Below are 144,179 nucleotides of genomic sequence, written 5' to 3' on the forward strand. Positions count from 1 at the left end.
AGGTTACCTGCGAAGGATCCTAGAGGGTGCTGACCATACGGTGCTCGGGCTCTGGGTTGCCTAGGATACCCACGCGTGCGTCGAGGAAGATATTGGAACAGAGTTGGAGTTGTTTTCTGAAATCGAGCATGGATCTGGTTGATTGACCTTGCTGGTCTTCAATGGATGAGTCCATGGCTCCTTATATGGATCTGTTGGTTGATCTTGCTGATCTTCAACGAGAGTCCATCTTGTTAAGTGATTATATTGCCAAGTATTATGGGCTAGGAACTATCGAAACGGCTCCTGAGCGTTCTAGTTACCAATGATGCCATAGATACTCTGATGAAGGAATGATGGGAAATTAAGAATCAATTGGATAAATTGGAAGATGGTGATCAATGATACTATGGTTTTATTAAAGGATTGTTTTAAACTGGTTGAATCTGGTTGAAAAAAAAGGCAATTTCATATTGGGTGTGTGAGTGGTGTGACTAGTTTTATTTTGCATGAACATCCGGCTAGGGGGCCTTGGAACTCTTTTCCTTGGTACCCGGGACAAAACCTAACCAAATTCTTAATTGGATCCCATCACTACAGTGGTTGGGCGGTTGGCTAACCCATGGGATCGGATGGGGTTAGGCTGGACTGATGGATCCGTAAATCGAGACTCAAACTTTTGTTTTTACGATAGAAAAGAAAAAAAAAATCCCGGACAGTAACTGTTCTATGGATAGGAATCAACGGCTGTGCCTCTTGAATGGGGAAAAAAGCGTTGATCCCAATGATCCAAGTGCAAGTTTCTTCCTTGAACTGACTAAGTATCTTATAGATGTAATTGGATCATCTCGATCAGAAATGATCTTGACTACGTTAGAGTAAAAAGTTATCCTGGTGGAATCGCCCGTGCTTCCGGTTAAGAAAGTTTTTCCGGGTTCGGTTTTGGAACAACCGACGGATTAGTCTCTTATCCGGATATCCGTGGGCGAGGCCCCGAGTGTGGGACCCCTGCCCCGCGCGAGAAGCGCTACTTCCGCTGCCAGTACCCCGAATCCGTTGCTCGGTGGGAACAGGGATCTTACAGTTGGTATCAGAGCATTTGGTTAATAAAGATCAACTGAGAAGACAAATATGTCAAAAATTTATCAAGAAACACAAAAAGGTTATAATTGTGTGATATAATTCATACAATTTGATATTCAAACTGAAATTCATAATTTGGTAATTGGTTCTCCAGATAGAAGTACCGCGATTATATAGAATCCCTGACTTGCTTGAGGCGTAGACATGATATTATTTACCTTATAATTCCAAGGGCCGTGACTACGCGTATATACCGAGAGTATACTGCAGCTCTTTACTGACAGTATATACGAGTAAATCTAAGACTTGAAATTATAAGCGTTAATGCTATCTAGATGATGATTTCGAATGTGATTGATATGATTTTTAATTCTGTTTGAGAATGAATGAATTGATTTGGATTCTGATTGAAAATGCTGATTGAAAAATGTTGATTTTTAAAAAATTAGTTGAAATATAATGAAACCACAATGAGGGGGAATGGGACGAGTCCTTGTGATGATATTCATAACTAGAATGATGATAACGAATTCAGCAAATCACTATGAGATTAGTGGGTTGTGCTGTCAGATTGCTACTGTTAATACTTGACCGGTAGATCAAGTTAAGGGATGTCAAATTGAGAACTTGCTTAACTGAAATTTCCGTGGAGGAATGTTCCGAAGGAAACTTTTCGGTCTAATGGACCTTATCATGTTAAAGATATGAATGATATGATCTGAATGAATTGTTATTTAATGATGAGTTCTATATAAGGGATATTTATCCCAGTGTTCTGTTGGGTTGACCAGAATATAAGCAACCCCAGAATAAAAATTGGATCTTAAGAATAAGAGCTGTCCTCTACCTTGCGAGATGAGGACATCTCGCACTTTTTAAGTGGGGTAGGATGTAAGATTCCTCCCCAGCCTTCGAGGTATATAGGAGTAAGAATCTCCCTTTCGGATCTTATAATTATTCCCTCTCTAAAATAAAAGAAAGTTTCTGTTTAAAAAAGGAATACCCTTTTCCTAAAATACTTCTCAGGAGTCACGCCTATTTTAAGGATTTAGAACAATGAGTTTAGAAGTGAGAATCGGTGTTTTGGATACCAAGGTTTTGATTTTCATTCGAGTACGGCCCAAAAGAAGTTCTTTATCTCTTGGGGAGTATAAGAAGTTATCCCCCAGATATTGTGACCCTTATACCTGAATTTAATGAAAGTAGGTGACTTAACCTACAAGCTTCTTTTATCTCCTCATCTCAAAATTCTTAATGCCTTCTATAGAAAAATATGTCAAACACAAATCATGGAAAGACGGTAAAACTTCAGTGGCAAGTTACCGTTGGCTTCTAGGTTACGCTAGCTCCTTCCTCCTTTATATAAGTCGTAACTTTTTCTTGTCGCTCACAGTAATCTTACTCCCATCAATCTCCTTTCTTTCTTAATCTCCTTCATGGCTTGGCAACAAGAATTAGTTTTATCCATAATGATTCCTCACCTTCAAGACGCAAGTGAGTCTGTGAAGAAGGATTTTATAGAACAGTATGAGCGCTCACTTTTTCCTCACCTAGGAACTTCTGTAGCGCAGACCAAATGGCGGACCTATCAAAACATAACTAGGATAACACCCTGGGGTCAGCAGCACTTTCGTAACAATGTCCGCTTGGCCATGGTTATTGAAGCTTTGGGTCTAGGTCCCCGATACTACTGTGTCATGAGATCAAGGCATCTTGGGTTTTCTGAGCGGGTCTTCTTACTGGCATGTTTTCTTCCTCATGAGAAGATATGCCTTTACCCCGTTTTTGGCTTGCCTCTCAGAGGTCCTTTTGTTAGATCACCTCATACCACTGAGATAGGTGCGGCAATAACCAGCAGAATCATTCCCATAGATGAGTTACCCTATACTTGTGTAGCTTGTGAGGACTGCTTTTGTGACCATATGATGGACGGGCTTATGGAAGTGTAAAGAGTTCTTCTATCTTTACTGTATAAGTCCCGTGAATGAATAAAGTTTAAATCTTGTTCTTATTTTGAATCTTGTTCTCTTTAAGACTCTTCTTGGTGGTTAATCGTGATTAAAATTTTTCTCTAAGTCTCATATTCGTGCATCTTGCGAAATTATTCCAAGTTGCGAGATGAGGACATCTCGCGTTTTTTAAGTGGGGTAGAATGTAAGATTCCTCCCCCAATCCCTTTTTGATGTCTAGTATATTCCCCTGTAATCAATTCCTTTTCTAAAATATAAGAGACCTTGTTTGTGGCTGTTTTAACCTAGAGAGAGAAAATATTCTAGAGAGAGAATATTCAGATTTTGAATATTTTTGGATAGAAAAATATCTCTTATAATTCAGATGAGTTTCCCTGAAACAGAAATTTAAAAAGAATTTTCCAATGTGCAATTGGAATTAATTGGAAATAGGTATAAAGAACCTTAGCCTAAGGGTCTAGATTTTCAGAAATCTTTAGACTATGGTCCAATTAAGGTTTCTATGGGCCAATAGCATCAATCCATGTGTAGGGAGGAGATAAATCCAAATTGTAAAAAGAAAATACCCAAAAAGGAGTAAATGCTCACACAAGATGAAGAGTTGAAAATGTACAAGGGTTATTAGTAAATAAACACATATGTAAGGAAAGGGAGTTCTTTAAAGGAGGTGCATATTTCACATAAGATGAAGAGTTGAAAATGTACAAGGTTTATTAGTAAATAAATACATATGTAAGGAAGGGGAGTTCTTTAAAGGAGGTGCATATTTCACATAAGATGAAGAGTTGAAAATGTACAAGGCTTATTAGTAAAAAAACTATGACACATGTGTAAGGAAGAGGAGTTCTTTAAAGGAGGTGCATATTTCACATAAGATGAAGAGTTGAAAATGTACAAGGTTTATTAGTAAAAAACTATGAGCAATACAATTTTGACACATATGTAAGGAAGGGGAATTCTTTAAAGGAGGTGCATATTTCACATGCTTGAATGAGTTTTAAACTCATAAAAATTGAGATATTTCATCTCTCCTCTCTCCTCATTCAAGTCTAGTTCCAAAAAGTTAGCTTAATTGACCTAAAAATGGTCAAAAAGTGACCAAACTGACTTGGAAAATTCTAGAATCAGTTTGTTTGGTTAGGAGCTCAAATTTTCCTATAAATAGAAGCCTCCCCTTGTTGAAAAAAACATAGTCTCTTATGCTTTGTTACTCTACTCCACCTAAGCCAAAATATATAGTCTCTTATGCTTTGTTACTCTACTCCACCTAAGCCAAAATATATAGTCTCTTATGCTTGTTACTCTACTCCACCTAAACCAAATTAGATAGAGTCTTATGCTTTGCCAAATTAGATAGAGTCTTATGCTTGTTACTCTACTTCACCTAAGCCAAATTAGATAGTGTCTTATGCCTTGTTACTCTACTCCACCTAAGCCAAAATATAGAGTGTCTTATGCATTGTTACTCTACTCTACCTAAGCCAAGAGTTGTGAATTCTTTAATAATTCACTAGTTTTTGATACTTCTCTCTTTCTTCAATCCCCATTGGTGGCTCCATCAACATACTAAACCAATTGATTGGTTGGGGGCCTCTACCGTGAATAAAGAATCAAGCAAAACATAAGGTAAGTATATTGAATTTTGATCTTTTCTATAATTTCTCAATGATTCTCTATTCTCAACCCCTCTCAAGCTTGAGGAGTTTAATTAGTATGGTTTTTAAAATGCTATTGAAGTTAATTGGTGAATAGTAGTGAGAGTTACATAATTTAATAAATTCTATAGAAGTTAATTTCCATTTATGTTTAAATTCTAATGGTTTTTATGTAATTTCTCTCTCTCACTCAAGAAATGGTCATACTCATGACCCATTCTCAATCCAAATGAAGCTTTTCATAAAGCCTTTCCTTAATCCAAGATTAAGCTATGCTTGAGGCCAAATTAATGGCTTTTTGCTATACTTTTAGTTTATGCACATTGATGATTTAATCCATTATGGATTGATGACCCAATTAGAGACCATTCTAATTGTTTTCTTAATGATCCAATTAGAGACCATTATGGATTGATGACCCAATTAGAGACCATTCTAATTGTTTTCTTAATGATCCAATTAGAGACCATTATGGATTGATGATCCAATTAGAGACCATTCTAATTATTTCTTTAATAATGAGCTTTATCCCTTAAAAAAAAATTGAGATTTATCAGTCATAGTAGCGGAGCTATGGCAAAATTTTTATAGAAATTACGCATAAAATAAATTCATTCAAAACATAAAAAGAGGACTTCCTACCATATTCTAGGAACTATCATCCTAGATTAATTAAAAGAATATTATTAGGCATGGAGATGTGGATGTTTGCATGTATATGTAGATGTATGGATGTGAGTGTGAATGTGGAGGTGGATGTGTGCATGGAGAGGTGGATGTATGCATGTAGAAGTAGATGTATGGATGAGGATGTAAATGGAGACGTGGATGTATGCATGTAGATGTAGATGTATAGGTGTAGATGTGAATGGAGATGTGGATGTATACATGTAGATGTAGATGTATAGATGTAGATGTGGATGTGGAGGTGGATGGATGCATGTAGATGTAGATGTATAGATGTAGATGGGAATGGAGATATGGATGTATGCAGGTAGATGTAGATGTATAGATGTAGATGTGGATGTGGAGGTGGATGGATGCATGTAGATGTAGATGTATAGATGTAGATGTGAATGGAGATGTGGATGTATGCATGTAGATGTAGGTGTATAGATGTAGATGAGGATGTAGAGGTGGATGTATGCATGTAGACGTAGAGGTATAGATGTAGATGTGAATGTGGAGGTGGATGTATGCATATAGATGTAGATGTATGGAGGTGAATGTGAATGTGGATGTAGATGTATGCATAGAGATGTAGATGTATGCATGTAGATGTGAATGTACGCATATAGATGTAGATGTATGGATGTGAATATACGATTGTGAGGTGAGGGAATCTGAAGTGATGAGATGGAAATGATGTGATGGGATGAGTATACATATAAATGGAATATGGAATAAGTAATGTAGATTGAGGAGGGATAATGTGGAAAAATGAAAGTTAAAATAGAAATTGTATTGTAAACTGTTTGTAAATGCTGTTTGTAAATGATTGTTTTATGTCAAGAATGCTGGGGGGAGCATTTTGACCGTCTTGTGATTAAAGTCGTGATGGTAAAGTTGCAACTGCTGACGGGGAGTCAATGAAGGATGTCTCGCGTAGCAAGGTCGGCCGAGGTCTTGACCAGCCTCGGTGCGATTAAAATGGTGAGCTTCCGGTACGGTGGATGAGGGGCCAAGGAAGCGGCCTATGCGTGAAGCGCTAGGTTACCTGCGAAGGATCCTAGAGGGTGCTGACCATACGGTGCTCGGGCTCTGGGTTGCCTAGGATACCCACGCGTGCGTCGAGGAAGATATTGGAACAGAGTTGGAGTTGTTTTCTGAAATCGAGCATGGATCTGGTTGATTGACCTTGCTGGTCTTCAATGGATGAGTCCATGGCTCCTTATATGGATCTGTTGGTTGATCTTGCTGATCTTCAACGAGAGTCCATCTTGTTAAGTGATTATATTGCCAAGTATTATGGGCTAGGAACTATCGAAACGGCTCCTGAGCGTTCTAGTTACCAATGATGCCATAGATACTCTGATGAAGGAATGATGGGAAATTAAGAATCAATTGGATAAATTGGAAGATGGTGATCAATGATACTATGGTTTTATTAAAGGATTGTTTTAAACTGGTTGAATCTGGTTGAAAAAAAAGGCAATTTCATATTGGGTGTGTGAGTGGTGTGACTAGTTTTATTTTGCATGAACATCCGGCTAGGGGGCCTTGGAACTCTTTTCCTTGGTACCCGGGACAAAACCTAACCAAATTCTTAATTGGATCCCATCACTACAGTGGTTGGGCGGTTGGCTAACCCATGGGATCGGATGGGGTTAGGCTGGACTGATGGATCCGTAAATCGAGACTCAAACTTTTGTTTTTACGATAGAAAAGAAAAAAAAAATCCCGGACAGTAACTGTTCTATGGATAGGAATTTTTTACTAATAAACCTTGTACATTTTCAACTCTTCATCTTATGTGAAATATGCACCTCCTTAAAAGAACTCCTCTTCCTTACACATGTGTCATAGTTTTTTTACTAATAAGCCTTGTACATTTTCAACTCTTCATCTTATGTGAAATATGCACCTCCTTTAAAGAACTCCCCTTCCTTACATATGTATTTATTTACTAATAAACCTTGTACATTTTCAACTCTTCATCTTATGTGAAATATGCACCTCCTTTAAAGAACTCCCTTTCCTTACATATGTGTTTATTTACTAATAACCCTTGTACATTTTCAACTCTTCATCTTGTGTGAGCATTTACTCCTTTTTGGGTATTTTCTTTTTACAATTTGGATTTATCTCCTCCCTACACATGGATTGATGCTATTGGCCCATAGAAACCTTAATTGGACCATAGTCTAAAGATTTCTGAAAATCTAGACCCTTAGGCTAAGGTTCTTTATACCTATTTCCAATTAATTCCAATTGCACATTGGAAAATTCTTTTTAAATTTCTGTTTCAGGGAAACTCATCTGAATTATAAGAGATATTTTTCTATCCAAAAATATTCAAAATCTGAATATTCTCTCTCTAGAATATTTTCTCTCTCTAGGTTAAAACAGCCACAAACAAGGTCTCTTATATTTTAGAAAAGGAATTGATTACAGGGGAATATACTAGACATCAAAAAGGGATTGGGGGAGGAATCTTACATTAACACCGATAAAACAAGTATACTATATTTTCTCCTTAAAATCAAAGACAAGAAAACGAGTAGCAAAGAAATAGTCCATACCTTTAAACCCTCTGGATTTAGCAAAAAGAAGATATTAAATCTTGAACTTTAAAGCCTTCAAGATAAATCTCCTTTCAAATTTGAGTTCTCCTGAGTCAGTACACTCTCTCCCCAAGGTAGATAACGAACACTAGAAACTTGACAGCTCTTTAGTGGACACTAGAAACTTGAAAGCTCTTCTCACGCAGGCACAATTTTGCTCTAACTTGAAAGCTTTAAAAGAACTATTCCCTCTCTACAACCATCGACAACCGTATACACTTTGAAAGCTCTAAATCCAATCTCCAAGATGTCTTGAATTGTTCCATAATATTAAAGTTTCTCTGATATAATATTATTATCTCTTCTACTAGCTCAACTTTCTTGGTCAAAACTTACCATTACACCACAATCATATGTGATTCTCTTGGAGTCCACATGTTGAGTGCAAAAATATAGACCTTTTGTGAGGACCACATTACATTATGCACTATATACTTCAACCCAATAAAAAATCTTTAATATAGCTTATATGTAAGCAATTTAGTATTCAACATTATATATCTTAGCAAAATATCTTTACTTAGATGGTAGTCGCATCCCCTTGCATATTCCCATTCTTCTCTTGTAATCTCCTCTCCCATCCTTTCGGCTTGCTCGAGGGCATCTCTGAGCCATTCAATATTAGAATCCTTTGGAAGAGCCTTTAGGTTGGGTGGGTATGCCATGTGCCTTTGTGTTGAACTCTTAAATGCTCTTCTCTCCTCTGTCCTTATCTTTTTTGCATATTTCTCAATCCACCTTTCCATTCAAGAAGTGTTAAGAAGACAAAATGTAATGACCTTTTTGTGCATGGACTCATCCATCTTTCGAATGCGTCCTTTTTTATGTGGCACATGTGACACCTTTCGTTCATCCTCATCGTTATGCATGAATCTAGGCATAGATGGATCGATTTGTTTCAAATATTCAGAGATGTATACGAGGGATTCTTGCACCAACCATCCCTCTGCCATGCTTCCTTCTAGCCTTGCCCTTTGCTTCACAAATCCCTTCAAGGTTTTCATGAAGCGTTCAAGAAAAAACATCCACCGGCTATGAACAACACCACATATAGCCACCTCATCCACCAAATGTACTAGAAGGTGCAATTAAGTTGTGAGTATGCTTCTTGGAAAGCTTTCTTCAATCATATATACCTCCTCAATTAACTCAACTCGAGCCTTCTCACAATGGAATCTAGATGAATCTCCTTTGACACTATCCACCTATTCAACAAAGGAATAAATGATAAATTAAAGAATAATAGATAATTTCAAAGCTATATGTTATACCAAATGCACAAATCTATAGTTTTGATTGGAACTCACCTCCCCAATCCACCTAATTTAAAGATGGCATTTCGAGCCTTCTCTTCTCATATATACCTCCTCAATTAACTCAACTCGAGCCTTCTCACAATGGAATCTAGATACATCTCCTTTGACACTATCCACCTATTCAACAAAGGAATAAATGATAAATTAAAGAATAATAGATAATTTCAAAGCTATATGTTATACCAAATGCACAAATCTATAGTTTTGATTGGAACTCACCTCCCCAATCCACCTAATTTAAAGATGGCATTCCGAGCCTTCTCTTCTCCGCACCCACCAATTGATTTGGAAGTATGAACAATGCGATCAATTTTTGAAAACAATAAAAGATCAATATAGAGTCCACACAACATAAACCGAGGAGTGCCCAAAAATAAATACAGCTATGTACGTACTCGCATCATCTCATGCCAACCATGTGATTTGAGACCATACAATTAATGCTCACCCTTATTTTTTGTTATTGTAAATGCACCCTTTAATGAGTGCATTACATCGTTGGTGTACGAAAAGATGAAATTTGATTCTTGACTTTTTTTTCCTCTTGCCTTGTCAACTTCCATGGCACTTTTGGTAAAATCACCTTGTCATTGACTACCCTTGGCTATGCATTTTCCATGTGTCTGATATCCTTTAAGTCATCTCTTATTGCATGGGTGTCTTTTTTATCAGTTAGGTGTTCCCAAATCATTGATGCCACATTCTTAAAAAATGTGCATTGGATCCAAAAGATGATTTATTTTTAACTCTGTCCAATATGGTAGACGATAGAAGATTGAGTACCTTTTCATGCCCGCGGGACTGTGATGAGAGTCACCCTCCATCTCTCGTCCCACTCTCCATCTCTCCACCTTCCTTCCAATGGCATTGTAGGAGGCGAATGCCACATGGTCTTCCACTCCACACCTCTCATCACAATCGGAGAAACCTCTGATGGAGCATAATCTAGGTGGTTTGGAGGAAGAAATCGATGATGTTCATCATACACCACTTTCTTTTGTGCATGTGCTTGTTGGAAACAAGTGATGGACTACAAATTGGACATGCATTATATCCTGCAGTTGTGAGACCTACAAAATTGCCACGTAAGAACTGAAAGTTAGTAATTATAGTACATTATAGTTATAAATGAATCGTTTGTGCATGCTTAGATAAGAATCAATTTATAAGAACCAAAAGATGATTTATTTTTAACTCTCTCCAATATGGTAGACGATAGAAGATTGAGTACCTTTTCATTCCCGTGGGTGCTGTGATGAGAGTCACCCTCCATCTCTCATTCCACTCTCCATCTTTCCACCTTCCCTCCAATGGCATTGTAGGAAGCAAATGCCACATGGTCTTCCACTCCGCACCTCTCATCACAATCGGAGAAACCTCTGATGGAGCATAATCTAGGTGGTTTGGAGGAAGAAATCGATGATGTTCATCATACACCACTTTCTTTTGTGCATGTGCTTGTTTGGAAATAAGTGATGGACTATGAATTCGACATGCATTATATCCTGCAGGCAGTCGTGAGACCTACGAGATTGCCATGTAAGAACTGAAAGTTAATAGACATTATAATACATTACAGTTATAAATGAATCATTTATTTGTGCATGCTTAGATAAGAATTAATTTATGAGTATGACGTACCTGAGCACTCCGTGTAGCCCGAAAAATCATGCATAGTCCACATCAAGATATCCTTGACCATTGTATTGCGGCATGAAATTGGACGAGAAACATCATGCACCCTTATGCCTCTCCATAATTGCTCGAGCTCATCAATCAAGGGCTCAAGGTATACATCCATGTTCTTTACCTTGTGCTTCCTAGGCATAAGAAGTGCAAGTATCACACATGACTCCACGGAGGAATATTGTAATTCACAACAACAATAGGCCATGTGGACCATGTTGTAGACCTCAATCCAAATGGGTTCACCCCATCCATACCCATCTTTGAACTATGGCCATCTATCCTCAATGTGAGCGCAAGCTGGTGAGTCAGCAGGAATCCTCATCATTGTTGAACAATGGTTCACATGTTATGTCATTAAGTCGGCGATGGATTGACACCGGAACATATGTTGAATGCGAGGTATAATAGGAAAGTGCCTCAATACCTTTTGGAAAATTTTCGCACCTTGTAAATCCTTCCTGTAATAATCCTCTCCACAAATTGGACATTATATGACATTGGCAAAGGTACCCCTGAATAGTACACAATCATTATGACATGCATGGATTCGAGTGTAATCCATATCAAGCTTGGAAAGGATTCTTCAAGCATCACTTCTTCTTGTGGGCATCAAATTGTTTGTTGGTTTTGGGAGCATCTTCTTTAATAACCGAAGTAGGCTATTCACACTATTATCGCTCCATATGTTGTTTGTGTAAGTTGAGGATTTCGAAGCATGCATGCAAAGTTGAGTACTTTGCATGCTCCTACAATGGTGTGTTAGCCTCTTTGTGTAACACATTCTTTCTTTCATGTGTTTCAAAGTTACGTGTCTCTTCCTCACCCTCGCTTTGAAAAAAGTGAGTGATCATCTCCTCCATGGCATCCTCTTCCTCTATATCTCATGTGAAGGAAATCCTGGGTCTTCCAAATGTACCGAACATGCTCCACTTTCCAAGTGCTCCTTACAATGCTTGTATTCCTTCCTCAAGTTTCTCCCAATGATCGAATAATGAGGTATATTGTGTAGTACTCGTGCACGAATGTCCATGCCCTCCTCATCCTAATGAACCATATTTAAAAATGACACTCAACACTACATATGGCAAACCACGAGTTTACATTTCAAGGCATAAGTTTATATACTAACCGAGGAATTGGCTTGCAACATCAAGTTGGTTGGCATTGGTTCAAACAATCCCCATTTTCTAATATTGCATCTTGCACATGAACAAGGGATTCTTCTTCACAACCACTCTGGACCTCCAATTGGTTGGTGACCCATCACTATCCGAACTAGTAGAAGACATCTATACTAGGTACAAAAAGTGTGCAGTTAAAAGCTGAATATGAATACATGCACTAAATTTAGTAGTGTCAATGGTATATGCATAGGCTTTATCTCTAAAATTTACATAGTGTCACTATAAGCGTCGTTAAGTGTCATTTTTAGCGACGCTGACAAAATTAATTTTTTGAGCTTGCGACATCGCCGACGCGTATTTTTCTCTCCCACAAAAAATTTTCTCCACTCCTTTCCTTGAGTTCCTGCACCGACTCCTCACTTCAATCAAGCTAGCTTTCCTCACAAGCATTTTTACTCTTTATATTCTCCTTCCCCTTCCTCTTCATGAGACTCTTTCTCTTCATCTCCAAATGGTTATGGTGTAAGCTCTTGAAGGTATTTTTCTCTTATGTTTTATTCTAATGCATTTGTTTATGGTTCTTCTTCTTCTTCCCCTTCCCCTTCCCCTTCCCCTTGCTATTCCGCTTTCTTTTCATATCCATCACTCTACAAGTGATGGTGTGACCTAATGATTAGGTTTGCTTCTATTATGTTTAACCCTTGGGTGTGAAAATTTAAGATTAGCTTAGCTTAAACTTAATGCATAAATTAAGCTTTATACATAGAGCTTAATCGCTCTATGCATAGAGCTTAATCTACACCTTCCCCAACGGTTGCAACATGGAGATGCTGTAGGGAAGATTGTGAGAGCAAAAGGTGGGCACACATTGCACCGTGGACACAAAAAATTGAGTTTGGATAAATCGCAAGCTCCATGGCTGATGTGCCCTTCTTTTAACCCCCACCCCTGTGATCAGCATTGGATGGGTTGCGGGCTCTCCTACTGGTCTACCGGTGAAGGGAGGCCGATTACCATGTAGGGCGAGGAAGCCGGCCTCCACGTCAACTGTCTTGCTGAGACAGAAGCCCCATTGCCATGTCAATAGTCAGATGATTATCATGGCCTCGCATGGTGCGTCTCACTTTGCCTGTACACTGTCGCCCATAATAGGTCCTTACCAAAGCATGTGGCTGGAAAAAAGTCTCTTTTCATCATAACTGGGGTAAGGGTATCTATTACAAGATAAAGGAAGAGTCCTCACCCCTTTACGTGGAGAAAGGAGAGGGAGAATTTTTGAAAAGGAGAAAGGAGAAGAGAAGTCAAGTGTTTGGGGGTTTCTTTCCCACACGCCTAGATGCATTGGAGCTCACAATTAGTTGTCACCATCAAACCATTTACGTATTGAGTTTCTTATATATATATATATATATAATTCATTAGAAAGTAAATTAATGTATGTATGTATGTATGTATATGTATATACATGTGTGTGTGTGTGTGTGTGTGTGTGTGTGTGTTTCGATGTGTGTATGATATATCTATCTATATATTTAAAAGTGACCACAGCTTATCACCCATCTCTGCACATTAAAATTTTATCAAAATTAATTAAATTATGTTGATGTTTGTATTTATATTTCTAAATACATTTATATATGTATAAGTATATGTGTCTATGTATAGGTATATGTATCTAAAACATAATATTGTTGTTGATACTATATATTTACATGTGTATGTATGTGTGTGTGTGTGTGTGTGAGAGAGAGAGAGAGAGAGAGAGAGAGAGAGAGAGTGTGTGTTTGTGTGTGTGTGTGTGTGTGTGTGTGAGAGAGAGAGAGAGAGAGAGAGAGCGCTTCTATGTGTGGTAGAGTGTAAGAAGAGAGAGGGAGTGTGCGCATGTGTGTGTGTGTGTGAGAGAGAGAGAGAGAGAGAGAGAGAGAGAGAGAGAGAGAGAGAGAGTTTCAACATTTGAGAGTGTGTACGTGACAGAGAGAGGGAGAGGGCCATGTGCATGTGTATGTGTGTGAGTGTGTGTGTGAGAGAGAGAGTTGGTTGTAGAGAGGGAATAGTTCTTTTCTGGAACCTTGGTCGGCCACAGCAATGCGTGGGTTCAATACTAGTACGTGTTACGGCGGTGAGGTTCTATGTGGGGAGGTTGTCTCCTTTGCATCCTCATGCAATGCAAAGCGAACTCTTTTGAGAGCAGGATCTAGAGCCCATGAAGCCTATCGAGAGCTCCTTCAAGAGTAGGATCTCCCCCAAGAGTAGCCTCTTTGGAGTGAGGATGAACTTTTTCTTCGAGGAATCCTAGTGAGGTTGACCGATGATGGGAGAGGCACACTTGAGCACAGGGGAGGAAGGCCTTTTGGGCGAAGCTGTACTAGATGACATCGATGAAACTTGGGACCCCTTAATAGAGACACTACAAGAGAGGATAAATCACAAACCTCTAGCCTATAAGCATAGTACATACACAACAACATTTTCAAAGCTATAAGAAAACAAACATCTCTTTTGATGGATAAGAAAACCTCACTTTTTAAAAAAATGGTGCATACACATTTCATGGTATCCATGGCTTACACACACGCCACACGGACAAACCAAGTATACTACATTTTCTCCTTAAAATCAAAGACAAGAAAACGAGTAGCAAAGAAATAGTCCATACCTTTAAACCCTCTCGATTTGGCAAAAAGAAGATATTAAATCTTGAACTTTGAGGCCTTCAAGATGAATCTCCTTCCGGTTCTGAGTTATCCCGAGTCAGTACACTCTCTCCCCAAGGTAGATAACGAACACTAGAAACTTGATAGCTCTTTAGTGGACACCAGAAACTTGAAAGCTCTTCTCACGCAGGCACAATTTTGCTCTAACTTGAAAGCTTTAAAAGAACTATTCCCTCTCTACAACCATCGACAACCATATACACTTTGAAAGCTCTAAATCCAATCTCCAAGATGTCTTGAACTGTTCCATAATATTAAAGTTTCTCTGATATAATATTATTATCTCTTCTACTAGCTCAACTTTCTTGGTCAAAACTTACCATTACACCACAATCATATGTGATTCTCTTGGAGTCCACACGTTGAGTGCAAAAATGTCGACCTTCTGTGAGGACCACATTACATTATGCACTATATACTTCAACCCAATAAAAAATCTTTAATATAGCTTATATGTAAGCAATTTAGTATTCAACATTATATATCTTAGCAAAACATCTTTACTTACATGGTAGTCGCATCCCCTTGCATATTCCCATTCTTCTCTTGTAATCTCCTCTCCCATCCTTTCGGCTTGCTCGAGGGCATCTTTGAGCCATTCAATATTGCAATCCTTTGGAAGAGCCTTTAGGTTGGGTGGGTATGCCATGTGCCTTTGTGTTGAACTCTTAAATGCTCTTCTCTCCTCTGTCCTTATCTTTTTCGCATATTTCTCAATCCACCTTTCCATTCAAGAAGTGTTAAGAAGACAAAATGTAATGACCTTTTTGTGCATGGACTCATCCATCTTTCGAATGCGTCCTTTTTCATGTGGCACATGTGACACCTTTCGTTCATCCTCATCGTTATGCATGAATCTAGGCATAGATGGATCGATTTGTTTCAAATATTCAGAGATGTACACGAGGGATTCTTGCACCAACCATCCCTCTGCCATGCTTCCTTCTAGCCTTGCCCTTTGCTTCACAAATCCCTTCAAGGTTTTCATGAAGCGTTCAAGAAAAAACATCCACCGGCGGCTATGAACAACACCACATATAGCCACCTCTTCCACCAAATGTACTAGAAGGTGCAATTAAGTTGTGAGTATGCTTCTTGGAAAGCTTTCTTCAATCATATATACCTCCTCAATTAACTCAACTCGAGCCTTCTCACAATGGAATCTGGATGAATCTCCTTTGACACTATCCACCTACTCAACAAAGGAATAAATGATAAATTAAAGAATAATAGATAATTTCAAAGCTATATGTTATACCAAATGCACAAATCTATAGTTTTGATTGGAACTCACCTCCCGAATCCACCTAATTTAAAGATGGCATTCCGAGCCTTCTCTTCTCCGCACCCACCAATTGATTTGGAAGTATGAACAATGCGATCAATTTTTGAGAACAATAAAAGATCAATATAGAGTCCACACAACATAAACCGAGGAGTGCCCAAAAATAAATACAGCTATGTACGTACTCGCATCATCTCATGCCAACCATGTGATTTGAGACCATACAATTAATGCTCACCCTTATTTTTTGTTATTGTAAATGCACCCTTTAATGAGTGCATTACATCGGTTGGTGTACGAAAAGATGAAATTTGATTCTTGACTTTTTTTTCCTCTTGCCTTGTCAACTTCCATGGCACTTTTGGTAAAATCACCTTGTCATTGACTACCCTTGGCTATGAATTTTCCATGTGTCTGATATCCTTTAAGTCATCTCTTATTGCATGGGTGTCTTTTTTTTCAGTTAGATGGTCCCAAATCATTGATGCCACATTCTTAAAAAATGTGCATTGGATCCAAAAGATGATTTATTTTTAACTCTGTCCAATATGGTAGACGATAGAAGATTGAGTACCTTTTCATGCCCGTGGGACTGTGATGAGAGTCACCCTCCATCTCTCGTCCCACTCTCCATCTCTCCACCTTCCCTCCAATGGCATTGTAGGAGGCAAATGCCACATGGTCTTCCACTCCACACCTCTCATCACAATCGGAGAAACCTTTGATGGAGCATAATTTAGGTGGTTTGGAGGAAGAAATCGATGATGTTCATCATACACCACTTTCTTTTGTGCATGTGCTTGTTGGAAACAAGTGATGGACTACAAATTGGACATGCATTATATCCTGCAGTTGTGAGACCTACGAAATTGCCATGTAAGAACTGAAAGTTAGTAATTATAATACATTACAGTTATAAATGAATCGTTTGTGCATGCTTAGATGAGAATCAATTTATAAGAACCAAAAGATGATTTATTTTTAACTCTCTCCAATATGGTAGACGATAGAAGATTGAGTACCTTTTCATTCCCGCGGATGCTGTGATGAGAGTCACCCTCCATCTCTCATTCTACTCTCCATCTCTCCACCTTCCCTCCAATGGCATTGTAGGAGGCAAATGCCACATGGTCTTCCACTCCGCACCTCTCATCCCAATCGGAGAAACCTCTGATGGAGCATAATGTAGGTGGTTTGGAGGAAGAAATCGATGATGTTCATCATACACCACTTTCTTTTGTGCATGTGCTTGTTTGAAAATAAGTGATGGACTACGAATTGGACATGCATTATATCCTGCAGTCGTGAGACCTACGAGATTGCCATGTAAGAACTGAAAGTTAATAGACATTATAATACATTACAGTTATAAATGAATCATTTATTTGTGCATGCTTAGTTAAGAATTAATTTATGAGTATGACATACCTGAGCGCTCCGTGTAGCCCAAAAAATCATGCACAGTCCACATCAAGATATCCTTGACCATTGTATTGCGGCATGAAATTGGAAGAGAAACATCATGCACCCTTATGCCTCTCCATAATTGCTCGAGCTCATCAATCAAGGGCTCAAGGTATACATCCATGTTCTTTACCTTGTGCTTCCTGGGCATAAGAAGTGCAAGTATCACACATGACTCCACGGAGGAATATTGTAATTCACAACAACAATAGGCCATGTGGACCATGGTGTAGACCTCAATCCAAATGGGTTCACCCCATCCATACCCATCTTTGAACTATGGCCATCTATCCTCAATGTGAGCCCAAGCTGGTGAGTCAGCGAGAATCCTCATCATGTCATCGGTTGAACAATGGTTCACATGTTATGTCATTAAGTCGGCGATGGATTGACACCGGAACATATGTTGAATGCGAGGTATAATAGGAAAGTGCCTCAATACCTTTTGGGGAATTTTGCACCTTGTAAATCCTTCCTGTAATAATCCTCTCCACAAATTGGACATTATATGACATTGGCAAAGGTACCCCTGAATAGTACACAATCATTATGACATGCATGGATTCGAGTGTAATCCATATCAAGCTTGGAAAGGATTCTTCAAGCATCACTTCTTCTTGTGGGCATCAAATTGTTTGTTGGTTTTGGGAGCATCTTCTTTAATAACCGAAGTAGGCTATTCACACTATTATTGCTCCATATGTTGTTTGTGTAAGTTGAGGATTTCCAAGCATGCCTGCAAAGTTTACTTTGCATCCTCCTACAATGGTGTGTTAGCCTCTTTGTGTAACACATTCTTTCTTTCATGTGTTTCAAAGTTACGTGTCTCTTCCTCACCCTCGCTTTGAAAAAAGTGAGTGATCATCTCCTCCATGGCATCCTCTTCCTCTATATCTCATGTGAAGGAAATCCTGGGTCTTCCAAATGTACTGAACATGCTCCACTTTCCAAGTGCTCCTTACAATGCCTATATTCCTTCCTCAAGTTTCTCCCAATGATCGAATAATGAGGTATATTGTGTAGTACTCGTGCACGAATGTCCATGCCCTCCTCATCCTAATGAACCATATTTAAAAATGACACTCAACATTACATATGGCAAACCACGAGTTCACATTTCAAGGCATAAGTTTATATACTAACCGAGGAATCGGCTTGCATCATCAAGTTGGTTGGCATTGGTTCAAACGATCCCCATTTTCTAATATGCTCCAATGTCACTCGACGTTCACGTACACAAAAATTCTTGCATCTTGCACATGAACAAGGGATTCTTCTTCACAACCACTCTGGACCTAAAATTGGTTGGTGACCCATCACTATCCGAACTAGTAGAAGACATCTATACTAGGCACAAAAAGTGTGCAGTTAAAAAACTGAATATGAATACATGCACTAGGTTTAGTAGTGTCAATGGTATATGCATAGGCTTGCTCTCTAAAATTTACATAGTCTCACGTTAAGCGTCATTTTTAGCGACGCTGACAAAATTAACTTTTTGAGCTTGCGACATCGCCGACGCCTATTTTTCTCTCCCACAAAAAATTTTCTCCACCCCTTTCCTTGAGTTCCTGCACTGACTCCTCACTTCAATCAAGCTAGCTTTCCTCACAAGCATTTTTACTCTTTATATTCTCCTTCCCCTTCCTCTTCATGAGACTCTTTCACTTCATCTCCAAATGGTTATGGTGTAAGCTCTTGAAGGTATTTTTCTCTTATGTTTTATTCTAATGCATTTGTTTATGGTTCTTCTTCTTCTTCCCCTTCCCCTTCCCCTTCCCCTTGCTATTCCTCTTTCTTTTCCTATCCATCACTCTACAAGTGATGGTGTGACCTAATGATTAGGTTTGCTTCTATTATGTTTAACCCTTGGGTGTCGAAATTTAAGATTAGCTTAGCTTAAACTTAATGCATAAATTAAGCTTTATACATAGAGCTTAATCGCTCTATGCATAGAGCTTAATCTACACCTTCCCCAACGGTTGCAACATGGAGATGCTGTAGGGAAGATTGTGAGAGCAAAAGGTGGGCACACATTGCACCGTGGACACAGAAAATTGAGTTAGGATAAATCGCAAGCTCCATGGCTGATGTGCCCTTCTTTTAACCCCCACCCCTATGATCGGCATTGGATGGGTTGCGGGCTCTCCTACTGGTCTACCGGTGAGGGGAGGCCGATTACCATGTAGGGCGAGGAGGTCGGCCTCCACGTCAACTGTCTTGCTGAGACAAAAGCCCCATTGCCATGTCAATAGTCAGATGATTATCATGGCCTCACATGGTGCGTCTCACTCTGCCTGGACAATGTCGCCCATAACAGGTCCTTACCAAAGCATGTGGCTGGAAAAATGTGTCTTTTCATCATAACTAGGGTAAGGGTATCTATTACAAGATAAAGGAAGAGTCCTCACCCCTTTACGTGGAGAAAGGAGAGGGAGAATTTTTGAAAAGGAGAAAGGAGAAGAGAAGTCAACTGTTTGGGGGTTTCTTTCCTACACGCCTAGATGCATTGGAGCTCACAATTAGTTGTCACCATCAAACCATTTACTTATTGAGTTTCTTATATATATATATATATATATATATATATATATAATCTATTAGAAAGTAAATTAATGTATGTATGTATGTATGTGTATGTATATACATATGTGTGTGCGTGTGTGTGTGTTTCAATGTGTGTATGATATATCTATGTATATATTCAAAAGTGACCACAGCTTATCACCCATCTCGGCACATTAAAATTTGATCAAAATTAATTGAATTATGTTGATGTTTGTATTTATATTTTTAAATACATGTATATATGTATAAGTATATGTGTCTATGTATAGGTATATGTATCTAAAACATAATATTGTTATTGATACTATATATTTACATATGTGTATGTGTGTGTGTGTGTGTGTGTGTGTGTGTGTGAGAGAGAGAGAGAGAGAGAGAGAGAGAGAGAGAGTGTGTAAAAGAGAGAGAGAGAGAGAGAGAGAGCGCTTCTATGTGTGGGAGAGTGTAAGAAGAGAGAGGGAGTGTACACATGTGTGTGTGTGTGAGCGAGAGAGAGAGAGAGAGAGAGATAGAGAGAGAGAGAGAGTTTCAACATTTGAGAGTGTGTACGTGACAGAGAGAGGGTGAGGGCCATGTGCATGTGTATGTGTGTGAGTGTGTGTGTGTGTGTGTGAGAGAGAGAGAGAGAGAGAGAGATGGTTGTAGAGAGGGAATAGTTCTTTTCTGGAACCTTGGTTGGCCGCAGCAATGTGTGGGTTCAATACTAGTACATGTTACGGTGAGGTTCTATGTGGGGAGGTTGTCTCCTTTGCATCCTCATGCAATGCAAAGCGAACTCTTTTGAGAGCATTGCATCCTCATGCAATGCAAAGCGAACTCTTTTGAGAGCAGGATCTAGAGCCCATGAAGCCTATCGAGATCTCCTTCGAGAGTAGGATCTCCCCCAAGAGTAGCCTCTTTGGAGTGAGGATGAACTTTTTCTTCGAGGAATCCTAGTGAGGTTAAGGACGGATGATGGGAGAGGCACACTTGAGCACAGGGGAGGAAGGCCTTTTGGGCGAAGCTGTACAAGATGACATCGATGAAACTTGGGACCGCTTAATAGAGACACTACAAGAGAGGATAAATCACAAACCTCTAGCCTATAAGCATAGTACATACACAACAACATTTTCAAAGCTATAAGAAAACAAACATCTCTTTTGATGGATAAGAAAACCTCACTTTTTAAAAAAATGGTGCCACATTGCATGGTATCCATGGCTTACACACACGCGACACAGACAAACCAAGTATACTACATTTTCTCCTTAAAATCGAAGACAAGAAAACGAGTAGCAAAGAAATAGTCCATACCTTTAAACCCTCTGGATTTGGCAAAAAGAAGATATTAAATCTTGAACTTTGAAGCCTTCAAGATGAATCTCCTTCCGGTTCTGAGTTCTCCCGAGTCAGTACACTCTCTCCCCAAGGCAGATAACAAACACTAGAAACTTGATAGCTCTTTAGTGGGTGGACACCAAAAACTTGGAAGCTCTTCTCACGCAGGCACAATTCCCTCTCTACAACCATCGACAACTTGAAAGCTTTAAAAGAACTATTCCCTCTCTACAACCATCGACAACCATATACACTTTGAAAGCTCTAAATCCAATCTCCAGGATGTCTTGAATTGTTCCATAATATTAAAGTTTCTCTGATATAATATTATTATCTCTTCTACTAGCTCAACTTTCTTGGTCAAAACTTACCATTACACCACAATCATATGTGACTCTCTTGGAGTTCACACGTTGAGTGCAAAAATGTCGACCTTCTGTGAGGACCAGATTACATTATGCACTATATACTTCAACCCAATAAAAAATCTTTAATATAGCTTATATGTAAGCAATTTAGTATTCAACATTATATATCTTAGCAAAACATCTTTACTTACATGGTAGTCGCATCCCCTTGCATATTCCCATTCTTCTCTTGTAATCTCCTCTCCCATCCTTTCGGCTTACTCGAGGGCATCTCTGAGCCATTCAATATTGCAATCCTTTGGAAGAGCCTTTAGGTTGGGTGGGTATGCCATGTGCTTGTGTTGAACTCTTAAATGCTCTTCTCTCCTCTGTCCTTATCTTTTTTGCATATTTCTCAATCCACCTTTCCATTCAAGAAGTGTTAAGACAAAATGTAATGACCTTTTTGTGCATGGACTCATCCATCTTTCGAATGCGTCCTTTTTCATGTGGCACATGTGACACCTGTCGTTCATCCTCATCGTTATGCATGAATCTATGCATAGATGGATCGATTTGTTTCAAATATTCAGAGATGTATACGAGGGATTCTTGCACCAACCATCCCTCTGCCATGCTTCCTTCTAGCCTTGCCCTTTGCTTCACAAATCCCTTCAAGGTTTTCATGAAGCGTTCAAGAAAAAACATCCACCAGCTATGAACAACACCACATACAGCCACCTCATCCACCAAATGTACTAGAAGGTGCAATTAAGTTGTGAGTATGCCTCTTGGAAAGATTTCTTCAATCATATATACCTCCTCAATTAACTCAACTCGAGCCTTCACACAATGGAATCTGGATGAATCTCCTTTGACACTATCCACATATTCAATAAAGGAATAAATGATAAATTAAAGAATAATAGATAATTTCAAAGCTATATGTTATACCAAATGCACAAATCTATAGTTTTGATTAGAACTCACCTCCCCATTCCACCTAATTTATAGATGGCATTTCGAGCCTTCTCTTCTCTGCACCCACCAATTGATTTGGAAGTATGAACAATGCGATCAATTTTTGAAAACAATAAAAGATCAATATAGAGTCCACACAACATAAACCGAGGAGTGCCCAAAAATAAATACAGCTATGTACGTACTCGCATCATCTCATGCCAACCATGTGATTTGAGATAAAAACAATTAATGCTCACCCTTATTTTTTGTTATTGTAAATGCACCCTTTAATGAGTGCAGTACGAAAAGATGAAATTTGATTCTTGACTTTTTTTCCTCTTGCCTTGTCAACTTCCATGGCACTTTTGGTAAAATCACCTTGTCATTGACTACCCTTGGCTATGCATTTTCCATGTGTCTGATATCCTTTAAGTCATCTCTTATTGCATGGGTGTCTTTTTTATGAGTTAGATGGTCCCAAATCATTGATGCCACATTCTTAAAAAATGTGCATTGGATCCAAAAGATGATTTATTTTTAACTCTGTCCAATATGGTAGACGATAGAAGATTAAGTACCTTTTCATGCCTGCGGGACTGTGATGAGAGTCACCCTCCATCTCTCATCCCACTCTCCATCTCTCCACCTTCCCTCCAATGGCATTGTAGGAGGTGAATGCCACATGGTCTTCCACTCCACACCTCTCATCACAATCCGAGAAACCTCTGATGGAGCATAATCTAGGTGGTTTGGAGGAAGAAATCGATGATGTTCATCATACACCACTTTCTTTTGTGCATGTGCTTGTTGGAAACAAGTGATGGACTACAAATTGGACATGCATTATATCCTGCAGTTGTGAGACCTACGAAATTGCCATGTAAGAACTGAAAGTTAGTAATTATAATACATTACAGTTATAAATGAATCGTTTCTGCATGCTTAGATAAGAATCAATTTATAAGAACCAAAAGATGATTTATTTTTAACTCTCTCCAATATGGTAGACGATAGAAGATTGAGTACCTTTTCATTCCCGCGGGTGCTGTGATGAGAGTCACCCTCCATCTCTCATTCCACTCTCCATCTCTCAACCTTCCCTCCAATGGCATTGTAGGAGGCAAATGCCGCATGATCTTCCACTCCGCACCTCTCATCACAGTCCGAGAAACCTCTGATGTAGCATAATCTAGGTGGTTTGGAGGAAGAAATCGATGATGTTCATCATACACCACTCTCTTTTGTGCATGTGCTTGTTTGGAAATAAGTGATGGACTACGAATTGGACATGCATTATATCCTGCAGTCATGAGACCTACAAAATTGCCATGTAAGAACTGAAAGTTAATAGACATTATAATACATTACAGTTATAAATGAATCATTTATTTGTGCATGCTTAGATAAGAATTAATTTATGAGTATGACGTACCTGAGCACTCCGTGTAGCCCGAAAAATCATGCATAGTCCACATCAAGATATCCTTGACCATTGTATTGCCGCATGAAATTGGACGAGAAACATCATGCACCCTTATGCCTCTCCATAATTGCTCGAGCTCATCAATCAAGGGCTCAAGGTATACATCCATGTTCTTTACCTTGTGCTTCCTGGGCATAAGAAGTGCAAGTATCACACATGACCCTTCTTGATGGACATCCACGGAGGAATATTGTAATTCACAACAACAATAGGCCATGTGGACCATGTTGTAGACCTCAATCCAAATGGGTTCACCCCATCCATACCCATCTTTGAACTATGGCCATCTATCCTCAATGTGAGCCCAAGCTGGTGAGTCAGCGGGAATCCTCATCATGTCATCAGTTGAACAATGGTTCACATGTTATGTCATTAAGTCGGCGATGGATTGACACCGGAACATATGTTGAATGCGAGGTATAATAGGAAAGTGCCTCAATACCTTTTGGGGAATTTTTGCACCTTGTAAATCCTTCCTGTAATAATCCTCTCCACAAATTGGACATTATATGACATTGGCAAAGGTACCCCTGAATAGTACACAATCATTATGACATGCATGGATTCGAGTGTAATCCATATCAAGCTTGGAAAGGATTCTTCAAGCATCACTTCTTCTTGCGGGCATCAAATTGTTTGTTGGTTTTGGGAGCATCTTCTTTAATAACCGAAGTAGGCTATTCACACTATTATTGCTCCATATGTTGTTTATGTAAGTTGAGGATTTCCAAGCATGCCTGCAAAGTTGAGTACTTTGCATCCTCCTACAATGGTGTGTTAGCCTCTTTGTGTAACACATTCTTTCTTTCATGTGTTTCAAAGTTAGGTGTCTCTTCCTCACCCTCGCTTTGAAAAAAGTGAGTGATCATCTCCTCCATGGCATCCTCTTCCTCTATATCTCATGTGAAGGAAATCCTGGGTCTTCCAAATGCACTGAACATGCTCCACTTTCCAAGTGCTCCTTACAATGCTTGTATTCCTTCCTCAAGTTTCTCCCAATGATCGAATAATGAGGTATATTGTGTAGTACTCGTGCACGAATGTCCATGCCCTCCTCATCCTAATGAACCATATTTAAAAATGACACTCAACATTACATATGGCAAACCACGAGTTTACATTTCAATGCATAAGTTTATATACTAACTGAGGAATTGGCTTGCAACATCAAGTTGGTTGGCATTGGTTCGAACGGTCCCCATTTTCTAATATGATCCAATGTCACTCGACGTTCACGTACACAAAAATTCTTGCATCTTGCACATGAACAAGGGATTCTTCTTCACAACCACTCCGGACCTCCAATTGGTTGGTGACCCATCACTATCCGAACTAGTAGAAGACATCTATACTAGGCACAAAAAGTGTGCAGTTAAAAATCTGAATATGAATACATGCACTAAATTTACTAGTGTCAATGGTATATGCATAGGCTTGCTCTCTAAAATTTACATAGTGTCACGTTAAGCGTCGTTAAGCGTCATTTTTAGCGACGCTAACAAAATTAACTTTTTGAGCTTGCGACATCGCCGACGCCTATTTTTCTCTCCCACAAAAAATTTTCTCCACTCCTTTCCTTGAGTTCCTGCACTGACTCCTCACTTCAATCAAGCTAGCTTTCCTCACAAGCATTTTTACTCTTTATATTCTCCTTCCCCTTCCTCTTCATGAGACTCTTTCTCTTCATTTCCAAATGGTTATGGTGTAAGCTCTTGAAGGTATTTTTCTCTTATGTTTTATTCTAATGCATTTGTTTATGGTTCTTCTTCTTCTTCCCCTTCCCCTTCCCCTTGGTATTCCTCTTTCTTTTCCTATCCATCACTCTACAGGTGATGGTGTGACCTAATGATTAGGTTTGCTTCTATTATGTTTAACCCTTGGGTGTCAAAATTTAAGATTAGCTTAGCTTAAACTTAATGCATAAATTAAGCTTTATACATAGAGCTTAATCGCTCTATGCATAGAGCTTAATCTACACCTTCCCCAATGGTTGCAACATGGAGATGCTGTAGGGAAGATTGTGAGAGCAAAAGGTGGGCACACATTGCACCGTGGACACAAAAAATTGAGTTAGGATAAATCACAAGCTCCATGGCTGATGTGCCCTTCTTTTAACCCCCACCCCTGTGATCGGCATTGGATGGGTTACGGGCTCTCCTACTGGTCTACCGGTGAGGGGAGGCCGATTACCATGTAGGGTGAGGAGGTCGGCCTCCACGTCAACTGTCTTCTTGGAGATGACAAAATATTGCCTCAAGAGGAGCACGTAACAACGAGATGGGGGAAGATGCGCCCAATGCGGCTTCAGTCCTCCCTTTTCAAGCCCCTCAAGGAAATGGTGGCCAGGTTAGCTTGGTTAATTTTCAAAAGAAGAGATTTTTCTTAAATTAGTGTTAATGAATGGTGTCTTTTCCTTTTAAAATGACGACATAAAAATTATATGAAGTTACGAATTATGTGATGTTGTATTCGATAAATTGCGTTGAAATTGTTATCTTCATGAATTGTGAATGCTATATTTAGTAAATTGCATTGAAGTTGTTATCTTTAGAATTCAAGATTTTTTTTGGCTTCAATGCTAACTCCTTTCCGTGCTTGTGTAGCCGGGCGGCGTCGTTAGCAAAGCTCGGGAATGGCCCAAGGTATCCCTCATACCTTTGGGAGAATAAGGATCGCCGATTGAGGTGAGAGATTATGAGGCTGCCTAGTTCTGAGGGCCCAGGCTAGTGCAGTAAATAAGCCCATCCTAGTGTGCAGACATCCTCTAAGGGGCGGGAGGATCAAGCGATGGAGCCTGAGAGGGCGACAGGCCGGCTTGAGTCCTCGCCAGCAGCCGAGGTGTATGGTCCCGTAGGGTTTTGCCTAGCATGTAGAGGCTGGAAGGCCGAATTCTAGATCATCGGCAGAATAAGAATAAGAGAGCCGGTTTGGCTTGTATGGAATTGGTTCGTGTATAAACTTTTTATATAATTACATCTTGTCTTTAGTATGATTGTCTTGTGTAAGAAGGTTGTTTTAACGAACCTTGTGAAAAAGGACCTTAATTAAGGAACATGTTTATTTATGTCAAACAGTGTGGTAGGATTAATTAGAAAACAAATTGATGCGAGTAGGGTGGAAAGTGGGAGGATGGAATGCCCTGAGACGGCACCATCCTACGGACGGGTGGACCCGATTAGTCGGGTAGCTTTCCAACAGATTAAGTGAAAGCCCTACGTTAGATAGTTAGGTTCTTGGGCAACTCTATTCTAGAAGACTAGGCTTGTAAGATCCCTGTTCCCACCGAGCAACGGATTCGGGGTACTGGCAGCGGAAGTAGCGCTTCTCGCGCGGAACAGGGGTCCCACACTCGGGGCCTCGCCCACGGATATCCGGATAAGAGACTAATCCGTCGGTTGTTCCAAAACCGAACCCGGAAAAACTTTCTTAACCGAAAGCACGGGTGATTCCACCAGGATAACTTCTTACTCTAACGTAGTCAAGATCATTTCTGATCGAGATGATCCAATTACATCTATAAGATACTTAGTCAGTTCAAGGAAGAAACTAGCACTTGGATCATTGGGATCAACTCTTTTTTCCCCATTCAAGAGGCACAGCCGTTGATTCCTATCCATAGAACAGTTACTGTCCGGGATTTTTTTTTTTCTATCGTAAAAACAAAAGTTTGAGTCTCGATTTACGGATCCATCAGTCCAGCCTAACCCCATCCGATCCCATGGGTTAGCCAACCGCCCAACCACTGTAGTGATGGGATCCAATTTGGAATTTGGTTAGGTTTTGTCCCGGGTACCAAGGAAAAGAGTTCCAAGGCCCCCTAGCCGGAAGTTCAAGCAAATATAAAACTAGCCACACCACTTACACACCCAATATGAAATTGCCTTTTTCTTAGCATCAGCTAACTTTAAAACAATTCTTTAATGAAACCATAGTACCACTGATCACAATCTTCCAATTTATCCGGTTGATTCATAATTTTTCATCATTCCTTCATCAGAGTATCTATGGCATCATTGGCAACTAGAACGCTCACCACCTGTCCACACAGAGGCCGTTTCCATAGTTCCTAGCCCATAATACTCGGCAATATAATCACTTATCAAGATGGACTCTCGTTGAAGATCAGCAAGATCAACCAACAGATCCATATAAAAGAGCCATGGACTCATCCGTTGAGGAACAGCAAGGTCAGTCAACCAAATCCATGCCCGGTTTCACAAAACAACTCTTACTCCTTATTCCAATATCTTCCTCGACGCACGCGTGGGTATCCTAGGCGACCCAGAGCCCGAGCACCGTATGGTCAGCACCCTCTAGGATCCTTCGCAGGTGACCTAGCGCTTCACTCATAGGCCGCTTCCTTGGTCCCTCATCCACCGTACCGGAAGCTCACCATTTTAATCGAACCGAGGCTGGTCAAGACCTCGGTCGACCTTGCTACGCGAGACGTCCTCCATTGACTCTCCGTCAGCAGTTGCAACTTTATCAGTTAGGTCTCCACGACCTTAATCACAAGACGGTCAAAATGCTTCCCCAGCATTCTTGACATAAAACAGCCATTTACAAACAGCATTTACAAACAGTTTACAAATACAGTTTCTATATTAACTCTCATTTTTCCACATTATCCCTCATTACTTATTCCACATTCCATGTATATGTGTACTCATCCAATCACCTCCTTTTTCCATCTCTTCACTTCAGATTCCTTCACATCACATATCATATATTCATATCCATATCCACATCCATACATCCACATCCACATCCACATTCACATCCATACATCCACATCTACATGCTTATCTCCGTTTTCACATCCTCATTTATACATCCACATCCCATATCCACATTCATACATACACATCCATATCCACATCCACATCCACATCCACATTCACATCCATGCATCCACATCTACATGCTTACCTCCATTTTCACATCCTCATTTATACATCCACATCCCATATCCACATTCATACATACACATCCATACATCCATATCTACATCCACATACATACATACATCCACATCCACATTCCACATTCACATCTATACATCCACATCTACATTCACATTCACATACATCCACATCCACATTCCCATACATCCACATCTTTACATCCACATTCCACATTCACATCTACATTCACATTCACATACATGCATCCACATCTCAAGCTTACCTCCATTTTCACATCCTCATTTATACATCCACATCCCATATCCACATTCATACATACACATCCATACATCCACATCTACATCCACATACATACATACATCCACATCCACATTCCACATTCACATTCACATACATCCACATCCACATTCCCATACATCCACATCTATACATCCACATTCCACATTCACATGTACATTCACATTCACATACATCCACATCTACATTCACATTCACATACATCCACATCCCCATTCCCATTCACATCTATACATCCACATCTACAGCCACATACATACATACATCTACATCCACATTCCACATTCACATCTATACATCCACATCTACATCCACATTTACATCTATGCATATACATCTTCATGCATATATCCATTTTCATGTTCATACATCCATACTCCCATCTCCATATCCACACATCCACATACATACATCCATTTTCACATTCCCATTTATATAACCCCATATACCTTCACATCTAATCTTTTACATCACATCCATTCTCGCCCTATCACAACCCATATACATCTTATCCTATCACATACACTTCTTATCTCATCCCCCCATACACATCTTAATTCATCTTATCACATCCTAACTTATTTCATAAGCATCTTATCACCTCTTATCACACCTCTTATCACATCCTATCACTTTCCATACGCATCTTATCAATTCTTATCACATCTCATACACCTTTTATCACATCTTATCACATTTCATATCTTTAAAAAAAAAAAAAAGAGAATTCTTTTATTTGATATAAGATTTCTCTACACATTTATTTGTACATAAATTCCATTTAAGGAGACTAACACTTTCGAAATTAAAATCAATCTTTCATGCATCTTCTTATGCATGATTTCAATTTGGTAGGGAATTATACTTTTAGAATAAAAGAATTTCTCTTATGCATCTAAGTTAAGCATAAAATCCATTTATGAGGAAAATCATACTTTTAGTATAAAAAGAATATCTTTTATGCATACCTATATGCATGAAATCCAATATGATAAAAGTAACACTTTTGATATAAAAATTTTTCCTTTATGCATACTTCTATGCATGAAAATTAAAAATGATAAAAGTAACACTTTTGATATAAAAATTTTCCTTTATGCATACTTCTATGCATGAAAATTAAAAATGATAAAAGTAACACTTTTGATATAAAAATTTTCTTTTATGCATACTTTTATGTATGAAATAAAAATGATAAAAGTAACACTTTTGATATAAAAATTTATCCATTATGCATACTTCTATGCATGAAAATAAAAATGGTAAAAATAACACTTTTGATATAAAAATTTATCCTTTATGCATAATATTAAAATTCAATTTCTCCATGATTATAATGAAATTCTTTCAATTAATCTAGGATGATGATTCCTAGAATATGGTAGGAAGTCCTCTTTTTATGCTTTGAATGAAAATTTTTTTATGCATAATTTTTATAAAAACTTTGCCATAGCTCCGCTGCTATGACTGATAAATCTCAATTTTTCTAAGGGACAAAGCTTATCATTAAGGAAATAATTAAAATGATTCTCTAATTGGATCCTTAATCCATAATGGATTGAATCATCAATATACATAAACTAAAAGCATAAGAAAAAGCCATTAATTTGGCCTCAAGCATAGCTTAATCTTGGGTTAAGGAAAAGCTTTATGAAAAGCTTGATTTGGATTAAGAATGGGTCATGAGTATGACCATTTCTTGAGTGAGAGAGAGAATTTACATAAGAATCATTAGAATTTAAACATAAATGAAAATTAACTTCAATAGCATTTATTAAATTATGTAACTCTTCACTACTATTCAAACTTCAATAACATTTAAAAAAAAACCATACCAATTAAACTTCTCAAGCTTGAGAGGGGTTGAGAAGAGAGAAACATTGAGAAATTATAGAAAGATGAATATTCACTAATTACCTTACAACTTGCTTGATTCTTTGTTCACGGTAGAGGCCCCCAACCAATCAATTGGTTAAGTATGTTGATGGAGCCACTAATAGGGATTGAAGAAAGAGGGAAGCTCTAAAAACTAGTGAATTATTAAATGAATTCACAGTTCTTGGCTTAGGTGGAGTAGAGTAACGATGCATAAACACTATATATTTTTCAACAAGGGGGAGGCTTCTATTTATAGGAAAAATTGAGCTCCTAACCAAACAAACTGATTCTAGAATTTTCTAAATCAGTTTGGTCAATATTTGACCATTTTTAGGTCAGTTAAGCTAACTTTTTGGAACTAGACTTGAATGAGGAGAGAGGAGAGATGAAATATCTCAATTTTTATGAGTTTAAAACTCATTCAAGCATGTGAAATATGCACCTCCTTTAAAGAACTCCTCTTCCTTACATATGTGTCATAATGGAATCATTTTAATATTGCTCATAGTTTTTTTACTAATAATCCTTGTACATTTTCAACTCTTCATCTTATGTGAAATATGCACCTCCTTTAAAGAATTCCCCTTCCTTACATATGTCATATTTTTAATATTGCTCATAGTTTTTTACTAATAATCCTTGTACATTTTCAACTCTTCATCTTATGTGAAATATGCACCTCCTTTAAAGAATTCCCCTTCCTTACATATGTCATATTTTTAATATTGCTCATAGTTTTTTAACTAATAATCCTTGTACATTTTCAACTCTTCACCTCATGTGAGCATTTACTCATTTTTGGGTATTTTCTTTTTTACAAGTTGGATTTATCTCCTCCCTACACATGGATTGATGCTATTGGTCCATAGGAACCTTAATTGGACCATAGTCTAAAGATTTCTGAAAATCTAGACCCTTAGACTAAGGTTCTTTATACCTATTTCCAATTAATTCCAATTGCACATTGGAAAATTCTTTTTGAATTTCTGTTTTAGGGGAACTCATCTGAATTATAAGAGATATTTTTCTATCCAAAAATATTCAAAATCTGAATATTCTCTCTCTAGAATAATTTTTCTCTCTCTAGGCTAAAATAGTTAGCAACAGGGTCTTTATATTTCTGAAGAGGGTTGATTACAGGGGAAGATACTAGACATCAAAAAGGGGGTTGGGGGAGGAATCTTACATTCTACCCCACTTAAAAAACGCGAGATGTCCTCATCTTGCAACTTGTGATAATTTCGCAAGATTCAGGAATATGAGACTTAGAAAAAAAAATTTAATCAAGATTAACCACCAAGATAAGTCTTAAAGAGAGCAAGATTCAAAATACGAACAAGATTTAAACTTTATTCATTCTCGGAACTTATACAGTAAAGATAGAGGAACTCTTTACACTTCCATAAGCCCGTCCATCATATGGTCACAAAAGCAGTCCTCACAAGCTGCACAAGTATAAGGTAACTCATCTATGGGAATGATTCTGTGGGTTATTGCTGCGCCTATCTCAGTGGTATGAGGTGTTCTAACAAAAGGACCTCTGAGAGGCAAGCCAAAAACGGGGTAAAGGCATATCTTCTCATGAGGAAGAAAACACGCCAGTAAGAAGACCCGCTCAGAAAACCCAGGATGTCTTGATCTCATGACGCAGTAGTATCGGGGACCCAAACCCAAAGCTTCAATAACCATGGCCAAGCAGACATTGTTACGAAAGTGCTGCTGACCCCAGGGTGTTACCCTAGTTATGTTTTGATAGGTCCGCCATTTGGTTTGCGCTACAGAAGTTCCCAAGTGAGGGAAAAGTGAGCGCTCATACTGCTCTATAAAATCCTTCTTCACAGATTCACTTGCGTCTTGAAGGTGAGGAATCATTATGGATAAAACTAGTTCTTGTTGCCAAGCCATGAAGGAGATTAAGAAAGAAAGGAGATCGATGGAAGTAAGATTACTGTGAGCGACAAGTAAAAGTTACGACTTATATAAAGGAAGGAGCTAGCGTAACTTAGAAGCCAAACGGTAACTTGCCACTGAAGTTTTACCGTCTTTCCATGATTTGGGTTTGACACATTTTTCTATAGAAGGCATTAAGAATTTTGAGATGAAGAGATAAAAGAAGCTTGTAGGCTAAGTCACCTACTTTCATTGAATTCAGATATAAGGCTCACAATATCTGGGGGATAACTTCTTAAACTCCCCAATAGATAAAGAACTTCTTTTGGGCCGTACTCGAATGAAAACCAAAACCTTGGTATCCAAAACACCGATTTTCACTTCTGAACTCATTGTTCTGAATCCTTAAAACAGCGTGACTCCTGAGAAGTATTCTAGGAAAAGGGTCTTCCTTTTTTTAAACAGAATCTTTCTTTTATTTTTGAGAGGGAATAATTTTAAGATCAAAAAGGGAGATTCTTACTCCTGTATGCCTCGAAGGCTGGGGAGGAATCTTACATTCTACCCCACTTAAAAAAGTGTGAGATGTCCTCATCTCGCCAAGTAGAGGACAACTCTTTTTCTTAAGATCCAATTTATTCTAGGGTTCCTTATATTCTGGTCAACCCAACAGAATACGGGGATAAATATCCCTTATATAGAACTCATCATTAAATAAATTCATTTCAGATCATATCATTCATATCTTTAACACGATAATGGTCCATCAGATCGAAATTTTTTCTTTCTGAACATTCCTCCACGGGAATTTCAGTCAAGCAAGTTTTCAATTTGTCATCCCTTAACTTGATATACCGAGTCAAGTGTTAACAGTAGTACTTTGACAGCACAATCCACTAATCTCGTAGTGATTTGTTGAAATCATTATCATCATTTATCATTACAGGGACTCGTCCCATTCATCCTCATTGCGGTTTTGCTCAAGTTATTATATTTCAACTAAATTTCAAAAATCATCATTTTTCAATCAGAATCCCAATCAATTCATCAGTTCCCAAACAGAATTAAAAATCATATCAACCACATTCAAATTCATCATCTGGATAGCATTAACGCTTATAATTTCAAGTCTTAGATTTACTCGTATATACTGTCAGTAAAGAGCTGCAGTTATACTCTCGGTATATACGGATAGTCACGGCCCTTGGAATTATAAGGTAAATACCATCATGTCTAGGCCTCAAGCAAGTCAAGGATTCTATATAATTGCGGTACTTCCATCTGAAGACCCAATTACCAAATTACGAATTTCAATTTGAATATCAAATTGTATGAATTATATCACACAATTACAACCTTTTTGTGTTTCTTGATAAATTTCTGACCTATTTGTCTTCTCAATTGATCTTTATTAACCAAATGCTCTGATACCAACTGTAAGATCCCTGTTCCCACCGAGCAACGGATTCGGGGTACTGGCAGCGGAAGTAGCGCTTCTCGCGCGGAACAGGGGTCCCACACTCGGGGCCTCGCCCACGGATATCCAGATAAGAGACTAATCCGTCGGTTGTTCCAAAACCGAACCCGGAAAAACTTTCTTAACCGGAAGCACGGGCGATTCCACCAGGATAACTTCTTACTCTAACGTAGTCAAGATCATTTCTGATCGAGATGATCCAATTACATCTATAAGATACTTAGTCAGTTCAAGGAAGAAACTAGCACTTGGATCATTGGGATCAACGCTTTTTTCCCCATTCAAGAGGCACAGCCGTTGATTCCTATCCATAGAACAGTTACTGTCCGGGATTTTTTTTTTTCTATCGTAAAAACAAAAGTTTGAGTCTCGATTTACGGATCCATCAGTCCAGCCTAACCCCATCCGATCCCATGGGTTAGCCAACCGCTCAACCACTGTAGTGATGGGATCCAATTTGGAATTTGGTTAGGTTTTGTCCCGGGTACCAAGGAAAAGAGTTCCAAGGCCCCCTAGCCGGAAGTTCAAGCAAATATAAAACTAGCCACACCACTTACACACCCAATATGAAATTGCCTTTTTCTTAGCATCAGCTAACTTTAAAACAATTCTTTAATGAAACCATAGTACCACTGATCACAATCTTCCAATTTATCCGGTTGATTCATAATTTTCCATCATTCCTTCATCAGAGTATCTATGGCATCATTGGCAACTAGAACGCTCACCACCTGTCCACACAGAGGCCATTTCCATAGTTCCTAGCCCATAATACTCGGCAATATAATCACTTATCAAGATGGACTCTCGTTGAAGATCAGCAAGATCAACCAACAGATCCATATAAAAGAGCCATGGACTCATCCGTTGAGGAACAGCAAGGTCAGTCAACCAGATCCATGCCCGGTTTCACAAAACAACTCTTACTCCTTATTCCAATATCTTCCTCGACGCACGCGTGGGTATCCTAGGCGACCCAGAGCCCGAGCACCGTATGGTCAGCACCCTCTAGGATCCTTCGCAGGTGACCTAGCGCTTCACTCATAGGCCGCTTCCTTGGTCCCTCATCCACCGTACCGGAAGCTCACCATTTTAATCGAACCGAGGCTGGTCAAGACCTCGGTCGACCTTGCTACGCGAGACGTCCTCCATTGACTCTCCGTCAGCAGTTGCAACTTTATCAGTTAGGTCTCCACGACCTTAATCACAAGACGGTCAAAATGCTTCCCCAGCATTCTTGACATAAAACAGCCATTTACAAACAGCATTTACAAACAGTTTACAAATACAGTTTCTATATTAACTCTCATTTTTCCACATTATCCCTCATTACTTATTCCACATTCCATGTATATGTGTACTCATCCAATCACCTCCTTTTTCCATCTCTTCACTTCAGATTCCTTCACATCACATATCATATATTCATATCCATATCCACATCCATACATCCACATCCACATCCACATTCACATCCATACATCCACATCTACATGCTTATCTCCGTTTTCACATCCTCATTTATACATCCACATCCCATATCCACATTCATACATACACATCCATATCCACATCCACATCCACATCCACATTCACATCCATGCATCCACATCTACATGCTTACCTCCATTTTCACATCCTCATTTATACATCCACATCCCATATCCACATTCATACATACACATCCATACATCCATATCTACATCCACATACATACATACATCCACATCCACATTCCACATTCACATCTATACATCCACATCTACATTCACATTCACATACATCCACATCCACATTCCCATACATCCACATCTTTACATCCACATTCCACATTCACATCTACATTCACATTCACATACATGCATCCACATCTACATGCTTACCTCCATTTTCACATCCTCATTTATACATCCACATCCCATATCCACATTCATACATACACATCCATACATCCACATCTACATCCACATACATACATCCATCCACATCCACATTCCACATTCACATTCACATACATCCACATCCACATTCCTATACATCCACATTCCACATTCACATGTACATTCACATTCACATACATCCACATCTACATTCACATTCACATACATCCACATCCCCATTCTCATTCACATCTATACATCCACATCTACATCCACATACATACATACATCTACATCCACATTCCACATTCACATCTATACATCCACATCTACATCCACATTTACATCTATGCATATACATCTTCATGCATATATCCATTTTCATGTTCATACATCCATACTCCCATCTCCATATCCACACATCCACATACATACATCCATTTTCACATTCCCATTTATATAACCCCATATACCTTCACATCTAACCTTTTACATCACATCCATTCTCGCCCTATCACAACCCATATACATCTTATCCTATCACATACACTTCTTACCTCATCCCCCCATACACATCTTAATTCATCTTATCACATCCTAACTTATTTCATAAGCATCTTATCACCTCTTATCACACCTCTTATCACATCCTATCACTTTCCATACGCATCTTATCAATTCTTATCACATCTCATACACCTCTTATCACATCTTATCACATTTCATATCTTTAAAAAAAAAAAGAGAATTCTTTTATTTGATATAAGATTTCTCTACACATTTATTTGTACATAAATTCCATTTAAGGAGACTAACACTTTCGAAATTAAAATCAATCTTTCATGCATCTTCTTATGCATGATTTCAATTTGGTAGGGAATTATACTTTTAGAATAAAAGAATTTCTCTTATGCATCTAAGTTAAGCATAAAATCCATTTATGAGGAAAATCATACTTTTAGTATAAAAAGAATATCTTTTATGCATACCTATATGCATGAAATCCAATATGATAAAAGTAACACTTTTGATATAAAAATTTTTCCTTTATGCATACTTCTATGCATGAAAATTAAAAATGATAAAAGTAACACTTTTGATATAAAAATTTTCCTTTATGCATACTTCTATGCATGAAAATTAAAAATGATAAAAGTAACACTTTTGATATAAAAATTTTCTTTTATGCATACTTTTATGTATGAAATAAAAATGATAAAAGTAACACTTTTGATATAAAAATTTATCCATTATGCATACTTCTATGCATGAAAATAAAAATGGTAAAAATAACACTTTTGATATAAAAATTTATCCTTTATGCATAATATTAAAATTCAATTTCTCCATGATTATAATGAAATTCTTTCAATTAATCTAGGATGATGATTCCTAGAATATGGTAGGAAGTCCTCTTTTTATGCTTTGAATGAAAATTTTTTTATGCATAATTTTTATAAAAATTTTGCCATAGCTCCGCTGCTATGACTGATAAATCTCAATTTTTCTAAGGGATAAAGCTTATCATTAAGGAAATAATTAAAATGATTCTCTAATTGGATCCTTAATCCATAATGGATTGAATCATCAATATACATAAACTAAAAGCATAAGAAAAAGCCATTAATTTGGCCTCAAGCATAGCTTAATCTTGGGTTAAGGAAAAGCTTTATGAAAAGCTTGATTTGGATTAAGAATGGGTCATGAGTATGACCATTTCTTGAGTGAGAGAGAGAATTTACATAAGAATCATTAGAATTTAAACATAAATGAAAATTAACTTCAATAGCATTTATTAAATTATGTAACTCTTCACTACTATTCAAACTTCAATAACATTTAAAAAAAAACCATACCAATTAAACTTCTCAAGCTTGAGAGGGGTTGAGAAGAGAGAAACATTGAGAAATTATAGAAAGATGAATATTCACTAATTACCTTACAACTTGCTTGATTCTTTGTTCACGGTAGAGGCCCCCAACCAATCAATTGGTTAAGTATGTTGATGGAGCCACTAATAGGGATTGAAGAAAGAGGGAAGCTCCAAAAACTAGTGAATTATTAAATGAATTCACAGTTCTTGGCTTAGGTGGAGTAGAGTAACGATGCATAAACACTATATATTTTTCAACAAGGGGGAGGCTTCTATTTATAGGAAAAATTGAGCTCCTAACCAAACAAACTGATTCTAGAATTTTCTAAATCAGTTTGGTCAATATTTGACCATTTTTAGGTCAGTTAAGCTAACTTTTTGGAACTAGACTTGAATGAGGAGAGAGGAGAGATGAAATATCTCAATTTTTATGAGTTTAAAACTCATTCAAGCATGTGAAATATGCACCTCCTTTAAAGAACTCCTCTTCCTTACATATGTGTCATAATGGAATCATTTTAATATTGCTCATAGTTTTTTTACTAATAATCCTTGTACATTTTCAACTCTTCATCTTATGTGAAATATGCACCTCCTTTAAAGAATTCCCCTTCCTTACATATGTCATATTTTTAATATTGCTCATAGTTTTTTACTAATAATCCTTGTACATTTTCAAATCTTCATCTTATGTGAAATATGCACCTCCTTTAAAGAATTCCCCTTCCTTACATATGTCATATTTTTAATATTGCTCATAGTTTTTTACTAATAATCCTTGTACATTTTCAACTCTTCACCTCATGTGAGCATTTACTCATTTTTGGGTATTTTCTTTTTTACAAGTTGGATTTATCTCCTCCCTACACATGGATTGATGCTATTGGTCCATAGGAACCTTAATTGGACCATAGTCTAAAGATTTCTGAAAATCTAGACCCTTAGACTAAGGTTCTTTATACCTATTTCCAATTAATTCCAATTGCACATTGGAAAATTCTTTTTGAATTTCTGTTTCAGGGGAACTCATCTGAATTATAAGAGATATTTTTCTATCCAAAATATTCAAAATCTGAATATTCTCTCTCTAGAATAATTTTTCTCTCTCTAGGCTAAAATAGTTAGCAACAACAGGGTCTTTATATTTCTGAAGAGGGTTGATTACAGGGGAAGATACTAGACATCAAAAAGGGGGTTGGGGGAGGAATCTTACAAGGCTAGCGGCCGTGCCTTGCATAAGATGAGGAAAAAAGCGTTGTCTCTAGAAATCAAGTCTAGTAGTTGCCCAATTTATGATCAATTGCCCTATGGGTGATTTGATGTTTAGAAAGTCACGCTCCCCCTCCGAGATAGAGCTAGGTCATACCTATGAATCGTATCCTTGAATCTCTATAGGGTCAAGGTGTCGATGAATAGGAAATTTTTCCCAAGATAATCTTGACTTAGCGGACTATCTTAAGTGTTTCTCCCATTTTAGAAGGGAGGAACCTTACAATTGGTATCAGAGCCGATCTTTGCTCCTAGGAATTGTCATTTAAGGATTGTTTTGCAATGAATGTTTTACCTAACATAATGCTAATTAGTAAAAACATCCTACTAAAACAAATAAGTTGAATTGATGTTTGAATGATTGTAGGAAGAGGAAGATGCCTACTCCAAGTTTCTAGTTTTCCAATGCATCTTTGAGACGGCTAGTCACTCCTCGAATTTCGAGTTCCGCGACACCATGGTGCAGATATTAGAGAAGATATCCCTCCCTCATTTCTCTCGTATTCAAAGAGGATGGGGTAGAGATTTCTGGAGTCGTGGGCCGAGATACTTCTTCATTCGAGCAGATCAAATTGGGAACCTCACCACCGACCTTAAGCGGATTTGTTGGATTGAGAAGCTGAAGATAATCCGTTTATTTTGGTTCGTCGGTACCCCCAGGGCCGACACCGCTGTGACAGTAGATGGGGTTTGCATACCCCAGGATCGCTGGGTGTATGACAAAGTGATGCAGGTCTTACCTACTGATAGAGTAGCGGTGTTGGGATCTACCCCAATCCAGAGTTTACCACCCTTACCATCAGTTTTTAGAGTCTTAGAAACTACAGCGGAACCCCCATATTTCACCTATGTGGACTGCTCTACCCTTATGTCATAGTCAAGCCTAGGAATTTCCCTTGATGTCAAATAAGACTAATTATATTAGTCTCAGATCTTTGTAATAAAACTTGTCCTTGTAAATTATTTGGAAATAAAATTAGTTCAATGTTTTACTCTCCAAAAAAATAAGCGTTGTGCAAATATGAATCTTATAATCTTAAAATTATTTTTACAATGATGGCCAGGACGACCACCCTCCACTTCCCAATGTGCTTTACACCGATACCCAGGAGAAGAAGCTCCTGCTCAAGCAAACGCAACCTCCCTCCTTTAAAGGAGAAGGTTCAAAGGTTGAGAAGGATGCTGAAGTCTGGATTGAGGCAATGGACGATTATTTCTCTGCTACTACCGGTACTGGAGTAGCAAATCAGTCTATGCTCACACGGTTTCACCTCATCGGAGATGCTAAACTCTGGTGGAAACAGTGGTGCCGTGACAAGGAAGTCACCGAGCATTCTCAAACGTGGGAAGACATCAAGCAGGCAGTGAAGGAAAGATATCTTCCTCCATCCCATGAATCCATAAAGATGAATGAGTTTTTTAGTCTTAAGCAGTGTAGCTTAACTCTTGAGGACTACTATTCCAAATTTATCACCCTTCGGAAGTATGTCCCAGCTATGACTACTTCCCAGCAAGTGGCTCGTTTCTGCCAAGGGCTAAATGAACCCTTAGATTCCCGCCTTGAAGCAATGAGGCCAAGAACATTATAGGATTCTCTCATACGAGCAAAGCCCCTTGTGAAAGAAATGAAGGCTAATAAACCGAAGAATCAAAAGAGATCTTACCCTGAGGCAAATCGTAAAGATCAACCCTACAAGAAACCTCAACAGAATTTTCCTTACTCTACAACAGAGGGCGCCAAGGCAACTCTTTTGTCCCCCGCTCGTATGCTGCTTCTTCCAGAGAAGGCTCTCTGTGTTTTGAGTGCAATGAGCCAGGACACTTTAGAGCCAACTGTCCCAAGATGGCAACATCATTTCCCCAAGGTAACAGAGGAAATCAAGGCCGTGGAACCCCTACCCACCAAGGTGCAAGAGGCAGTGGCTGTGGCAGAGGCCGCGGAGGAGCAGTTGCTAGAACTGCCTGTGTTATAAGTGAAGAACCGACCTTGGAAACGGCTGAAGAAGAGCGCGCCATCGTCCATGCGGCAGTAGAACACCAAGGTTCGAATAAGCAATTTGGTGTAATCCAAACACCCGCCACTCATCACGGTAAGCCATTTCAGCTTTTGATTGATTGTGGCAGTACCCATTCATTCCTTTCTCCTAAGTGCTTGCAAAAATTAAACTTGAGTCAAAAAACAGCTAGAAAAATGATTGTAGAGTTAGCTAGTGGGAAAGAAGTATCTCGCCACTCTATAGGAAACCTTGATTTTGAGCTGGGTAATGAGCAAACTCATGGTTACTTTAGAGTCTTGCCATTAGGAATTTATGATGGAATCCTTGGGATGGATTGGTTAATTGCAAACAAAGCTAGCATTCATTGTAACCAGGGGAGTATCACTTTTGAAAATGAGCATGGCCAAGTAATATCTGTTCAAGGGATCACAAGAAAACCTAAATCTAGGGTAGTCAAGGCAAAACATCTTCTCAAGGGAACACGTAAGGGTCAGCAAGTTTTCTTAGTCAAACTCAACAAAGTCATTGAACCAAGTATGGAGACAGAACCCTCTTGGCTCCAAGAATTCTCTGACATCTTCCCTGACAAGCTTACAGGGTTACCACCTTCTCGAGAAGTCGACCATGAAATTGAGGTGATCCCTGGAGCTCAACCCATCTCAAAAACTCCCTATAAAATGTCCCTTCCTGAAGCCATTGAACTTAAGGAGCAACTTTCCCAACTCATTGAACAAGGATTTGTACGCCCCAGTAGCTCTCCGTGGGGAGCACCTGTTCTTTTCCAAAAAAAGAAGGACGGGTCTCTCCGCCTTTGCATAGATTATCGAGGGCTAAATCAAGTCACTATCAAGAATAAGTATCATATCCCTCGCATCGATGAACTTCTTGACAGGCTTCATGGGGCCAAAGTCTTCTCAAAAATAGATTTGAGGTCTAGATACTATCAGATCAAAGTCAAGGAAGCAGATATACCCAAAAAAGCCTTCAATACTTGTTATGGCCACTATGAGTTTACTATAATGTCATTCGGGTTAACCAATGCTCCTGCAACCTTCAACCGCCTAATGCAAGATATATTCCGCCCTTACTTGGATGAGTTTGAGCTTGTTTTCTTTGACGACATCTTAATCTACTCCAAATCAATGGAAGAGCATGAGGAGCATGTGCGTAGAGTTCTGCAATTGCTGCGCAGACACAAACTCTATGCCAAGAAGAGCAAATGTACCTTCTTTACTCATCAAATTGAGTATCTTGGATTCATCGTCTCCAAAGATGGCATCTCAGTAGACCCCGCCAAGGTCAAGGATATTCTGGAATGGCCACCCCCTAAATCAGTTCGTGAAGTTCGTGGATTTTTGGGGATCACAGGTTGGTATAGGATTTTTATCAAAGATTATGCCTTGGTAGCTGCACCTTTGACAGATCTTCTTAAGAAGGATTACAAAATAGTGTGGCTGCCAATCCATCAAAACAGCTTTGATCAGCTGAAGGTCATTATTACTTCTGTCCCAATCTTAAAGCTTCCTGATTTCTCCAAAGAATTTGAAGTGGTTACCGATGCTAGTAGTCTAGCACTTGGTGGTGTCTTAGGCCAAGAAGGAAGACCAGTTGCTTATACTTCCCGCAAGCTGAAGCAATATGAAGCAAATTAGCCACCCATGATTTGGAACTCTTAGCAGTTGTTCATTGCCTCAAATTATGGAGACATTATCTCTTGGGGGGCAAATTCCAGCTTGTAACTGACCACAAAAGTCTAAAGTGGATCTTCACCCAGCCTAACCTCAACATGCGGCAAAGGAGATGGATTGAAATTCTACAAGAATATGACTTCGACATCAAATTCCGCCCTGGGAAAGATAATGTGGTAGCAGATGCACTTAGCCGCAAATCTTTCTTGAGTGCTATTTCAATGCCAAATAATCCCATTCTGGTCAAGGTGGAAGAAGTCTCATCTCGTGATCCAGATTATCAGAGGATAATAAAGTTAGTAGAATAAGGGGAACGTTCAGAGAAAGAGAAGAATCTAATCAAGGGATACTTCACTCATGAAGGAAGCCTCCTCTACTTCAATCACAGGCTATGTATCCCTAAGGATCCTGCTTTAAAGAAACTAATCCTCCATGAAGCTCATGATAGCCCTACAGGATACCCAGGTTATGCAAAAACATTAAATGCTGTAAGAAGGAGCTTTCATTGGGCAAGCTTGAAAAATGATGTGCTTCGGTACTTGAAGCAATGTCTCTTATGCCAAAGGATCAAAGCTGAAAGGGTCAGATGCCTGGAAAACTTCAACCCTTAGATATTCCCCAAATGAAGTGGGAGTGCATTAGTATGGATTTTGTCACAAGTCTCCCCACTGTTCAAGGAGGATATGACTCCATTCTAGTAGTAGTGGACTTACTTACCAAAGTAGCTCACCTTATACCAGTGAAGAAGACCTTCAAAGCTTCTGATGTTGCTTGAGTATTCATCAAGGAAGTCTTCAAACTTCATGGTCTCCCAAAAAGGATAGTAAGTGATCGGGATTCTGACTTCACTTCAAAGTTCTGGCAGTCTTTATTTCAAGCCCTGGGAACTCAACTTTGCTTTAGCACAGCTTATCATCCAGAGACCGATGGCCAGACTGAGAGAGTCAATCAAGTAATTGAAGACATTCTCAGAGCATACTGTGGACGGGAACCAAGAAGGTGGATTCAATACCTTCCTCTGGTAGAATTTGCCTACAATGCGTCTTACCATCAAAGCATAGGAATGTCACCATTCAAGGCACTCTATGGGCAAGAATGCCTGTCTCCTCTAAATTTCTGTGATCCAACCATAAGAGTTGAGGCATCCAGGAAAATGCTCGAAGAAATGGAGCCTAACAAACCAAGGCAATCCAAAAGGATATTAAAGCTGCCCAAGATCGACAAAAGCAATATGCTGACAACAAGAGGTCTGAAAGGATCTTCAAGGAAGGAGACAGAGTTCTTCTACGAGTGCGACCCAAACGAAGTTCTCTATCACTTGGGAAATATAAGAAGCTCAGCCCTAGGTATTGTGGTCCCTATACAGTTATCAAGTGTCTAGGTAAAAGTGCCTATAAACTCCAACTCCCAGCCCATATCAAAGTCCATAATGTATTTCATGTAAGTTTGTTAAAACCATATGTCCCCAGTCTCGATCATATTCTTGATGATGAACAAGTTGTAATCCCTACTCAAGGAGTCCTTGAATTACAGCCCAGTAGCATCATAGATTCTAGGGAAAAGCAACTCCGAAATAGAACTCTTATAGAACATCTAGTACAGTGGAAAGATTACTCTGAAGAGGATGCAACTTGGGAAGATGAAGATACACTCTTAAAGGATTATCCCGAATTCATGAGACGAGATGAGGACATCTCGATTTCTTTAAGGGGGGAAGGATGTAACATACCCATCTTCACTAATAAAGAAATGTCCATGTAATTATGAGTTTTTATGGTATAAAAATCAATGATTTTATTATTTGAGTCATTTCTACTTAGAATCTTCAAATTCTGAGCCCAAAATTGGAATCTACGTGCGATTTTACCCTAATATAGGATTTTACAGCATCCAAAACGAACACCGGATCAAGCCTATACGCTAATTTCAATCATTTTAGTTAAAAATCAGCGACCTTTAAACCTTAATAAATCCACGACCGGGCGTCCGATTGACGAACGGTCTGAACCCCTACGACCAGGAGAACCTCTCGGACCAAAAAATAAAAATTTCGCCCCCCAGGGCGGTCTGGCACGCAAATCGAGGCGGGCGCTCCAAATTTGGGTACCTCGTCCTAAATTTTGGTCCGTACACACTTACTAAGGTGCCCGTACAATGGCCGCCCAAGAACCAAAGGATGGCCGCCCACTATATGGTCCACGTGTACCCCTACATGGACACCCATGCTGCCCCAGACCAGATAAGGTACATGCGTACTACTCCTTTCCCGTACAACCGACACCGTACCTTTCCCCTAGACCCATGCAGGCCACTGATCCATAGTCTTTGAAGGTACACCGTCCTTTCGTCCTTGCTTTGCGCAGCGCCCGTACCCTCACCCCTCAGCTATATAAACCCCCGGGGTGCTCCACAGACGACACGCATTTCTGTGTAGCGTATGCCCTATTGTACCGCCATCCGTACCACCGTCCGTACGACACGCATTTCTGTGTAGCGTATGCCCTGTTGTACCGTCGTCCGTCCCTGTGCAGCGTACTTGCTGCAGTACAGCCGCCCCTTGCAGCCACCCCTCTCACACCCCCTCATTTGGCTCTTTTTAGATAAGCTAAAATTCCTCCATCCCCCTCTTCCTTAGAGGCAGTGTCCTTAACTCTTCTCCCCCCCCCGCCCCCCCGTGTGAAGAGACTTCCAGCAGCCCCTCCCAGCCCTCTCCACGTTTTTGCCCTTAAGGACATCTCACAATTCCCCCCATTTGCGTAGACTTTAATAAGGGTTTTTTGCCTCAAGAAAGGGTTCGTGCGCCATATTCTTTTTGCTCATACGGTGAGCAAACGAGCTCGAAATTCAAATCCGACTAAAGCGTTTCAATCGCAGCAGCGAGCTCTACAAGGCGACGCCTAAGATGGCCTCATCTCGGAGATGACAAAATATTGCCTCAAGAGGAGCACGTAACAACGAGATGGGGGAAGATGCGCCCAATGCGGCTCCAGTCCTCCCTTTTCAAGCCCCTCAAGGAAACGGTGGCCAGGTTAGCTTGGTTAATTTTCAAAAGAAGAGATTTTCCTTAAATTAGTTTTAATGAATGGTGTCTTTTCCTTTTAAAATGACGACATAAAAATTATATGAAGTTACGAATTATGCGATGTTGTATTCGATAAATTGCGTTGAAATTGTTATCTTCATGAATTGTGAATGCTATATTTAGTAAATTGCATTGAAGTTGTTATCTTTAGAATTCAAGATTTTTTTGACTTCAACGCTAACTCCGTTCCGTGCTTGTGTAGCCGGGTGGCGTCGTTAGCAAAGCCCGGGAATGGCCCAAGGTATCCCTCATACCTTTGGGAGAATAAGGATCGCCGATTGAGGCAAGAGATTATAAGGCTGCCTAGTTCTAAGGCCCAGGCTAGTGCGGTAAATAAGCCCACCCTAGTGTGCAGACATCCCTCTGAGGGGCGGGAGGATCGAGCGATGGAGCCTGAGAGGGCGACAGGCCGGCTTGAGTCCTCGCCAGCAGCCGACGATGAGGTGTATGGTCCCGTAGGGTTTTGCCCAGCATGTAGAGGCTGGAAGGCCGAATTCTAGATCATCGGCAGAATAAGAATAAGAGAGCCGGTTTGGCTTGTATGGAATTGGTTCATGTATAAACATTTTATATAATTACATCTTGTCTTTAGTATGATTGTCTTGTGTAAGAAGGCTGTTTTAACGAACCTTATGAAAAAGGACCTTAATTAAGGAACATGTTTATTTATGTCAAACAGTGTGGTAGGATTAATTAGAAAACAAATTGATGCGTGAGTAGAGTGGAAAGTGGGAGGATGGAATGCCCTGACGGCACCATCCTACAGACGGGTGGACCCGATTAGTCGGGTAGCTTTCCAACAGATTAAGTGAAAGCCCTACGTTAGATAGTTAGGTTCCTGGGCAACTCTATTCTAGAACACTAGGCCAGCGGCTGTGCCTTGCATAAGATGAGGAAAAAAGTGCTGTCTCTAGATATCAAGTCTAGTAGTTGCCCAATTTATGATCAATTGCCCTATGGGTGATTTGATGTTTAGAAAATCATGCTCCACCTGCGGGATAGAGCTAGGTCATACCTATGAATCATATCCTTGAATCTCTACAAGGTCAAGGTGTCGATGATAGGAAATTTCTCCCAAGATAAGACTTAGCGGACTATCTTAAGTGTTTCTCCCATTTTAGAAGGGAGGAACCTTACACACACACATACACATGCACATGGCCCTCTCCCTCTCTCTGTCACGTACACACTCTCAAATGTTGAAAATCTCTCTCTCTCTCTCACACACACACACACACAAATGTTGAAACTCTCTCTCTCTCTCTCTCTCACACACACTCTCAAATGTTGAAACTCTCTCTCTCTCTCGCTCACACACACACACACATGCGCACACTCCCTCTCTCTTCTTACACTCTCCCACACAGAAGCGCTCTCTCTCTCTCTCTCTCTCTCTCTCTCACACACACACACACACACACACACACACACACAAATACACACACACACACACACACTCTCTCTCTCTCTCTCTCTCTCACACACACACACACACACACATATGTAAATATATAGTATCAACAACAATATTATGTTTTAGATACATATACCTATACATAGACACACATACTTATACATATATACATGTATTTAAAAATATAAATACAAACATCAACATAATTTAATTAATTTTGATTAAATTTTAATGTGCGGTGATGGGTGATAAGCTATGGTCACTTTTAAATATATAGATAGATATATCATACACACATCGAAACACACACACACACACACACACACACACACACACACACACACACACACATATGTATATACATATACATACATACATACATACATTAATTTACTTTCTAATGGATTATATATATATATATATATATATATATAAAAGAAAATAAGTAAATGGTTTGATGGTGACAACTGATTGTGAGCTCCAATGCATCTAGGCGTGTGGGAAAGAAACCCCCAAACACTTGACTTCTCTTCTCCTTTCTCCACGTAAAGGGGTGAGGACTCTTCCTTTATCTTGTAATAGATACTCTTACCCCAGTTATGATGAAAAGACACTTTTTTCCAACCACATGCTTTGGTAAGGACCTGTTATGGGCGACAGTGTACAGGCAGAGTGAGACGCACCATGCGAGGCCATGATAATCATCTGACTATTGACATGGCAACAATGGGGCTTCTGTCTCAGCAAGACAGTTGACGCGGAGGCCGGCCTCCTCGCCCTACATGGTAATCAGCCTCCCCTCACCGGTAGACCAGTAGGAGATCCCCCAACCCATCCAATGCCGATCATAGGGGTGGGGGTTAAAAGAAGGGCACATCAGCCATGGAGCTTGTGATTTATCCTAACTCAATTTTCTGTGTCAACGGTGAAAAGTGTGCCCACCTTTTGCTCTCACAATCTTCCCTACAGCATCTCCATGTTGCAACCGTTGGGGAAGGTGTAGATTAAGCTCTATGCATAGAGCGATTAAGCTCTATGTATAAAGCTTAATTTATGCATTAAGTTTAAGCTAAGCTAATCTTAAATTTTGACACCCAAGGGTTAAACATAATAGAAGCAAACCTAATCATTAGGTCACACCATCACTTGTAGAGTGATGGATAGGAAAAGAAAGAGGAATAGCAAGGGGAAGGGGAAGGGGAAGGGGAAGAAGAAGAAGAACCATAAACAAATGCATTAGAATAAAACATAAGAGAAAAATACCTTCAAGAGCTTACACCATAACCATTTGGAGATGAAGAGAAAGAGTCTCATGAAGAGGAAGGGGAAGGAGAATATAAAGAGTAAAAATGCTTGTGAGGAAAGCTAGCTTGATTGAAGTGAGGAGTCAGTGCAGGAACTCAAGGAAAGGAGTGGAGAAAATTTTTTGTGGGAGAGAAAAATAGGCGTCGGCGATGTCGCAAGCTCAAAAAGTTAATTTTGTCAGCGTCGCTAAAAATGACGCTTAACGTGACACTATGTAAATTTTAGAGAGCAAGCCTATGCATATACCATTGACACTACTTGATTTAGTGCATGTATTCATATTCAGTTTTTTAACTGCACACTTTTTGTGCCTAGTATAGATGTCTTCTACTAGTTCGGATAGTGATGGGTCACCAACCAATTGGAGGTCCAGAGTGGTTGTGAAGAAGAATCCCTTGTTCATGTGCAAGATGCAAGAATTTTTGTGTACGTGAACGTCGAGTGACATTGGAGCATATTAGAAAATGGGGATCGTTGGAACCAATGCCAACCAACTTGATGTTGCAAGCCAATTCCTCAGTTAGTATATAAACTTATGCCTTGAAATGTAAACTCGTGGTTTGCCATATGTAATGTTGAGTGTCATTTTTAAATATGGTTCATTAGGATGAGGAGGGCATGGACATTTGTGCACGAGTAATACGCAATATACCTCATTATTCGATCATTGGGAGAAACTTGAGGAAGGAATACAAGCATTGTAAGGAGCACTTGGAAAGTGGAGCATGTTCAGTACATTTGGAAGACCCAGGATTTCCTTCACATGAGATATAGAGGAAGAGGATGCCATGGAGAAGATGATCACTCACTTTTTTCAAAGCGAGGGTGAGGAAGAGACACCTAACTTTGAAACACATGAAAGAAAGAATGTGTTACACACCATTGTAGGAGGATGCAAAGTACTCAACTTTGCAGGCATGCTTGGAAATCCTCAACTTACACAAACAACATATGGAGCGATAATAGTGTGAATAGCCTACTTCGGTTATTAAAGAAGATGCTCCCAAAAACAACAAACAATTTGATGCCCGCAAGAAGAAGTGATGCTTGAAGAATCCTTTCCAAGCTTGATATGGATTACACTCGAATCCATGCATGTCATAATGATTGTGTACTATTCAGGGGTACCTTTGCCAATGTCATATAATGTCCAATTTGTGGAGAGGATTATTACAGGAAGGATTTACAAGGTGCAAAAATTCCCCAAAAGGTATTGAGGCACTTTCCTATTATACCTCGCATTCAACATATGTTCCGGTGTCAATCCATCGCCGACTTAATGACGTAACATGTGAACCGTTGTTCAACCGACGACATGATGAGGATTCTCGCTGACTCACCAGCTTGGGCTCACATTGAGGATAGATGGCCATAGTTCAAAGATGGGTATGGATGGGGTGAACCCATTTGGATTGAGGTCTACACCATGGTCCACATGGCCTATTGATGTTGTTTGTGAATTACAATATTCCTTCATGGATGTCCATCAAGAAGCGTCATGTGTGATACTTACACTTCTTATGCCCAGGAAGCACAAGGTAAAGAACATGGATGTATACCTTGAGCCCTTGATTGATGAGCTCGAGCAATTATGGAGAGGCATAAGGGTGCATGATGTTTCTCGTCCAATTTCATGCCGCAATACAATGGTCAAGGATATCTTGATGTGGACTATGCATGATTTTTTGGGCTATACGGAGTGCTCAGGTATGTCATACTCATAAATTAATTCTTATCTAAGTATGCACAAATAAATGATTCATTTATAACTGTAATGTATTATAATGTCTATTAACTTTCAGTTCTTACATGGCAATTTCGTAGGTCTCACGACTGTAGGATATAATGCATGTCCAATTCATAGTCCATCACTTATTTCCAAACAAGCACATGCACAAAAGAAAGTGGTGTATGATGAACATCACAATTTCTTCCTCCAAACCACCTAGATTATGCTACATCAGAGGTTTCTCCGATTGTGATGAGAGGTGCGGAGTGGAAGACCATGTGGCATTTGCCTCCTACAATGCCATTGGAGGGAAGGTGGAGAGATGGAGAGTGGAATGAGAGATGGAGGGTGACTCTCATCACAGCACCCGCGGGAATGAAAAGGTACTCAATCTTCTATCGTCTACCATATTGGAGAGAGTTAAAAATAAATCATCTTTTGGTTCTTATAAATTGATTCTTATCTAAGCATGCACAAACGATTCATTTATAACTGTAATGTATTATAATTACTAACTTTCAGTTCTTACATGGCAATTTCGTAGGTCTCACAACTGCAGGATATAATGCATGTCCAATTTGTAGTCCATCACTTGTTTCCAACAAGCACATGCACAAAAGAAAGTGGTGTATGATGAACATCATCGATTTCTTCCTCCAAACCACCTAGATTATGCTCCATCAGAGGTTTCTCTGATTGTGATGAGAGGTGTGGAGTGGAAGACCATGTGGCATTCGCCTCCTACAATGCCATTGGAGGGAAGGTGGAGAGATGGAGAGTGGGACGAGAGATGGAGGGTGACTCTCATCACAGTCCCGCGGGCATGAAAAGGTACTCAATCTTCTATCGTCTACCATCTTGGATAGAGTTAAAAATAAATCATCTTTTGGATCCAATGCACATTTTTTAAGAATGTGGCATCAATGATTTCGGACCATCTAACTAATAAAAAAGACACCCATGCAATAAGAGATGACTTAAAGGATATCAGACACATGGAAAATGCATAGCCAAGGGTAGTCAATGACAAGGTGATTTTACCAAAAGTGCCATGGAAGTTGACAAGGCAAGAGGAAAAAAAAGTCAAGAATCAAATTTCATCTTTTCGTACACCAACCGATGTAATGCACTCATTAAAGGGTGCATTTACAATAACAAAAAATAAGGGTGAGCATTAATTGTATGGTCTCAAATCACACATGGTTGGCATGAGATGATGCGAGTACGTACATAGCTCTATTTATTTTTTGGCACTCCTCGGTTTATGTTGTGTGGACTCTATATTGATCTTTTATTGTTTTCAAAAATTGATTGCATTGTTCATACTTCCAAATCAATTGGTGGGTGTGGAGAAGAGAAGGCTCAGAGTGGATTGGGGAGGTGAGTTCCAATCAAAACTATAGATTTGTGCATTTGGTATAATATATAGCTTTGAAATTATCTATTATTCTTTAATTTATCATTTATTCCTTTGTTGAATAGGTGGATAGTGTCAAAGGAGATTCATTCAGATTCCATTGTGAGAAGGTATATATGATTGAAGAAAGCTTTCCAAGAAGCATACTCACAACTTAATTGCACCTTCTAGTACATTTGGTGGATGAGGTGGCTATATGTGGTGTTGTTCATAGCCGGTGGATGTTTTTTCTTGAACGCTTCATGAAAACCTTGAAGGGATTTGTGAAGCAAAGGGCAAGGCTAGAAAGAAGCATGGCAGAGGGATGGTTGGTGCAAGAATCCCTCGTATACATCTCTGAATATTTGAAACAAATCGATCCATCTATGCCTAGATTCATGCATAACGATGAGGATGAACGAAAGGTGTCACATGTGCCACATGAAAAAGGATGCATTCGAAAGATGGATGAGTCCATGCACAAAAAGGTCATTACATTTTGTCTTCTTAACACTTCTTGAATGGAAAGGTGGATTGAGAAATATGCAAAAAAGATAAGGACAGAGGAGAGAAGAGCATTTAAGAGTTCAACACAGGCACATGGCATACCCACCCAACCTAAGGCTCTTCCAAAGGATTGCAATATTGAATGGCTCAGAGATGCCCTCGAGCAAGCTGAAAGGATGGGAGAGGAGATTACAAGAGAAGAATGGGAATATGCAAGGGGATGCGACTACCATGTAAGTAAAGATGTTTTGCTAAGATATATAATGTTGAATACTAAATTGCTTACATATAAGCTATATTAAAGATTTTTTATTGGGTTCAAGTATATAGTGCATAATGTAATGTGGTCCTCACAGAAGGTCAACATTTTTGCACTCAACGTGTGGACTCCAAGAGAATCACATATGATTGTGGTGTAATGGTAAGTTTTGACCAAGAAAGTTGAGCTAGTAGAAGAGATAATAATATTATATCAGAGAAACTTTAATATTATGGAACAATTCAAGATAGCTTGGAGATTGGATTTAGAGCTTTCAAAGTGTATACGGTTGTCGATGGTTGTAAAGAGGGAATAGTTCTTTTAAAGCTTTCAAGTTAGAGCAAAATTGTGCCTGCGTGAGAAGAGCTTTCAAGTTTCTGGTGTCCACTAAAGAGCTGTCAAGTTTCTAGTGTTTGTTATCTGCCTTGGGGAGAGAGTGTACTGACTCGGGAGAACTGAGAACCAAAGGAGATTCATCTTGAAGGCTTCAAAGTTCAAGATTTAATATCTTCTTTTTGCCAAATCCAGAGGGTTTAAAGGTATGGACTATTTCTTTGCTACTCGTTTTCTTGTCTTTGATTTTAAGGAGAAAATGTAGTATACTTGGTTTGTCCGTGTGGCGTGTGTGTAAGCCATGGATACCATGCAATGTGTATGCACCATTTTTTTATAAAGTGAGGTTTTCTTATCCATCAAAAGAGATGTTTGTTTTCTTATAGCTTTGAAAATGTTGTTGTGTATGTACTATGCTTATAGGCTAGAGGTTTGTGATTTATCCTCTCTTGTAGTGTCTCTATTAAGGGGTCCCAAGTTTAATCGATGTCATCTAGTACAGCTTCGCCCAGAAGGCCTTCCTCCCCTGTGCTCAAGTGTGCCTCTCCCATCATCGGTCCTTAACCTCACTAGGATTCCTCGAAGAAAAAGTTCATCCTCACTCCAAAGAGGCTACTCTTGGGGGAGATCCTACTCTCGAAGGAGATCTCGATAGGCTTCATGGGCTCTAGATCCTGCTCTCAAAAGAGTTTGCTTTGCATTGCATGAGGATGCAAAGGAGACAACCTCCCCACATAGAACCTCACCGTAACACGTACTAGTATTGAACCCACGCATTGCTGCGGCCGACCAAGGTTCCAGAAAAGAACTATTCCCTCTTTACAACCATCTCTCTCTCTCTCTCTCTCTCACACTCACACACATACACATGCACATGGCCCTCTCCCTCTCTCTGTCACGTACACACTCTCAAATGTTAAAACTCTCTCTCTCTCTCTCTCTCTCTCTCTCTCGCTCACACACACACACATGCGCACACTCCCTCTCTCTTCTTACACTCTCCCACACATAGAAGCGCTCTCTCTCTCTCTCTCTCTCTCACACACACACACACACACACAAACACACACACACACACACACACCCACACACACTCTCTCTCTCTCTCTCTCTCTCACACACACACACACACACACACACATATGTAAATATATAGTATCAACAACAATATTATGTTTTAGATACATATACCTATACATAGACACATATACTTATACACATATACAGGTATTTAAAAATATAAATACAAACATCAACATAATTTAATTAATTTTGAATAAATTTTAATGTGCGAAGATGGGTGATAAGCTGTGGTCACTTTTAAATATATAGATAGATATATCATACACACATCGAAACACACACACACACACACACACACACACACACACATGTATATACATATACATATATACATACATACATTAATTTACTTTCTAATGGATTATATATATATATATATATATATATAAAAGAAAATAAGTAAATGGTTTGATGGTGACAACTGATTGTGAGCTCCAATGCATCTAGGCATGTGGGAAAGAAACCCCCAAACACTTGACTTCTCTTCTCCTTTCTCCTTTTCAAAAATTCTCCCTCTCCTTTGTCCTTTAAAAAAATTCTCCCTCTCCTTTCTCCATGTAAAGGGGTGAGGACTCTTCCTTTATCTTGTAATAGATACCCTTACCCCAGTTATAATGAAAAGACACTTTTTTCCAGCCACATGCTTTGGTAAGGACCTGTTATGGGCGACAGTGTACAGGCAGAGTGAGACGCACCATGCGAGGCCATGATAATCATCTGACTATTGACATGGCAACAATGGGGCTTCTATCTCAGCAAGACAGTTGACGTAGAGGCCGGCCTCCTCGCCCTGCATGGTAATCGGCCTCCCCTCACCGGTAGACCAGTAGGAGAGCCCGCAACCCATCCAATGCCGATCACAGGGGTGGGGTTAAAAGAAGGGCACATCAGCCATGGAGCTTGCGATTTATCCTAACTCAATTTTCTGTGTCCACGGTGCAATGTGTGCCCACCTTTTGCTCTCACAATCTTCCCTACAGCATCTCCATGCTGCAACCGTTGGGGAAGGTGTAGATTAAGCTCTATGCATAGAGCGATTAAGCTCTCTCTATGTATAAAGCTTAATTTATGCATTAAGTTTAAGCTATGCTAATCTTAAATTTTGACACCCAAGGGTTAAACATAATAGAAGCAAACCTAATCATTAGGTCACACCATCACTTGTAGAGTGATGGATAGGAAAAGAAAGAGGAATAGCAAGGGGAAGGGGAAGAAGAAGAAGAACCATAAACAAATGCATTAGAATAAAACATAAGAGAAAAATACCTTCAAGAGCTTACACCATAACCATTTGGAGATGAAGAGAAAGAGTCTCATGAAGAGGAAGGGGAAGGAGAAAGAGTCTCATGAAGAGGAAGGGGAAGGAGAATATAAAGAGTAAAAATGCTTGTGAGGAAAGCTAGCTTGATTGAAGTGAGGAGTCAGTGCAGGAACTCAAGGAAAGGAGTGGAGAAAATTTTTCGTGAGAGAGAAAAATAGGCGTCGGCGATGTCGCAAGCTCAAAAAGTTAATTTTGTCAGCATCGCTAAAAATGACGCTTAACGTGACACTATGTAAATTTTAGAGAGCAAGCCTATGCATATACCATTGACACTACTAAATTTAGTGCATGTATTCATATTCAGTTTTTTAACTATACACATTTTATGCCTAGTATAGATGTCTTCTACTAGTTCGGATAGTGATGGGTCACCAACCAAATGGAGGTCCAGAGGGGTTGTGAAGAAGAATCCCTTGTTTATGTGCAAGATGCAAGAATTTTTGTGTACGTGAACATCGAGTGACATTGGAGCATATTAGAAAATGGGGATTGTTTGAACCAATGCCAACCAACTTGATGTTGCAAGCCAATTCCTCAATTAGTATATAAACTTATGCCTTGAAATGTAAACTCGTGGTTTGCCATATGTAATGTTGAGTGTCATTTTTAAATATGGTTCATTAGGATGAGGAGGGCATGGACATTCGTGCATGAGTACTACGCAATATGCCTCATTATTCGATCATTGGGAGAAACTTGAGGAAGGAATACAAGCATTGAGGATGCCATGGAGGAGATGATCACTCACTTTTTTCAAAGCGAGGGTGAGGAAGAGACACCTAACTTTGAAACACATGAAAGAAAGAATGTGTTACACAAAGAGACTAACACACCATTGTAGGAGGATGCAAAGTACTTAACTTTGCAGGCATGCTTGGAAATCCTCAACTTACACAAACAACATATGGAGCGATAATAGTGTGAATAGCCTACTTCGGTTATTAAAGAAGATGCTCCCAAAACCAACAAATAATTTGATGCCCGCAAGAAGAAGTGATGCTTGAAGAATCCTTTCCAAGCTTGATATGGATTACACTCGAATCCATGCATGTCATAATGATTGTGTACTATTCAGGGGTACCTTTGCCAATGTCATATAATGTCCAATTTGTGGAGAGGATTATTACAGGAAGGATTTACAAGGTGCAAAAATTCCCCAAAAGGTATTGAGGCACTTTCCTATTATACCTCGCATTCAACATATGTTCCGGTGTCAATCCATCGCCGACTTAATGACATAACATGTGAACCATTGTTCAACCGATGACATGATGAGGATTCCCGCTGACTCACCAGCTTGGGCTCACATTGAGGATAGATGGCCATAGTTCAAAGATGGGTATGGATGGGGCGAACCCATTTGGATTGAGGTCTACACCATGGTCCACATGGCCTATTGCTGTTGTGAATTACAATATTCCTCTGTGGATGTCCATCAAGAAGGGTCATGTGTGATACTTGCACTTCTTATGCCCAGGAAGCACAAGGTAAAGAACATGGATGTATACCTTGAGCCCTTGATTGATGAGCTCGAGCAATGATGGAGAGGCATAAGGGTGCATGATGTTTCTCGTCCAATTTCATGCCGCAATACAATGGTCAAGGATATCTTGATGTGGACTATGCATGATTTTTTGGGCTATCCGGAGTGCTCAGGTACGTCATACTCATAAATTACTTCTTATCTAAGCATGCACAAATAAATGATTCATTTATAACTGTAATGTATTATAATGTCTATTAACTTTCACTTCTTACATGGCAATTTTGTAGGTCTCACGACTGCAGGATATAATGCATGTCCAATTTGTAGTCCATCACTTATTTCCAAACAAGCACATTGACAAAAGAAAGTGAGGTATGATGAATATCATCGATTTCTTCCTCCAAACCACCTAGATTATGCTACATCAGAGGTTTCTCCGATTGTGATGAGAGGTGCGGAGTGGAAGACCATGTGGCATTTGCCTCCTACAATGCCATTGGAGGGAAGGTGGAGAGATGGAGAGTGGAATGAGAGATGGAGGGTGACTCTCATCATAGCACCTGCGGGAATGAAAAGGTACTCAATCTTCTATCGTCTACCATATTGGAGAGAGTTAAAAATAAATCATCTTTTGGCTCTTATAAATTGATTCTTATCTAAGCATGCACAAACGATTCATTTATAACTGTAATGTATTATAATTACTAACTTTCAGTTCTTACATGGCAATTTCGTAGGTCTCATAACTGTAGGATATAATGCATGTCCAATTTGTAGTCCATCACTTGTTTCCAAACAAGCACATGCACAAAAGAAAGTGGTGTATGATGAAGATTATCGATTTCTTCCTCCAAACCACCTAGATTATGCTCCATCAGAGGTTTCTCCGATTATGATGAGAGGTGTGGAGTAGAAGACCATGTGGCATTCGCCTCCTACAATGCCATTGGAGGGAAGGAGAGATGGATGCAAAAAAGATAAGGACAGAGGAGAGAAGAGCATTTAAGAGTTTAACACAGGCACATGGCATACCCACCCAACCTAAAGGCTCTTCCAAAGGATTGCAATATTGAATGGCTCAGAGATGCCCTCAAGCAAGCCGAAAGGATGGGAGAGGAGATTACAAGAGAAGAATGGGAATATGCAAGGGGATGCGGCTACCATCATGTAAGTAAAGATGTTTTGCGAAGATATATAATGTTGAATACTAAATTGCTTACCTAGAAGCTATATTAAAGATTTTTTATTGGGTTGAAGTATATAGTGCATAATGTAATGTGGTCCTCACAGAAGGTCAACATTTTTGCACTCAACGTGTGGACTCCAAGAGAATCACATATGATTGTGGTGTAATGGTAAGTTTTGACCAAGAAAGTTGAGCTAGTAGAAGAGATAATAATATTATATCAGAGAAACTTTAATACTATGGAACAATTCAAGACAGCTTGGAGATTGGATTTAGAGCTTTCAAAGTGTATACGGTTGTCGATGGTTGTAGAGAGGGAATAGTTCTTTTAAAGCTTTCAAGTTAGAGCAAAATTGTGCCTGCGTGAGAAGAGCTTTCAAGTTTCTGGTGTCCACTAAAGAGCTGTCAAGTTTCTAGTGTTTGTTATCTCCCTTGGGGAGAGAGTGTACTGACTCGGGAGAACTCAGAACCGGAAGGAGATTCATCTTGAAGGCTTCAAAGTTCAAGATTTAATATCTTCTTTTTGCCAAATCCAGAGGGTTTAAAGGTATGGACTATTTCTTTGCTACTCGTTTTCTTGTCTTCGATTTTAAGGAGAAAATGTAGTATACTTGGTTTGTCCATGTGGCGTGTGTGTAAGCCATGGATACCATGCAATGTGTATGCACCATTTTTTTATAAAGTGAGGTTTTCTTATCCATCAAAAGAGATGTTTGTTTTCTTATAGCTTTGAAAATGTTGTTGTGTATGTACTATGCTTATAGGCTAGAGGTTTGTGATTTATCCTCTCTTGTAGTGTCTCTATTAAGGGGTCCCAAGTTTCATCGATGTCATCTAGTACAGCTTCGCCCAAAAGGCCTTCCTCCCCTGTGCTCAAGTGTGCCTCTCCCATCATCGGTCCTTAACCTCACTAGGATTCCTCGAAGAAAAAGTTCATCCTCACTCCAAAGAGGCTACTCTTGGGGGAGATCCTACTCTCGAAGGAGATCTCGATAGGCTTCATGGGCTCTAGATCCTGCTCTCAAAAGAGTTCGCTTTGCATTGCTTGAGGATGCAAAGGAGACAACCTCCCCACATAGAACCTCACCGTAACACGTACTAGTATTGAACCCACGCATTGCTGTGGCCGACCAAGGTTCCAGAAAAGAACTATTCCCTCTCTACAACCATCTCTCTCTCTCTCTCTCTCTCTCTCTCACACACACACACACACACTCACACTGTAACATACCCATCTTCACCAATAAAGAAATGTCCATGTAATTATGAGTTTTTATGGTATAAAAATCAATGATTTTATTATTTGAGTCATTTCTACTTAGAATCTTCAAATTTTGAGTCCAAAATTGGAATTTGCGCATGATTTTATCCTAATATAGGATTTTACAGCATCCAAAACGGACACCGGATCAAGCCTATATGCTGATTTCAATCATTTTAGTTAAAAATCAGCGACCTTTAAACCTTAATAAATCCACGACCGGGCATACGATTGACGAACGGTCTGAACCCCTACGACCAGGAGAACCTCTCGGACAAAAAAAAAAATTTCGCACCCCCGGGGCGGTTCGGCACGCAAATCGAGGCGGGCGTCCCAAATTTGGGTACCCCGCTCCAAAATTTGGTCTGTACACACTTACTAAGGTGCCCGTACAATGGTCGTCCAAGAACCAAAGGACGGCCGCCCACTATATGGTCCACGCATACCCCTACGTGGACACCCATGCTGCCCCAGACCAGATAAGGTACATGCGTACCACTCCTTTCCCGGACAACCGACACCGTACCTTTCCCCTAGACCCATGCAGGCCATTGATCCATAGCCTTTGAAGGTACACCGTCCTTTCGTCCTTGCTTTGCGCAGTGCCCGTACCCTCACCCCTCAGCTATATAAACCCCCGGGGTGCTCCACAAACGACACGCATTTCTGTGTAGCGTATGCCATGTTGTACCGCTGTCCATACGACACGCATTTCTGTGTAGCGTATGCCCTGTTGTACCACCGTTCGTACTGCCGTCCGTCCTTGTGCAGCGTACTTGCTGCAGTACAGCCGCCCCTTGTAGCCACCCCTCTCACACCCCCTCATTTGGCTCTTTTCAGATAAGCTGAAATTCCTCCATCCCCCTCTTCCTTAGAGGGAGTGTCCTTAACTCTTCTTCCCCCCCGTGTGAAGAGACTTCCAGCAGCCCCTCCCAGCCCTCTCCACGTTTTTGCCCTTAAGGACATCTCACAATCCCCCCCATTTGCGTAGACTTTAATAAGGATTTTTTGCCTCAAGAAAGGGTTCGTGTGCCATATTCTTTTGCTCATACGCTGAGCAAACGAGCTCGGAATTCAGATCCGACTGAAGCGTTTTGATCGCATTTGTATTTATATTTTTAAATACATGTATATATGTATAAGTATATGTGTCTATGTATAGGAGGTATATGTATCTAAAACATAATATTGTTGTTGATACTATATATTTACATGTGTGTGTGTGTGTGTGTGTGAGAGAGAGAGAGAGAGAGAGAGAGAGAGAGAGAGAGAGAGCGCTTCTATGTGTGGGAGAGTGTAAGAAGAGAGAGGGAGTGTGCGCATGTGTGTGTGTGTGAGCGAGAGAGAGAGAGAGAGAGAGAGAGAGAGAGAGAGAGAGAGAGAGAGTTTTAACATTTGAGAGTGTGTACGTGACAGAGAGAGGGAGAGGGCCATGTGCATGTGCATGTGTATGTGTATGTGTGTGAGTGTGAGAGAGAGAGAGAGAGAGAGAGATGGTCGTAGAGAGGGAATAGTTCTTTTCTGGAACCTTGGTCGGCCGCAGCAATGCATGGGTTCAATACTAGTACGTGTTACGGGGTGAGGTTCTATGTGGGGAGGTTGTCTCCTTTGCATACTCATGCAATGCAAAGCGAACTCTTTTGAGAGTAGGATCTAGAGCCCATGAAGCCTATCGAGATCTCCTTCGAGAGTAGGATCTCCCCCAAGAGTAGCCTCTTTGGAGTGAGGATGAACTTTTTCTTTGAGGAATCCTAGTGAGGTTAAGGACCGATGATGGGAGAGGCACACTTGAGCACAAGGGAGGAAGGCCTTCTGGGCGAAGCTGTACTAGATGACATCGATGAAACTTGGGACCCCTTAATAGAGACACTACAAGAGAGGATAAAACACAAACCTCTAGCCTATAAGCATAGTACAGACACAACAACATTTTAAAGCTATAAGAAAACAAACATCTCTTTTGATGGATAAGAAAACCTCACTTTATAAAAAAATGGTGCATACACATTGCATGGTATCCATGGCTTACACACACGCCACACGGACAAACCAAGTATACTACATTTTCTCCTTAAAATCGAAGACAAGAAAATGAGTAGCAAAGAAATAGTCCATACCTTTAAACCCTCTGGATTTGTTGGCAAAAAGAAGATATTAAATCTTGAACTTTGAAGCCTTCAAGATGAATCTCCTTCTGGTTCTGAGTTCTCCTGAGTCAGTACACTCTCTCCCCAAGGCAAATAACAAACACTAGAAACTTGACAGCTCTTTAGTGGACACTAGAAACTTGAAAGCTCTTCTCACGCAGGCACAATTTTGCTCTAACTTGAAAGCTTTAAAAGAACCATTCCCTCTCTACAACCATCGACAACCGTATACACTTTGAAAGCTCTAAATCCAATCTCCAAGATGTCTTGAATTGTTCCATAATATTAAAGTTTCTCTGATATAATATTATTATCTCTTCTACTAGCTCAACTTTCTTGGTCAAAACTTACCATTACACCACAATCATATGTGATTCTCTTGAAGTCCACACGTTGAGTGCAAAAATGTCGACCTTCTGTGAGGACCACATTACATTATGCACTATATACTTCAACCCAATAAAAAATCTTTAATATAGCTTATATGTAAGCAATTTAGTATTCAACATTATATATCTTAGCAAAACATCTTTACTTACATGGTAGTCGCATCCCCTTGCATATTCCCATTCTTCTCTTGTAATCTCCTCTCCCATCCTTTCGGCTTGCTCGAGGGCATATCTGAGCCATTCAATATTGCAATCCTTTGGAAGAGCCTTTAGGTTGGGTGTGTATGCCATGTGCCTGTGTTGAACTCTTAAATGCTCTTCTCTCCTCTGTCCTTATCTTTTTTGCATATTTCTCAATCCACCTTTCCATTCAAGAAGTGTTAAGAAGACAAAATGTAATGACCTTTTTGTGCATGGACTCATCCATCTTTCAAATGCGTCCTTTTTCATGTGGCACATGTGACACCTTTCGTTTCATCCTCATCGTTATGCATGAATCTAGGCATAGATGGATTGATTTGTTTCAAATATTCAGAGATGTATACGAGGGATTCTTGCACCAACCATCCCTCTGCCATGCTTCCTTCTAGCCTTGCCCTTTGCTTCACAAATCCCTTCAAGGTTTTCATGAAGCGTTCAAGAAAAAACATCCACCGGCTATGAACAACACCACATATAGCCACCTCATCCACCAAATGTACTAGAAGGTGCAATTAAGTTGTGAGTATGCTTCTTGGAAAGCTTTCTTCAATCATATATACCTCCTCAATTAACTCAACTCGAGCCTTCTCACAATGGAATCTGGATGAATCTCCTTTGACACTATCCACCTATTCAACAAAGGAATAAATGATAAATTAAAGAATAATAGATAATTTCAAAGCTATATATTATAGCAAATGCATAAATCTACAGTTTTGATTGGAACTCACCTCCCCAATCCACCTAATTTATAGATGGCATTCCGAGCCTTCTCTTCTCCGCACCCACCAATTGATTTGGAAGTATGAACAATGCAATCAATTTTTGAAAACAATAAAAGATCAATATAGAGTCCACACAACATAAACCGAGGAGTGCCCAAAAATAAATACAGCTATGTACGTACTCGCATCATCTCATGCCAACCATGTGATTTGAGACCATACAATTAATGCTCACCCTTATTTTTTGTTATTGTAAATGCACCCTTTAATGAGTGCATTACATCGGTTGGTGTACGAAAAGATGAAATTTGATTCTTGACTTTTTTTTCCTCTTGCCTTGTCAACTTCCATGGCACTTTTGGTAAAATCACCTTGTCATTGACTACCCTTGGCTATGCATTCCTATGTGTCTGATATCCTTTAAGTCATCTCTTATTGCATGGGTGTCTTTTAAATCAGTTAGATGGTCCCAAATCATTGATGCCACATTCTTAAAAAATGTGCATTGGATCCAAAAGATGATTTATTTTAAACTCTGTCCAATATGGTAGACGATAGAAGATTGAGTACCTTTTCATGCCCGCGGGACTGTGATGAGAGTCACCCTCCATCTCTCGTCCCACTCTCCATCTCTCCACCTTCCCTCCAATGGCATTGTAGGAGGCGAATGCCACATGGTCTTCCACTCCACACCTCTCATCACAATCGGAGCATAATCTAGGTGGTTTGGAGGAAGAAATCGATGATCTTCATCATACACCACTTTCTTTTGTGCATGTGCTTGCTGGAAACAAGTGATGGACTACAAATTGGACATGCATTATATCCTGCAGTTGTGAGACCTACGAAATTGCCATGTAAGAACTGAAAGTTAGTAATTATAATACATTACAGTTATAAATGAATCGTTTGTGCATGCTTAGATAAGAATCAATTTATAAGAACCAAAAGATGATTTATTTTTAACTCTCTCCAATATGGTAGACGATAGAAGATTGAGTACTTTTCATTCCCGCGGGTGCTGTGATGAGAGTCACCCTCCATCTCTCATTCCACTCTCCATCTCTCCACCCTCCCTCCAATGGCATTGTAGGAGGCAAATGCCACATGGTCTTCCACTCTGCACCTCTCATCACAATCGGAGAAACCTCTGATGTAGCATAATCTAGGTGGTTTGGAGGAAGAAATCGATGATGTTCATCATACACCACTTTCTTTTGTCAATGTGCTTGTTTGGAAATAAGTGATGGACTACGAATTGGACATGCATTATATCCTGCAGTCGTGAGACCTACGAAATTGCCATGTAAGAATTGAAAGTTAATAGACATTATAATACATTACAGTTATAAATGAATCATTTATTTGTGCATGCTTAGATAAGAATTAATTTATGAGTATGACGTACCTGAGCACTCTGTATAGCCCAAAAAATCATGCATAGTCCACATCAAGATATCCTTGACCATTGTATTGCGGCATGAAATTGGACGAGAAACATCATGCACCCTTATGCCTCTCCATAATTGCTCAAGCTCATCAATCAAGGGCTCAAGGTATACATCCATGTTCTTTACCTTGTGCTTCCTGGGCATAAGAAGTGCAAGTATCACACATGACCCTTCTTGATGGACATCCACGGAGGAATATTGTAATTCACAAAACAACAACAATAGGCCATGTGGACCATGGTGTAGACCTCAATCCAAATGGGTTCACCCCATCCATACCCATCTTTGAACTATGGCCATCTATCCTCAATGTGAGCCTAAGCTGGTGAGTCAGCGGGAATCCTCATCATGTCATCGGTTGAACAATGGTTCACATGTTATGTCATTAAGTCGGCGATGGATTGACACCGGAACATATGTTGAATGCGAGGTATAATAGGAAAGTGCCTCAATACCTTTTGGGGAATTTTTGCACCTTGTAAATCCTTCCTGTAATAATCCTCTCCACAAATTGGACATTATATGACATTGGCAAAGGTACCCCTGAATAGTACACAATCATTATGACATGCATGGATTCGAGTGTAATCCATATCAAGCTTGGAAAGGATTCTTCAAGCATCACTTCTTCTTGCGGGCATCAATTTATTTGTTGGTTTTGGGAGCATCTTCTTTAATAACCGAAGTAGGCTATTCACACTATTATCGCTCCATATGTTGTTTGTGTAAGTTGAGGATTTCCAAGCATGCCTGCAAAGTTGAGTACTTTGCATCCTCCTACAATGGTGTGTTAGACTCTTTGTGTAACACATTCTTTCTTTCATGTGTTTCAAAGTTAGGTGTCTCTTCCTCACCCTCGCTTTGAAAAAAGTGAGTGATCATCTCCTCCATGGCATCCTCTTCCTCTATATCTCATGTGAAGGAAATCCTGGGTCTTCCAAATGTACTGAACATGCTCCACTTTCCAAGTGCTCCTTACAATGCTTGTATTCCTTCCTCAAGTTTCTCCCAATGATCGAATAATGAGGTATATTGTGTAGTACTCGTGCACGAATGTCCATGCCCTCCTCATCCTAATGAACCATATTTAAAAATGACACTCAACATTACATATGGCAAACCACGAGTTTACATTTCAAGGCATAAGTTTATATACTAACTGAGGAATTGGCTTGCAACATCAAGTTGGTTGGCATTGGTTCAAACGATCCCCATTTTCTAATATGCTCCAATGTCACTCGACGTTCACGTACACAAAAATTCTTGCATCTTGCACATGAACAAGGGATTCTTCTTCACAACCACTCTGGACCTCCAATTGGTTGGTGACCCATAACTATCCGAACAACTAGTAGAAGACATCTATACTAGGCACAAAAAGTATGCAGTTAAAAAACTGAATATGAATACATGCACTAAATTAAGTAGTGTCAATGGTATATGCATAGGCTTGCTCTCTAAAATTTATATAGTGTCACGTTAAACGTCGTTAAGCGTCATTTTTTAGCGACGCTGACAAAATTAACTTTTTGAGCTTGCGACATCGCCGATGCCTATTTTTCTCTCCCACAAAAAATTTTCTCCACTCCTTTCCTTGAGTTCCTGCACTGACTCCTCGCTTCGATCAAGCTAGCTTTCCTCACAAGGATTTTTACTCTTTATATTCTCCTTCCCCTTCCTCTTCATGAGACTCTTTCTCTTCATCTCCAAATGGTTATGGTGTAAGCTCTTGAAGGTATTTTTCTCTTATGTTTTATTCTAATGCATTTGTTTATGGTTCTTCTTCTTCTTCCCCTTCTCCTTCCCCTTCCCCTTCCCCTCGCTATTCCTCTTTCTTTTCCTATCCATCACTCTACAAGTGATGGTGTGACCTAATGATTAGGATTGCTTCTATTATGTTTAACCCTTGGGTGTCAAAATTTAAGATTAGCTTAGCTTAAACTTAATGCATAAATTAAGCTTTATACATAGAGCTTAATCGCTCTATGCATAGAGCTTAATCTACACCTTCCCCAACGGTTGCAACATGGAGATGCTGTAGGGAAGATTGTGAGAGCAAAAGGTGGGCACACATTGCACTGTGGACACAGAAAATTGAGTTAGGATAAATCGCAAGCTCCATGGCTGATGTGCCCTTCTTTTAACCCCCACCCCTGTGATCGGCATTGGATGGGTTGCGGGCTCTCCTACTGGTCTACCGGTGAGGGGAGGCTGATTACCATGTAGGGCGAGGAGGCCGGCCTCCACGTCAACTGTCTTACTGAGATAGAAGCCCCATTGCCATGTCAATAGTCAGATGATTATCATGGCCTCGCATGGTGCGTCTCACTCTGCCTGTACACTGTCGCCCATAACAGGTCCTTACCAAAGCATGTGGCTGGAAAAAAGTGTCTTTTCATCATAACTGGGGTAAGGGTATCTATTACAAGATAAAGGAATAGTCCTCACCCCTTTACGTGGAGAAAGGAGAGGGAGCATTTTTGAAAAGGAGAAAGGAAAAGAGAAGTCAAGTGTATGGGGATTTCTTTCCCACACGCCTAGATGCATTGGAGCTCACAATTAGTTGTCACCATCAAACCATTTACTTATTGAGTTTCGTTTATATATATATATATATATATATATATATATATATATATATAATCCATTAGAAAGTAAATTAATGTATGTATGTATGTGTATGTATATGTATATACATATGTGTGCGTGTGTGTGTGTGTGTGTGTGTGTTTCGATGTGTGTATGATATATCTATCTATATATTTAAAAGTGACCACAGCTTATCACCCATCTCTGCACATTAAAATTTAATCAAAATTAATTAAATTATGTTGATGTTTGTATTTATATTTTTAAATACATGTATATATGTATAAGTATATGTGTCTATGTATAGGTATATGTATCTAAAACATAATATTGTTGTTGATACTATATATTTACATATGTGTATGTGTGTGTGTGTGTGTGTGTGTGAGAGAGAGAGAGAGAGAGAGAGAGAGAGCGCTTCTATGTGTGGGAGAGTGTAAGAAGAGAGAGGGAGTGTGCGCATGTGTGTGTGTGTGTGTGTGTGTGTGTGTGTGTGTGTGTGTGTGTGTGAGAGAGAGAGAGAGAGAGAGAGAGAGAGAGAGAGAGTTTCAACATTTGAGAGTGTGTACGTGATAGAGAGAGGGAGAGGGCCATGTGCATGTGTATGTGTGTGAGTGTGTGAGAGAGAGAGAGAGAGATGGTTGTAGAGAGGGAATAGTTCTTTTCTGGAACCTTGGTCGGCCGCTGCAATGCGTGGGTTCAATACTAGTACGTGTTACGGTGAGGTTCTATGTGGGGAGGTTGTCTCCTTTGCATCCTCATGCAATGCAAAGCAAACTCTTTTGAGAGTAGGATCTAGAGCCCATGAAGCCTATCGAGATCTCCTTCGAGAGTAGGATCTCCCCCAAGAGTAGCCTCTTTGGAGTGAGGATGAACTTTTTCTTTGAGGAATCCTAGTGAGGTTAAGGACCGATGATGGGAGAGGCACACTTGAGCACAGGGTTGGAAGGCCTTCTAGGCGAAGCTGTACTAGATGACATCGATGAAACTTGGGACCCCTTAATAGAGACACTACAAGAGAGGATAAATCACAAACCTCTAGCCTATAAGCATAGTACATACACAACAACATTTTCAAAGCTATAAGAAAACAATCATCTCTTTTTATGGATAAGAAAACCTCACTTTATAAAAAAATGGTGCATACACATTGCATGGTATCCATGGCTTACACACACGCCACACGGACAAACCAAGTATACTACATTTTCTCCTTAAAATCGAAGACAAGAAAATGAGTAGCAAAGAAATAGTCCATACCTTTAAACCCTCTGGATTTGGCAAAAAGAAGATATTAAATCTTGAACTTTGAAGCCTTCAAGATGAATCTCCGTCCGGTTCTGAGTTCTCCCGAGTCAGTACACTCTCTCCCCAAGGCAGATAACAAACACTAGAAACTTGACAGCTCTTTAGTGGACACCAGAAACTTGAAAGCTCTTCTCACGCAGGCACAATTTTGCTCTAACTTGAAAGCTTTAAAAGAACTATTCCCTCTCTACAACCATCGACAACCGTATACACTTTGAAAGATCTAAATCCAATCTCCAAGATGTCTTGAATTGTTCCATAATATTAAAGTTTCTCTGATATAATATTATTATCTCTTCTACTAGCTCAACTTTCTTGGTCAAAACTTACCATTACACCACAATCATATGTGATTCTCTTGGAGTCCACACGTTGAGTGCAAAAATGTTGACCTTCTATGAGGACCACATTACATTATGCACTATATACTTCAACCCAATAAAAAATCTTTAATATAGCTTATATGTAAGCAATTTAGCATTAAACATTATATATCTTAGCAAAACATCTTTACTTACATGGCAGTCGGATCCCCTTGCATATTCCCATTCTTCTCTTGTAATCTCCTCTCCCATCCTTTCGGCTTGCTCGCGGGCATCTCTGAGCCATTCAAAATTGCAATCCTTTGGAAGAGCCTTTAGGTTGGGTGGGTATGCCATGTGCCTGTGTTGAACTCTTAAATGCTCTTCTCTCCTTTGTCCTTATCTTTTTTGCATATTTCTCAATCCACCTTTCCATTCAAGAAGTGTTAAGAAGACAAAATGTAATGACCTTTTTGTGCATGGACTCATCCATCTTTCGAATGCGTCCTTTTTCATGTGGCACATGTGACACCTTTCGTTCATCCTCATCGTTATGCATGAATCTAGGCATAGATGGATCGATTTGTTTCAAATATTCAGAGATGTATACGAGGGATTCTTGCACCAACCATCCCTCTGCCATGCTTCCTTCTAGCCTTTCCCTTTGCTTCACAAATCCCTTCAAGGTTTTCATGAAGCGTTCAAGAAAAAACATCCACCGGCTATGAACAACACCACATATAGCCACCTCACCCACCAAATGTACTAGAAGGTGCAATTAAGTTGTGAGTATGCTTCTTGGAAAGCTTTCTTCAATCATATATACCTCCTCAATTAACTCAACTCTGGCCTTCTCACAATGGAATCTGGATGAATCTCCTTTGACACTATCCACCTATTTAACAAAGGTATAAATGAAAAATTAAAGAATAATAGATAATTTCAAAGCTATATATTATACCAAATGCACAAATCTACAGTTTTGATTGGAACTCACCTCCCCAATCCACCTTATTTATAGATGGCATTCCGAGCCTTCTCTTCTCCGCACCCACCAATTGATTTGGAAGTATGAACAATGCAATCAATTTTTGAAAACAATAAAAGATCAATATAGAGTCCACACAACATAAACCGAGGAGTGCCCAAAAATAAATACAGCTATGTACGTACTCGCATCATCTCATGCCAACCATGTGATTTGAGACCATACAATTGTTGCCATATATATAGGCAGTGATGTGTGTGAACACACTTAGGACCGTCGGGGCACTTTTTCCCTCTTTAGTAGGTTTTTTCCCCCGGCTTGTATATACGCCCATCCTTCTAGGGCTAACTCATCTTTGTACATTAACACAATCTAATACATTCTGTGTTGTGTGCATTCTTGCTTCTTCTTCTCCAAGCTTTGTGTGCTTTCCTATAACCCTAATTCCAACAATTGGTATCAGAGCAGGCATCGGCTCCTAGGGCTACGCCGCGAGCACCCTCTAACTCACGTTCTCCGATTGAGGTGAGTTTTCACGAGCGTTTGCAGGTCCCTACACTCTGCAAATAAGCCCAAACGGCTTAGCGTTCTCAGAATTTGCATCTGAGGTCGTTTCGGGCTCCGTTTTTGCATTTCAAGTTCTGCACAGGTGTTTTTGTCATTTTCTGCACAGGTGTTTTTGTCATTTTCTGCATAGGTGTTTTCGTCATTTTCTGCAGAAATTTCAACAGTGCAATTGTAAGATTCCTCCCCCAACCCCTTTTTGATGTCTAGTATCTTCCCCTGTAATCAACCCTCTTCAGAAATATAAAGACCTTGTTGCTAACTATTTTAGCCTAGAGAGAGAAAAATTATTCTAGAGAGAGAATATTCAGATTTTGAATATTTTTGGATAGAAAAATATCTCTTATAATTCAGATGAGTTCCCCTGAAACAGAAATTCAAAAAGAATTTTCCAATGTGCAATTGGAATTAATTGGAAATAGGTATAAAGAACCTTAGTCTAAGGGTCTAGATTTTCAGAAATTTTTGGATTATGGTCCAATTAAGGTTCCTATGGGCCAATAGCATCAATCCATGTGTAGGGAGGAGATAAATCCAATTTGTAAAAGAAGATACCCAAAAATGAGTAAATGCTCACATAAGATGAAGAGTTGAAAATGTACAAGGTTTATTAGTAAAAAACTATGAGCAATATTAAAAATATGAGATATTTTGGGTATCCAAAAATGAGTAAATGCTCACATAAGATGAAGAGTTGAAAATGTACAAGTTTATTAGTAAAAAACTATGAGCAATATTAAAATGATTCCATTATGACACATATGTAAGGAAGGGGAGTTCTTTAAAGGAGGTGCATATTTCACATAAGATGAAGAGTTGAAAATGTACAAGGTTTATTAGTAAAAAAACTATGAGCAATATTAAAATGATTCCATTATGACACATATGTAAGGAAGGGGAGTTCTTTAAAGGAGGTGCATATTTCACATAAGATGAAGAGTTGAAAATGTACAAGGTTTATTAGTAAAAAACTATGAGCAATATTAAAATGATTCCATTATGACACATATGTAAGGAAGGGGAGTTCTTTAAAGGAAGTGCATATTTCACATGCTTGAATGAGTTTTAAACTCATAAAAATTGAGATATTTCATCTCTCCTCTCTCCTCATTCAAGTCTAGTTCCAAAAAGTTAGCTTAACCGACCTAAACATGGTCAAATATTGACCAAACTGATTTAGAAAATTCTAGAATCAGTTTGTTTGGTTAGGAGCTCAATTTTTCCTATAAATAGAAGCCTCCCCCTTGTTGAAAAATAGATAGTGTTTATGCATCGTTACTCTACTCCACCTAAGCCAAGAACTGTGAATTCATTTAATAATTCACTAGTTTTTGGAGCTTCCCTCTTTCTTCAATCCCAATTAGTGGCTCCATCAACATACTTAACCAATTGATTGGTTGGGGGCCTCTACCGTGAACAAAGAATCAAGCAATTTGTAAGGTAATTAGTGAATATTGATCTTTTCTATAATTTCTCAATGTTTCTCTCTTCTCAACCCCTCTCAAGCTTGAGAAGCTTAATTGGTATGGTTTTTTAAATGCTATTGAAGTTAATTGGTGAATAGTAGTGAAGAGTTACATAATTTAATAAATGCTATTGAAGTTAATTTCCATTTATGTTTAAATTCTAATGGTTTTTATGTAATTTCTCTCTCTCTCAAGAAATGGTCATACTCATGACCCATTCTCAATCCAAATCAAGCTTTTCATAAAGCTTTTCCTTAACCCAAGATTAAGCTATGCTTGAGGCCAAATTAATGGCTTTTTTCTATGCTTTTAGTTTATGTATATTGATGATTCAATCCATTATGGATTAATGATCCAATTAGAGATCATTTTAATTATTTCCTTAATGATAAGCTTTATCCCTTAGAAAATTTGAGATTTATCAGTCATAGTAGCGGAGCTATGGCAAAATTTTTATAAAAATTATGCATAAAATAATTTCATTCAAAGCATAAAAAGAGGACTTCCTACCATATTCTAGGAATTATCATCCGAGATTAATTGAAAGATATTCATTGTAATCATAGAGAAATTGATTTTTATATTATGCATCATTGATTTTCATGCATAGAGCTATGCATAAAAGATTATTATTTTAACATAAAAGTGTTACTTTTATCATATTTGGATTTCATGCATAGAGGTATGCATAAAAGATTATTATTTTAACATAAAAGTGTTACTTTTATTAAATTTTAATTTTCATGCATAGAAGTATGCATAAAGGATAATTTTTTTTATATTAAAAGTGTTACTTTTATCATTTTTAATTTTCATGCATAGAAGTATGCATAAAGGAAAATTTTTTTATATCAAAAGTGTTACTTTTATCATTTTTAATTTTCATGCATAGAAGTATGCATAAAGAAAAATTTTTTATATCAAAAGTGTTACTTTTATCATTTTTAATTTTCATGCATAGAAGTATGCACAAAGGAAAATTTTTTATATCAAAAGTGTTACTTTTATCATATTGGATTTCATGCATAGAGGTATGCATAAAAGTTGATTATTTTATTATAAAAGTGTTACTTATATCACAATTGAATTTCATGCATAGAAGTATGCATAAGAGTTAATTATTTTATTATAAAAGTGTTACTTTTATCATATTTGGATTTCATGCATAGAAGTATGCATAAAAGATATTCTTTTTATACTAAAAGTGTGATTTTCATCATAAAGGGATTTTATGCATAACTTAGATGCATAAGAGAAATTCTTTTATTCTAAAAGTGTAATTCCTACCAAATTGAATTTATGCATAGGAAGATGCATAAAAGATTGATTCAAAAGTATCATTCTCATCTAAATTGAATTCATGCATAGGTAGATGCATGAAAGATTGAATTTTAATTCAAAAGTGTCATTTTCATTTAAAATGAATTTATGCATAGGAAGATGCATAAAAGATTGATTTTTACTTCGAAAGTATTAATCTCCTTAAATGGAATTTATGCATAAATAAATGTGTAAAGAAATCTTATATCAAATATAAGAATTCTCTTGTATTCTATAAATAGAAATGAGAGGTGATAGGATGTGATAAGAAGTGTATAAGATGTGATAAGAGGTGATAAGATGCTTATGAAATAAGTTAGGAGGTGATAAGATGAATTAAGATGTGTATGGGATGAGGTAAGAAGTGTATGTGATAGGATAAGGGTTGTGATAGGGCGAGAATGGATGTGATGTAAAAGATTCGATGTGAAGGCATATGGGGTTATATGAATGGGAATGTGGAAATGGATGTATGTATGTGGATGTGTGGATGTGAAGATGGGAGTGTGGATGTATGAATGTGAAAATGGATGTATGCATGGAGATGTATATGCATAGATGTGAATATGGATGTAGATGCATAGATGTGAATGTGGATGTAGATGTATGCATGAAGATGTATATGCATAGATGTGAATGTGGATGTAGATGTGGATGTATAGATGTGAATGAGAATGTGGATGTATGCATGAGGATGTATATGCATAGATGTGAATGTGGATGTATAGATGTGAATGGGAATGTGGATGTGGATGTATGTGAATGTGGATGTAGATGTGGATGTGGAATGTGGATGTGGATGTATGTATGTATGTGGATGTAGATGTGGATGTATAGATGTGAATGGGAATGTGGATGTGGATGTGGATGTATGTATGTATGTGGATGTAGATGTGGATGTATAGATGTGAATGGGAATGTGGATGTGGATGTGGATGTATGTATGTATGTGGATGTAGATGTGGATGTATAGATGTGAATGGGAATGTGGATGTGGATGTATAGATGTGAATGGGAATATGGATGTGGATGTATGTGAATGTGGATGTAGATGTATGGAAATGTGGATGTGGATGTATGTGAATGTGGATGTAGATGTGGATGTATAGATGTGAATATATGATATGTGATGTAAAGGAATCTGAAGTGAAGAGATGGAAAATGATGTGATTAGATGAGTACATATATAAATGGATGTGGATATGGATATGGATGTGGATGTGGATATGGATGTGAATATATGATATGTGATGTGAAGGAATCTGAAGTGAAGAGATGGAAAATGATGTGATTGAATGAGTATATATATAAATGGAATGTGGAATAAGTAATGTGGATTAATGAGGGATAATGTGAAAAAATGAGAGTTAATATAGAAACTATATTTGTAAACTGTTGTAAATGCTGTTTGTAAATGGCTGTTTTATGTCAAGAATGCTAGGAAAGCATTTTGACCGTCTTGTGATTAAGGTCGTGGAGCCTAACTGATAAAGTTGCAACTGCTGACGGAGAGTCAATGGAGGACGTCTCGCGTAGCAAGGTCGGCCGAGGTCTTGACCAGCCTCGGTTCGATTAAAATGGTGAGCTTCCGGTACGGTGGATGAGGGACCAAGGAAGCGGCCTATGAGTGAAGCGCTAGGTCACCTGCGAAGGATCCTAGAGGGTGCTGACCATACGGTGCTCGGGCTCTGGGTCGCCCAGGATACCCATGCGTGCGTCGAGGAAGATATTGGAACAAGGAGTAAGAGTTGTTTTGTGAAACCGGGCATGGATCTGGTTGATTGACCTTGCTGGTCTTCAATGGATGAGTCCATGGCTCTTTATATAGATCTGTTGGTTGATCTTGCTGATCTTCAACGAGAGTCCATCTTGATTTTTTTAAGTGATTATATTGCCGAGTATTATGGGCTAGGAACTATTGAAAAGGCCCCTGTGTGGACAGGTGGTGAGCGTTCTAGTTGCCAATGATGCCATAGATACTCTGATGAAGGAATGATGGGAAATTATGAATCAACCGGATAAATTGGAAGATTGTGATCAGTGGTACTATGGTTTCATTAAAGGATTGTTTTAAAGTTAGCCGATGCTAAGAAAAAGGCAATTTCATATTGGGTGTGTAAGTGGTGTGGCTAGTTTTATGTTTGCATGAACTTCTGGCTAGGGGGCGTTGGAACTCTTTTCCTTGGTACCCGGGACAAAACCTAACCAAATTCCAAATTGGATCCCATCACTACAGTGGTTGGGCGGTTGGCTAACCCATGGGATCGGATGGGGTTAGGCTAGACTGATGGATCCGTAAATCGAGATTTAATTTCTATTATTACGATAGATGAAGTAAATCCCGGATAGAAATTGTTCTATGGATAGGAATCAACGGCTGTGCCTCTTGATGGGGAAAAAAGCGTTGATCAATGATCCAAGTGCAAGTTTCTTCCTTGATTTGACCAAGTACCGCTAAAGGTGCAGTCAGATCAGTTGATCCGTAATGATCTTGACTACGTTAGAGTAAAGAGTTATCCTGGTGGAATCGCCCATGCTTCCGGGTAAAGGAAGTTTTTCCGGTTTTGGTTTTGGACAAACCGACGGATTAGTTTCTTGTCCGGATATCCGTGGGCGAGGCCCCGAGTGTGAGACCCCTACCCATGCATGATGTGCTACTTCCGCTGCTAGTACTCCGAATCCGTCGCATGGTGGGACAGGGATCTCACAGCAATTTTCTGCAAAACAGGCATACGTGTTCTATTATGGACCGTGCTACATAGCACAAGTTGTCTTCTATTCAGTCTTTGCTTCATTATAGGTAGCTTTTGCATAAGTTTGAGTCAGTGGCCATGGCTGATAACAGCAATGATGTATTTCGTATGTTGTCTGCTGAAGACAAACTGGATGGAGACAGCAACTACCCACTTTGGGCATACATGATGCAGCATGTTTTGGTTGCAAAAGGAGTGTGAAACATTGTGCAGGGTACGAATGTACGTCCAGGTTCTGTGGATGTAGGATCTGTTGAGGATGTTGCAGGTTCTAGCAGCTCTACTGTTGCTGCTGTTTTACCCACTGCTGAACAAGCTCATTGGGATGGTAAAGATACGCAGGCTCATGCCTTGATTGCACTTTTTGTCAAACGTAACATCACCCCACATATTCGTTCAGCTAAAACAACAAAACAGGCTTGGGATATTCTAGCTGGTTTGTATGCAGGTCGTAACGAGGCAAAAAATCGCTTACCTGCATAAAGAGCTAGAATTGAAGATTATGCAAGAAGATGATGACATGAATGTTTTTCTTGCTGAGATTAAAGATCTCAAAGAACAGTTGATTTCTGCAGGTGAGATTATTCCTGATCATTCTCTTGTGCAGACTGTTCTTGATGCTTTACCTGAGACATATCAGACTTTTGCTTCCATGTGGAGACTTCTTAATGAGGATAGACCTAATGCTATCAAGTATGATACTTTAGTCAACAAGCTCTTGCAAGAAGCACAGTCCAGGCAAAACAGGGCAAGGCAGCGTGCAGTTGATCAAGCATTTATTGCTGCCCAGCAGCAGCAGAGAAGAAGTGGTAAGGCAGTCCCTTCCACCGTTTCTTCTCCTATTAGTAGGTCCGCAACTTCTTCTCCTTCTACAAGTAGCAACAATAAGTCTGAGAAGGCTCTTGATAAAGGCAAGAAAAAGACCAGGTGCAACTATTGTAAGGCAAATGATCATGTCATTAAGAATTGTCCTAAGCTAAAGGCTAAAGAGGCAAAGAAGAAAGAGTCAAATGCAGCCACAATAGCGGATGCTTCTACAAATGCAGATTCTGCAAATGTTGTGCAGGATACAGAATGGGCGTTTAGTGTGTATTGCCAGTATGACCCATCTGTACATGATGCATGTTTGGCAGTTTCTGTTGACTCTCATGTATGGTATTTTGACAGTGGTGCTACAAAGCACATTACCTCGCATCGTGATATGTTCACTTCTCTTGAGGCTGTCCCTAATGGGAATACTGTCACATGTGCCAATAATGCTTCTTACCCAGTGAAGGGCATTGGTAAAATTATGCTTGTTACTACAAATGGCAGCGCTTTCACACTTTCAGATGCTTTGTATGTGCCAGGGATAAAGAAGAATCTATTGTCTGTCTCTGCGCTTGCTAGACTTGGATTTGTAGTCAAATTTATGGATGACAGATGTACTGTTCATGATTTGACTTCTGGTGATACGATTATTGCATCTGGCACCTTGTTTCGTGGGCTGTATAGGCTCAATTCTTATGACAAGTGTGTGGAAGATTCAGCAAATGCAGTTTCTGATGAAAAGGCAGTTTCAGATGCAAAACTATGGCATGCTCGTTTTGGTCATCTGAACTTTGCTAGTTTGCTGCGTTTGCAGAAATTTGATATGGTTGCTTCATTGCCCCCTCTTGAGGCACCATTGAAACATGTTTGTGAAGGCTGTATTTTGGGCAAAATGCAGCGTTCTGCGTTTCCAAAGGATGGTTCTGTGCGGGCCACTCGCAAATTGCAACTTGTACATAGTGATGTATGTGGGCCTATGCAAACTCCGTCATTTGGTAAACACTTGTACTTCGTGACTTTCATTGATGATTACTCAAGGCATGCATGGGTATATCCACTGAAGGCAAAGTCCGAAGTGTTTTTGTGCTTCAAACAGTTTTTTCTTATGGTTGAAAATGTATCCAATTGTACTGTGGGCACCCTCCGTTCTGATCGAGGGGGGGAGTACATGTCTAAAGAGTTTGATGCATTTCTGGCTAGTCGTGGGATAAAACACCAATGTATAATGCCGTATACCCCTCAGCAAAATGGTGTTGCTGAGAGAAAAAACAGGTCACTTATGGAGATGGCACGATGTATGGTCAAGAGCCAAGCTTTGCCACATGCATTTTGGCTTGAGGCTGTCATGTGTGCTGCATATGTACTCAACAGGTGTCCCACTAAGGCCTTGCAGTCTATTACTCCATACGAAGCTTGGCATGGCAGGAAGCCTTCTATTGGTCACTTGCGTGTCTTTGGTTGCTTGGCCTATGCTTTAGTGCCTGTGCAACAACGCAGAAAATTGGATGATAAGGCTGTCAAATGCATTTTTGTTGGTTATAGTGCTGAGAGCAAGGGTTACAGATTGTATCATCCGCAGTCAAAGCGTATCTTGATTAGTCGAGATGTTGTTTTTGTGGAAGATGCTGTGCAGCCTTTGTTATCATGTACCAAAGAGATAGGTGTGAGCTCGCGGGATGTATTTGATACATTGTTGCCTCTCTTTACAGGTGGAAATTCAAATGTAAGTCCTAATGAGGCAAATATTCAGCCTATGCAGATTTCAAACGACATCATAGATTAGCCTATTTCTGATGCAGATTTACAGGATGTAATTTCTGAGGATAGGGCTGAAAATAAGCAAGCTAGAAGTATGCCTAAATGGCTAGTGCAAACCTTGCGTGATAGTAAAATTGATGCACCTATATCTAGTTGTACTTGTTCAGGTTTTTAGCATGCCTCTTATGCATCAGATTGTTATGCTTTGGCTGTGTCTAGTATGTGTGAAGAGGAAGAACCTCTTTCATTTGATGAGGCACAAAATTCAGAAAATTGGTTGGCTACAATGCAAAGTGAATATGATGCTATAATGAAGAATGGTACATGGTCTTTGTGTGATTTGCCTATTGGTAAAAAGGCCATTGGATGTAAGTGGGTTTTTAAGTTGAAACGAAAGCCAGATGGCAGTGTTGATCGCTATAAGGCTAGACTTGTTGCAAAGGGTTATGCTCAAGAAAAGGGCATTGATTTTGATGAGACCTTTGCTCCCACTTGTCGTATGACTACCATTCGTAGCATTTGTGCATTGGCAGCTCATAATGGTTGGAATGTACATCAGCTGGACATAAAGACTGCGTTCTTGAATGGAGATTTGCATGAGGAGGTGTATGTATCGCAGCCTTGTGGTTTTGTTCAAAGAAGGCAGGAAAACAAAGTGTGCAGGTTGAAAAAGGCTTTATATGGTTTAAAGCAAGCTCCACGAGCTTGGTATGAAAAGATACATGCATATTTGACTGCACATGGGTTTCAGAATAGTCCAACAGAAAGCACTTTGTACGTTAAACGTGTGGATGGTGTACATCTCATCATTGCTCTCTATGTCGATGACATGCTACTCATAGGACCAAATGAGAGTCATATTGCTGATTTTAAGGTTGATTTGAATGCCTCTTTTGAGATGTCAGATTTGGGGCATTTGCATCATTATTTGGGGATACAATTTAAGCAGTGTGATGGAGGTATTGCTTTGTGTCAGACAAAGTATATTGAGACATTGTTGCGGAGATTTGGCCTTGAAGACTACAAGCCTATTGCTACTCCAATGGAGACAGGTTTGAAGTTGAGTCTTCATGATGCTGGAGATCACTTTGATGTCACACTCTATCAGACAGCTGTTGGTTTCCTTATTTATGTATGCATTACGAGGCCGGACATTCAGTTTGCAGTCTCACAGGTGAGCAGGTTTATGCATAGCCCAGGGTCTCAGCATTGGAAGACAGTTAAACGCATCTTTCGCTACTTGAGTGGCACCATACATCTTGGGTTATTTTATCCCAAGGGGGGATCGTTGCCGCCAGATTTACATGCTTTTTTGGACTCAGATTGGGCTGGTTGTTATGACACAAGAGTGTCCACAAGTGGTTTTTGTTTCATGCTCGGTAGCTCATGCATATCTTGGTTGAGCAAGAAGCAACCTACTATGGCCACTTCTAGTTGTGAAGCTGAGTACAGGGCAGCTTTCATAGCTACGGTTGAGTGTGTGTGGCTCAGATGGCTTATGGCTGACTTGGGTGTTGGACAGGAGTCTGCCACCTCTATCTTCACTGACAGTCAGAGCGCATTGGCAGTTGCGAGAAACCCAGTTTTTCATGCTCGCACAAAGCACATTGAGGTGCATTATCACTATGTCAGGGAGAGACTCTCAGCAGGAGAGATCAGCTTGGCCTATGTGTCAACACAGGACAACCTCGCTGATCTTTTCACAAAGGCGCTTCCTCGTGAGAAGTTCAAAGCTTTCTGCAAAGCTTTGGGCTTGCTCCCCTTTGTGGATTGATCTACTTCGGGCATGGCACTCCCCTATATATGAATGGCAGCTCTCGTTCACACCATCACTCCCAGGGGGGATTTGTTGCCATATATATAGGCAGTGATGTGTGTGAACACACTTAGGACCGCCGGGGCACTTTTTCCCTCTTTAGAAGGTTTTTTTCCCCCGGCTTGTATATACGCCCATCCTTCTAGGGCTAACTCATCTTTGTACATTGACACAATCTAATACATTCTGTGTTGTGTGCATTCTTGCTTCTTCTTCTCCAAGCTTTGTGTGCTTTCCTGCAACCCTAATTCCAACAACAATTAATGCTCACCCTTATTTTTTGTTATTGTAAATGCACCCTTTAATGAGTGCATTACATCGGTTGGTGTACGAAAAGATGAAATTTGATTCTTGACTTATTTTCCTCTTGCCTTGTCAACTTCCATGGCACTTTTGGTAAAATCACCTTGTCATTGACTACCCTTGGCTATGCATTTTCCATGTGTTTGATATCCTTTAAGTCATCTCTTATTGCATGGGTGTCTTTTTATCAGTTAGATGGTCCCAAATCATTGATGCCACATTCATAAAAAATGTGCATTGGATCCAAAAGATGATTTATTTTTAACTCTGTCCAATATGGTAGACGATAGAAGATTGAGTACCTTTTCATGCCCGCAGGACTGTGATGAGAGTCACCCTCCATCTCTCGTCCCACTCTCCATCTCTCCACCTTCCCTCCAATGGCATTGTAGGAGGCGAATGCCACATGGTCTTCCACTCCACACCTCTCATCACAATCGGAGAAACCTCTGATGGAGCATAATCTAGGTGGTTTGGAGGAAGAAATCGATGATGTTCATCATACACCACTTTCTTTTGTGCATGTGCTTGTTGGAAACAAGTGATGGACTACGAATTGGACATGCATTATATCCTGCAGTTTTTGTGAGACCTACGAAATTGCCATGTAAGAACTGAAAGTTAGTAATTATAATACATTACAGTTATAAATGAATCGTTTGTGCATGCTTAGATAAGAATCAATTTATAAGAACCAAAAGATGATTTATTTTTAACTCTCTCCAATATCGTAGACGATAGAAGATTGAGTACCTTTTCATTCCCGCGGGTGCTGTGATGAGAGTCACCCTCCATCTCTCATTCCACTCTCCATCTCTCCACCCTCCCTCCAATGGCATTGTAGGAGGCAAATGCCACATGGTCTTCCACTCTGCACCTCTCATCACAATCGGAGAAACCTCTGATGTAGCATAATCTAGGTGGTTTGGAGGAAGAAATCGATGATGTTCATCATACACCACTTTCTTTTGTCAATGTGCTTGTTTGGAAATAAGTGATGGACTACGAATTGGACATGCATTATATCCTGCAGTCGTGAGACCTACAAAATTGCCATGTAAGAACTAAAAGTTAATAGACATTATAATACATTACAGTTATAAATGAATCATTTATTTGTGCATGCTTAGATAAGAATTAATTTATGAGTATGATGTACCTGAGCACTCCGTATAGCCCGAAAAATCATGCATAGTCCACATCAAGATATCCTTGACCATTGTATTGCAGCATGAAATTGGACGAGAAACATCATGCACCCTTATGCCTCTCCATAATTGCTCGAGCTCATCAATCAAGGGCTCAAGGTATACATCCATGTTCTTTACCTTGTGCTTCCTGGGCATAAGAAGTGCAAGTATCACACATGACTCCACGGAGGAATATTGTAATTCACAACAACAATAGGCCATGTGGACCATGGTGTAGACCTCAATCCAAATGGGTTCACCCCATCCATACCCATCTTTGAACTATGGCCATCTATCCTCAATGTGAGCCTAAGCTGGTGAGTCAGTGGGGAGCCTAAGCTGGTGAGTCAGTGGGAATCCTCATCATGTCATCGGTTGAACAATGGTTCACATGTTATGTCATTAAGTCGGCGATGGTGGATTGACACCGGAACATATGTTGAATGCGAGGTATAATAGGAAACTGCCTCAATACCTTTTGGGGAATTTTTGCACCTTGTAAATCCTTCCTGTAATAATCCTCTCCACAAATTGGACATTATATGACATTGGCAAAGGTACCCCTGAATAGTACATAATCATTATGACATGCATGGATTCGAGTGTAATCCATATCAAGCTTGGAAAGGATTCTTCAAGCATCACTTCTTCTTGCGGGCATCAAATTGTTTGTTGGTTTTGGGAGCATCTTCTTTAATAACCGAAGTAGGCTATTCGCACTATTATCACTCCATATGTTGTTTGTGTAAGTTGAGGATTTCCAAGCATGCCTGCAAAGTTAAGTACTTTGCATCCTCCTACAATGGTGTGTTAGCCTCTTTGTGTAACACATTCTTTCTTTCATGTGTTTCAAAGTTAGGTGTCTCTTCCTCACCCTCGCTTTGAAAAAAGTGAGTGATCATCTCCTCCATGGCATCCTCTTCCTCTATATCTCATGTGAAGGAAATCCTGGGTCTTCCAAATGTACTGAACATGCTCCACTTTCCAAGTGCTCCTTACAATGCTTGTATTCCTTCCTCAAGTTTCTCCCAACAATGATCGAATAATGAGGTATATTGTGTAGTACTCATGCACGAATGTCCATGCCCTCCTCATCCTAATGAACCATATTTAAAAATGACACTCAACATTACATATGGCAAACCACGAGTTTACATTTCAAGGCATAAGTTTATATACTAACTGAGGAATTGGCTTGCAACATCAAGTTGGTTGGCATTGGTTCAAACGATCCCCGTTTTCTAATATGCTCCAATGTCACTCGACGTTCACGTACACAAAAATTCTTGCATCTTGCACATGAACAAGGGATTCTTCTTCACAACCACTCTGGACCTCCAATTGGTTGGTGACCCATCACTATCCGAACTAGTAGAAGACATCTATACTAGGCACAAAAAGTATGTAGTTAAAAAACTGAATATGAATACATGCACTAAATTTAGTAGTGTTAATGGTATATGCATAGGCTTGCTCTCTAAAATTTACATAGTGTCACGTTAAGCGTCATTTTTAGCGACGCTGACAAAATTAACTTTTTGAGCTTGCGACATCGCCAACGCCTATTTTTCTCTCCCACAAAAAATTTTCTCCACTCCTTTCCTTGAGTTCCTGCACTGACTCCTCACTTCAATCAAGCTAGCTTTCCTCACAAGCATTTTTACTCTTTATATTCTCCTTCCCCTTCCTCTTCATGAGACTCTTTCTCTTCATCTCCAAATGGTTATGGTGTAAGCTCTTGAAGGTATTTTTCTCTTATGTTTTATTCTAATGCATTTGTTTATGGTTCTTCTTCTTCTTCCCCTTCTCCTTCCCCTTCCCCTTCCCCTTGCTTATTCCTCTTTCTTTTCCTATTCATCACTCTACAAGTGATGGTGTGACCTAATGATTAGGTTTGCTTCTATTATGTTTAACCCTTAGGTGTCAAAATTTAAGATTAGCTTAGCTTAAACTTAATGCATAAATTAAGCTTTATACATAGAGCTTAATCGCTCTATGCATAGAGCTTAATCTACATCTTCCCCAAAGGTTGCAACATGGAGATGCTGTAGGGAAGATTGTGAGAGCAAAAGGTGGGCACACATTGCATCATGGAGACAGAAAATTGAGTTAGGATAAATCGCAAGCTCCATGGTAGATGTGCTTTTCTTTTAACCCCCACCCCTGATCGGCATTGGATGGGTTGCGGGCTCTCCTACTAGTCTACCGGTGAGGGGAGGCCGATTACCATGTAGGGCGAGGAGGCCGGCCTCCACGTCAACTATCTTACTGAGATAGAAGCCCCATTGCCATGTCAATAGATCATGGCCTCGCATGGTGCGTCTCACTCTACCTGTACACTGTCGCCCATAACAGGTCCTTACCAAAGCATGTGGCTGGAAAAAAGTGTCTTTTTATCATAACTGGGGTAAGGGTATCTATTACAAGATAAAGGAAGAGTCCTCACCCCTTTATGTGGAGAAAGGAGAGGGAGAATTTTTGAAAAGGAGAAAGGAGAAGAGAAGTCAAGTGTTTGGGGGTTTCTTTCCCACACGCCTAGATGCATTGGAGCTCACAATTAGTTGTCACCATCAAACCATTTACTTATTGAGTTTCTTATATATATATATATATATATATATAATCCATTAGAAAGTAAATTAATGTATGTATGTATGTATGTATATGTATATACATATGTGTGTGTGTGTGTGTGTGTGTGTGTGTGTGTTTTTCGATGTGTGTATGATATATCTATCTATATATTTAAAAGTGACCACAGCTTATCACCCATCTCCGCACATTAAAATTTAATCAAAATTAATTAAATTATGTTGATGTTTGTATTTATATTTTTAAATACATGTATATATGTATAAGTATATGTGTCTATGTATAGGTATATGTATCTAAAACATAATATTGTTGTTGATACTATATATTTACATATGTGTATGTGTGTGTGTGTGTGTGTGTGTGAGAGAGAGAGAGAGAGAGAGAGAGAGAGAGTGTGTGTGTGTGTGTGTGTGTGTGTGTGTGTGTGAGAGAGAGAGAGAGAGAGAGAGAGAGAGAGAGAGCGCTTCTATATATTTACATATCTGTATGTGTGTGTGTGTGTGTGTGTGTGTGTGTGTGTGTGTGTGAGAGAGAGAGAGAGAGAGAGAGAGAGAGAGAGAGAGTGTGTGTGTGTGAGAGAGAGAGAGATAGAGAGAGAGCGCTTCTATGTGTGGGAGAGTGTAAGAAGAGAGAGGGAGTGTGCGCATGTGTGTGTGTGTGTGTGAGAGAGAGAGAGAGAGAGAGAGAGAGAGTTTCAACATTTGAGAGTGTGTACGTGACAGAGAGAGGGAGAGGGCCATGTGCATGTGTATAGGTGTGAGTGTGAGAGAGAGAGAGAGAGAGAGAGAGAGAGAGAGAGATGGTTGTAGAGAGGGAATAGTTCTTTTCTGGAACCTTGGTCGGCCGCAGCAATGCGTGGGTTCAATACTAGTACGTGTTACGGTGAGGTTCTATGTGGGGAGGTTGTCTCCTTTGCATCCTCATGCAATGCAAAGCGAACTCTTTTGAGAGTAGGATCTAGAGCCCATGAAGGCTATCGAGATCTCCTTCGAGAGTAGGATCTCCCCCAAGAGTAGCCTCTTTGGAGTGAGGATGAACTTTTTCTTCCAGGAATCCTAGTGAGGTTAAGGACCGATGATGGGAGAGGCACACTTGAGCACAGGGGAGGAAGGCCTTCTGGGCAAAGCTGTACTAGATGACATCGATGAAACTTGGGACCCCTTAATAGAGACACTACAAGAGAGGATAAATCACAAACCTCTAGCCTATAAGCATAGTACATACACAACAACATTTTCAAAGCTATAAGAAAACAAACATCTCTTTTGATGGATAAGAAAACCTCACTTTATAAAAAAATGGTGCATACACATTGCATGGTATCCATGGCTTACACACACGCCACACGGACAAACCAAGTATACTACGTTTTCTCCTTAAAATCGAAGACAAGAAAACGAGTAGCAAAGAAATAGTCCATACCTTTAAACCCTCTAGATTTGGCAAAAAGAAGATATTAAATCCTGAACTTTGAAGCCTTCAAGATGAATCTCCGTCCGGTTCTGAGTTCTCCCGAGTCAGTACACTCTCTCCCCAAGGCAGATAACAAACACTAGAAACTTGACAGCTCTTTAGTGGACACCAGAAACTTGAAAGCTCTTCTCACGCAGGCACAATTTTGCTCTAACTTGAAAGCTTTAAAAGAACTATTCCCTCTCTACAACCATCGACAACCGTATACACTTTGAAAGCTCTAAATCCAATCTCCAAGATGTCTTGAATTGTTCCATAATATTAAAGTTTCTCTGATATAATATTATTATCTCTTCTACTAGCTCAACTTTCTTGGTCAAAACTTACCATTACACCACAATCATATGTGATTCTCTTGGAGTCCACACGTTGAGTGCAAAAATGTCGACCTTCTGTGAGGACCACATTACATTATGCACTATATACTTCAACCCAATAAAAAATCTTTAATATAGCTTATATGTAAGCAATTTAGTATTCAACATTATATATCTTAGCAAAACATCTTTACTTACATGGTAGTCGCATCCCCTTGCATATTCCCATTCTTCTCTTGTAATCTCCTCTCCCATCCTTTCGGCTTGCTCGAGGGCATCTCTGAGCCATTCAATATTGCAATCCTTTGGAAGAGCCTTTAGGTTGGGTGGGTATGCCATGTGCCTGTGTTGAACTCTTAAATGCTATTCTCTCCTCTGTCCTTATCTTTTTTGCATATTTCTCAATCCACCTTTCCATTCAAGAAGTGTTAAGAAGACAAAATGTAATGACTTTTTTGTGCATGGACTCATCCATCTTTCGAATGCGTCCTTTTTCATGTGGCACATGTGACACCTTTCGTTTCATCCTCATCGTTATGCATGAATCTAGGCATAGATGGATCGATTTGTTTCAAATATTCAGAGATGTATACGAGGGATTCTTGCACCAACCATCCCTCTGCCATGCTTCCTTCTAGCCTTGCCCTTTGCTTCACAAATCCCTTCAAGGTTTTCATGAAGCGTTCAAGAAAAAACATCCACCGGCTATAAACAACACCACATATAGCCACCTCATCCACCAAATGTACTAGAAGGTGCAATTAAGTTGTGAGTATGCTTCTTGGAAAGCTTTCTTCAATCATATATACCTCCTCAATTAACTCAACTCGAGCCTTCTCACAATGGAATCTGGATGAATCTACTTTGACACTATCCACCTATTCAAAGGAATAAATGATAAATTAAAGAATAATAGATAATTTCAAAGCTATATATTATACCAAATGCACAAATCTATAGTTTTAATTGGAACTCACCTCCCCAATCCACCTAATTTATAGATGGCATTCCGAGCCTTCTCTTCTCCGCACCCACCAATTGATTTGGAAGTATGAACAATGCAATCAATTTTTGAAAACAATAAAAGATCAATATAGAGTCCACACAACATAAACCGAGGAGTGCCCAAAACTAAATACAGCTATGTACGTACTCGCATCATCTCATGCCAACCATGTGATTTGAGACCATACAATGAATGCTCACCCTTATTTTTTGTTATTGTAAATGCACCCTTTAATGAGTGCATTACATCGGTTGGTGTAGGAAAAGATGAAATTTGATTCTTGACTTTTTTTTCCTCTTGCCTTGTCAACTTCCATGGCACTTTTGGTAAAATCACCTTGTCATTGACTACCCTTGGCTATGCATTTTCCATGTGTCTGATATCCATTAAGTCATCTCTTATTGCATGGGTGTCTTTTTTATCAGTTAGATGGTCCCAAATCATTGATGCCACATTCTTAAAAAATGTGCATTGGATCCAAAAGATGATTTATTTTTAACTCTGTCCAATATGGTAGACGATAGAAGATTGAGTATCTTTTCATGCCCGCGGGACTGTGATGAGAGTCACCCTCCATCTCTCGTCCCACTCTCCATCTCTCCACCTTCCCTCCAATGGCATTGTAGGAGGTGAATGCCACATGGTCTTCCACTCCACACCTCTCATCACAATCGGAGAAACCTCTGATGAAGCATAATCTAGGTGGTTTGGAGGAAGAAATCGATGATGTTCATCATACACCACTTTCTTTTGTGCATGTGCTTGTTTGGAAATAAGTGATGGACTACGAATTGGACATGCATTATATCCTGCAGTCGTGAGACCTACGAAATTGCCATGTAAGAACTGAAAGTTAATAGACATTATAATACATTACAGTTATAAATGAATCATTTATTTGTGCATGCTTAGATAAGAATTAGTTTATGGTAGTACTCGTGCACAAATGTCCATGCCCTCCTCATCCTAATGAACCATATTTAAAAATGACACTCAACATTACATATGGCAAACCACGAGTTTACATTTCAAGGCATAAGTTTATATACTAACTGAGGAATTGGCTTGCAACATCAAGTTGGTTGGCATTGGTTCAAATGATCCCCATTTTCTAATATGCTCCAATGTCACTCGACGTTCACGTACACAAAAATTCTTGCATCTTGCACATGAATAAGGGATTCTTCTTCACAACCACTTTGGACCTCCAATTGGTTGGTGACCCATCACTATCCAAACTAGTAGAAGACATCTATACTAGGCACAAAAAGTGTGCAGTTAAAAAACTAAATATGAATACATGCACTAAATTTAGTAGTGTCAATGGTATATGCATAGGCTTGCTCTCTAAAATTTACATAGTGTCACATTAAGCGTCGTTAAGCGTCATTTTTAGCGACGCTAACAAAATTAACTTTTTGAGCTTGCAACATCGCCAACGACTATTTTTCTCTCCCACAAAAAATTTTCTCCACTCCTTTCCTTGAGTTCCTGCACTGACTCCTCACTTCAATCAAGCTAGCTTTCCTCACAAGCATTTTTACTCTTTATATTCTCCTTCCCCTTCCTCTTCATGAGACTCTTTCTCTTCATCTCCAAATGGTTATGGTGTAAGCTCTTGAAGGTATTTTTCTCTTATGTTTTATTCTAATGCATTTGTTTATGGTTCTTCTTCTTCTTCCCCTTCCCCTTCCCCTTGCTATTCCTCTTTCTTTTCCTATCCATCACTCTACAAGTGATGGTGTGACCTAATGATTAGGTTTACTTCTATTATGTTTAACCCTTGGGTGTCAAAATTTAAGATTAGCTTAGCTTAAACTTAACGCATAAATTAAGCTTTATACATAGAGCTTAATCGCTCTATGCATAGAGCTTAATCTACACCTTCCCCAATGGTTGCAACATGGAGATGCTGTAGGGAAGATTGTGAGAGCAAAAGGTGGACACATTGCACCGTGGACATAGAAAATTTAGTTAGGATAAATCGCAAGCTCCATTGCTAATGTGCCCTTCTTTTAACCCCCACCCCTGTGATGATTGGCATTGGATGGGTTGCGGGCTCTCCTAACACGGTGCAATGTGTGCCCACCTTTTGCTCTCACAATCTTCCCTACAGCATCTCCATGTTGCAACCGTTGGGGAAGGTGTAGATTAAGCTCTATGCATAGAGCGATTAAGCTCTATGCATAGAGCGATTAAGCTCTATGTATAAAGCTTAATTTATGCATTAAGTTTAAGCTATGCTAATCTTAAATTTCGACACCCAAGGGTTAAACATAATAGAAGCAAACCTAATCATTAGGTCACACCATCACTTGTAGAGTGATGGATAGGAAAAGAAAGAGGAATAGCAAGGGGAAGGGGAAGGGGAAGGGGAAGAAGAAGAAGAACCATAAACAAATGCATTAGAATAAAAGATAAGAGAAAAATACCTTCAAGAGCTTACACCATAACCATTTGGAGATGAAGAGAAAGAGTCTCATGAAGAGGAAGGGGAAGGAGAATATAAAGAGTAAAAATGCTTGTGAGGAAAGCTAGCTTGATTGAAGTAAAAAGTCAGTGCAGGAACTCAAGGAAAGGAGTGGAGAAAATTTTTTGTGGGAGAGAAAAATAGGCGTCGGCGATGTCGCAAGCTCAAAAATTTAATTTTGTCAGTGTCGCTAAAAATGACGCTTAACGACGCTTAACGTGACACTATGTAAATTTTAGAGAGCAAGCCTATGCATATACCATTGACACTACTAAATTTAGTGCATGTATTCATATTCAGTTTTTTAACTGCACACTTTTTGTGCCTAGTATAGATGTCTTCTACTAGTTCGGATAGTGATGGGTCACCAACCAATTGGAGGTCCAGAGTGGTTGTGAAGAAGAATCCCTTGTTCATGTGCAAGATGCAAGAATTTTTGTGTACGTGAACGTCGAGTGACATTGGAGCATATTAGAAAATGGGGATCGTTTGAACCAATGCCAACCAACTTGATGTTGCAAGCCAATTCCTCAGTTAGTATATAAACTTATGCCTTGAAATGTAAACTCGTGGTTTGCCATATGTAATGTTGAGTGTCATTTTTAAATATGGTTCATTAGGATGAGGAGGACATGGACATTCGTGCACAAGTACTACACAATATACCTCATTATTCGATCATTGGGAGAAACTTGAGGAAGGAATACAAGCATTGTAAGGAGCACTTGGAAAGTGGAGCATGTTCAGTACATTTGGAAGACCCAGGATTTCCTTCACATGAGATATAGAGGAAGAGGATGCCATGGAGGAGATGATCACTCACGTTTTTCAAAGCGAGGGTGAGGAAGAGACACCTAACTTTGAAACACATGAAAGAAAGAATGTGTTACACAAAGAGACTAACACACCATTGTAGGAGGATGCAAAGTACTCAACTTTGCAGGCATGCTTGGAAATCCTCAACTTACACAAACAACATATGGAGCGATAATAGTGTGAATAGCCTACTTCGGTTATTAAAGAAGATGCTCCCAAAACCAACAAACAATTTGATGCCCGCAAGAAGAAGTGATGCTTGAAGAATCCTTTCCAAGCTTGATATGGATTACACTTGAATCCATGCATGTCATAATGATTGTGTACTATTCAGGGGTACCTTTGCCAATGTCATATAATGTCCAATTTGTGGAGAGGATTATTACAGGAAGGATTTACAAGGTGCAAAAATTCCCCAAAAGGTATTGAGGCACTTTCCTATTATACCTCGCATTCAACATATGTTCCGGTGTCAATCCATCGCCGACTTAATGACATAACATGTGAACCATTGTTCAACCGATGACATGATGAGGATTCCTGCTGACTCACTAGCTTGGGCTCACATTGAGGATAGATGGCCATAGTTCAAAGATGGGTATGGATGGGGTGAACCCATTTGGATTGAGGTCTACACCATGGTCCACATGGCTTACTGTTGTTGTGAATTACAATATTCCTCCGTGGATGTCCATCAAGAAGGGTCATGTGTGATACTTGCACTTCTTATGCCCAGGAAGCACAAGATAAACAACATGGATGTATACCTTGAGCCCTTGATTGATGAGCTCGAGCAATTATGGAGAGGCATAAGGGTGCATGATGTTTCTCGTCCAATTTCATGCCGCAATACAATGGTCAAGGATATCTTGATGTGGACTATGCATGATTTTTTGGGCTATACAGAGTGCTCAGGTATGTCATACTCATAAATTAATTCTTATCTAAGCATGCACAAATAAATGATTCATTTATAACTGTAATGTATTATAATGTCTATTAACTTTCAGTTCTTACATGGCAATTTCGTAGGTCTGACGACTGCAGGATATAATGCATGTCCAATTCGTAGTCCTTTACTTATTTCCAAACAAGCACATGCACAAAAGAAAGTGGTGTATGATGAACATCATCGATTTCTTCCTCCAAACCACCTAGATTATGCTACATCAGAGGTTTCTCCGATTGTGATGAGAGGTGCGGAGTGGAAGACCATGTGGCATTTGCCTCCTACAATGCCATTGGAGGGAAGGTGGAGAGATGGAGAGTGGAATGAGAGATGGAGGGTGACTCTCATCACAGCACCCGCGGGAATGAAAAGGTACTCAATCTTCTATCGTCTACCATATTGGAGAGAGTTAAAAATAAATCATCTTTTGGTTCTTATAAATTGATTCTTATATAAGCATGCACAAATGATTCATTTACAACTGTAATGTATTATAATTACTAACTTTCAGTTCTTACATGGCAATTTCGTAGGTCTCACAATTGCAGGATATAATGCATGTCCAATTTGTAGTCCATCACTTGTTTCCAACAAGCACATGCACAAAAGAAAGTGGTGTATGATGAAGATCATCGATTTCTTCCTCCAAACCACCTAGATTATGCTCCATCAAAGGTTTCTCCGATTGTGATGAGAGGTGTGGAGTGGAAGACCATGTGGCATTCGCCTCCTACAATGCCATTGGAGGGAAGGTGGAGAGATGGAGAGTGGGACGAGAGATGGAGGGTGACTCTCATCACAGTCCCGCGGGCATGAAAAGGTACTCAATCTTCTATCGTCTACCATATTGGACAGAGTTAAAAATAAATCATCTTTTGGATCCAATGCACATTTTTTAAGAATGTGGCATCAATGATTTGGGACCATCTAACTGATAAAAAAGACACCCATGCAATAAGAGATGACTTAAAGGATATCAGACACATGGAAAATGCATAGCCAAGGGTAGTCAATGACAAGGTGATTTTACCAAAAGTGCCATGGAAGTTGACAAGGCAAGAGGAAAAAAAAGTCAAGAATCAAATTTCATCTTTTCGTACACCAACCGATGTAATGCACTCATTAAAGGGTGCATTTACAATAACAAAAAATTAGGGTGAGCATTAATTGTATGGTCTCAAATCACATGGTTGGCATGAGATGATGCGAGTACGTACATAGCTGTATTTATTTTTGGGCACTCCTCGGTTTATGTTGTGTGGACTCTATATTGATCTTTTATTGTTTTCAAAAATTGATTGCATTGTTCATACTTCCAAATCAATTGGTGGGTGCAGAGAAGAGAAGGCTCGGAGTGGATTGGGGAGGTGAGTTCCAATCAAAACTGTAGATTTGTGCATTTGGTATAATATATAGCTTTAAAATTATCTATTATTCTTTAATTTATCATTTATTCCTTTGTTGAATAGGTGGATAGTGTCAAAGGAGATTCATCCAGATTCCATTGTGAGAAGACTCGAGTTGAGTTAATTGAGGAAGTATATATGATTGAAGAAAGCTTTCCAAGAAGCATACTCACAACTTAATTGCACCTTCTAGTACATTTGGTGGATGAGGTGGCTATATGTGGTGTTGTTCATAGCCGGTGGATGTTTTTTCTTGAACGCTTCATGAAAACCTTGAAGGGATTTGTGAAGCAAAGGGCAAGGCTAGAAGGAAGCATGGCAGAGGGATGGTTGGTGCAAAAATCCCTCGTATACATCTCTGAATATTTGAAACAAATCGATCCATCTATGCCTAGATTCATGCATAACGATGAGGATGAAACGAAAGGTGTCACATGTGCCACATGAAAAAGGACGCATTCAAAAGATGGATGAGTCCATGCACAAAAAGGTCATTACATTTTGTCTTCTTAACACTTCTTGAATGGAAAGGTGGATTGAGAAATATGCAAAATAAATAAGGACAAAGGAGAGAAGAGCATTTAAGAGTTCAACACAGGCAGATGGCATACCCACCCAACCTAAAGGCTCTTCCAAAGGATTGCAATATTGAATGGCTCAGAGATGCCCTCGAGCAAGCCGAAAGGATGGGAGAGGAGATTACAAGAGAAGAATGGGAATATGCAAGGGGATGCGACTACCATGTAAGTAAAGATGTTTTGCTAAGATATATAATGTTGAATCCTAAATTGCTTACATATAAGCTATATTAAAGATTTTTTATTGGGTTGAAGTATATAGTGCATAATGTAATGTGGACCTCACAGAAGGTCGACATTTTTGCACTCAACGTGTGGACTCCAAGAGAATCACATATGATTGTGGTGTAATGGTAAGTTTTGACCAAGAAAGTTGAGCTAGTAGAAGAGATAATAATATTATATCAGAGAAACTTTGATATTATGGAAAAATTCAAGACATCTTGGAGATTGGATTTAGAGCTTTCAAAGTGTATACGGTTGTCGATGGTTGTAGAGAGGGAATAGTTCTTTTAAAGCTTTCAAGTTAGAGCAAAATTGTGCCTGCATGAGAAGAGCTTTCAAGTTTTTGGTGTCCACTAAAGAGTTGTCAAGTTTCTAGTGTTTGTTATTTGCCTTGGGGAGAGAGTGTACTGACTCGGGAGAACTCAGAACCGGAAGGAGATTCATCTTGAAGGCTTCAAAGTTCAAGATTTAATATCTTCTTTTTGCCAAATCCAGAGGGTTTAAAGGTATGGACTATTTCTTTGCTACTCGTTTTCTTGTCTTCGATTTTAAGGAGAAAATGTAGTATACTTGGTTTGTCTGTGTGGCGTGTGTGTAAGGCATGGATACCATGCAATGTGTATGCACCATTTTTTTATAAAGTGAGGTTTTCTTATCCATCAAAAGAAATGTTTGTTTTCTTATAGCTTTGAAAATGTTGTTGTGTATGTACTATGCTTATAGGCTAGAGGTTTGTGATTTATCCTCTCTTGTAGTGTCTCTATTAAGGGGTCCCAAGTTTCATCGATGTCATCTAGTACAGCTTCGACCAGAAGGCCTTCCTCCCTTGTGCTCAAGTATGCCTCTCCCATCATCGGTCCTTAACCTCACTAGGATTCCTCGAAGAAAAAGTTCATCCTCACTCCAAAGAGGCTACTCTTGGGGGAGATCCTACTCTCGAAGGAGATCTCGATACGCTTCATGGGCTCTAGATCCTGCTCTCAAAAGAGTTCGCTTTGCATTGCATGAGGATGCAAAGGAGACAACCTCCCCAGATAGAACCTCACCCCGTAACACGTACTAGTATTGAACCCATGCATTGCTGCGGCTGACCAAGGTTCCAGAAAAGAACTATTCCCTCTACGACCATCTCTCTCTCTCTCTCTCTCACACACACACATACACATGCACATGCACATGGCCCTCTCCCTCTCTCTGTCGCGTACACACTCTCAAATGTTGAAGCTCTCTCTCTCTCTCTCTCTCTCTCTCTCTCTCTCTCTCTCTCGCTCACACACACACACATGCGCACACTCCCTCTCTCTTCTTACACTCTCCCACACATAGAAGCGCTCTCTCTCTCTCTCTCTCTCTCACACACACACATACACACACACACACAAACACACTCTCTCTCTCTCTCTCTCTCTCTCTCTCTCTCTCTCTCACACACACACACACACACACACACACACACATATGTAAATATATAGTATCAACAATAATATTATGTTTTAGATACATATACCTATACATAGACACATATACTTATATGTATATACATGTATTTAAAAATATAAATACAAATGCGATCGAAACGCTTCAGTCGGATCTGAATTCCGAGCTCGTTAGCTCACCGTATGAGCAAAAGAATATGGCGCACGAACCCTTTCTTGAGGCAAAAAACTGTGAGATCCCTGTCCCCATCATGCGACGGATTCGGGAACTAGCAGCGGAAGTAGCACATCATGCGTGGGTAGGGTCTCACACTCGGGGCCTCGCCCACGGATATCCGGACAAGAGACTAATCCGTCGGTTTGTCCAAAACCGAAACTGGAAAAACTTCCTTTACCCGGAAAGCATGGGCGATTCCACCAGGATAACTCTTTACTCTAACGTAGTCAAGATCATTACGGATCAACTGATCTGACTGCACCTTTAATGGTACTTGGTCAAATCAAGGAAGAAACTTACACTTGGATCATTGGGATCAACGCTTTTTTCCCCATCAAGAGGCACAGCCGTTGATTCCTATCCATAGAACAATTTCTATCCGGTATTTACTTCATCTATCGTAATAATAGAAATTAAATCTCGATTTACGGATCCATCAGTCCAGCCTAACCCCATCCGATCCGATGGGTTAGCCAACCGCCCAACCACTGTAGTGATGGGATCCAATTTGGAATTTGGTTAGGTTTTGTCCCGGGTACCAAGGAAAAGAGTTCCAAGGCCCCCTAGCCGGAAGTTCATGCAAACATAAAACTAGCCACACCACTTACACACCCAATATGAAATTGCCTTTTTCTTAGCATCGGCTAACTTTAAAACAATCCTTTAATGAAACCATAGTACCACTGATCACAATCTTCCAATTTATCCGGTTGATTCATAATTTCCCATCATTCCTTCATCAGAGTATCTATGGCATCATTGGCAACTAGAACGCTCACCACCTGTCCACACAGGGGCCTTTTCAATAGTTCCTAGCCCATAATACTCGGTAATATAATTACTTATAAAAATCAAGATGGACTCTCGTTGAAGATCAGCAAGATCAACCAACAGATCCATATAAAGAGCCATGGACTCATCCATTGAAGACCAGCAAGGTCAATCAACCAGATCCATGCCCGGTTTCACAAAACAACTCTTACTCCTTGTTCCAATATCTTCCTCGACGCACGCGTGGGTATCCTAGGCGACCCAGAGCCCGAGCACCGTATGGTCAGCACCCTCTAGGATCCTTCACAGGTGACCTAGCGCTTCACTCATAGGCCGCTTCCTTGGTCCCTCATCCACCGTACCGGAAGCTCACCATTTTAATCGAACCGAGGCTGGTCAAGACCTCGGCCGACCTTGCTACGCGAGACGTCCTCCATTGACTCTCCGTCAGCAGTTGCAACTTTATCAGTTAGGTCTCCACGACCTTAATCACAAGACGGTCAAAATGCTTTCCTAGCATTCTTGACATAAAACAGCCATTTACAAACAGCATTTACAACAGTTTACAAATACAGTTTCTATATTAACTCTCATTTTTCCACATTATCCCTCATTAATCCACATTACTTATTCCACATTCTATTTATATATGTACTCATCCAATCACATCATTTTCCATCTCTTCACTTCAGATTCCTTCACATCACATATCATATATTCACATCCATATCCACATCCACATCCATATCCATATCCACATCCATTTATATATGTACTCATCTAATCACATCATTTTCCATCTCTTCACTTCAGATTCCTTTACATCACATATCATATATTCACATCTATACATCCACATCTACATCCACATTCACATACATCCACATCCACATTTCCATACATCTACATCCACATTCACATACATCCACATCCATATTCCCATTCACATCTATACATCCACATCCACATTCCCATTCACATCTATACATCCACATCCACATCTACATCCACATACATACATACATCCACATCCACATTCCACATTCACATCTATACATCCACATCTACATCCACATTCACATACATCCACATCCACATTCCCATTCACATCTATACATCCACATCTACATCCACATACATACATACATCCACATCCACATCCACATTCCACATTCACATACATCCTCATCCACATTCCCATTCACATCTATACATCCACATTCACATCTATGCATATACATCCTCATGCATACATCCACATTCACATTCACATCTATACATCCACATCTACATCCACATTCACATCTATGCATATACATCTTCATGTATACATCCACATCCACATTCACATCTATGCATCTACATCCATATTCACATCTATGCATATACATCTTCATGCATACATCCATTTTCACATTCATACATCCACACTCCCATCTCCACATCCACACATCCACATACATACATCCATTTCCACATTCCCATTCATATAACCCCATATGCCTTCACATCTAATCTTTTACATCACATCCATTCTCGCCCTATCACAACCCATATACATCTTATCCTATCACATACACTTCTTACCTCATCCCATACACATCTTAATTCATCTTATCACCTCCTAACTTATTTCATAAGCATCTTATCACCTCTTATCACATCTTATACACTTCTTATCACATCCTATCACCTCTCATTTCTATTTATAGAATACAAGAGAATTCTTATATTTGATATAAGATTTCTTTACACATTTATTTATGCATAAATTCCATTTAAGGAGATTAATACTTTCGAAGTAAAAATCAATCTTTTATGCATCTTCCTATGCATAAAGTCATTTTAAATGAAAATGACGCTTTTGAATTAAAATTCAATCTTTCATGCATCTTCCTATACATGAATTCAATTTAGATGAGAATGACACTTTTGAATCAATCTTTTATGCATCTTCCTATGCATAAATTCAATTTGGTAGGAATTACACTTTTAGAATAAAAGAATTTCTCTTATGCATCTAAGTTATGCATAAAATCCATTTATGAGGAAAATCACACTTTTAGTATAAAAAGAATATCTTTTATGCATACCTATATGCATGAAATCCAATATGATAAAAGTAACACTTTTGATATAAAAATTTTCCTTTATGCATACTTCTATGCATGAAAATTAAAAATGATAAAAGTAACACTTTTGATATAAAAATTTTCCTTTATGCATACTTCTATGCATGAAAATTAAAAATGATAAAGGTAACACTTTTGATATAAAAATTTTTCTTTATGCATACTTCTATGCATGAAAATTAAAAATGGTAAAAGTAACACTTTTGATATGAAAATTTTCCTTTATGCATACTTCTATGCATGAAAATTAAAAATGATAAAAGTAACACTTTTGATATAAAAAATTTTTCTTTATGCATACTTCTATGCATGAAAATTAAAAATGATAAAAGTAACACTTTTGATATAAAAAATTTTCCTTTATGCATACTTCTATGCATGAAAATTAAAATGATAAAAGTAACACTTTTAATATAAAAAAATTATCCTTTATGCATACTTCTATGCATGAAAATTAAAATTTAATAAAAGTAACACTTTTATGTTAAAATAATAATCTTTTATGCATACCTCTATGCATGAAATCCAAATATGATAAAAGTAACACTTTTATGTTAAAATAATAATCTTTTATGCATAGCTCTATGCATGAAAATCAATGATGCATAATATAAAAATCAATTTCTCTATGATTACAATGAATATCTTTCAATTAATCTAGGATGATAATTCCTAGAATATGGTAGGAAGTCCTGTTTTCATGCTTTGAATGAAATTATTTTATGCATAATTTTTATAAAAATTTTGCCATAGCTCCGCTGCTATGACTGATAAATCTCAATTTTTCTAAGGGATAAAGCTTATCATTAAGGAAATAATTAAAATGATCTCTAATTGGATCATTAATCCATAATGGATTGAATCATCAATATACATAAACTAAAAGCATAGAAAAAAGCCATTAATTTGGCCTCAAGCATAGCTTAATCTTGGGTTAAGGAAAAGCTTTATGAAAAGCTTGATTTGGATTGAGTATGGGTCATGAGTATGACCATTTCTTGAGTGAGAGAGAAATTACATAAAAACCATTAGAATTTAAACATAAATGGAAATTAACTTCAATAGCATTTATTAAATTATGTAACTCTTCACTACTATTCACCAATTAACTTCAATAGCATTTAAAAAACCATACCAATTAAGCTTCTCAAGCTTGAGAGGGGTTGAGAAGAGAGAAACATTGAGAAATTATAGAAAAGACCAATATTCACTAATTACCTTACAAATTGCTTGATTCTTTGTTCACGGTAGAGGCCCCCAACCAATCAATTGGTTAAGTATGTTGATGGAGCCACTAATTGGGATTGAAGAAAGAGGGAAGCTCCAAAAACTAGTGAATTATTAAATGAATTCACAGTTCTTGGCTTAGGTGGAGTAGAGTAACGATGCATAAACACTATCTATTTTTCAACAAGGGGGAGGCTTCTATTTATAGGAAAAATTGAGCTCCTAACCAAACAAACTGATTCTAGAATTTTCTAAATCAGTTTGGTCAATATTTGACCATTTTTAGGTCAGTTAAGCTAACTTTTTGGAACTAGACTTGAATGAGGAGAGAGGAGAGATGAAATATCTCAATTTTTATGAGTTTAAAACTCATTCAAGCATGTGAAATATGCACCTCCTTTAAAGAACTCCCCTTCCTTACATATGTGTCATAATGGAATCATTTTAATATTGCTCATAGTTTTTTTTTACTAATAAACCTTGTACATTTTCAACTCTTCATCTTATGTGAAATATGCACCTCCTTTAAAGAACTCCCCTTCCTTACATATGTGTCATAATGGAATCATTTTAATATTGCTCATAGTTTTTTACTAATAAACCTTGTACATTTTCAACTCTTCATCTTATGTGAAATATGCACCTCCTTTAAAGAACTCCCCTTCCTTACATATGTGTCATAATGGAATCATTTTAATATTGCTCATAGTTTTTTACTAATAAACCTTGTACATTTTCAACTCTTCATCTTATGTGAGCATTTACTCATTTTTGGATACCCAAAATATCTCATATTTTTAATATTGCTCATAGTTTTTTACTAATAAACCTTGTACATTTTCAACTCTTCATCTTATGTGAGCATTTACTCATTTTTGGGTATCTTCTTTTACAAATTGGATTTATCTCCTCCCTACACATGGATTGATGCTATTGGCCCATAGGAACCTTAATTGGACCATAATCCAAAAATTTCTGAAAATCTAGACCCTTAGGCTAAGGTCCTTTATACCCATTTCCAATTAATTCCAATTGCACATTGGAAAGTTCTTTTTGAATTTCTGTTTCGGGGAAACTTATTTTAATAAGATGAGTTATTTTTCTATCCAAAAATATTCATAATCTGAATATTCTCTCTCTAGAATAATTTTCTCTCTCTAGGTTAAAACAGTTAGAAACAAGGTCTTTATATTTCTGAAGAGGGATTGATTACAGGGGAAGATACTAGACATCAAAAAGGGGGTTGGGGGAGGAATCTTACATTCTACCCCACTTAAAAAACGCGAGATGTCCTCATCTCGCAACTTGTGATAATTTCGCAAGATTCACGAATATGAGACTTAGAGAAAAATTTTAATCAAGATTAACCACCAAGATAAGTCTTAAAGAGAGCAAGATTCAAAATACGAACAAGATTTAAACTTTATTCATTCTCGGAACTTATACAGTAAAGATAGAGGAACTCTTTACACTTCCATAAGCCCGTCCATCATATGGTCACAAAAGCAGTCCTCACAAGCTGCACAAGTATAAGGTAACTCATCTATGGGAATGATTCTGTTGGTTATTGCTGCGCCTATCTCAGTGGTATGAGGTGTTCTAACAAAAGGACCTCTGAGAGGCAAGCCAAAAACGGGGTAAAGGCATATCTTCTCATGAGGAAGAAAACACGCCAGTAAGAAGACCCGCTCAGAAAACCCAAGATGTCTTGATCTCATGACGCAGTAGTATCGAGGACCCAAACCCAAGGCTTCGATAACCATGGCCAAGCGGACATTGTTACGAAAGTGCTGCTGACCCCAGGGTGTTACCCTAGTTATGTCTTGATAGGTCCGCCATTTGGTCTGCGCTACAGAAGTTCCTAGGTGAGGAAAAAGTGAGCGCTCATACTGTTCTATAAAATCCTTCTTCACAGACTCACTTGAGTCTTGAAGGTGAGGAATCATTATGGATAAAACTAATTCTTGTTGCCAAGCCATGAAGGAGATTAAGAAAGAAAGGAGATCGATGGGAGTAAGATTACTGTGAACGACAAGTAAAAGTTACGACTTATATAAAGGAAGGAGCTAGCGTAACTTAGAAGCCAACGGTAACTTGCCACTAAAGTTTTACCGTCTTTCCATGATTTGGGTTTGGCATATTTTTCTATAGAAGGCATTTAGAACTTTGAGATGAGGAGATAAAAGAAGTTCGTAAGCTAAATCACCTACTTTCTTTGGTCCACAATATCTGGGAGATAACTTCTTATACTTCCCAAGAGATAAAGAACTTCTTTTGGGCCGTACTCGAATGAAGACCAAAACCTTGATATCCAAAACATCGATTCTCACTTCTGAACTCATTGTTTTGAATCTTAAAACAGGTGGGACTCTTGAGAAGTATTCAGGGAAAAGGTTCTTCCTTTTTTAAACAGAATCTTTCTTTTATTTTAGAGAGAGAATAATTATAAGATCAGAAAGGGAGATTCTTACTCCTGTATACCTCGAAGGCTGGGGGAGAATCTTACATTCTACCCCACTTAAAAAGTGCGAGATGTCCTCATCTCGCAAGGTAGAGGACAACTCTTTTTCTTAAGATCCAATTTATTCTGGGGTTTCTTATATTCTGGTCAACCCAACAGAATACGGGGATAATTATCCCTTATATAGAACTCATCATTAAATAACAATTCATTCAGATCATATCATTCATATCTTTAACACGATAATGGTCCATTAGACTGAAAATTTTCCTTCTGAACATTCCTCCACAGGAATTTTAGTTAAGCAAGTTCTCAATTTGTCATCCCTTAACTTAATCTATCGTCTCAAGTGTTAACAATAGCAATCTGACAGCACAATCCACTAATCTCATAGTGATTTGCTGAAATCATTATCATCATTCTAGTTATGAATATCATCACTGGGACTCGTCCCATTCATCCTCATTGTGGTTTCGCTCAGCTTATTACATTTCAACTAAATTTCGGAAATCGTCATTTTTCAATCAGAATCCAATTCAATTCATCGATTCTCAAACAGAATTAAAAATCATATCAACCACATTCGAATTCATCATCTAGATAGCATTAACGCTTATAATTTCAAGTCTTAGATTTACTCGTATATACTGTCAGTAAAGAGCTGCAGTATACTCTCGGTATATACGGGTAGTCAAGGCCCTTGGAATTATAAGGTAAATACCATCATGTCTAAGCCTCAAGCAAGTCAGGATTCTATATAATTGCGGTACTTCCATTTGAAGACCCAATTATTAATTTATGAATTTTCAGATTGAATATCAATTTGTATGAATTATATCACACAATTACAACCTTTTTGATTCTTGATAAATTTTTGATATATTTGGCTTCTCGGTTGATCCTTATTAACCAAAAAGCTCTGATACCAACTGTGAGATCCCTGTCCCCACCATGCGACGGATTCGGGTACTAGCAGCGGAAGTAGCACATCATGCGTGGGTAGGGTCTCACACTCGGGGCCTCGCCCACGGATATCCGGACAAGAGACTAATCCGTCGGTTTGTCCAAAACCGAAACCAGAAAAACTTCCTTTACCCGGAAAGCATGGGCGATTCCACCAGGATAACTCTTTACTCTAACGTAGTCAAGATCATTACGGATCAACTGATCTGACTGCACCTTTAATGATACTTGGTCAAATCAAGGAAGAAACTTGCACTTGGATCATTGGGATCAACGCTTTTTTCCCCATCAAGAGGCACAGCCGTTGATTCCTATCCATAGAACAATTTCTATCCGGGATTTACTTCATCTATCGTAATAATAGAAATTAAATCTCGATTTACGGATCCATCAGTCCAGCCTAACCCCATCCGATCCCATGGGTTAGCCAACCGCCCAACCACTGTAGTGATGGGATCCAATTTGGAATTTGGTTAGGTTTTGTCCCGGGTACCAAGGAAAAGAGTTCCAAGGCCCCCTAGCCGGAAGTTCATGCAAACATAAAACTAGCCACACCACTTACACACCCGATATGAAATTGCCTTTTTCTTAGCATCGGCGAACTTTAAAACAATCCTTTAATGAAACCATAGTACCACTGATCACAATCTTCCAATTTATCCGGTTGATTCATAATTTCCCATCATTCCTTCATCAGAGTATCTATGGCATCATTGGCAACTAGAACGCTCACCACCTGTCCACACAGGGGCCTTTTCAATAGTTCCTAGCCCATAATACTCGGTAATATAATTACTTATAAAAATCAAGATGGACTCTCGTTGAAGATCAGCAAGATCAACCAACAGATCCATATAAAGAGCCATGGACTCATCCATTGAAGACCAGCAAGGTCAATCAACCAGATCCATGCCCGGTTTCACAAAACAACTCTTACTCCTTGTTCCAATATCTTCCTCGACGCACGCGTGGGTATCCTAGGCGACCCAGAGCCCGAGCACCGTATGGTCAGCACCCTCTAGGATCCTTCGCAGGTGACCTAGCGCTTCACTCATAGGCCGCTTCCTTGGTCCCTCATCCACCGTACCGGAAGCTCACCATTTTAATCGAACCGAGGCTGGTCAAGACCTCGGCCGACCTTGCTACGCGAGACGTCCTCCATTGACTCTCCGTCAGTAGTTGCAACTTTATCAGTTAGGTCTCCACGACCTTAATCACAAGACGGTCAAAATGCTTTTCCAGCATTCTTGACATAAAACAGCCATTTACAAACAGCATTTACAACAGTTTACAAATACAGTTTCTATATTAACTCTCATTTTTTCACATTATCCCTCATTAATCCACATTACTTATTCCACATTCTATTTATATATGTACTCATCCAATCACATCATTTTCCATCTCTTCACTTCAGATTCCTTCACATCACATATCATATATTCACATCCATATCCACATCCACATCCATATCCATATCCACATCCATTTATATATGTACTCATCTAATCACATCATTTTCCATCTCTTCACTTCAGATTCCTTCACATCACATATCATATATTCACATCTATACATCCACATCTACATCCACATTCACATACATCCACATCCACATTTCCATACATCTACATCCACATTCACATACATCCACATCCATATTCCCATTCACATCTATACATCCACATCCACATTCCCATTCACATCTATACATCCACATCTACATCCACATACATACATACATCCACATCCACATTCCACATTCACATCTATACATCCACATCTACATCCACATTCACATACATCCACATCCACATTCCCATTCACATCTATACATCCACATCTACATCCACATACATACATACATCCACATCCACATCCACATTCCACATTCACATACATCCTCATCCACATTCCCATTCACATCTATACATCCACATTCACATCTATGCATATACATCCTCATGCATACATCCACATTCACATTCACATCTATACATCCACATCTACATCCACATTCACATCTATGCATATACATCTTCATGTATACATCCACATCCACATTCACATCTATGCATCTACATCCATATTCACATCTATGCATATACATCTTCATGCATACATCCATTTTCACATTCATACATCCACACTCCCATCTCCACATCCACACATCCACATACATACATCCATTTCCACATTCCCATTCATATAACCCCATATGCCTTCACATCTAATCTTTTACATCACATCCATTCTCGCCCTATCACAACCCATATACATCTTATCCTATCACATACACTTCTTACCTCATCCCATACACATCTTAATTCATCTTATCACCTCCTAACTTATTTCATAAGCATCTTATCACCTCTTATCACATCTTATACACTTCTTATCACATCCTATCACCTCTCATTTCTATTTATAGAATACAAGAGAATTCTTATATTTGATATAAGATTTCTTTACACATTTATTTATGCATAAATTCCATTTAAGGAGATTAATACTTTCGAAGTAAAAATCAATCTTTTATGCATCTTCCTATGCATAAAGTCATTTTAAATGAAAATGACGCTTTTGAATTAAAATTCAATCTTTCATGCATCTTCCTATACATGAATTCAATTTAGATGAGAATGACACTTTTGAATCAATCTTTTATGCATCTTCCTATGCATAAATTCAATTTGGTAGGAATTACACTTTTAGAATAAAAGAATTTCTCTTATGCATCTAAGTTATGCATAAAATCCATTTATGAGGAAAATCACACTTTTAGTATAAAAAGAATATCTTTTATGCATACCTATATGCATGAAATCCAATATGATAAAAGTAACACTTTTGATATAAAAATTTTCCTTTATGCATACTTCTATGCATGAAAATTAAAAATGATAAAAGTAACACTTTTGATATAAAAATTTTCCTTTATGCATACTTCTATGCATGAAAATTAAAAATGATAAAAGTAACACTTTTGATATAAAAATTTTTCTTTATGCATACTTCTATGCATGAAAATTAAAAATGGTAAAAGTAACACTTTTGATATAAAAATTTTCCTTTATGCATACTTCTATGCATGAAAATTAAAAATGATAAAAGTAACACTTTTGATATAAAAAATTTTTCTTTATGCATACTTCTATGCATGAAAATTAAAAATGATAAAAGTAACACTTTTGATATAAAAAATTTTCCTTTATGCATACTTCTATGCATGAAAATTAAAATGATAAAAGTAACACTTTTAATATAAAAAAATTATCCTTTATGCATACTTCTATGCATGAAAATTAAAATTTAATAAAAGTAACACTTTTATGTTAAAATAATAATCTTTTATGCATACCTCTATGCATGAAATCCAAATATGATAAAAGTAACACTTTTATGTTAAAATAATAATCTTTTATGCATAGCTCTATGCATGAAAATCAATGATGCATAATATAAAAATCAATTTCTCTATGATTACAATGAATATCTTTCAATTAATCTAGGATGATAATTCCTAGAATATGGTAGGAAGTCCTGTTTTCATGCTTTGAATGAAATTATTTTATGCATAATTTTTATAAAAATTTTGCCATAGCTCCGCTGCTATGACTGATAAATCTCAATTTTTCTAAGGGATAAAGCTTATCATTAAGGAAATAATTAAAATGATCTCTAATTGGATCATTAATCCATAATGGATTGAATCATCAATATACATAAACTAAAAGCATAGAAAAAAGCCATTAATTTGGCCTCAAGCATAGCTTAATCTTGGGTTAAGGAAAAGCTTTATGAAAAGCTTGATTTGGATTGAGTATGGGTCATGAGTATGACCATTTCTTGAGTGAGAGAGAAATTACATAAAAACCATTAGAATTTAAACATAAATGGAAATTAACTTCAATAGCATTTATTAAATTATGTAACTCTTCACTACTATTCACCAATTAACTTCAATAGCATTTAAAAAACCATACCAATTAAGCTTCTCAAGCTTGAGAGGGGTTAAGAAGAGAGAAACATTGAGAAATTATAGAAAAGACCAATATTCACTAATTACCTTACAAATTGCTTGATTCTTTGTTCACGGTAGAGGCCCCCAACCAATCAATTGGTTAAGTATGTTGATGGAGCCACTAATTGGGATTGAAGAAAGAGGGAAGCTCCAAAAACTAGTGAATTATTAAATGAATTCACAGTTCTTGGCTTAGGTGGAGTAGAGTAACGATGCATAAACACTATCTATTTTTCAACAAGGGGGAGGCTTCTATTTATAGGAAAAATTGAGCTCCTAACCAAACAAACTGATTCTAGAATTTTCTAAATCAGTTTGGTCAATATTTGACCATTTTTAGGTCAGTTAAGCTAACTTTTTGGAACTAGACTTGAATGAGGAGAGAGGAGAGATGAAATATCTCAATTTTTATGAGTTTAAAACTCATTCAAGCATGTGAAATATGCACCTCCTTTAAAGAACTCCCCTTCCTTACATATGTGTCATAATGGAATCATTTTAATATTGCTCATAGTTTTTTTTTACTAATAAACCTTGTACATTTTCAACTCTTCATCTTATGTGAAATATGCACCTCCTTTAAAGAACTCCCCTTCCTTACATATGTGTCATAATGGAATCATTTTAATATTGCTCATAGTTTTTTACTAATAAACCTTGTACATTTTCAACTCTTCATCTTATGTGAAATATGCACCTCCTTTAAAGAACTCCCCTTCCTTACATATGTGTCATAATGGAATCATTTTAATATTGCTCATAGTTTTTTACTAATAAACCTTGTACATTTTCAACTCTTCATCTTATGTGAGCATTTACTCATTTTTGGATACCCAAAATATCTCATATTTTTAATATTGCTCATAGTTTTTTACTAATAAACCTTGTACATTTTCAACTCTTCATCTTATGTGAGCATTTACTCATTTTTGGGTATCTTCTTTTACAAATTGGATTTATCTCCTCCCTACACATGGATTGATGCTATTGGCCCATAGGAACCTTAATTGGACCATAATCCAAAAATTTCTGAAAATCTAGACCCTTAGGCTAAGGTCCTTTATACCCATTTCCAATTAATTCCAATTGCACATTGGAAAGTTCTTTTTGAATTTCTGTTTCGGGGAAACTTATTTTAATAAGATGAGTTATTTTTCTATCCAAAAATATTCATAATCTGAATATTCTCTCTCTAGAATAATTTTCTCTCTCTAGGCTAAAACAGTTAGAAACAAGGTCTTTATATTTCTGAAGAGGGATTGATTACAGGGGAAGATACTAGACATCAAAAAGGGGGTTGGGGGAGGAATCTTACATTCTACCCCACTTAAAAAACGCGAGATGTCCTCATCTCGCAACTTGTGATAATTTCGCAAGATTCACGAATATGAGACTTAGAGAAAAATTTTAATCAAGATTAACCACCAAGATAAGTCTTAAAGAGAGCAAGATTCAAAATACGAACAGGATTTAAACTTTATTCATTCTCGAAACTTATACAGTAAAGATAGAGGAACTCTTTACACTTCCATAAGCCCGTCCATCATATGGTCACAAAAGCAGTCCTCACAAGCTGCACAAGTATAAGGTAACTCATCTATGGGAATGATTCTGTTGGTTATTGCTGCGCCTATCTCAGTGGTATGAGGTGTTCTAACAAAAGGACCTCTGAGAGGCAAGCCAAAAACGGGGTAAAGGCATATCTTCTCATGAGGAAGAAAACACGCCAGTAAGAAGACCCGCTCAGAAAACCCAAGATGTCTTGATCTCATGACGCAGTAGTATCGAGGACCCAAACCCAAGGCTTCGATAACCATGGCCAAGCGGACATTGTTACGAAAGTGCTGCTGACCCCAGGGTGTTACCCTAGTTATGTCTTGATAGGTCCGCCATTTGGTCTGCGCTACAGAAGTTCCTAGGTGAGGAAAAAGTGAGCGCTCATACTGTTCTATAAAATCCTTCTTCACAGACTCACTTGCGTCTTGAAGGTGAGGAATCATTATGGATAAAACTAATTCTTGTTGCCAAGCCATGAAGGAGATTAAGAAAGAAAGGAGATCGATGGGAGTAAGATTACTGTGAACGACAAGTAAAAGTTACGACTTATATAAAGGAAGGAGCTAGCGTAACTTAGAAGCCAACGGTAACTTGCCACTGAAGTTTTACCGTCTTTCCATGATTTGGGTTTGGCATATTTTTCTATAGAAGGCATTTAGAACTTTGAGATGAGGAGATAAAAGAAGTTCGTAAGCTAAATCACCTACTTTCTTTGGTCCACAATATCTGGGAGATAACTTCTTATACTTCCCAAGAGATAAAGAACTTCTTTTGGGCCGTACTCGAATGAAGACCAAAACCTTGATATCCAAAACATCGATTCTCACTTCTGAACTCATTGTTTTGAATCTTAAAACAGGTGGGACTCTTGAGAAGTATTCAGGGAAAAGGTTCTTCCTTTTTTAAACAGAATCTTTCTTTTATTTTAGAGAGAGAATAATTATAAGATCAGAAAGGGAGATTCTTACTCCTGTATACCTCGAAGGCTGGGGGAGAATCTTACATTCTACCCCACTTAAAAAGTGCGAGATGTCCTCATCTCGCAAGGTAGAGGACAACTCTTTTTCTTAAGATCCAATTTATTCTGGGGTTTCTTATATTCTGGTCAACCCAACAGAATACGGGGATAATTATCCCTTATATAGAACTCATCATTAAATAACAATTCATTCAGATCATATCATTCATATCTTTAACACGATAATGGTCCATTAGACTGAAAATTTTCCTTCTGAACATTCCTCCACAGGAATTTTAGTTAAGCAAGTTCTCAATTTGTCATCCCTTAACTTAATCTATCGTCTCAAGTGTTAACAGTAGCAATCTGACAGCACAATCCACTAATCTCATAGTGATTTGCTGAAATCATTATCATCATTCCAGTTATGAATATCATCACTGGGACTCGTCCCATTCATCCTCATTGTGGTTTCGCTCAGCTTATTACATTTCAACTAAATTTCGGAAATCGTCATTTTTCAATCAGAATCCAATTCAATTCATCGATTCTCAAACAGAATTAAAAATCATATCAACCACATTCGAATTCATCATCTAGATAGCATTAACGCTTATAATTTCAAGTCTTAGATTTACTCGTATATACTGTCAGTAAAGAGCTGCAGTATACTCTCGGTATATACGGGCAGTCAAGGCCCTTGGAATTATAAGGTAAATACCATCATGTCTAAGCCTCAAGCAAGTCAGGATTCTATATAATTGCGGTACTTCCATTTGAAGACCCAATTACTAATTTATGAATTTTCAGATTGAATATCAATTTGTATGAATTATATCACACAATTACAACCTTTTTGATTCTTGATAAATTTTTGATATATTTGGCTTCTCGGTTGATCCTTATTAACCAAAAAGCTCTGATACCAACTGTGAGATCCCTGTCCCCACCATGCGACGGATTCGGGTACTAGCAGCGGAAGTAGCACATCATGCGTGGGTAGGGTCTCACACTCGGGGCCTCGCCCACGAATATCCGGACAAGAGACTAATCCGTCGGTTTGTCCAAAACCGAAACCAAAAAAACTTCCTTTACCCGGAAAGCATGGGCGATTCCACCAGGATAACTCTTTACTCTAACGTAGTCAAGATCATTACGGATCAACTAATCTGACTGCACCTTTAATGGTACTTGGTCAAATCAAGAAAGAAACTTGCACTTGGATCATTGGGATCAACGCTTTTTTCCCCATCAAGAGGCACAACCGTTGATTCCTATCCATAGAACAATTTCTATCCGGGATTTACTTCATCTATCGTAATAATAGAAATTAAATCTCGATTTACAGATCCATCAGTCCAGCCTAACCCCATCCGATCCCATGGGTTAGCCAACCGCCCAACCACTGTAGTGATGGGATCCAATTTGGAATTTGGTTAGGTTTTGTCCCGGGTACCAAGGAAAAGAGTTCCAAGGCCCCCTAGCCGGAAGTTCATGCAAACATAAAACTAGCCACACCACTTACACACCCAATATGAAATTGCCTTTTTCTTAGCATCGGCTAACTTTAAAACAATCCTTTAATGAAACCATAGTACCACTGATCACAATCTTCCAATTTATCCGGTTGATTCATAATTTCAAATCATTCCTTCATCAGAGTATCTATGGCATCATTGGCAACTAGAACGCTCACCACCTGTCCACACAGGGGCCTTTTCAATAGTTCCTAGCCCATAATACTCGGTAATATAATTACTTATAAAAATCAAGATGGACTCTCGTTGAAGATCAGCAAGATCAACCAACAGATCCATATAAAGAGCCATGGACTCATCCATTGAAGACCAGCAAGGTCAATCAACCAGATCCATGCCCGGTTTCACAAAACAACTCTTACTCCTTGTTCCAATATCTTCCTCGATGCACGCGTGGGTATCCTAGGCGACCCAGAGCCCGAGCACCGTATGGTCAGCACCCTCTAGGATCCTTCGCAGGTGACCTAGCGCTTCACTCATAGGCCGCTTCCTTGGTCCCTCATCCACCGTACCGGAAGCTCACCATTTTAATCGAACCGAGGCTCGTCAAGACCTCGGCCGACCTTGCTACGCGAGACGTCCTCCATTGACTCTCCGTCAGCAGTTGCAACTTTATCAGTTAGGTCTCCACGACCTTAATCACAAGACGGTCAAAATGCTTTCCCAGCATTCTTGACATAAAACAGCCATTTACAAACAGCATTTACAACAGTTTACAAATACAGTTTCTATATTAACTCTCATTTTTCCACATTATCCCTCATTAATCCACATTACTTATTCCACATTCTATTTATATATGTACTCATCCAATCACATCATTTTCCATCTCTTCACTTCAGATTCCTTCACATCGCATATCATATATTCACATCCATATCCACATCCACATCCATATCCACATCCACATCCATATCCATATCCACATCCATTTATATATGTACTCATCTAATCACATCATTTTCCATCTCTTCACTTCAGATTCCTTCACATCACATATCATATATTCACATCTATACATCCACATCTACATCCACATTCACATACATCCACATCCACATTTCCATACATCTACATCCACATTCACATACATCCACATCCATATTCCCATTCACATCTATACATCCACATCCACATTCTCATTCACATCTATACATCCACATCTACATCCACATACATACAGACATCCACATCCACATTCCACATTCACATCTATACATCCACATCTACATCCACATTCACATACATCCACATCCACATTCCCATTCACATCTATACATCCACATCTACATCCACATACATACATACATCCACATCCACATCCACATTCCACATTCACATACATCCTCATCCACATTCCCATTCACATCTATACATCCACATTCACATCTATGCATATACATCCTCATGCATACATCCACATTCACATTCACATCTATACATCCACATCTACATCCACATTCACATCTATGCATATACATCTTCATGTATACATCCACATCCACATTCACATCTATGCATCTACATCCATATTCACATCTATGCATATACATCTTCATGCATACATCCATTTTCACATTCATACATCCACACTCCCATCTCCACATCCACACATCCATTTCCACATTCCCATTCATATAACCCCATATGCCTTCACATCTAATCTTTTACATCACATCCATTCTCGCCCTATCACAACCCATATACATCTTATCCTATCACATACACTTCTTACCTCATCCCATACACATCTTAATTCATCTTATCACCTCCTAACTTATTTCATAAGCATCTTATCACCTCTTATCACATCTTATACACTTCTTATCACATCCTATCACCTCTCATTTCTATTTATAGAATACAAGAGAATTCTTATATTTGATATAAGATTTCTTTACACATTTATTTATGCATAAATTCCATTTAAGGAGATTAATACTTTCGAAGTAAAAATCAATCTTTTATGCATCTTCCTATGCATAAAGTCATTTTAAATGAAAATGACGCTTTTGAATTAAAATTCAATCTTTCATGCATCTTCCTATACATGAATTCAATTTAGATGAGAATGACACTTTTGAATCAATCTTTTATGCATCTTCCTATGCATAAATTCAATTTGGTAGGAATTACACTTTTAGAATAAAAGAATTTCTCTTATGCATCTAAGTTATGCATAAAATCCATTTATGAGGAAAATCACACTTTTAGTATAAAAAGAATATCTTTTATGCATACCTATATGCATGAAATCCAATATGATAAAAGTAACACTTTTGATATAAAAATTTTCCTTTATGCATACTTCTATGCATGAAAATTAAAAATGATAAAAGTAACACTTTTGATATAAAAATTTTCCTTTATGCATACTTCTATGCATGAAAATTAAAAATGATAAAAGTAACACTTTTGATATAAAATTTTTTCTTTATGCATACTTCTATGCATGAAAATTAAAAATGGTAAAAGTAACACTTTTGATATAAAAATTTTCCTTTATGCATACTTCTATGCATGAAAATTAAAAATGATAAAAGTAACACTTTTGATATAAAAAAATTTTCTTTATGCATACTTCTATGCATGAAAATTAAAAATGATAAAAGTAACACTTTTGATATAAAAAATTTTCCTTTATGCATACTTCTATGCATGAAAATTAAAATGATAAAAGTAACACTTTTAATATAAAAAAATTATCCTTTATGCATACTTCTATGCATGAAAATTAAAATTTAATAAAAGTAACACTTTTATGTTAAAATAATAATCTTTTATGCATACCTCTATGCATGAAATCCAAATATGATAAAAGTAACACTTTTATGTTAAAATAATAATCTTTTATGCATAGCTCTATGCATGAAAATCAATGATGCATAATATAAAAATCAATTTCTCTATGATTACAATGAATATCTTTCAATTAATCTAGGATGATAATTCCTAGAATATGGTAGGAAGTCCTGTTTTCATGCTTTGAATGAAATTATTTTATGCATAATTTTTATAAAAATTTTGCCATAGCTCCGCTGCTATGACTGATAAATCTCAATTTTTCTAAGGGATAAAGCTTATCATTAAGGAAATAATTAAAATGATCTCTAATTGGATCATTAATCCATAATGGATTGAATCATCAATATACATAAACTAAAAGCATAGAAAAAAGCCATTAATTTGGCCTCAAGCATAGCTTAATCTTGGGTTAAGGAAAAGCTTTATGAAAAGCTTGATTTGGATTGAGTATGGGTCATGAGTATGACCATTTCTTGAGTGAGAGAGAAATTACATAAAAACCATTAGAATTTAAACATAAATGGAAATTAACTTCAATAGCATTTATTAAATTATGTAACTCTTCACTACTATTCACCAATTAACTTCAATAGCATTTAAAAAACCATACCAATTAAGCTTCTCAAGCTTGAGAGGGGTTGAGAAGAGAGAAACATTGAGAAATTATAGAAAAGACCAATATTCACTAATTACCTTACAAATTGCTTGATTCTTTGTTCACGGTAGAGGCCCCCAACCAATCAATTGGTTAAGTATGTTGATGGAGCCACTAATTGGGATTGAAGAAAGAGGGAAGCTCCAAAAACTAGTGAATTATTAAATGAATTCACAGTTCTTGGCTTAGGTGGAGTAGAGTAACGATGCATAAACACTATCTATTTTTCAACAAGGGGGAGGCTTCTATTTATAGGAAAAATTGAGCTCCTAACCAAACAAACTGATTCTAGAATTTTCTAAATCAGTTTGGTCAATATTTGACCATTTTTAGGTCAGTTAAGCTAACTTTTTGGAACTAGACTTGAATGAGGAGAGAGGAGAGATGAAATATCTCAATTTTTATGAGTTTAAAACTCATTCAAGCATGTGAAAAAAGATGAGTTATTTTTCTATCCAAAAATATTCATAATCTGAATATTCTCTCTCTAGAATAATTTTCTCTCTCTAGGCTAAAACAGTTAGAAACAAGGTCTTTATATTTCTGAAGAGGGATTGATTACAGGGGAAGATACTAGACATCAAAAAGGGGGTTGGGGGAGGAATCTTACAAAAACCCTTATTAAAGTCTACGCAAATGGGGGGGATTGTGAGATGTCCTTAAGGGAAAAAAAGTGGAGAGGGCTAGGAGGGGCTGCTGGAAGTCTCTTCACACGGGAGGGAGAAGAGTTAAGGACACTGCCTCTAAGGAAGAGGGGGATGGAGGAATTTTAGCTTATCTGAAAAGAGCCAAATGAGGGAGTGTGAGAGGGGTGGCTGCACTGCAGCAAGTACGCTGCACAGGGACGGACGACTGTACGAACGGTGGTACAACAGGGCATACGCTACACAGAAATGCGTGTCGTACGGACGGCGGTACAACATGGCATACGCTACACAGAAATGCGTGTCGTCTGTGGAGCACCTCGGGGGTTTATATAGCTGAGGGGTGAGGGTACGGGCACTGCGCAAAGCAAGGACGAAAGGACGGTGTACCTTCAAAGGCTATGGATCAGTGGCCTGCATGGGTCTAGGGGAAAGGTACGGTGTCGGTTGTCTGGGAAAGGAGTGGTACGCATGTACCTTATCTGGCCTGGGACAGCATGGGTGTCCACGTAGGGGTACGCATGGACCATATAGTGGGCGGTCGTCCTTTGGTTCTTGGGCGACCATTGTACGGGCACCTTAGTAAGTGTGTACGGACCAAATTTTGAGGCGGGATACCCAAATTTGGGACGTCTGCCTCGATTTGCGTGCCGGACTGCCCCGGGGGGTAAATTTTTTTTTGTTTTGGTCCGGGAGGTTCTCCTAGTCGTAGGGGTTCAGACCGTTCGTCAATCGGACACCCGGTCATGGATTTATTAAGGTTTAAAGGTCGCTGATTTTTAACTAAAATGATTGAAATCAGCGTATAGGCTTGATCCGGTGTCCGTTTTGGATGCTGTAAAATCCTATATTAGGGTAAAATCACACGCAAATTCCAAATTTGGGCTCAAAATTTGAAGATTCTAAGTAGAAATGACTCAAATAATAAAATCATTGATTTTTATACCATAAAAACTCATAATTACATGGACATTTCTTTATTGGTGAAGATGGGTATGTTACAGTGTGAGTGTGTGTGTGTGTGAGAGAGAGAGAGAGATGGTTGTAGAGAGGGAATACTTCTTTTCTGGAACCTTGGTCGGCCGCAGCAATGCGTGGGTTCAATACTAGTACGTGTTACGGTGAGGTTCTATGTGGGGAGGTTGTCTCCTTTGCATCCTCATGCAATGCAAAGTGAACTCTTTTGAGAGCAGGATCTAGAGCCCATGAAGCCTATCGAGATCTCCTTCGAGAGTAGGATCTCCCCCAAGAGTAGCCTCTTTGGAGTGAGGATGAACTTTTTCTTTGAGGAATCCTAGTGAGGTTAAGGACCGATGATGGGAGAGGCACACTTGAGCACAGGGGAGGAAGGCCTTCTGGGCGAAGCTGTACTAGATGACATCGATGAAACTTGGGACCCCTTAATAGAGACACTACAAGAGAGGATAAATCACAAACCTCTAGCCTATAAGCATAGTACATACACAACCACATTTTCAAAGCTATAAGAAAACAAACATCTCTTTTTATGGATAAGAAAACCTCACTTTATAAAAAAATGGTGCATACACATTGCATGGTATCCATGGCTTACACACACGCCACACGGACAAACCAAGTATACTACATTTTCTCCTTAAAATCGAAGACAAGAAAACGAGTAGCAAAGAAATAGTCCATACCTTTAAACTCTCTAGATTTGGCAAAAAGAAGATATTAAATCTTGAACTTTGAAGCCTTCAAGATGAATCTCCTTCTGGTTCTGAGTTCTCCCGAGTGAGTACACTCTCTCCCCAAGGCAGATAACAAACACTGGAAACTTGACAGCTCTTTAGTGGACACCAGAAACTTGAAAGCTCTTCTCATGCAGGCACAATTTTGCTCTAACTTGAAAGCTTTAAAAGAACTATTCCCTCTCTACAACCATCGACAACCGTATACACTTTGAAAGCTCTAAATCCAATCTCCAAGATGTCTTGAATTGTTCCATAATATTAAAGTTTCTCTGATATAATATTAATATCTTTTCTACTAGCTCAACTTTCTTGGTCAAAACTTACCATTACACCACAATCATATGTGATTCTCTTGGAGTCCACACGTTGAGTGCAAAAATGTCGACCTGTTTAATATAACTTATATGTAAGCAATTTAGTATTCAACATTATATATCTTAGCAAAACATCTTTACTTACATGGTAGTCGCATCTCCTTGCATATTCCCATTCTTCTCTTGTAATCTCCTCTCCCATCCTTTCGGCTTGCTCGAGGGCATCTCTGAGCCATTCAATATTGCAATCCTTTGGAAGAGCCTTTAGGTTGGGTGGGTATGCCATGTGCCTGTGTTGAACTCTTAAATGCTCTTCTCTCCTCTGTCCTTATCTTTTTTTGCATATTTCTCAATCCACCTTTCCATTCAAGAAGTGTTAAGAAGACAAAATGTAATGACCTTTTTGTGCATGGACTCATCCATCTTTCGAATGCGTCCTTTTTCATGTGGCACATGTGACACCTTTCGTTTCATCCTCATCGTTATGCATGAATCTAGGCATAGATGGATCGATTTGTTTCAAATATTCAGAGGTGTATAGCAGGGATTCTTGCACCAACCATCCCTCTGCCATGCTTCCTTCTAGCCTTGCCCTTTGCTTCACAAATCCCGTCAAGGTTTTCATGAAGCGTTCAAGAAAAAACATCCATCGACTATGAACAACACCACATATAGCCACCTCATCCACCAAATGTACTAGAAGGTGCAATTAAGTTGTGAGTATGCTTCTTGGAAAGCTTTCTTCAATCATATATACCTCCTCAATTAACTCAACTCGAGCCTTCTCACAATGGAATCTGGATGGATCTCCTTTGACACTATCCACCTATTCAACAAAGGAATAAATGATAAATTAAAGAATAATAGATAATTTCAAAGCTATATATTATACCAAATGCACAAATCTACAGTTTTGATTGGAACTCACCTCCCCAATCCACCTAATTTATAGATGGCATTCCGAGCCTTCTCTTCTCCGCACCCACCAATTGATTTGGAAGTATGAACAATGCAATCAATTTTTGAAAACAATAAAAGATCAATATAGCGTCCACACAACATAAACCAAGGAGTGCCCAAAAATAAATACAGCTATGTACGTACTCGCATCATCTCATGCCAACCATGTGATTTGAGACCATACAATTAATGCTCACCCTTATTTTTTGTTATTGCAAATGCACCCTTTATAATGAGTGCATTACATCGGTTGGTGTACAAAAAGATGAAATTTGATTCTTGACTTTTTTTTCCTCTTGCCTTGTCAACTTCCATGGCACTTTTGGTAAAATCACCTTGTCATTGACTACCCTTGGTGGCTATGCATTTTCCATGTGTCTGATATCCTTTAAGTCATCTCTTATTGCATGGGTGTCTTTTTTATCAGTTAGATGGTCCCAAATCATTGATGCCACAGTCTTAAAAAATGTGCATTGGATCCAAACGATGATTTATTTTTAACTCTGTCCAATATGGTAGACGATAGAAGATTGAGTACCTTTTCATGCCCGCGGGACTGTGATGAGAGTCACCCTCCATCTCTCGTCCCACTCTCCATCTCTACACCTTCCCTCCAATGGCATTGTAGGAGGCAAATGCCACATGGTCTTCCACTCCACACCTCTCATCACAATCGGAGAAACCTCTGATGGAGCATAATCTAGGTGGTTTGGAGGAAGAAATCGATGATCTTCGTCATACACCACTTTCTTTTGTGCATGTGCTTGTTGGAAACAAGTGATGGACTACAAATTGGACATGCATTATATCCTGCAGTTGTGAGACCTACGAAATTGCCATGTAAGAACTGAAAGTTAGTAATTATAATACATTACAGTTATAAATGAATCGTTTGTGCATGCTTAGATAAGAATCAATTTATGAGAACCAAAAGATGATTTATTTTTAACTCTCTCCAATATGGTAGACGATAGAAGATTGAGTACCTTTTCATTCCCGCAGGTGCTGTGATGAGAGTTTAACACAGGCACATGGCATACCCACCCACCAACCTAAAGGCTCTTCCAAAGGATTGCAATATTGAATGGCTCAGAGATGCCCTCGAGCAAGCCGAAATGATGGGAGAGGAGATTACAAGAGAAGAATGGGAATATACAAGGGGATGCGACTACCATGTAAGTAAAGATGTTTTGCTAAGATATATAATGTTGAATACTAAATTGCTTACATATAAGCTATATTAAAGATTTTTTATTGGGTTGAAGTATATAGTGCATAATGTAATGTGGACCTCACAGAAGGTCGACATTTTTGCACTCAACGTGTGGACTCCAAGAGAATCACATATGATTGTGGTGTAATGGTAAGTTTTGACCAAGAAAGTTGAGCTAGTAGAAGAGATAATAATATTATATCAGAGAAACTTTAATATTATGGAAAAATTCAAGACATCTTGGAGATTGGATTTAGAGCTTTCAAAGTGTATACGGTTGTCGATGGTTGTAGAGAGGGAATAGTTCTTTTAAAGCTTTCAAGTTAGAGCAAAATTGTGCCTGCGTGAGAAGAGCTTTCAAGTTTCTGGTGTCCACTAAAGAGTTGTCAAGTTTCTAGTGTTTGTTATTTGCCTTGGGGAGAGAGTGTACTGACTCGGGAGAACTCAGAACCGGAAGGAGATTCATCTTGAAGGCTTCAAAGTTCAAGATTTAATATCTTCTTTTTGCCAAATCCAGAGGGTTTAAAGGTATGGACTATTTCTTTGCTACTCGTTTTCTTGTCTTCGATTTTAAGGAGAAAATGTAGTATACTTGGTTTGTCCGTGTGGCGTGTGTGTAAGCCATGGATACCATGCAATGTGTATGCACCATTTTTTTATAAAGTGAGGTTTTCTTATCCATCAAAAGAGATGTTTGTTTTCTTATAGCTTTGAAAATGTTGTTGTGTATGTACTATGCTTATAGGCTAGAGGTTTGTGATTTATCCTCTCTTGTAGTGTCTCTATTAAGGGGTCCCAAGTTTCATCGATGTCATCTAGTACAGCTTCGACCAGAAGGCCTTCCTCCCTTGTGCTCAAGTATGCCTCTCCCATCATCGGTCCTTAACCTCACTAGGATTCCTCGAAGAAAAAGTTCATCCTCACTCCAAAGAGGCTACTCTTGGGGGAGATCCTACTCTCGAAGGAGATCTCGATACGCTTCATGGGCTCTAGATCCTGCTCGCAAAAGAGTTCGCTTTGCATTGCATGAGGATGCAAAGGAGACAACCTCCCCACATAGAACCTCACCCCATAACACGTACTAGTATTGAACCCATGCATTGCTGCGGGCTGACCAAGGTTCCAGAAAAGAACTATTCCCTCTACGACCATCTCTCTCTCTCTCTCTTTCACACTCACACACATACACATGCACATGCACATGGCCCTCTCCCTCTCTCTGTCGCGTACACACTCTCAAATGTTGAAACTCTCTCTCTCTCTCTCTCTCTCTCTCTCTCTCGCTCACACACACACACATGCGCACACTCCCTCTCTCTTCTTACACTCTCCCACACATAGAAGCGCTCTCTCTCTCTCTCTCTCTCACACACACACACACACACACACACACAAACACACACACTCTCTCTCTCTCTCTCTCTCTCTCACACACACACACACACACACACATGTAAATATATAGTATCAACAACAATATTATGTTTTAGATACATATACCTATACATAGACACATATACTTATACGTATATACATGTATTTAAAAATATAAATACAAATGCTATCGAAACGCTTCAGTCGGATCTGAATTCCGAGCTCGTTTGCTCACCGTATGAGCAAAAGAATATGGCGCACGAACCCTTTCTTGAGGCAAAAAACCCTTATTAAAGTCTACGCAAATGGGGGGGATTGTGAGATGTCCTTAAGGGAAAAAACGTGGAGAGGGCTGGGAGGGGCTGCTGGAAGTCTCTTCACACGGGAGGGAGAAGAGTTAAGGACACTGCCTCTACGGAAGAGGGGGATGGAGGAATTTTAGCTTATCTGAAAAGAGCCAAATGAGGGGGTGTGAGAGGGGTGGCTGCACTGCAGCAAGTACGCTGCACAGGGACGGACGGCTGTACGAACGGTGGTACAACAGGGCATACGCTACACAAAAATGCGTGTCGTACTGACGGCGGTACAATAGGGCATACGCTACACAGAAATGCGTGTCGTTTGTGGAGCACCCCGGGGGTTTATATAGCTGAGGGGTGAGGGTACGGGCGCTACGCAAAGCAAGGACGAAAGGACAGTGTACCTTCAAAGGCTATGGATCAGTGGCCTGCATGGGTCTAGGGGAAAGGTACGGTGTCGGTTGTCTGGGAAAGGAGTGGTACGCATGTACCTTATCTGGTCTGGGACAGCATGGGTGTCCACGTAGGGGTACGCATGGACCATATAGTGGGCGGTCGTCCTTTGGTTCTTGGGCGACCATTGTACGGGCACCTTAGTAAGTGTGTACGGACCAAATTTTGGGACGGGGCACCCAAATTTGGGACGTCCGTCTCGATTTGCGTGCCGGACTGCCCCGGGGGGCAAATTTTTTTTTTGGGGTCCGGGAGGTTCTCCTGGTCGTAGGGGTTCAGACCGTTCGTCAATCGGACACCCGGTCATGGATTTATTAAGGTTTCAAGGTCGCTGATTTTTAACTAAAATGATTGAAATCAGCGTATAGGCTTGATCCGGTGTCCGTTTTGGATGCTGTAAAATCCTATATTAGGGTAAAATCGCGCGCAAATTCCAAATTTGGACTCAAAATTTGAAGATTCTAAGTAGAAATGACTCAAATAATAAAATCATTGATTTTTATACCATAAAAACTCATAATTACATGGATATTTCTTTATTGGTGAAGATGGGTATGTTACAGTGTGAGTGTGTGTGAGAGAGAGAGAGAGAGAGAGATGGTTGTAGAGAGGGAATAGTTCTTTTCTGGAACCTTGGTCGGCCGCAGCAATGCGTGGGTTCAATACTAGTACGTGTTACGGTGAGGTTCTATGTGGGGAGGTTGTCTCCTTTGCATCCTCATGCAATGCAAAGTGAACTCTTTTGAGAGCAGGATCTAGAGCCCATGAAGCCTATCGAGATCTCCTTCGAGAGTAGGATCTCCCCCAAGAGTAGCCTCTTTGGAGTGAGGATGAACTTTTTCTTTGAGGAATCCTAGTGAGGTTATGGACCGATGATGGGAGAGGCACACTTGAGCACAGGGGAGGAAGGCCTTCTGGGCGAAGCTGTACTAGATGACATCGATGAAACTTGGGACCCCTTAATAGAGACACTACAAGAGAGGATAAATCACAAACCTCTAGCCTATAAGCATAGTACATACACAACAACATTTTCAAAGCTATAAGAAAACAAACATCTCTTTTTATGGATAAGAAAACCTCACTTTATAAAAAAATGGTGCATACACATTGCATGGTATCCATGGCTTACACACACGCCACACGGACAAACCAAGTATACTACATTTTCTCCTTAAAATCGAAGACAAGAAAACGAGTAGCAAAGAAATAGTCCATACCTTTAAACCCTCTGGATTTGGCAAAAAGAAGATATTAAATCTTGAACTTTGAAGCCTTCAAGATGAATCTCCTTCCGGTTCTGAGTTCTCCCGAGTCAGTACACTCTCTCCCCAAGGCAGATAACAAACACTGGAAACTTGACAGCTCTTTAGTGGACACCAGAAACTTGAAAGCTCTTCTCATGCAGGCACAATTTTGCTCTAACTTGAAAGCTTTAAAAGAACTATTCCCTCTCTACAACCATCGACAACCGTATACACTTTGAAAGCTCTAAATCCAATCTCCAAGATGTCTTGAATTGTTCCATAATATTAAAGTTTCTCTGATATAATATTTTTATCTCTTCTACTAGCTTAACTTTCTTGGTCAAAACTTACCATTACACCACAATCATATGTGATTCTCTTGGAGTCCACACGTTGAGTGCAAAAATGTCGACCTGTTTAATATAACTTATATGTAAGCAATTTAGTATTCAACATTATATATCTTAGCAAAACATCTTTACTTACATGGTAGTCGCATCTCCTTGCATATTCCCATTCTTCTCTTGTAATCTCCTCTCCCATCCTTTCGGCTTGCTCGAGGGCATCTCTGAGCCATTCAATATTGCAATCCTTTGGAAGAGCCTTTAGGTTGGGTGGGTATGCCATGTGCCTGTGTTGAACTCTTACATGCTCTTCTCTCCTCTGTCCTTATCTTTTTTTGCATATTTCTCAATCCACCTTTCCATTCAAGAAGTGTTAAGAAGACAAAATGTAATGACCTTTTTGTGCATGGACTCATCCATCTTTCGAATGCGTCCTTTTTCATGTGGCACATGTGACACCTTTCGTTTCATCCTCATCGTTATGCATGAATCTAGGCATAGATGGATCGATTTGTTTCAAATATTCAGAGGTGTATAGCAGGGATTCTTGCACCAACCATCCCTCTGCCATGCTTCCTTCTAGCCTTGCCCTTTGCTTCACAAATCCCGTCAAGGTTTTCATGAAGCGTTCAAGAAAAAACATCCATCGACTATGAACAACACCACATATAGCCACCTCATCCACCAAATGTACTAGAAGGTGCAATTAAGTTGTGAGTATGCTTCTTGGAAAGCTTTCTTCAATCATATATACCTCCTCAATTAACTCAACTCGAGCCTTCTCACAATGGAATCTGGATGGATCTCCTTTGACACTATCCACCTATTCAACAAAGGAATAAATGATAAATTAAAGAATGATAGATAATTTCAAAGCTATATATTATACCAAATGCACAAATCTACAGTTTTGATTGGAACTCACCTCCCCAATCCACCTAATTTATAGATGGCATTCCGAGCCTTCTCTTCTCCGCACCCACCAATTGATTTGGAAGTATGAACAATGCAATCAATTTTTGAAAACAATAAAAGATCAATATAGAGTCCACACAACATAAACCAAGGAGTGCCCAAAAATAAATACAGCTATGTACGTACTCGCATCATCTCATGCCAACCATGTGATTTGAGACCATACAATTAATGCTCACCCTTATTTTTTGTTATTGCAAATGCACCCTTTATAATGAGTGCATTACATCGGTTGGTGTACGAAAAGATGAAATTTGATTCTTGACTTTTTTTTCCTCTTGCCTTGTCAACTTCCATGGCACTTTTGGTAAAATCACCTTGTCATTGACTACCCTTGGCTATGCATTTTCCATGTGTCTGATATCCTTTAAGTCATCTCTTATTGCATGGGTGTCTTTTTTATCAGTTAGATGGTCCCAAATCATTGATGCCACAGTCTTAAAAAGTGTGCATTGGATCCAAATGATGATTTATTTTTAACTCTGTCCAATATGGTAGACGATAGAAGATTGAGTACCTTTTCATGCCCGCAAGACTGTGATGAGAGTCACCCTCCATCTCTCGTCCCACTCTCCATCTCTACACCTTCCCTCTAATGGCATTATAGGAGGCAAATGCCACATGGTCTTCCACTCCACACCTCTCATCACAATCGGAGAAACCTCTGATGGAGCATAATCTAGGTGGTTTGGAGGAAGAAATCGATGATGTTCATCATACACCACTTTCTTTTGTGCATGTGCTTGTTGGAAACAAGTGATGGACTACAAATTGGACATGCATTATATCCTGCAGTTGTGAGACCTACGAAATTGCCATGTAAGAACTGAAAGTTAGTAATTATAATACATTACAGTTATAAATGAATCGTTTGTGCATGCTTAGATAAGAATCAATTTATAAGAACCAAAAGATGATTTATTTTTAACTTCCGGTTCTGAGTTCTCCCGAGTCAGTACACTCTCTCCCCAAGGCAGATAACAAACACTAGAAACTTGAAAGCTCTTTAGTGGACACCAGAAACTTGAAAGCTCTTCTCACGCAGGCACAATTTTGCTCTAACTTGAAAGCTTTAAAAGAACTATTCCCTCTCTACAACCATCGACAACCATATACACTTTGAAAGCTCTAAATCCAATCTCCAAGATATCTTGAATTGTTCCATAATATTAAAGTTTCTCTGATATAATATTATTATCTCTTCTACTAGCTCAACTTTCTTGGTCAAAACTTACCATTACACCACAATCATATGTGATTCTCTTGGAGTCCACACGTTGAGTGCAAAAATGTCGACCTTCTGACCACATTACATTATGCACTATATCCTTCAACCCAATAAAAAATCTTTAATATAGCCTGCCTATATGTAAGCAATTTAGTATTCAACATTATATATCTTAGCAAAACATCTTTACCTACATGGTAGTCGCATCCCCTTGCATATTCCCATTCTTCTGATGAGCTGCATAAGGAACCTCATGATGTTCCTTTACCAAGAGTTTACACATACTTGTGTTATGAGGGACACAATCCTAGTGAGGTTAAGGACCGATGATGGGAGAGGCACACTTGAGCACAAGGGAGGAAGACCTTCTGGGCGAAGCTGTACTAGATGACATCGATGAAACTTGGGACCCCTTAATAGAGACACTACAAGAGAGGACAAATCACAAACCTCTAGCCTATAAGCATAGTACATACACAACAACATTTTCAAAGCTATAAGAAAACAAACATCTCTTTTGATGGATAAGAAAACCTCACTTTATAAAAAAAAGGTGCATACACATTGCATGGTATCCATGGCTTACACACACGCCACACGGACAAACTAAGTATACTACATTTTCTCCTTAAAATCGAAGACAAGAAAACGAGTAGCAAAGAAATAGTCCATACCTTTAAACCCTCTGGATTTGGCAAAAAGAAGATATTAAATCTTGAACTTTGAAGCCTTCAAGATGAATCTCCTTCCGGTTCTGAGTTCTCCCGAGTCAGTACACTCTCTCCCCAAGGCAGATAACAAACACTAGAAACTTGACAGCTCTTTAGTGGACACCAGAAACTTGAAAGCTCTTCTCACGCAGGCATAATTTTGCTCTAATTTGAAAGCTTTAAAAGAGCTATTCCCTCTCTACAACCATCGACAACCGTATACACTTTGAAAGCTCTAAATCTAATCTTCAAGCTGTCTTGAATTGTTCCATAATATTAAAGTTTCTCTGATATAATATTATTATCTCTTCTACTAGCTCAACTTTCTTGGTCAAAACTTACCATTACACCACAATCATATGTGATTCTCTTGGAGTCCACACGTTGAGTGCAAAAATGTCGACCTTCTATGAGGACCACATTACATTATGCACTATATACTGCAACCCAATAAAAAATCTTTAATGTAGCTTATATGTAAGCAATTTAGTATTCAACATTATATATCTTAGCAAAACATCTTTACTTACATGGTAGTCGCATCCCCTTGCATATTCCCATTCTTCTCTTGTAATCTCCTCTCCCATCCTTTCGGCTTGCTCGAGGGCATCTCTGAGCCATTCAATATTGCAATCCTTTGGAAGAGCCTTTAGGATGGTGGGTGGGTATGCCATGTGCCTGTGTTGAACTCTTAAATGCTCTTCTCTCCTCTGTCCTTATCTTTTTTGCATATTTCTCAATCCACCTTTCCATTCAAGAAGTGTTAAGAAGACAAAATGTAATGACCTTTTTGTGCATGGACTCATCCATCTTTCGAATGCGTCCTTTTTCATGTGGCACATGTGACACCTTTCGTTTCATCCTCATCGTTATGCATGAATCTAGGCATAGATGGATCGATTTGTTTCAAATATTCAGAGGTGTATAGGAGGGATTCTTGCACCAACCATCCCTCTGCCATGCTTCCTTCTAGCCTTGCCGTTTGCTTCACAAATCCCTTCAAGGTTTTCATGAAGCGTTCAAGAAAAAACATCCACCGGCTATGAACAACACCACATATAGCCACCTCATCCACCAAATGTACTAGAAGGTGCAATTAAGTTGTGAGTATGCTTCTTGGAAAGCTTTCTTTAATCATATATACCTCCTCAATTAACTCAACTCGAGCCTTCTCACAATGGAATCTGGATGGATCTCCTTTGACACTATCCACCTATTCAACAAAGGAATAAATGATAAATTAAAGAATAATAGATAATTTCAAAGCTATATATTATACCAAATGCACAAATCTACAGTTTTGATTGGAACTCACCTCCCCAATCCACCTAATTTATAGATGGCATTCCGAGCCTGCTCTTCTCCGCACCCACCAACTGATTTGGAAGGAGTGCCCAAAAATAAATACAGCTATGTACGTACTCGCATCATCTCATGCCAACCATGTGATTTGAGACCATACAATTAATGCTCACCCTTATTTTTTGTTATTGTAAATGCACCCTTTAATGAGTGCATTACATCGGTTGGTGTACGAAAAGATGAAATTTCATTCTTGACTTTTTTTTCCTCTTGCCTTGTCAACTTCCATGGCACTTTTGGTAAAATCACCTTGTCATTGACTACCCTTGGCTATGCATTTTCCATGTGTCTGATATCCTTTAAGTCATCTCTTATTGCATGGGTGTCTTTTTTATCAGTTAGATGGTCCCAAATCATTGATGCCACATTCTTAAAAAATGTGCATTGGATCGAAAAGATGATTTATTTTTAACTCTGTCCAATATGGTAGACGATAGAAGATTGAGTACCTTTTCATGCCCGCGGGACTGTGATGAGAGTCACCCTCCATCTCTCGTCCCACTCTCCATCTCTCCACCTTCCCTCCACAATGGCATTGTAGGAGGCGAATGCCACATGGTCTTCCATTCCACACCTCTCATCACAATCGGAGAAACCTCTGATGGAGCATAATCTAGGTGGTTTGGAGGAAGAAATCGATGATGTTCATCATACACCACTTTCTTTTGTGCATGTGCTTGTTGGAAACAAGTGATGGACTACAAATTGGACATGTATTATATCCTGCAGTTTTTGTGAGACCTACGAAATTGCCATGTAAGAACTGAAAGCTAGTAATTATAATACATTACAGTTATAAATGAATCATTTGTGCATGCTTAGATAAGAATCAATTTATAAGAACCAAAAGATGATTTATTTTTAACTCTCTCTAATATGGTAGACGATATAAGATTGAGTACCTTTTCATTCCCGCAGGTGCTGTGATGAGTCACCCTCCATCTCTCATTCCACTCTCCATCTCTCCACCCTCCCTCCAATGGCATTGTAGGAGGCAAATGCCACATGGTCTTCCACTCCGCACCTCTCATCACAATCGGAGAAATGTAGCATAATCTAGGTGGTTTGGAGGAAGAAATCGATGATGTTCATCATACACCACTTTCTTTTGTGCATGTGCTTATTTGGAAATAAGTGATGGACTACGAATTGGACATGCATTATATCCTGCAGTCGTGAGACCTACAAAATTGCCATGTAAGAACTGAAAGTTAATAGACATTATAATACATTACAGTTATAAATGAATCATTTATTTGTGCATGCTTAGATAAGAATTAATTTATGAGTATGATGTACCTGAGCACTCCGTATAGCCCGAAACATCATGCATAGTCCACATCAAGATATCCTTGACCATTGTATTGCGGCATGAAATTGGACGAGAAACATCATGCACCCTTATGCCTCTCCATAACTGCTCGAGCTCATCAATCAAGGGCTCAAGGTATACATCCATGTTCTTTACCTTGTGCTTCCTGGGCATAAGAAGTGCAAGTATCACACATGACCCTTCTTGATGGACATCCACGGAGGAATATTGTAATTGTAAGGTTCCTCCCTTCCAAGATGAGAGAAACACTTAAGATAGTCCGCTAAGTCTTATCTTGGGAAAAAATTTCCTATTCATCGACACCTTGACCCTGCAGAGATTCAAGGATACGATTTATAGGTATGACCTAGCTCTATCCCGCAGGGGGAGCGTGATTTTCTAAACATCAAATTACCCATAGGGTAATCGATCATAAATTGGGCAACTACTAGACTTGATTTCTAGGGACAATGCTTTTTTCCTCATCTTATGCAAGGCACAGCCCGCTGGAACCTAAACTATCTAGTGTAGGCCAGGAACCTAAACTATCTAGTGTAGGCTTTCACTTAATCTGTTGGAAAGCTACCCGACTAATCGGGTCCACCCGTCCGTAGGATGGTGCCGTCAGGGCATTCCATCCTCCCACTTTCCACCCTACTCATGCATCAATTTATTTTCTAATTAATCCTACCACACGGTTTGACATAAATAAACATATTCCTTAATTAAGGTCCTTTTTCACAAGGTTCGTTAAAACAGCCTTCTTACACAATACAATCATACCAAAGACAAGATGTAATTATATAAAAATTTTATACATGAACCAATTCCATACAAGCCAAACTGGCTCTCTTATTCTAATTCTGTCGATGATCTAAAATTCGGCCTTCCAGCCTCTACATGCTGGGCAAAACCCTACGGGACCATACACCTCATCGTCGGCCGCTGGAGAGGACTCAAGCCGGCCTATTGCCCTCTCAGGCTCCATCGCTCGATCCTCCCGCCCCTCAGAGGGATGTCTGCACACTAGGGTGGGCTTATTTACCGCACTAGCCTGGGCCCTCAGAACTAGGCAGCCTCATAACCTCTCGCCTCAATCGACGATCCTTATTCTCCCAAAGGTATGAGGGATACTTCGGGCCATTCCCGGGCTTTGCTAATGACGTCGCCCGGCTACACAAGCACGGAACGGAGTTAGCGTTGAAGCCAAAAAAAATCTTGAATTCTAAAGATAACAACTTCAATGCAATTTACTAAATATAGCATTCACAATTCATGAAGATAACAATTTCAACGCAATTTATCGAATACAACATCACATAATTTGTAACTTCATATAATTTTTATGTCGTCATTTTAAAAGGGAAAGACACCATTCATTAATACTAATTTAAGGAAAAATCTCTTCTTTTGAAAATTAACCAAGCTAACCTGGCCACCGTTTCCTTGAGGGGCTTGAAAAGGGAGGACTGGAGCCGCATTGGGCGCATCTTCCCCCATCTCGTTGTTACGTGCTCCTCTTGAGGCAATATTTTATCATCTCCAAGATGAGGCCATCTTAGGCGTCGCCTTGTAGAGCTTGCTGCTGTGATCGAAACGCTTCAGTCGGATCTGAATTCCGAGCTCGTTTGCTCACCGTATGAGCAAAAGAATATGGTGCACGAATCCTCTCTTGAGTCAAAAAACCCTTACTAAAGTCTACGCAAATGGGGGGGGGGATTGTGAGATGTCCTTAAGGGCAAAGGGCAAAAACGTGGAGAGGGCTGGGAGGGGTTGCTGCAAGCCTCTCTGTAAGTCTCTTCACACGGGGGGGAGAAGAGTTAAGGACACTGGCTCCTAGCAAGAGGGGGATGGAGGAAAATTGGCTTATCTGAAAAGAGCCAAATGAGGGGGTGTGAGAGGGGTGGCTGTACTTGCAGCAAGTACGCTACACAGGGACGGACAGCGGTACGGATGGCGGCACAACAGGGCATACGCTACACAGAAAATGCGTGCCGTCTGTGAAGCACCCCAGGGGTTTAAATAGCTGAGGGGTGAGGGTACGGGCGCTGCGCAAAGCAAGGACGAAAGGACGGCATACCTTCAAAGACTATGGATCAGTGGCGTGCATGGGTCTAGGGGAAAGGTACGGTGTCGGTTGTCCGGGAAAGGAGTGGTACGCATGTACCTTATCTGGTCTGGGGCAGCATGGGTGTCCACGTAAGGGTACGCGTGGACCATATAGTGGACGGTCGTCCTTTGGTTCTTGGGCGGTCATTGTACGGGCACCCTAGTAAGTGTGTATGGACCAAATTTTGGGGCGGGGTATCCAAATTTGGGACGCTCGCCTCGATTTGCGTGCCGGACCGCCTCGGGGGACGAAATTTTTTTTTTTTGTCTGGGAGGTTCTCCTAGTTGCAGGGGTTCAGACCGTTCGTCAATCGGACATGCGGTCGTACATTTATTAAGGTTTAAAGGTCGCCGTTTTTTAACTAAAATGATTGAAATTAGCGTATAGGCTTGATCCGGTGTCCGTTTTGGATGCTGTAAAATCCTATATTAGGGTAAAATCGCACGCAAATTCCAAATTTAGGCTCGGAGTTTGAAGATTCTAAGTAGAAATGACTCAAATAATAAAATCATTGATATTTATACCATAAAAACTCATAATTACATGGACATTTCTTTATTAGTGAAGATGGGTATGTTACATCCTTCCCCCCTTAAAGAAATCGAGATGTCCTCGTCTCGTCATGAATTGGGGATAATCCTTTAAGAGTGTAGCTTCATCTTCCCAAGTTGCATCCTCTTCAGGGTAATCTTTCCACTGAACTAGATGTTCTACAAGAGTTCTATTTCGGAGTTGCCTTTCCCTAGAATCTATGATGCTATTGGGCTGTAATTCAAGGACTCCTTGAGTAGGGATTACAACTTGTTCATCATCAAGAATATGATCGAGACTGGGGACATATGGTTTTAACAAACTTACATGAAATACATTATGGACTTTGATATGGGCTGGGAGTTGGAGTTTATAGGCACTTTTACCTAGACACTTGATAACTGTATAAGGACCACAATACCTAGGGATGAGCTTCTTTTATTTCCCGAGTGATAGAGAACTTCGTTTGGGTCGGACTCGTAGAAGAACTCTGTCTCCTTCCTTGAAGATCCTTTCAGACCTCTTGTTGTTAGCATAAAGCTTTTGTCGATCTTGGGCAGCTTTAATATCCTTTTGGATTGCCTTGGTTTGTTCCTCCATTTCTTCGAGCATTTTCCTGGATGCCTCAACTCTTATGGTTGGATCAGAGAAATTTAGAGGAGACAGGCATTCTTGCCCATAGAGTGCCTTGAATGGTGACATTCCTATGCTTTGATGATAAGATGTATTGTAGGCAAATTCTACCAGAGGAAGGTATTGAATCCACCTTCTTGGTTCCCGTCCACAATATGCTCTGAGAATGTCTTCAATTACTTGATTGACTCTCTCAGTCTGGCCATCGGTCTCTGGATGGTAAGCTGTGCTAAAGCAAAGTTGAGTTCCCAGGGCTTGAAATAAAGACTTCCCAGGACATCAGAAGCTTTGAAGGTCTTCTTTGCTGGTATAAGGTGAGCTACTTTGGTAAGTAATTCCACTACTACTAGAATGGAGTCATATCCTCCTTGAACAATGGGGAGACTTGTGACAAAATCCATACTAATGCACTCCCACTTCATTTGGGGAATATCTAAGGGTTGAAGTTTTCCAGGCATCTTGACCCTTTCAGCTTTGATCCTTTGGCATGAGAGACAATCTGGATCATGAGATGAGACTTCTTCCACCTTGACCAGTATGGGATTATTTGGCATTGAAACTGCATTCAAGAAAGATTTGCGGCTAAGTGCATCTGCTACCACATTATCTTTTCCAGGGTGGAATTTGATGTCGAAATCATATTCTTGTAGAATTTCAATCCATCTCCTTTGCCGCATGTTGAGGTTAGGCTGGTGAAGATCCACTTTAGACTTTTGTGGTCAGTTACAAGCTGGAATTTGCCTCCCAAGAGATAATGTCTCCATAATTTGAGGCAATGAACAACTGCTAAGAGCTCCAAATCATGGGTGGCATAGTTTGCTTCATATTGCTTCAGCTTGCGGACGGCGGGAAGTATAAGCGATTGGTCTTCCTTCTTGGCCTAAGACACCACCAAGTGCTAGACTAATAGCATCGGTAACCACTTCAAATTCCTTGGAGAAATCAGGAAGCTTTAAGACTGGGGCAAAAGTAATAATGACTTTCAGCTGATCAAAGCTGTTTTTATGGATTGGAAGCCACACTATTTTGCAATCCTTCTTAAGAAGATCTGTCAAAGGTGCAGCTACCAAGGCATAATCTTTGATAAAATTCCTATACCAACCCGTGATTCCCAAAAATCCACGAACTTCATGAACTGATTTAGGGGGTGGCCATTCTAGAATATCCTTAACCTTGGCAGGGTCTACTGAGATGCCATCTTTGGAGACGATGAATCCAAGATACTCAATTTGATGAGTAAAGAAGGTACATTTGCTCTTCTTGGCATAGAGTTTGTGTCTGCGTAGCAATTGCAGAACTCTATGCACATGCTCCTCATGCTCTTCCATTGATTTGGAGTAGATTAAGATGTCATCAAAGAAAACAAGCACAAATTCATCCAAGTAAGGACGGAATATATCTTGCATTAGGCGGTTGAAGGTTGCAGGAGCATTGGTTAACCCGAATGACATTACAGTAAACTCATAGTGGCCATAACGGGTATTGAAGGTTGTTTTGGGTATATCTACTTCCTTCACTTTAATCTGATAGTAACCAGACCTCAAATCTCTTTTTGAGAAGACTTTGGCCCCATGAAGCCTGTCAAGAAGTTCATCGATGCGAGGGATAGGATACTTATTTTTGACAGTAACTTCATTTAGCCCTCGATAATCTATGCAGAGGCGGAGAGTCCCGTCCTTCTTTTTTTGGAAAAGAACAGGTGCTCCCCAAGGAGAGCTACTGGGGCGTACAAATCCTTGTTCAATGAGTTGGGAGAGTTGCTCCTTAAGCTCAATGGCTTCAGGAAGGGACATTTTATAGGGAGTTTTTGAGACGGGTTGAGCTCCAGGGATCACCTCGATTTCATGGTCGACTTCTCAAGGAGTCGGTAACCCTGTAAGCTCGTCAGGGAAGATGTCAGAGAATTCTTGGAGCCAAGAGGGTTCTGTCTCCATACTAGGTTCAATGACTTTGTTGAGTTTGACTAAGAAAACTTGCTGACCCTTACGTGTTCCCTTCAGAAGATGTTTTGCCTTGACTACCCTAGACTTAGGTTTTCCTGTGATCCCCTGAACAGATATTACTTGGCCATGCTCATTTTCAAAAGTGATACTCCCCTAGTTACAATGAATGCTAGCTTTGTTTACAATTAACCAATCCATCCCAAGGATTCCATTATAAATTCCTAGTGGCAAGACTCTAAAGTGACCATGAGTTTGCTCATTACCCAGCTCAAAATCAAGGTTTCCTATAGAGTGGCGAGATACTACTTCTTTCCCACTGGCTAACTCTACAATCATTTTTCTAGCTGTTTTTTGACTCAAGTTTAATTTTTGCAAGCATCTAGGAGAAAGGAATGAATGGGTACTGCCACAATCAATCAAAAGCTGAAATGGCTTACCGTGATGAGTGGCGGGGGTTTGGATTACACCAAATTGTTTATTCGAACCTTGGTGTTCTACTGCCGCATGGACGGTGGCGCGCTCTTCTTCAGCCGTTTCCAAGGTCGGTTCTTCACTTATAACACAGGCAGTTCTAGCAACTGCTTCTCCGCGGCCTCTGCCACGGCCACTACCTCTTGCACCTTGGTGGGTAGGGGTTCCACGGCCTTGATTTCCTCTGTTACCTTGGGGAAATGATGTTACCATCTTGGGACAGTTGGCTCTAAAGTGTCCCGGCTCATTGCACTCAAAACACAGAAGGGCCTTCTCTGGAAGAAGCAGCATACGAGCGGGGGGCAAAAGAGTTGCCTTGTCGCCCTCTGTTGTAGTAGGGAAAATTTTGTTGAGGTTTCTTGTAGGGTTGATCTCTAAGGTTTGCCTCAGGGTAAGATCTCTTTTGATTCTTCGGTTTGTTAGCCTTCACTTCGAGCATCCTGTAATGTGCTTGGCCTCATTGCTTCAAGGCAGGAATCTAGGGGTTCATTTAGCCCTTGGCAGAAATGAGCCACTTGCTGGGAAGTAGTCATAGCTGGGGCATACTTTCGAAGGGTAATAAATTTGGAATAGTAATCCTCAAGAGTTAAGCTGCACTGTCTAAGACTAAAAAACTCATTCATCTTTATGGATTCATGGGATGGAGGAAGATATCTTTCCTTCACTGCCTGCTTGATGTCTTCCCACGTTTGAGAATGCTCGGTGACTTCCTTGTCATGGCACCACTGTTTCCACCAGAGTTTAGCATCTCCAATGAGGCGAAACCGTGCGAGCATAGAGTGATTTTCTACTCCAGTACCAGCAGCAGAGAAATAATCGTCCATCGCCTCAATCCAGACTTCAGCATCCTTCTCAACCTTTGAACCTTCTCCTTTAAAGGAGGGAGGTTGCATTTGCTTGAGCAGGAGCTTCTTTTCCTGGGTATCGGTGTAAAGCGCATTGGGAAGTGGAGGGTGGTCATCCTGGCCATCATTGTAAAAATAATTTTAAGATTACAAGATTCATATTTGCATAACGCTTAATTTTTGGAGAGTAAAACATTGAAATTATTTTATTTCCAAATATTTACAAGGACAAGTTTTATTACAAAGATCTGAGACAAATATAATTAGTCTTATTTGTCATCAAGGGAAATTCCTAGGCTTGACTATGACATAAGGGTAGAGCGGTCCACATAGGTGAAATATGGGGGTTCCGCTGTAGTTTCTAAGACTCTAAAAACTGATGGTAAGGGTGATAAACTCTGGATTGGGGTAGATCCCAACACCGCTACTCTATCAGCAGGTAAGACCTTCATCACTTTGTCATACACCCAACGATCCTGAGGTATGCGAACCCCATCTATAGTCACCGAGGTGTCGGCCCTGGGGGTACCGACGAACCAAAATAAGCATATCATCTTAAGCTTCTCAATCCAACGAATCCGCTTAAGGTCGGTGGTGAGGTTCCCAATCTGATCTGCTCAGATGAAGAAGTACCTCGGCCCACGACTCCAGAAATCTCTACCCCATCCTCTTTGAATACAAGAGAAATGAGGGAGGGATATCTTCTCTAATATCTGCACCATGGTGTCGCGGAACTCAAAATTCGAGGAGTGACTAGCAGTCTCGAAGATGCATTGGAAAACTAGAAACTTGGAGTAGGCATCTTCCTCTTCCTACAATCAGTCAAACATCAATTTAACTTATTTGTTTTATTAGGATGTCTTTACTAATTAGCATTATGTTAGGTAAAACATTTATTACAAAACAGTCCTTAAACTGCAATTCCTAGGAGCCAAACCTGGCTCTGATACCAGTTGTAAGGTTCCTCCCTTCCAAGATGAGAGAAACACTTAAGATAGTCCGCTAAGTCTTATCTTGGGAAAAAATTTCCTATTCATCGACACCTTGACCCTGCAGAGATTCAAGGATACGATTTATAGGTATGACCTAGCTCTATCCCGCAGGGGGAGCGTGATTTTCTAAACATCAAATTACCCATAAGGTAATCGATCATAAATTGGGCAACTACTAGACTTGATTTCTAGGGACAACGCTTTTTTCCTCATCTTATGCAAGGCACAGTCGCTGGCCTCGTCTTCTAGAATAGAGTTGCCTAGGAACCTAAACTATCTAGCGTAGACTTTCACTTAATCTGTTGGAAAGCTACCCGACTAATCGGGTCCACCCATCCGTAGGATGGCCGTCAGGGCATTCCATCCTCCCATTTTCCACCCTACTCACGCATCAATTTATTTTCTAATTAATCCTACCACACTGTTTGACATAAATAAACATATTCCTTAATTAAGGCCCTTTTTCACAAGGTTTGTTAAAACAGCCTTCTTACACAATACAATCATACCAAAGACAAGATGTAATTGTAAGATTCCTCCCCCAACCCCCTTTTTGATGTCTAGCGTATTCCCCTGTAATCAATTCCTTTTCTGAAATATAAGAGATCTTGTTTGTGGCTGTTTTAACCTAGAGAGAGAATATATTCTAGAGAGAGAATATTCAGATTTTGAATATTTTTGGATAGAAAAATATCTCACCTTATTAAAATGAATCCCCTTGAAACAGAAATCCAGAAAGAATTTTCCAATGTGCAATTGGAATTAATTGGAAATAGGTATAAAGAACCTTAGTCTAAGGGTCTAGATTTTCAGAAATTTTTGGATTATGGTCCAATTAAGGTTCCTATGGGCCAATAGCATCAATCCATGTGTAGGGAGGAGATAAATCCAAATTGTAAAAGAAGATACCCAAAAATGAGTAAATGCTCACATAAGATGAAGAGTTGAAAATGTACAAGGTTTATTAGTAAAAAACTATGAGCAATATTAAAAATATGAGATATTTTGGGTATCCAAAAATGAGTAAATGCTCACATAAGATGAAGAGTTGAAAATGTACAAGGTTTATTAGTAAAAAACTATGAGCAATAAAATTTTGACACATATGTAAGGAAGGAGAGTTCTTTAAAGAAGGTGCATATTTCACATAAGATGAAGAGTTGAAAATGTACAAGGTTTATTAGTAAAAAACTATGAGCAATAAAATTTTGACACTATGTAAGGAAGGGGAGTTCTTTAAAGAAGGTGCATATTTCACATAAGATGAAGAGTTGAAAATGTACAAGGTTTATTAGTAAAAAAACTATGAGCAATAAAATTTTGACACATATATAAGGAAGGGGATTTCTTTAAAGGAGGTGCATATTTCACATGCTTGAATGAGTTTTAAACTCAAAAATAATGTGATATTTTTATCTCTCATATCTCTTGAACCAAACCAAATCAAAATGGAACCAAATCGAATCAAAAAGTAACCAAACTAGGTCCAAATCTAGTCCAAATTCAACCAAACTGACTTGGAAAATTCTAGAATCAATTTGTTTGGTTAGGAGCTCAATTTTTCCTATAAATAGAAGCCTTCCCTTGTTGAAAAAGATATATAGTGTCTTATGCATTGTTACTCTACTCTACCTAAGCCAAGAACTGTGAATTCTTTAATAATTCACTAGTTTTTGATACTTCTCTCTTTCTTCAATCCCCATTGGTGGCTCCATCAACATACTAAACCAATTGATTGGTTGGGGGCCTCTACCGTGATCAAAGAATCAAGCAAATTATAAGATAAGTATAGTGAATTTTGATCTTTTCTATAATTTCTCAATGATTCTCTCTTCTCAACCCCTCTCAAGCTTGAGAAGCTTAATTGATATGGTTTTTGAAATGTTATTGAAGTTAATTAATTAATGATAGTAAAGAATTACATAAAATTTTATTTATATTTAATTCTAATGATCTTTCTCTCTCTCACTTAAGAAATGGTCATACTCATGACCCTTTCAATCCAAATGAAGCTTTTCATAAGGCTTTTCTTTAATCCAAGATTAAGCTATGCTTGAGGCCAAATTAATGGCTTTTTCGATGCTTTTAGTTTATGTATATTGATGATTCAATCCATTATGGATTGATGATCCAATTAGAGACCATTCTAATTATTTCCTTAATGATAAGCCTTATCCCTTAGAAAAAATTGAGATTTATCAGTCATAGTAGCGGAGCTATGGCAAATTTTTTATAGAAATTACGCATAAAATAATTTCATTCAAAGCATAAAAAGAGGACTTCCTACCATATTCTAGGAACTATCATCCTAGATTAATTAAAAGAATTTTATTATGCATGGAGATGTGGATGTATGCATGTAGAAGTAGATGTATGGATGAGGATGTAAATGGAGATGTGGATGGATGCATGTAGATGTAGAGGTATAGATGTAGATGTGAATGGAGGTGTGGATGTATGCATGTAGATGTAGATGTATAGATATAGATGTGAATGGAGATGTGGATGTATGCATGTAGATGTAGGTGTATAGATGTAGATGTGGATGTGGAGGTGGATGGATGCATGTAGATGTAGATGTATAGATGTAGATGTGAATGTAGATGTGGATGTATGCATGTAGATGTAGGTGTATAGATGTAGATGTGGATGTGGAGGTGGATGGATGCATGTAGATGTAGATGTATAGATGTAGATGTGAATGGAGATGTGGATGTATGCATGTAGATGTAGATGTATAGATGTAGAGGTGGATGTGGAGGTGGATGTATGCATGTAGATGTAGATGCATAGATGTGGATGTGAATGTGGAGGTGGATGTATGCATGGAGATGTGGATGTATGCATGTAGAAGTAGATGTATAGATGAGGATGTAAATGGAGATGTGGATGGATGCATGTAGATGTAGATGTATAGATGTAGATGTGAATGTAGATGTATGAATGCATGTAGAAGTAGATGTAGATGTAGATGTGAATGGAGATGTGGATGTATGCATGTAGATATAGATGTATAGATGTAGATGTGGATGTGGAGGTGGATGGATGCATGTAGAAGTAGATGTATAGATATAGATGTGAATGGAGATGTGGATGTATGCATGTAGATGTAAATGTATAGATGTAGAAGTGGATGTGGAGGTGGATGTATGCATGTAGATGTAAATGTGGATGTAGATGTGGAGGTGGATGTATGCATGTAGATGTAGATGTATAGATGTGGATGTGAATGTGGAGGTGGATGTATGCATGTAGATATAGATGTATGGAGGTGAATGTGAATGTGGATGTGGATGTATGCATAGAGATGTGGATGTATGCATGTAGATGTGAATGTACGCATATAGATGTAGATGTATGGATGTGAATGTGCATGTAGATGCGGATGTATGGATGTGGATGCATGAATGTGCATGTAGATGTGGATGTGAAAATAGATGTATGGATGTATGGATGTGAATATATGATATGTGATGTGAAGGAATCTGAAATGATGAGATGGAAAATGATGTGATGGGATGAGTATACATATAAATGGAATATGGAATAAGTAATGTAGATTGATGAGGGATAATGTGGAAAAATGAGAGTTAATATAGAAACTGTATTTGTAAACTGTTTGTAAATGCTGTTTGTAAATGATTGTTTTATGTCAAGAATGCTGGGGGGAGCATTTTGGCCGTCTTGTGATTAAGGACGTGATGATAAAGTTGTAACTGCTGACGGAGAGTCAATGAAGGACGTCTCGCATAGCAAGGTCGGCCGAGGTCTTGACCAGCCTCGGTGCAATTAAAATGGTGAGCTTTCGGTACGGTGGATGAGGGGCCAAGGAAGCGGCCTATGAGTGAAGCGCTAGGTCACCTGCGAAGGATCCTAGAGGGTGCTGACCATATGGTGCTCGGGCTCTGGGTCGCCTAGGATACCCACGCGTGCATCGAGGAAGATATTGGAACAAGAGTAGGAGTTGTTTTCTGAAATGGGGCATGGATCTGGTTGATTGACCTTGCTGGTCTTCAATGGATGAGTCCATGGCTCTTTATATGGATCTGTTGGTTGATCTTGCTGATCTTCAACGAGAGTCCATCTTGATAAGTGATTATATTGCCGAGTATTATGGGCTAGGAACTATCGAAATGGCCCCTGAGCGTTCTAGTTGCCAATGATGCCATAGATACTCTGATGAAGGAATGATGGGAAATTAAGAATCAATTGGATAAATTGGAAGATGGTGATCAATGATACTATGGTTTTATTAAAGGATTGTTTTAAACTGGTTGAATTTGTGAAAAGGCAATTTCATATTGGGTGTGTGAGTGGTGTGACTAGTTTTATTTTTGCATGAACATCCGGCTAGGGGGCCTTGGAACCCTTTTCCTTGGTACCCAGGACAAAACCTAACCAAATTCTTAATTGGATCCCATCACTATAGTGGTTGGGTGGTTGGCTAACCCATGGGAATGGATGGGGTTAGACTGGACTGATGGATCCGTAAATCGAGACTCAAACTTTTGTTTTTACGATAGATAAAATAAATCTCGGACAGTAACTGTTCTATGGATAAGAATCAACGGCTGTGCCTCTTGAATGGGGAAAAAAGCGTTGATCCTAATGATCCAAGTGCAGGTTTCTCCCTTGATCTGACCAAGTATCTTATAGATGTAATTGGATCAGCTCGATCAGAAATGATCTTGACTACGTTAGAGTAAAAAGTTATCCTGGTGGAATCGCCCGTGCTTCCGGTAAAGGAAGTTTTTCTGGGTTCGGTTTTGGAACAACCGACGGATTAGTCTCTTATCCGGATATCCGTGTGGGTGAGGCCCCGAATGTGGGACCCCTGTCTCGTGCGAGAAGTGCTACTTCCGCTGCTAGTATCCCGAATCTGTTGCTCGGTGGGAACAGGGATCTTACAGTTGGTATCAGAGCATTTGGTTAATAAAGATCAACTAAGAAGACAAATATATCAAAAATTTATCAAGAAACACAAAAAGGTTATAATTGTGTGCGATAATTCATACAATTTGATATTCAAACTGAAATTCGTAATTTGGTAATTGGGTCTTCAGATGGAAGTACCGCAATTATATAGAATCCCTGACTTGCTTGAGGCCTAGACATGATAGTATTTACCTTATAATTCCAAGGGCCGTGACTACCCGTATATACCGAGAGTATACTGCAGCTCTTTACTGACAGTATATACGAGTAAATCTAAGACTTGAAATTATAAGCGTTAATGCTATCCAGATGATGATTTCGAATGTGATTGATATGATTTTTAATTCTCTTTGAGAATTGATGAATTGATTTGGATTCTGATTGAAAATGCTGATTGAAAAATGTTGATTTTTAAAAATTAGTTGAAATATAATGAAACCACAATGAGGGGGAATGGGACGAGTCCCTGTGATGATATTCATAACTAGAATGATGATAACGAATTCAGCAAATCACTATGAGATTAGTGGGTTGTGCTGTCAGATTGCTACTGTTAATACTTGACCGGTAGATCAAGTTAAGGGATGTCAAATTGAGAACTTGCTTGACTGAAATTTCCGTGGAGGAATGTTCCGAAGGAAACTTTTCGGTCTAATGGACCATTATCATGTTAAAGATATGAATGATATGATCTGAATGAATTGTTATTTAATGATGAGTTCTATATAAGGGATATTTATCCCAGTGTTCTGTTGGGTTGACCAGAATATAAGGAACCCCAGAATAAAATTGGATCTTAAGAAAAAGAGCTATCCTCTACCTTGCGAGATGAGGACATCTCGCACTTTTTAAGTGGGGTAGAATGTAAGATTCCTCCCCAACCTTCGAGATATACTGGAGTAAGAATCTTCCTTTCTGATCTTATAATTATTCCCTCTCTAAAATAAAAGAAAGTTTTTGTTTAAAAAAGGAAGACCCTTTCCCTAGAATACTTCTTAGGAGTCCCACCTGTTTTAAGGATTTAGAACAATGAGTTCAGAAGTGAGAATCGGTGGTTTGGATACCAAGGTTTTGGTTTTCATTGGAGTACGGCCCAAAAGAAGTTCTTTATCTCTTGGGGAGTATAAGAAGTTATCCCCCAGATATTGTGACCCTTATATCTGAATTCAATGAAAGTAGGTGACTTAGCCTACAAGCTTCTTTTATCTCCTCATCTCAAAGTTCTTAATACCTTCTATAGAAAAATGTGTCAAACACAAATCATGGAAAGACGGTAAAACTTCAGTGGCAAGTTACCGTTGGCTTCTAGGTTACGCTAGATCCTTCCTTTATATAAGTCGTAACTTTTACTTGTTGCTCACAGTAATCTTACTCCCATCAATCTCCTTTCTTTCTTAATCTCCTTCATGGCTTGGCAACAGGAATTAGTTTTATCCCTGATGATTTCTCACCTTCAAGACGCAAGAGAGTCTGTGAAGAAAAACTTTATAGAACAGTATGAGCGCTCACTTTTTCCTCACCTAGGAACTTCTGTAGCTCAGACCAAATGGCAGACCTATCAAAACATAACTAGGGTAACACCCTGGGGTCAGCAGCATTTTCATAACAATGTCCACTTGGCCATGGTTATTGAAGCTTTGGGTTTGGGTCCCCGATACTACTGCGTCATGAGATCAAGGCATCTTGGGTTTTCTGAGCGGGTCTTCTTACTAGCGTGTTTTTTTCCTCATGAGAAGATATGCCTTTATCCCGTTTTTGGCTTGCCTGCCTCTCAGAGGTCCTTTTGTTAGATCACCTCATACCACTGAGATAGGTGCGGCAATAACCAGTAGAATCATTCCTATAGATGAGTTACCCTATACTTGTACAGCTTGTGAGTGCTGCTTTTGTGACCATATGATAGACGGGCTTATGGAAGTGTAAAGAGTTCTTTTATCTTTACTATATAAGTTCCGAGAATGAATAAAGTTTAAATCTTGTTCTTATCTTGCTTTCTTTAAGACTTTTCTTGGTGGTTAATCTTGATTAAAATTTTTCTCTAAGTCTCATATTCGTGCATCTTGCGAAATTATCCCAGTTTGCGAGATGAGGACATCTCGCATTTTTTTAAGTGGGGTAGAATGTAAGATTCCTCCCCCAACCCCCTTTTTGATGTCTAGCATATTCCCCTGTAATCAATTCCTTTTCTGAAATATAAGAGATCTTGTTTGTGGCTATTTTAACCTACAGAGAGAAAATATTCTAGAGAGAGAATATTCAGATTTTGAATATTTTTGGATAGAAAAATATCTCACCTTATTAAAATGAATCCCCCTAAAACAGAAATCCAGAAAGAATTTTCCAATGTGCAATTGGAATTAATTGGAAATAGGTATAAAGAACCTTAGTCTAAGGGTCTAGATTTTCAGAAATTTTTGGATTATGGTCCAATTAAGGTTCCTATGGGCCAATAGCATCAATCCATGTGTAGGGAGGAGATAAATCCAAATTGTAAAAGAAGATACCCAAAAATGAGTAAATGCTCACATAAGATGAAGAGTTGAAAATGTACAAGGTTTATTAGTAAAAAACTATGAGCAATATTAAAAATATGAGATATTTTGGGTATCCAAAGATGAGTAAATGCTCACATAAGATGAAGAGTTGAAAATGTACAAGGTTTATTAGTAAAAAACTATGAGCAATAAAATTTTGACACATATGTAAGGAAGGAGAGTTCTTTAAAGAAGGTGCATATTTCACATAAGATGAAGAGTTGAAAATGTACAAGGTTTATTAGTAAAAAACTATGAGCAATAAAATTTTGACACATATGTAAGGAAGGGGAGTTCTTTAAAGAAGGTGCATATTTCACATAAGATGAAGAGTTGAAAATGTACAAGGTTTATTAGTAAAAAAAACTATGAGCAATAAAATTTTGACACATATGTAAGGAAGGGGCGTTCTTTAAAGGAGGTGCATATTTCACATGCTTGAATGAGTTTTAAACTCAAAAATAATGTGATATTTTTATCTCTCATATCTCTTGAACCAAACCAAATCAAAATGGAACCAAATTAAATCAAAAAGTAACCAAACTAGGTCCAAATCTAGTCCAAATTCAACCAAACTGACTTGGAAAATTCTAGAA

This window comes from Cibotium barometz, chromosome 18 (genome assembly GCF_041138505.1).
Source record: "Cibotium barometz isolate CiBa-2024 chromosome 18, ASM4113850v1, whole genome shotgun sequence".
Classification (NCBI taxonomy): Eukaryota; Viridiplantae; Streptophyta; class Polypodiopsida; order Cyatheales; family Cibotiaceae; genus Cibotium; species Cibotium barometz.